Here is a 105,887-nt window from a genome sequence, read left to right on the forward strand (position 1 = left end):
CATATTGAAAAGACAAAAAAGAGTAGAAGATAACATAAATTGTTTTTAGACAACACCCTTTGTAAGTTACCAAACAGTAGATCAGTTACCAAGTGGATGGTTAACAAACACCTACAACATTGGAGAAATACTGAGGGGAATGTACAAGCAAAGCGGATGCTCAAGGGACCATCAAGGAACATTGCAGCAGATGCCCTTAGAATGAGTAGAATGAAGATCCGAAAGGTGACTGGTTTTATTACAGGTCATTGGATATTCCGAAGTTACCTGAACAGAATAGGTATTCCAGTTCAGGAAACACTGTGCAGGAAATGTGGCGAGGCTGATGAAACAGCCAAGCATGTCATATTTGAATGTCCGGCATTACAGAGCAAACGCTCAAGATCTTATGCATACGGAAGAGGGGTTGGAACAGGAAAGCATTGTTCAGAAGATCTCATGGTTTTGTAAAGGCCTGGGATTTTATACAGCTTAAACCTGGGAGAGGGTGCACAATAAGCCGGATGGCAAGTGTGGCAATTACTTGTATTACATTTGTAACTACAATTTGAAATGTGATGCAACTATGTAATGCTATTCAACTCAGACTAGCAAAGATTTATGATGCTGCAAGCAAGAAATATAGGTTGACAAATGTTTGTAATTTATAGGTAGTAAAGTTCAACTAATGCTAATAGCATAGCTAATAACAGTTTTTCTTTGGAGTAAGCAATCAGAGAGAAAGTTTATCCTGTTATGGTTGGACTATGTCATGTTTTTAAAGTAGTATTGATATGTTGCAAGCAAACAGTTTGAAAATGTTTATGTTGACATTTAAATATACTTAAAATTACAACACCATTAAAAATTCAATAATAACTGTAGTATTGTAAATTCTAGTTGCAAGACAATAATGTTTTTGATGGGCTGGAAGGATCACAAAAATAAGCTGCTTTGATATTATATTATATTAATCATACAAGGAGAAAATTGTCAGTTTTGACATTATTATTTGCTGCTAAGGTTTCAGGAGTAACCCAGCAGGGATCACTTCTGGCTGGTTTATACCTACCTACCAGTTGAACCCACCACTGGGCACAGCAAAAACCGATGTGCTACTTCAAACTGAGCAACCTTATGGATGTCCAGTAGCGGCTCATCACTAACCGCAAATGTTGAGATTCTGGGGTTCATGGGCAATTCGATAGGTCTAGTCTACTGTGGAAGATTACTATTGGAGTTGGTAGGGTTTGTTCCCTAACCTCAGAGGCTCTTGTTAACCTCAACAAGGGTGTGCCACCCCCTGCCTACTTTGACTGGAGAGGCTGGTTCAGAGCTGGCCTCCCCTTCTTCCGGGATGACTTTGAGATGTAGTGCCCTAATTCTTCCTCATGGATCTCGATAGGAGGTGGCCCCTACTCCCTAACCTTACCCATCCTGAATATCCTATCACTCCGGAAGCAGCGCAAAGGTCCTTCTTACAGGACTAGGTGCAATTTATAAGCTTCTTGTCCTAAGAGAACAAAAAAAAAAAGTTTCAGGAGCAAAATTGTTGCTTTTTTGTAATTGTACACCCTATTACTGGTATGGTCTCCTTTGAAATTTATCAACTCTGAAATAATGAAATCACAGGCTTTCTATTATTCTTTACATAACTAATGCAACATATTACTTGAAAGAGGCAAGCCTTTGATCATATATATTACTATGTATACAAATAATTAAACAGCATAGTCTTATAGTCTATCTAGCACAATAACTGGTTAACCCTTTACATGGCATGTGTCCATTTAAATAAACCATCCTGACTTTTGCCTAATCTCAGTTGAGTAATGCACATACTATACTAGTTGTACTGCCAAGTAAAGAGTTAAATCAGCAAGCAATAACTAGTTAACTCTTTATATAATAAGTATATTTTTAGATACATCATTCTGACTGTGTCTTCTCAGTTGTATGATTCGTTCATGATATACTGCCAAATAAAGAGTAGATGATAATTTTATAGTCACTTGATAATGAGAAATTCGATAATAGAATTCCAACACAAACTAATTGTTCATAAGATGCCTTCAGATAGAGTTATTTCAGTTACATTTAATACAAACAAAAACCAGTCTCGAAATTATATTTATATTATAAGATTATATATAGTAATTTGCTCAAATTGAATTTTGATTTAAAAATAGTTCTACTTTAATAAATAACTACGGTAATCGTGTTTTCGACCATGAAAAGAACATTTAAATCTAAAACGATACATTATTCAAACAGAATGGTTCAAATAATAGACATATATCTCATCTAGCAAATAATCTTCTGTGAGAATATAATTGTACAACCATATTCCAGTCTCGGTTTCTATAAATCAAAGAAATGTTGAATTAAATTACAAACAATTATCCATAAAAGAAACGAAAACAATGATTGCTGCAATGAGACTAATATCACAAACCGCCATCTGCGAGAAACGTTCGAAGTTCGTAACCATCCCTTCCGGATTGAGTTTGTTGAAGAACGGAACAATTACGTCATAGGTCTGGAGAGCTGCCTGTCACAACAGTTTGACGCTATTCACGATTCTTTATGAGGCATTTATTACAGCGATATCAAGTCTTCGATAACGACAAGCTGACGACTTCCTGAGACTCATGTGTCATATACAATGTGTCAGGTGACGATCAGTTGGCGACACAGCACTCAGCTGATGACCAGCTGAAGGCCTTCTGTGAGGCAAGGAGCATGGGAATCGTCTGCTTGCCGCCGGGGTGTTGGAACTGCGTCTTGAGAGGCGCGGGTGGCCTCAGGCACAATAACCACATTGACTACAAACCAACTCGTACACATTTATGTAAATACAGTCGACTTCGTATAATGTGTGGACAATGTTAATTTTATTTCCATTCAGATCCATTTTTAAAAAGCTAATCAAATAAGAAAGTTGGTTTTCTGTTGTACATTTATTAAAATAACAAACTAACAATTTTGATATCTTGAGAAAATAACGTTAGCAATAAAAGTTGCCATTAGTTACGTCGTTATTTATGTACTTGGTGGAAACAGTGACAGGACTAATCGCTCCATTAATAAAATATACAGATAAGAAATATGACAGAACATTTCCTTACAGATGAAGTCATCAGTGACATAGCACGTGTAATACATTTGCTATGTAAAATTGTTTCTTCAAGACAGAACACTATAAATCAAATTCGTTTGTGAAGTTCGTTCTCTAAAACATTTATAACAAAATACCTATTATATAAAGACAAAATAACAAGCAAAAATATTATTAAAGATTAGAGGTGAAAGCAAGTCTAAGATAGTGGACATATTTACATAGTTGCCGCATCTCGCTTGCTGTCAACTATTCAAATCGTTTCTGTTTCTTCTACCACGTATATTAAGCAAGTTTGGAAAATCGATTAAATTAAGTTTATAAAGGAGTTCTTTTCCTTTCTCGAAATAATATGAATATTGTTAAAAAATCATACCAAACATAGTACATGGTGTGATGTTTAAATGTTAAATCACCTTTTCTACTGTAGACTTCCAATGAATAACACTGCAAAAACGGCCTAAACAGATCGTTTACTATATTATCTTTTACACTGATATTTTATACAAATGTAATTAAGGCTTATCATAAAAGTATTATAATTTATATAAGTAAGGTCTGAGGAGACGTGTTTTGACGTGAGAGGTTCGAACACTCCTTGTATTTAATCGCACATAACTTTTTAACAAAAAATATAAAAAGTCATTAAACTTTTTGTAATATTTTCACAAGATGGTCCTGATATGCACAGTAATAGTAAAATAACTATAAGCATGACGTTTAAAAGACATTCTAAAACCGGTATGGCTAGCTTGACAATGTCAAGGCCAAGTATTATTTTCATAATACACGATGGCTTAGAGAATAACTAGGGACCCTTCTATTCTAAGAAATAAAATGCCTAAAAAGAGGAATAACAAACGGTGCTGGATTATTTTTGGTACCTGATCGATTTCCATACAGCGACCGCTAAAAACCTGTAGATTACGTTATAGCTTTATTTATTAAGTAGATGATTCAAATACTTTACATTTTACCATTAGACAGATAGTCCGATAGAGAGTATGTAGAAAATTTCCATAATTTAAAAATACACTCCTAATCTCAAAAGAAATCTATGTTAACATTACGGTACTGACAACCGTACAAGAATCTCGAAATAAAGATGAATCATTAGTGCATTGATAAGTAAGACCATTCATTGTGCAGTAAGACCTAGATATGAATGAAATAACAAAGTCAGATACTATGGAAGAAGAGTAAAGAGAAGTTACATAAGCCTAGGGTTTAGCCACTCGGCATGACTCTGCAACTGCTTTCTAGCGGCGGGCGCGGCGGCGTGGTATCCTCTCACAATAACTGATTCTACAATGTCGTAATCGCTGCTGCCGAATTTACATTTCCTTCTCTTTAAATTATTCTGTCTGCATTGGAAATATTTCAGAGAGTTGGCAATATTCAGTACCATAGTTATACCAATTCTACAGCAAATTAAATCGTGCCATCTATCGACAGTAATGACACTTAGACATTGTTATTGGGTAGTGCGAGCCAAACATTCAAACTCGTTTTAGTAAGAACATAAGTAAATAATATAATAACTATTAATTGATATAAAACTAACTATTCAACTAAATATTAGTCATATACTGTGTATTAAACTGTCTTGCTACAACACATGTAGTTAACACCTTCACTTAGGCTCAAAAATATAGGAAATATAAAATATAAATTATAGGAATCAATATCTGATGAAACTTATTTTCCACGCATCGAGTCTGTCACAGTCAATGTGTTTAAGTTGTGTAATGCAACTAAAATTTTAGTTTTTGCTCAGGTTTTTATTGTATAGTGAATTATCTATTAATGATTAAAAATCAATGAACGTGTATATTTTGGCATCCAAATAATAATAAACTTAAAAGAAATGTATTTCATCTATCTGTGCTTGTTTTTATGGTCTCTTTTACTATTTTTAATTGAATGTTTAGTTTTGTATATGTTATTTCAATAATTTCTTTCAGTCGTAAATGTTTATACACCACAAAAATATTTGTAAAAAAGGAAGTGTTACACATCCGGCCAATACAACCGAGTCCCAAGACAGTCCCATTTACCAAGTTTCAAGTCCCAAGGACCTTTCTATCAAGAGTTATCGAATACATAGACAGACATACGAACTGCTCTTTGAACCTTTAACCTTAAAGTCAATAGGGCTCTTCCTTGGACCAAGTTTCAAGTCTCTAGAATCTTTCTATCAAGAGTTACCGAATAGACAGACATGCGGACTGCTTTTTGAACCTTTAACCTTAAAGTCAATAGGGCTCTTCCTAGGACCAAGTTTCAAGTCTCAAAGACCTTTCTATCAAGAGTTAACCGAATAGACAGACCATGCGGACTGCTGCCCTTTGAACCTTTAACCTTAAAGTCAATAGGGCTCTTCCTTGGACCAAGTTTCAAGTCTCAAGGACCCTAGACCTTACGAGCTTAACAAGTTTTTTTGCAACTGTGGCTTGTGACCAAGGTCCTCGGGGCCATCGGCTCCTCTAGCAAACTCCACGAGAAGACAAATTCCATCAGCCTCTATGGGCTTGCACCGGTCGACGAGAAAGAGCTCGTCAGTATTATTCAGCAGCTCCCAGCCAAAAAATCGAATGATCTTAATTCAAACTCAATGTTGCTCATAAAAAAATGCTCGAAGCATATTGTGAGGCCTCTGACCGCCTTCAATAAATTCCTCATTTCAATTGGGGGTTTTTCTCTCACTCCTGAAGATGTCAAAAGTAACCCCTATCTTTAAAAAAAGACAATCCTACACTCATGAATAACTGTGTAGTGTGTGTTTCTCTTTAAGCACTTTTAAGTGTGTTTCTCGATTTATCTAAAGCTTTTCGATTGTGTTGACCATATTACACTGCTTGACAGACTGGAATCGCATGGCATTCGATGCGTGCCTCTCACATGGCTTAGTTCATTCCTAAGTCATAGAACTCAAGTTGTCCAAATTTCTAATCATATTTCAAATTCTGTGAATATGAGTTATGGAGTTCCTCAAGGATCCATTCTCAGTCCAATTATCTTCCTGCTTTATGTTAATGACATAAAATCATCACTGCCATACGGGAAAATCGTGCAGTATGCATTTGATACGACTCTTTGTTTTAACGAATCTTCAAATCAGATTTGGAACAAAACGCATTTGTTGGAATGAACAATTGTGTCCAACATTTTCATAGCCTCAATCTAAATACAAATTCATCTAAATCTAACGTTTAAATTTCACTTTTACACCCAGTAGACTTTGAGTATGGACCTAGCGTTATGTTAGCGATACAATAGTAGAAGAAGTCTATTCCTCAAAATTCCTTTGAATTTACCTTGATCAAGGTTTGACATGGAATGTTCACATCGATAACGTTTGCTCAAAATTAGCCTCAGGCATTTATGTTCTGAGGTCTCTAGCCAAATACTGCCCAAGTCAAGTTCTGATAACGGCGTATTATGCTTCATTTATCCACACCTCACTTACGGATTGGTACTGGTGGGGTGCCTGTGCCAAGTAACCAATTTTCAAAGAGTGTTTAAGTTACAGAAGCGAGCGATCCGGACCATTGCAAAAATTGAAGTTTAGAGAGTCGTGCAGGTCAACTTTTCAAAAGGTTGCAACTGTTAACTCTGCCTAGCCTCTACATTTTAGAAAACAAACGTTGTATTGTATGTCTAAATGTGCTTGATTGCGGGCCGAGACATTCATTTGTACGGGACTAGAGGCAGAGACAACTACCGAACTGGGAGACACAGGACGGTGGTTTATGAACGCTTGCCTTCACAGGCAGGGGTTCATTTTATTAACAGATTGCCTAATGAATTAAGAAAAGCCTCTACGCTCAAGGCGTTAAAAACTCGTTTATAACGCTGTTTAGCGTCAAATGCCTTTTACAATGTAAAAGAATTTCTGGAATATGACTGGGAGACCACACAATAACAAGACTGACTCCTCGAACGAAGTGGGAATTATTGGTGTGGATGAACGTGGAATGAGTGTTCAAATGTATGTCTGAATGAGAGCCCGATGTGGTGTGTATGTCCAAATTTTAACATATTTGACGTTTTGCCATACAAATGTATTTTGTCTCCGCAATAAAAAAATTGACTATTGAATATTGACCTTTCTATCAAGAGTTACCGAATAGACAGACATGCGGACTGCCCTTTGAACCTTTAACCTTAAAGACAATAGGGCTCTTCTTTGGACCAAGTTTTCATGTCTCTATAACCTTTCTATCTAAGGTTGTAGCACAGACGACGGACAACGACACTTTTTCAAGCCCTCTCGGTCCTTAATAATGTTCACCTCAGTTAGTTATTCATATTGATTGTTAATCGAATGTAACCTCGACATCTGCTGATTTGAGTTGTAGGATTACTGTTACAGGGAGTTACTGTTTTACTCCTCAGCTGTCTATATTCGACCTTTTTTTGTTACCGGGACTTTTAACAGGCTCTCAAACCGTGTACACTAATCGAGTTGTGAATGCAGTATAACTGTTGATTAATGATCTACTTATTGTTATAACTAAACAGCTGCATTTTACTGCTGTAAGTTTTGAACAATTTTTTGTTATCAGCTTAATCACCTAACATTTTTACACTTATAACAAAATTCGTGACACCCTCGACACTCAACAAAAAATAAAATGAGTAGTTAGTTATAATTTCCAGCTGGTTCACTCTAATGGATGGTAATCCATTATACATTCTGTATCATTTGTAAAACCTAGTTCAATCCACACAACTATATTGCAAACTGCAAATGAAAGTTTTTATGTTTTGTATATTTCAGAACAATAATTATGTGGAAGTCCGTACAATCGGACGCTGAATTGTTATGAAGATAGCCGGGAACTCCGCAGATATTTTTGACGTAAGTGTATACGGTCTTTGGGATTGAAAGGGTTAATAGGTTTACGTATTTGTTGGAAGATTCTGTATAGTAGGCCTATATTCGGGGGAAATAGATATGCAAATATGCTATACTCCTTATCCTATCCAAACCATATTTACTATATTTGTTAAGTGAGACTTGTGCCGTTATCAATTTTAACTCTGTGCTTATAACTTGAATTTTGCGTTAAATGTTATTAACAATCTATAAGAGATTATGTCATTACGAGATATCTCACTCCAAATCTCCCTGCCATAACTCTTTCAAACTGTTATGATAACCTTCCGAAAGTTTCTGTTTCCCATTGGATAATACATCAAAAAAGGTGTGTAATCTAACTATACTATGATAACATTGTATGGAACACGGATATTTATTTATTATTTTAAAACACCAGTCAGCTGTTACAGGGTGTCAAACGTAACCTACAAGCCTGCAGATATTTCCTCCCCCACGCCGCCTCTTAGTTTTATGAATCCTTTCTTTTTCGGTACAATCCGAGATGACCCACACGCGCCATCGTCACCATTGTCACCGAAGTGGACGACTACGTGCCAGATCCTTCGCTCGCCCGCTTGTATATTTCCTCCCCCACGCCGCCTCTTAGTTTTATGAATCCTTTCTCGGTACAATCCGAGATGACCCACACGCGCCATCGTCACCATTGTCACCGAAGTGGACGACTACGTGCCAGATCCTTCGCTCGCCTGCTTGTATATTTTAAAAAGATATATATTTTAAAATCTGTTTTGAAAGATTTTAGTTCGGTTTTAGATTTGGTTCTGAGTTTAAGTTCGTAGTGTTTTAGATAAATAGTAGTGATAAGACTTATGTGGACGCCACAGAGAGCAGCCCGGCTGATACAATTGAACTTTTATCTGGACGCAGATAAGATACTTGTAATTTAAGTACTCGCACTGGCCACACTACTTGTAAAAGTGGTCAGTCTTTCCAAAGATTGTATTTTGTTAATGACTGTACATATTTGCTGTTGGAAATAAATTCAATTCTTCAATTCTTCAATATTTCCATGGTTGACAAATCAATTTGTTATGTCAGCTAGATAGTTATTTCTGCAATAACATTTTAGAGGGGAAGGCATGACAGACTCAGCTCAGCGATTTTTCCTTATTGCTCTGACTGCGTCACCTGGCTCAAATGTTCGTTAATATCTTAACGAATCCAATAATTTGGATACGATTTTGAGACTAAGCCACAATATCCAATCGAGTATAAACAAGAAGGATTGAGCTGAACTGCTCGATGGCAACCAAAGATTGGAGAATTCCTTCAGTAATTATGGTTGTGGCATTGGAGTCAAATTTGTGGTGTTTGTTTTTCCTCTAGAATCGGGTGATCAGCGAGATTCTCACAGGTAGGTACAACGCCTCTCTTATCTGTACGTGGGCTTAGTGGCGATACCCCGAGACAGTTCTAGCATCTGTTATAATTCTTTCATTCAACCTCTTTCTTGGATCTGGTGACCTTATTGTCTGTTATGTGATTGTTAGGACCATTATGGTGAGACCGAGATTCACGCCCATTTCCCAAAGACTACATATTTTAAGAGGCAGTGTAATGTAGAGAGTCGGTACAGTGTAAGGTTTACGGATCTGAGAAATGAGTAAATATACATTGTAATAATAACACTGTAAAATGTTATAGTATTTCTGTCCACGACCTGTTTGTTTCTTATATTGTAACACAAACAAACAAAACAACAACATTCAACAACAACAAGAGAACATTTTCAAGTTGTGTTTGAAAATAACATTGTGTTATTGATTTATAACTTTTTTATGTTAAAACAACTTTTTGCCGTTGTGTACCCAAGCACATAAACTTTAGCTATTCTGTTAGTTGAAATGTTTATGGTACAGTATTACAATTGACATAAAAGTATTATGCATACACTTCGTTATTACTGCTATTAGATCGAACGTAATAATAAATTAAAATAAATACTTTATGGAACTAAAAAGAGATGTTTTGATTGAAACATAACTAGAGTTTTCCTTGAAGTCATGAGATAGTTTGGCTATCAAAAGTCTTTTTAAATGGTATACTATAATTCTATGATTAACACTAAGGTTGTAAATGTGCATGTTTAACTGACATGGAGCAACAATCCAGATGGTCCCTACTATAACCGGTTCTTAAAATGTACCAGTAGTTAGTTACTTTCCATAGTACAACCGATGTCAAACTCTAGTATAAAAGTCAAAAATTCTCTCAGGCAATGACACACTGCGAATCCCCAAAATGAAAAATGGTTTGATTTCGTCTCCCTCAGACTACGATCACGAAATACCAAATTGTTTAGAACGATAGTCAACTTTGTATTTTATGTAGGTCGAATTCGATTAAGTACTAATTTAGTTCTTACACAATTATTAAAATTTATCTTATTAATTTTAGGTAATTTTCTAATCTACCTATTGCAGCATGTAAATGTAAACATTCTAAATGTATGTTATCATCGCGATTGTAGCCGCAATTCTTAACATATCTTTACGAAACTTGGTACGAACATTCTACAAGTGAATGGCAAGGTAGGTTAGTTTTTGAGGCCAACGGGTTTGAGGGTGGAGCATCAGGACCTTTTTCTACAAAAATAGGTACTGTGATTGGGTTGATCTTATTCAAATGGACGTTCTACACGATAATTGTTTACCCTGGGTGCGCATTCAGTACGTTGTAGAGACAAGGGGCGAACACTTATAGTTACAACTATCTTATAAACAATTACGCTACACGCTTTGTAGTTGGATGGTTTTATAGACACCAAGGATAAAGAGTCCCCCGACGAAAACCGTTTTATGCACAACTACTACAGATGTCTTGCGGTTGGATATATTTTAACCATAATCGACATGGACTTTCTATACAATACATTTTAACAAACGTTGGTTGTTCACCGCTCTTTGAGAAGGGGATGGATACATAGGATCGTATCCATAAAATGTACAAATACTCTGAATACATTGTAGTTGGAGCGAATTTAACCAAAATTAGCATTTACATTTATAAACGTTAACCGAGCATGGATTTTAGTCATCCTTATCGACAATAAGAATGATCCTAGGATACAAACAATTATGTACATAGTTTTATTCTAAACGCTTTGTTATCGGGTGTATTTCAACGACAATGGTATGAACATTATATGGAAATAATCATAACACTGATATTTTTTAAGATACCAGAGCCTGAAAGGTCCGAAGCTGCAAAAGACTTATACCTGCCAGTGGCCGCTACCTGCTAAATTAACTTTTACAAGAGGCCACGGCCTGCTAAAGCCCAAGAGGTCATAGAGGCTATAAGCTCACTGTCCGGGAGCTACCAGTGGTCAATACCTGACAGAGGCCTGTAGATAGCGAAGCTATGCCTTGCAAGAGTCCGGGAAGTCCTAGAGATTGAGAGCTCTCAAACCCCAGGACTGACAGAGGTGGAGAGCATCCAGAGGCCGCGACATAGTAGAGACCAAAACCTGCAAGGGGTCGAGATTTGCTAGAGGATGGGAGCGGCTAGAGGCTGAGAGCTTCAGAGGTCGAGAGGTGCCAGACGCCGAGGCCTGCTAGAGCTCTCAAACATCACGAACTGCCAAATATGCCAGAGGCCGAAACATGCCGGAGGCCTGGGGGCTGCCGAAGGCCGTGAATAATGGGGCTGCCTCCGACCGGGCCTTGCCAAAGGTCAGAAAATTCTACAGATTCTAGATTCATATAATCGTCATGGATTTTAATTCAGATCTAATTGGATAGATTTCAACATATAGGAAAAGTTGTGTAGACAATAGTGCGTAGAGGTACTCAGGTTTTAGTAGCATCAAAATTAAACAAAAGTGGAACTTCTTTGCTTTAACTTTGAACAGATTAAGCAAGACCTATTGAATAGCAATTTAGAAAGGTCAGTAGATAATCTCTTACTCAATACTCTTCAAGTTTGGAGAGAAGAATTTGTTTTCGACTACATTCGAATATTGTGGCTGCCTAAATTTAAGAAAGAGAATATTGTTCTTACAGTGAATGATATTGTGTCAGTCAGTAAGCTAAATTAAGGTAAATTCTGCAACATAAATTAAAAAAAAACGAATTTTAGCAGATTTAGTGAAGAAAATAATAATATTTAAAATCACCCTCTTTTAGAATCTGAAAAAAAACAGGTAGTATAAATATGTGCTGAAAGAGTTAAGGTTAATTTGTTCACGTCAAATTCTGTTAATGTAAAAAATTACTCGTATTTTTCTTGATTTAAGAATTGAAAGACAACCATTACTTGTAGACGAGAAACAATTTTTTATTCAAACCAGAACAAGTTTGTTTATAAAAAATATTCTTAAAACTGTTCTTTAAAAAAGAGCTGCATTTGGGATCTCAGTGTTCCTGAAAAATGACAATGCATAACATATTTGAAGAAAAAGAAAGACAGACCTGATTCATGTTACAGCGACAAGAGACTTGCGGTTGTTTCTAAACAGTTTTTGAAAAAAATTTAAGATTTTGTTTCTTAATGAAGACAATCTTAGATGGATCATGAATAAATTGTTCTCAAAGTCAAGATTGCTTCCTCCACAACTAATAAGAATTTATATGATAGTTTAACCGGTTAGCGTCTACTTCATACCTGTCCATGGTACTTTATACCTGCGGGTCGTAATATTTAAACAGTGCTCTTTTTTAAGACTCATCAAGAAAGAGCTTTCTAAACTTTTCCTGGTTACTTATACAAATAATGAGTAAAATTCTCGACTGCACCTTGCAAAGATCTTTGATATTTAGAGGAGGTTTAAATTACAAATGTTTGCCACTATTATGGAACAAGCACCTAACAAAATAAATATTTTTGTTTAACAATTTTTTGAAAGTCAGGTAGTACGATCCGTCACGACGAGTCCCGTGTTGTGTAACAAACAAACCTGACAATTTGTTTGGAGTTATAAGACGAGGAGAGAAGATTTGTATTGAAGTCTCCTCCTAACAAGGGTTTCTCTATGAATAATGCCCACTTAATGCCAATTCCAAGAGAGTTAAGGAAGACCGCCCGGGAATAGTAAGTCGTTCGTAGAGTTTAGATAATTGCTAAATCGTGATTTTACAATATGTCAGTGAGATAATACTTTAAAATGCAAAGTCACATGTTTTAGATTGTTAAGTTTTCTCCATTGCAGGAAAAGTTGGGCTGAGACCAAATGTGATATGACAAGAGGAAGCGATTCGAGACATCGGCGACCCGAGGTGGCTATCCAGGATCACACTCGTCTCAGAGAGTTTATACCAATAATGCTTGTTTGGTCAGCGTCAGCAATAACATATAAACTATTTTGAAATGCATACCCAAGTCCCCATTGTCACGAGACCTACACAATGAATAACCTATTTACATATGTCAGTGACCATGCGGGCCTCCAGTGGGTATGGTTTTATTGCATAAAGATCTATTGGTTCCACGACATTGATGTCCTCGAGCGGATAGGAACTCTTGACGGCCAAGATAAAACGATGACTTTACAGAAATACATAGCCCTATCACCACCTGAGTTGACAAGAGCCATCAATGACGAGATACTGTGAGACAACTTCCCATACCTACCGCCGTGAGTTGACAAGAGCCATCAATGACGAGATACTGTGAGACAACTTCCCATACCTACCGCCGTGAGTTGACAAGAGCCATCAATGACGAGATACTGTGAGACAACTTCCCATACCTACCGCCGTGAGTTGACAAGAGCCATCAATGACGAGATACTGTGAGACAACTTCCCATACCTACCACCTGAGTTGACAAGAGCCATCAATGACGAGATACTGTGAGACAACTTCCCATACCTCAAAGTACCGCCGAAATCATGACACTGGTACCTTTTCACTCCAGAAACAATTACAAGTGGTAATTTAGAAAATTTTGTTAAAAAATAACCGAATTTGCTCAAAATTTGTAGATATCATAGATACAATCGAGATTGGACGCAACTCGTGGTAATGGTGATATAACTTGGAGATGAGTTTCAAAGCGACACAAACGTCTAATTGTTATTAATTACTAGCTCATTCAAATTTGCAACTGTTATGTAGTGACATTTAAATAAGGTTATTGATTTACTGTGAGACTGAGTTTGTGTATAGCTCCTACTCGTACATTTTAGGTGAACTCGCCACTTTGCGTACTTAAGTTAATATTTTCTGAAAATTTGACTTACGCAATTTACATTACCTTTGTTTTAACCAAACGTGATATGAAGTCTAGATATGTTAAAACTCTAAATACTGTTTACATGTTTAAGTCGATTGGAGATAAATACAGTTTTTAAAATAATTCTGTTTAGTGACTAAGTACCAATACATTATAAACAGTAGTACGTTTTTCTTTTTCGTATTTCGGACGGCTTCTTTAAGTTTGATGCGGACAGTTTTAACACTGAAGTTCCATAGCAATTCTTTTATATTTAATACCAGGAGGTATTTTTTCCGTGTAACGTTTGTTAATTACTACTTCCAGTAAATACTAGTACCAGAAAATAAAACATAATTTAACTGATAAGCATAAAGTAGGACATTTATGCAGTTTTCTATTTAGGCCTAAATAAAAACAGCTGAAAATAAAAAAGTTTAATATGTAGATATATTGGTTATAACTGCAGGGTATTTTATTCATTTAATACTTAAGGACAGTATATACTTTTTAATTAAATATAATTTAATAAAATAAAAATTAATACACACATAGTAAACACTTATAACCTACACTGAAATATCTTTTAAGTTTTGCGTTTAGATTTCTTTTTACCCATTAAGTGTTATGGCTCCCCCTAAATCAACTCAGTGATCTGTCGTTCTGAGAACCATGACCTTGCCCCTCATATACGGTGGAGATTTCGAAAAACTGTGATTTATCTTTGTACCGATTGTATTAAATAATAATTCTGGGGTAACTGGATTACCGGTGGAAGGAGCTATCGGCGAGGCGCGCATCGCAGCCTCTTTTGTACAGTCCAGTCCTTATCATTCTTCTGGGACTACTCCTTCCACCGGTAATCCAGTTACCCCAGAATTATTATTTAATACAATCGGTACAATCTTTATTTCCCATGCTTCTTGTTTAAGATGTGGAATCTTAAAAATCAATTGACAAGCGACTATTTTGTCTTTTTCTACTATGTACTTACTTGACTTTCTATAACATAAATTGGTCCATTGATTGAAAACCAACAATGTATTGGAAAAATTAACATACCTGTATGTTTAAGGTAATGCAATCGATTTTTGGTTGAGAAAATATATTTATTTAATTTTAAATTCATAGCCCTTCAAGTTAACTTTCCAACAGCTAGAAATATACACTAGAGTTTAATCTTTCCACAAGAAAAAAACAGCCATTTAAAGTAGGACATTTATGCAGTTTTCTATTTAGGCCTAAATAAAAACAGCTGAAAATAAAAAAGTTTAATATGTAGATATATTGGTTATAACTGCAGGGTATTTTATTCATTTAATACTTAAGGACAGTATATACTTTTTAATTAAATATAATTTAATAAAATAAAAATTAATTTTAATATGTGTCTTAAAGAAAGCAATTGCTTGTATACAGGGTGTGCAGTAAAATGTATTCCAATACTTTGGGATTTTGTTCTACACATAAACCGAATAAAAAAGTTCATGTGAAGGTATGCCCTAAAACCTTTAATTTTCCGTCTATCCGTCGGTATGTGTTTTTATTTAAAAAATTATATCTTTGATATAGTTAAGATAAAGTTATAAAACTTTAGAATTGTTATAACCTTTGGTAGACCTTTTTTAAAATAAAATATTAACAAAATCCTTTTGCCCGTTTCAAAATGGCGGACGTTAGTCGGTTTTGAGTTATTTTTATGAAATAATTTAAACGTCCATTATTTTAAAACGGATAAAAGGATTTGTTAATATTTTATTTTCAAAATGGTATACCAAAAGTTAATACAATTCTAAAGTTTCATAACTTTATCTACACTGGTTCAAAAGATATATTTTTTAAATAAAAAACGCATACAGACAGATAGACGGAAAACTAAAGGTTTTAGGACGTACGGTCATGTGAACTTTTTTGCTCATTTATACCACCTTAAGTTAAAACTGCTGTAATTTGGTTTTGTATATCTCCCAAAGGAAACGAGTGACACCACATCTGTTGAATTCGGTGTAGCCGTTAATACTATTTCTCTGTCTATAGTATCACCTGACAAGACACTGGATTTATATAGTAGATGTTTTTACGTGTACATACACTGCGCCAGGATAACCCAGTGACTCTACGGTTACCGCGCAGCCGGGAGCGAGAGGTGTACCGGAAGTAGTATCTCAGCTGTATGAGGTAACAGTCAGCTGTTAAGTGTACACCTGTAACGACGTTATCACTGGCCCAGTGACTCAACATATCTGTGCTACCAGAAGATCCAGGATATACAGCAGCGGTTGATGTTGTGCAAGTCAACATCAGTGGCAGCAGTCGTCGTCGGTCGTTCTTGAGGTCCTCCTGTGTCCATTATGACTTCCGCTTCAAAATACTAATATAATGAGCACAAAAATTCTATCGGTTTGCGATGGATAGAAATAAAAGATACAATGCTGCCTTCTTATCCTTTCGCCGAGGAAACATTTTGAAAATTAGTATAAGCTATGAATGAGATAACTCAGTCTTTTAGCATTTCAATACACAGCGTTTACTTCAATTCTTTTGGATTTTTACTCTACTTGGAGACAATGCGTGAATTTCATATCATAAATCATAAGATTCTTCTTTGGCTTTCTACAAGTAATTGAAATAAATTTTTCCCAATTTGTAAACGTTTTATTGCAACTGAAAGTGTTGCATACCATTTGATACGGTACTAATGAGAATATAAATAAATCGTCAACATAATAAATTTCTAGTAGTGATCTCAGAAGGTTTATTAAATGACCCAGTTATGGGGTTCCTTTGCTAGTAACATAAGTTACATAAAACTACAGTGATGTAGTTAAGTTAGCATGTAGTTCGTTATTATTGTAGAACCTGTACATGAGATTCAGTTATCCAGAATGTTAATTTAAATTTACATACATCCAAAACAATTTAATTTTACATGATCAAATAATACAACACTCCGTTACACTGTCTATTGACAGTACTATTTTGAATAACCACTGTACTAAAAAGATTCCGTGACAAATAGTTTATGTTTATTTTACTTGTAGTTTTCTGTCAGTTCCAGTATCATAGCCAGGTTTACAAAAAGTTAGGGTTAGTACTAGGTAGTTTATATACATACGCAATGAAAAGTCCATTTTGAGTAATGTAAAATATTTATTTTGTTAATTAATTTTCTCAAATCGTCTATCCTGTTTGATTACACCGGTATGATATGTCATGAGGACGAGGTTGTAACCCCCAAAATTCGCTCTTGGATACGCCAGTGGTCAGTTATATAGAGGTTATCACAGTCCATTTCGATTTCACTCCTTTGTTTAGAGGTTCGTACAGAGCATAAATAAGCATGCAAAATGTCATTATTTGACAGATTTCCTTTTCATACACTTGTTTTTGTGAAATAGTAAAGGCACTGGTAGACTCGTAGTCTTATGAACCGATAAACACCATCTTATGAAGTCGATTTGTAAATTCATTTGAGTGGAGACTTAAACGCTAGGAATAGCTGATAAATAGAATCAGGTCATTTGAAACACTGGAGCCTGGAAATGTGGAAGCCGTGATGTAGATCACGTTCAGGACCGTGAACCAACAGCTGTAAGTCATCCACTTTCTATTCTATCTGCTCGGTCCAGCATCGCCAACACGCGCGTGTCGTACTCGTCAGCCCGTCAGCCCGTCCGCCCGCCGTGGTCGTGGTCGTGGTCGTGGAACAGGTTAGTTTCGTGAGGTGACGCAACCTTCCTGCTCCAGCATCTTCCACTTTCTTCGTCCTTCGGCATCTTCTTCATCACTAGTGTGGTGTTAGACTGGGATCTTATTCAGTGGCATAGGTCATTGTCATATTAGCTTAGTCATATAAGCTAACAATTATTTTTAATTTTATTTAGTTCACGTTAGTGTGTCGGTGAATATATATATATTATAGATACGTCTCACAAATAGTAGTAAATATTCATTTACTCATATATATATATATATATATATATATATATATATATATATATACATAAACTCATATATATAATCATATATACTCATATATATGACTGTCGAAAATAAACTTATTCCCACTGTAGTGTCATACCTTTGTTTTAGCATTGGAGAATAATGCATATTATACAAATTGACTGTAGAAACAGAGTATTGTATATAAAAAAGGAAGACATAAGGTCTTCATCAACGAAAACATCACACCAACACTTTAAGCAAGTCCAAACATTACTTAAAACGGCCCTCTTCTGGTATGAAATCACCCAATAAATTTTGAAAGCGTTTCCTCAGCAAATAATGTCATAACTTAGAAGACGATACTGGTCAAGTATAGGTACAAAACAAAACCCTTTGATAGTCCGTGTATCGATTCTCTATATTCTATACCGATATTTCTTCAGTCCAAAATCTTGCCCTGCTCACACTTAATTCTCGTTCTTTAACATCAGGTAACACAGCAGAAGGTGCATTTTATTGCCGGTTTATATGTGGGTCAGCTGGTCGAAAGTAGAGCAAGATATGTAACGGATTAAGCAAGACTGTGTAGCAGGTCCTTTATGACGGCAGCTGCTATTGAATAACAAGACACACGCACGTTACCAGAGAGGGGAGAGAGTAGGAGAAAGGCCCGGTACACCCCCTCCCCATACCGTAGTCCCCTGCCGGTCGGGCCAGCACTGTACTTCGCTCAGTTGACAGTATTGTTCGCGCCAATCTTCTTATCTTCCGACTTTAGGTACACAAGCGGGACAGCGATCGGATCTTTATACATTTGCAACTAAAACTAAATTAAATATATATTTAGGAAAATTTACATTTTATAAGCCTATTAGTGAAAACAGCGTGAATCAAAAGTGATTTGGTAAGAACAATGAATATAAAGTGTACTTAATATTCTGATTCCACTAATTATCCGGACGTTATGGGGACTAGATTCAGTTGACACTGATTGCAAACCTATTTATTTATTTCGAGTATTAATCAACATATTTATTATTCATTATCCTTTAAATTCTTAAGATGGTTAATTTCCCTAAAGCACTGCTAGGGAAGGGGTGTGTCCTTGTGTATCTTGTGGTGGTGACAGCGTGGACCGTAACTTGTGAAGATATTGTGGTTGATCCGATAAATTCTACAAAAACCGAATTCATTAGCGATGAAAAATTGGAAACTACGGAGATTGTTCAGGATGGCTCTGCTCCGCATCTCGAGCTCTCGGAGTACTCGGTTCAGCAGAACCTCTCGGACCCTATCACGACTGTCAGGGTGAGTGCTTCCACTTCGACTGTTTCGACCAAGCGGGAACTCAGAAACTTCCGATTTCCCGATTCGACAAGTAAAAGCTCCTCTACGACGAATTCTGGCTCAGATGAAGCTGAAACAGAACCCAGCAAAAACGATTTATCCCCAAGTCGCCTCCCTGTCATACAAAAGGTGGTCGGAATGACGCGTGTCAAACCTTCGGTTAGAAATGAGTCATCGACGGAGATTCAGCCTTTGGAGGACTTATTGGACATTTATAGTGCTTCTCGGCTTGCCGTTGTGTGGAATCGGACCAGAGACATCCAGGTGACTCCTCAGTGTCACAGGGACATGACCGTCTTCCTTCAGGCGTTGAGGCGTGGCGACCTTTGGGCCCTTCAGAGTAAGTTCACAATTTCTTATCACCATATATAATGACTCAGTTGCCTATTAATTTATTTGGTAGTCTTAAACATATCACTGTATTTTAACATTATCTTGAAATCAACGTGAATTTTTGAATCAGATTTAATATTATGTATGTACTGTGTTTGATGTATACTTACTTCAGTAGGCATAGCTTGCCAAAACAAATCGTATACCTTAGTTCTTTCAATAACTATTTGGGTAGTTATTGAATTAAATTAAATAATCGTCAAATTAAATCTTAAGCCAATAAAAATGTGTTTTGGACTAAAGTAACTACTTTGATGTTATTTTTTATATTTCAAACCACCAAATTATCATGGTTGTTCATGCTAATAATTTATTTTAATTTAAAGTGCTATGAAGTGTTCCGTTTATTTAATATCGTAAAAATTTTATATGTGTAGAACTTTTATTTAAAATCCACCTTTTATTTCAGGAAAACCTTCTAATGATACACAACTTTATCATAAAACTACTCGCGCCTTCTTGAATTTAATAAAATCTTGAATTTAAGATCAATGTTTTTAAGCACATATGTAAAGTTTTAAGTGGTAACATACTTTTAGCAATAGCCATTAATGAATTTCTAATCAGGCCCTCTTCGAAGTTTCATTGTGTAGCACTATAATAATGGCAGAAAAGTACCCCGTCTGTTATTCCTTAGTATATAAATTATTTGTAACATTGAAATTGATAAAATACCTACTCTCTTTTGTCGCATAGTAAGCTAAAATTTTTGACAATTTTCTTTCTTCAAGTAATAATAAGTTAGGACAATCATTTTACCGTTAATGTTTTGTTAATGTTTAAAGTTTTTCGTATGTGATCTTTCTAATTTAAATTACTTAGAAATTATTTTGATTGAATAACTAATATTGATATACTGATTATTGCATATGGATAAAATGAAAAACATTCGGATATTTACAAATTATAAAATAACTATGTACGTGTAGTCAAAAGACGGCAAGCGTACTAGGGCACCTGACACATTGTGTGATGAACTTGTTGAACGAGACAACTTGTGTAACTTTATGTAGCGGATCGTACAGCTAAATCTTACTTTATAGAGGAGATAGGTCACCGATTGAAAGTTTGTATTTCATAGATACGATAATTTGGAGTATATTGAGTAAAGAAGAAAAACAAAATACATGTAAATCGAGATCCTAGTTATTGCTATCAGTTCTGTCGAATTCGAAAATTGAGTGATTAATATTACTGATAATATTTATTAGTACTTCTACTAGTTTCGACTTCTAACATCCTCTGACGTCGATATGACTGTTAGAGGTCGAGACTAGTAGTAGTATCAATTATCTCATAACTACTTTTGTGCTGTGTGACAAAGACACGTCTTACTATTCGTCTATATGCAGTTCAGGACTATTATAATAAGCAGTTATTTCAGAAGTATTAAGTGGAAAATCGTTTCAGCATAGTAGAGCATATTTGAAGACGTATAGAAATACATAACGGACGCACTAATGTAGGTGACTACAAGAGCTGTAACATGCTAAGTGTTTGTGGTGTGCAGCTATAGGGCCGCTTAGCACACTTAGCACCCAGACTCTAAGCATGCTTACTTTCCCACTTTCTTGACACTACAGGCGAGCTCGTTAGCTTTGTTAAACGTCTACATACAACTTACAGACATCATCGAAAGCGATGCGAGTTCACATGAATTGTTGTTATTTCTATTGGAACTTAGCGGTAGGTCTCAGGACGTTTAAACACTAGCAACAGGCTTCGAAAAAACGAAACTTTTTGGATATGACGTCATTGCGGTGACATGAATGTAATGAACTTATGTTACTTGATATTTCGCGATGTGTATAATATATTTTTAAGTTTAATCTGTATGGGTTATACTTTTACAAGTTTACTTTAAATTAAATTGCTACAATCAATTGTGAAAGTAATATTAACCTTTAGGAAGTTTATATGTTGCCATCACGAAGGAAAGGGCTGTCAAAATTTACCTTCTGTGTGTCTGTCTGTCTGTCTGTCTGCAGAGCATCTCAATAATAAAATGAGCTGTGTCCTTGACATTTTGTATGCAAATTTACGCGATATTTGATATACGTACTATTACCTTGTCTTTAAGTTAAACTGAATATTGACCTCGATTATTATTTGACTGAAAAAAATGTTTTTGTCACCTCATTATGTTTTTAATTCATTTTTGAGCCGTATGTATTTTTATTGTTTGTAGTTTTAATGTTAACCGACATTTGTAGTGTAATTATCTGTAGTTATGAAATTATCGAAATAATTGTATCTGAATTCTAGAGTAAAATTTAACAATACTCTATTAAATATTTTTTACAATAATTCGTTTCAGAATTCGTATGTGAGTTATTGTAAGTTGAGGTTCGGCGGCGAGGAATAACAAACATTGATGATGTCATTCTTGTCTCTCTTGCGCTTGTTTCCAACATTAATTTGTCAGTCAAATACCTAGGATCTCCAGAGTTAAGTGTAGCATATACCAATTTTAAGTAATTTTTATTATAACTAGATATAGAAGAGCATCCTTATAACTTAGGAAGTGGACAAAATAAGAAATGGCAAATGACTATATTTTTAACATATTGAACAAAGGGACGAAGTTATGACCTAGTCTTACAATTAATCCTAATATAATAATAATATTTCATAAGTCAAGTAAATCTACTACAACATTTGGAAAAAGCAATGATAAACAACAATAAATGTCTCTTAAAACATTCAATGTGAATAATGCATTCATACACAATACTACTCAAATAGTCTTACTCAGCCTACCCCAACTAAACCATCGCTGACATTTTTTCTAGCAATTGAGCTTTCAGTAAGGTTCCAAACCGGTTTCGACTCGCAACTGACTTAATATGGCTAGGAAGGGAATTCCATGCTCGGCAAGCAGTAACGACAAATGATTTATTGTAAGTTAAGGTTCGGCGGCGAGGAATAACAAACATTGATGATGTCATTCTTGTCTCTCTTTTGCGCTTGTTTCCAACATTAATTTGTCAGTCAAATACCTAGGATCTCCAGAGTTAAGTGTAGCATATACCAATTTTAAAATTGTTAATAGTTTAATATCGGATAATTTTATAATAGAAAAAATTCTAAAATTGGAGAAGAGGAGATCACCAGATAATTGGTGGAGGGAGGTATGATATAACCGTGTTCATAAATTACCATACATTTTTCAATGCGACCACATATAATGTTACATGATAATTTATTTCACCCGTACATACTATGTAGACTATACTCATGGCAGTTTATGTTATAATGACATTCATACACAATACTACTCAAATAGTCTTACTCAGCCTACCCCAACTAAACCATCGCTGACATTTTTTCTAGCAATTGAGCTTTCAGTAAGGTTCCAAACCGGTTTCGACTCGCAACTGACTTAATATGACTAGGAAGGGAATTCCATGCTCGGCAAGCAGTAACGACAAATGATTTATTGTAAGTTGAGGTTCGGCGGCGAGGAATAACAAACATTGATGATGTCATTCTTGTCTCTCTTGCGCTTGTTTCCAACATTAATTTGTCAGTCAAATACCTAGGATCTCCAGAGTTAAGTGTAGCATATACCAATTTTAAAATTGTTAATAGTTTTAATATCGGATAATTTTTATAATAGAAAAAATTCTAAAATTGGAGAAGAGGAGATCACCAGATAATTGGTGGAGGGAGGTATGATATAACCGTGTTCATAAATTACCATACATTTTTCAATGCGACCACATATAATGTTACGTGTTAATTTATTTCACTCGTACATACTATGTAGACTATACTCATGGCAGTTTATGTTATAAATGAGTGTTATATCTCACGTGGTGGTGTTGTTATAAAACACATCCGATGTTACGTGTTAATTTATTTCACTCGTACATACAGTTCACATCTAACATGGCGGTTTATGTTATAAATGAGTGTTATATCTCATGTGGTGGTGTTATAAAACACATCCGATGTTCGCGATGGATATGAACCACCGAAGCGAGGATTGAGCAACTCTAATGATGGTGTAGTTGATAACTTTCATCAACAGAGCGATTACATTGCAACAGCTGATCCGACTCCGGAGCTGTGTCACAATATCACAATGCGGCGATGGAGTTCGGTGACATCGTTTGTGTTGGCAAACCTGCAAGACAAAATATACATCACGAGGCTCTGCCTCCTACATTCAATCACAATTTAAGCAAAAATCTCAGATGTGGGAGCTTGCTTGTGCATGAATTATGTGGATAAGTGGACAAGAGGTTGTAAAACACAATATATATTAATACTGCCTACTAACTGAGAAACGATTATAGTTGCTTCATTAAAAGCAGGCCTATCATTTTGGATTTATGATGTAAATTATTAAAGATAAAAATGTTGCTAGGGAATAGCCGCCTTGAAACTGGCTAACTCATCCAAACTACTGCTTATACCAACTGTCATCATCCAAACTGTCTCTGTACCAATTTCACTCAATCTATTAAAATAACGGCAGTTGTATTCAAAAGCCCGCATTATTTTGTACAAGCCCATACATTATTGGCGTCAGCTACACATACAGCATGAATTTATGGTAACCACCAAGTACACCCAGTTTAGACTTTTGTCATTTAAACATTGATATAAAACCTAATTTGATGGACACAAAAGTTAATGTATCAAGTGGAAAGATATCTCGAGAAAGGTTTCATCTGGAGACTTCATTGGCTCATCAAACTTAGTGAATTCATTTTGGTCTATGGAAAAGTGTCTACATAGGCCAGAATGAATTTTTTAATAGTACATTGTCGAACCATGAAATGTGGCTGAGTGTCTTTGAATCTGTCACTCAGTTGACGCAATAAAGGGAACACGACTCGATTATCTGTGTATAATAATCGAGTTGTAATGAAAAAAATAGCTAAATCCCCTCTGCGACCTGAATGAGCTACATTTGACGATAATGGTTCTCTTTTGTTTTTTGGAGGATATAAACATTTATTTTCTGTATGATTGTCTGTCGTTCCATCTGTCAATAATGAAATGAATGAATGGGTAACGGTGCTCGTGGCGTGCTTGTGGTCAGGCTGTGTGTTTGAGAGAATGAATGTAGTAATAACAAGAAATTCTTTAAAAAGTATATTGTTAATTTAAGTTTTAATTTATCTTTGTTTGACATTTTTCTACATATTAAGCTGATAAATTTGATTTTTAATTATTATATAGTAGTATATATTTTGGTTAAATTTTAATTTTAATTTAAAATGTAATTTGTTATAGTTTTAAGGATATTTAATGTTAATATATATATATCTGTATATTATGTGAGGTTGAGTGGTAGAGAGGGCTAAATAGCCCTAACTCCGCCTCTTGAATAAAGGCATATTTCATTTCATTTAAATGAGCTATGACATTTTGTATACAACTTCGGTGGAGCCTGTTACGCGACACGTAGTGTAGCGTATTACGTTGTTCATAATACGTACCTACATGTAATACGCAGTAGCGTGACATATACAGTAGTTTACAGTTTTGTTGGAGTTTACCAGTGTATCTGGTAACCGGAAGATACACCAGGTCATCAGCGGATCTGTGATCTTTTAACAATTTTAAAATGTTGTGTATTTAAAAATAACACACAAAATAGGTAAAATCGGGCTAAATGTCGAAGGAATAGGTTAGCTATGAAGTTCATATAAGAGGTGTAGAATTTAGACGTAAACAGAACTCAGATTTTGCAGTAGATGTAACAGTCTGAAGGATTTACGAAAATTACGTAGGCATTAGAAGTCGTGCTCATTATGAAAGCATGACAGAAAAATGCTTACTTTCATACTTACAATAATTAGTTGAAATATTAAAACAGAGATAGAGAGAGATAAGCGTGTACGTTATAACTCATAATGTGTTACTACTTTGTTGAAAATATTAATGTAGACGAAAACCAGTACACACACCGCGTTTACGGGCTCTGACACAATAATTATACCACCACTCCCTCCGGAATCTAGACAGATGTAATTAGCAAAAAACCGGACAGTCAGATATCAACTTTCTCATATTAACTCGTTTAATGTATATTTGAACCACACATAAATTGTGTTGCCATCTGACGTATGACCAGACGTATAATTTCACGATGGTATGAAACAGCTTTCGATGTTTAAAGTAGACCTAAATACTTCTTTTCCTGCGTCATGACATCAGCTATGTCTTAAAACAGTAACACTCATCAATCATTTAGGTTTTCAGATTCTAAAACATAGATACAGAATGTTTTTTTATATTTTTTAATATTTCTGTTTTAGAAATTTTAATTTGATACCGTATTACTTTTATTAACTTTAACGTCACATCCACTAGTGAACACTGCATTTAGTGTTGATGTTAATTAGGTACGTCAGAACCCTAAGTTACTATCCATTTTATACGGGGTTTTTATCACCACAGGAACACAAGTTTTTTCATATGTTTATAAAAGCAGGATTATTCCTGTAAGTACTGTGTTAATACTTTGTTTAAAATTCGTTTTTCACAATGGCCTTACATGAGTGAAGGCTTCACTATGAAGTGAAGGTGGCTGGACTTTCTTCCGACGCTTGCCATCCTCCAATGATAAAATAAATCAGTCGTTTGTGTTACTGGTTTCTTGTGTCGTAAGAGCGTTGGAAAAGATCCGGAAATCCTGATATTTTGAAACACTGTGATAATTTTGAACATTGATATTGTTAGGAAGTGCACAGTTGGGTCTCATGATTCAAGGTCATTCCTATTTTAGTGTCGTGTGGAAATCACGGGAAACCCTTGAGAAACGTCAATGTTACCATGTAATTCAATCATTACAAGCGAAGTACTTCCAAATACTTACGTTTAAATAAGCATAAGACCTTGAGATGCGAAATTTGATACGGACAGGTTAACCCTAATCTCTTTAGGAGTGTTTTCAATGTTAACCACACAGGATATCAATACCTTGTTGTGACCAAGTAATCGTTATATACCCGTGTGTGTGTGTGTTTTACACGTGTATATAACGATTAATCTACTGCTAGGTCTACTTATGTCGTTGATACTGTGTTAATCGTAATACTCCTCATATAACGGTTAGGTCAGGGATGTTAACTTAACGTTTTTAAAGCAAATTTAAATTTAATGTGATAAACATAAATACAAAATTCTTTGTTTTAAGTTTGTTTTTGACGATTGAAAGATTGTGAACATTTAAAGACCCAGGAGTTTTTCCCCGGATATTTATCATAGTTAAGTTATACAAGAAATCAGTAACACTATGTTTTGAGATATGCAATCTGATATCTTACTTCGGTGGATAATAAACGTAAAGAATATCTACAATCTAGATAAGGTTGAATAATATCAAAATTATTGGAATGCGGTTCATGGTACTTAATAATTCTGATACTTCTTTATTTTTATTTACGTGAAATTATAAATTGACCAATATAAATTAGTTTTAAGGTATTTGCCTATGGTGACAGAACCTTTTTTAAATCCTGTTATCCACCAGACTTTCCGTTTTTTGCGATAATTCTTGATAACTTGTGAAAGGTACTGGAGACTTGAAGTTTGATATGGGTTCCACCTGATCAAAGGAACAGCTGCATTGGTTTTTGGGTTAAAAGGTCAAAGGGCAGTCCGTTTATATCTCTTGTCGCCTGTCAGTGCGATAATTCTTGATAACTTGTGAAAGGTACTGGAGACTTGAAGTTTGATATGGGTTCCACCTGATCTAAGGAAGAGCTGTATTGGTTTTCGGGTTAAAAGGTCAAAGGGCAGTCCGTTTATATCTCTTGTCGCCTGTCAGTGCGATAATTCTTGATAACTTGTGAAAGGTACTGGAGACTTGAAGTTTGATATGGATTCCACCTGATCTAAGGAAGAGCGTTATTAGTTTTCGGGTTAAAAGGTCAAAGGGCAGTCCTTTTATATCTCTTGTCGCCTGTCAGTACCATAAATCTTGATATGAAGGTCCTAGAGACTTGAAGCTTGGCACGTAAGTCCCTCCTGGCCCAAGAAAGAAACATTGATTTTTGGATCGAAAGATCGAAGGAATTCAGTCTATCTACCTATCTATGCGAAAACTGTTCATAGAAAAGTCCTAGAAACTTGGTTCATAACATTTCACTTAGTCCAAGAAACAATAAAGTGTATTGTTTTTGGGACCAACATTTCTAATAGAGGTATCTTCGTATTAATGGAGTAACTCTTTCATTAAGTTCTGTCGAGCCATTTGACACTCCGCTGCGTCGGTTTATTTAACCTATTTTTAACGTAGTAATTAAAGTAACGAAATGCATTTACGTATATTCACTTTGAACAACCCGTCTCTGTATCGTGATGTCAAGGCCGTACCGACTGTTGGCGATGATACGAGGGGGATATTGACTAACATCACTTTACCTAATCACTACCGTTACCTTGACATATGTTCCTTTCACAGGAACCTCTCTAAGTGCAGTAAAGTAATTGACGGAGCGTTACGAAGTCTGTCATTGCGGAGACCTGGCGAAATTTCATTTCTCTCTGCGCTCTGAGTTATTAAGATATAGACAACATTTTTCATGAAGCTTTACTTATATATTATTTCACTTATTTAAATGAAAAACAAATATATAAAGCTTCTATATATTTCGTGGGATGTGATACCCACATCTTCAGGAAGCATAATATAAATATCAAGAGAGCAAGAAACACAACATATAAAAAGAAAAAGTCAATACTATATATATACGCAACATGGAGTTCGATAATGGTGCATTTTTCCTCATGGTATTTGGCTGAGTGCTAGCGAAGCGAAGCCTATCTTTCGTGAGATATCTCAAGAACGGTCTCTCGGAACTTATATTTTATATGAAGCTTCGTTTTTATAGGATATCCATCCATAGGATTTGTTGGGCTATAATGAAACATGTCACTCAGGGTACTTCAAGATTTATTTGACCTATACACCTTAAATTTGAATGATTCTTCATCGCTATATAGGCAAATCGAGATCGATGATGGTGATAGTTCTTCATGGGATTTGGCTGAGTTTTAGTGAAGTGAGACGATACATCGAGAACGAAATAAGCAATGCTATTGCTTTATTTCTACATAGGCAAAATTGTTGTCCTTCAGTTTATGGTCCTCATTGGGCAGAATACCGTCAAGGACACGCGTGTTCCTTAAACAAAGGGTGATCCATGGGGACAGCAGTCCTTCTGGTTTGATAACATGTATCTTTAGTACCTTTGATGGTAGTTACGTTACGGCAGCTTTTTCAGTCGATGGGAAATACCATATCTCAACAGGGTGTGATTGATAAAACCCATGAACGTTGAAACTTGACGAAATCTGTTACTCTGGCCAGTTCTATACTTTATATTGATACTCTGATACATCAATCTAGCGTTATTACACGGATTCCTGCAAAGTAATAAACCTACCCACAACTAAATAAATATGTTTTTGTTTTTATTCATTATGCCGTATAATAGCCTGGTTTCTATTGACAGCCTAACCTGTCCTGTTGGCAGGCCTACCTAAATATTGAACTTGTGGAGTACTAGCTGCCGTGTAATGTTTACAGTTTGGTGAGCCAACGTCGATATTACACAAGACCAACACTAACATCTGTATCATACATAGTCAGCGTCACCTGCGCGACACAAGGCTGATACTCGAGGCCGAGGGCTTTGTAGTCTTGTCCTTGTCCAAAAGTGACAGAGAGTCAAGCATGTTTGGTTAAGCCGACTTTACTATTAGATACGAGTATTTTAGTAGAGCCCAGTCATTTTTAGCCTTGAAGAAGTTCGTTCCCACACGCCACTACACACGTGTATGACTATCAATAACAGAAGCAGTGTATTATTGTATAAGGTGGACGACCTTACTTATCTCTGATTTAAGCACCAAGACCAATTATTACACCAATACACCATATAGTCACCCCCTTATTCTTATTTAAGGTATAAATAAACATATGTACTAAAATATTTTACATCATTTTCACATAGCACCGAAATAATTTTTGGCGGTCAGTTTGTGGCAAACGGCAAATTTAGTTATTATCCTAAATACTAACTTTTCTTAAACTTCTTTTAACAAATACTATACTCGTATGTTGCCGCTCTAGCATTATATTTTATGTTAGCGTTATAATTACTTAAAATATGTATATGCGTCATTAAAGTATGTCACAAAATGCATTGTAATTAAATAATGAATAACATACCCTATTATTATTAAAATTATTAAAAATAATATGATTTAAAATGCATTTAATAAATTGCCTTAGAAATACAATACTTTCTGGCTTGGAGAAATTGAAAAAATGTGTTCACGAGTTCTTCTTGAATCAAAGCGAAAGCAGTATGGCGTGACACATGTTCCTTTCACAACAAATGGATGAACCCGACTGTTGACTCAAATAACTTACGATGAACACAGGTCTTAACAGGACTCTTTACTGCGCCTTTCAATGTATCAGAATAGGCATATTTTTTTAAAGAGTAGACCGATCACTTTAAGCCTTATTTTCCCTTCCTCATAGGTCACTGACAGGTCAGTCAGTGACCTATAAGATTCTCGCAGAGGGGCGAGAATCTTATTGAACAGAATAAAGGTGGATAGTGGCACTAATAAAAAGTGCTACAGACACAGATAGGATTGGAACGTGCACTATCTCTGAATCAGATCCAAAATGTGATGTTGAGTGTCCCACAAGCTTTAAAACGTCGTTCACAAATTTTATGTACCACTTTTTCTTATTTGTTGTATCGTGTGTTTCTAGGAGAACATAACTAAAATTAATAAGTTGGATAATGGTTATCAATGAGAATTTATGTAAACTCCCAAAACGAATCGTAACTACAATTACACCAAGAACAAATAAACAAAGACGGTGACGAAACAGGCGTTTATTTAATTAACAATTTTAATTGGCGTAGTCATATCGTTTGCGGAAACTAGCACCGGCACTTGTTGTCGGGAAAGTGTTAGCGCGGCGCGGCGGGGCACGACGAGTCACTTAGCAAAACAGCTGATCATTTAGTAGGAGACAAGCGGAACTAGTTACAGTTACGGTACAGGAGACAAGCTCAGCCGACTGACAGGAGACAAGTTCCAGGAGGTTGTGCAATTCTGGGCATTGCATGCATGGCCAAGCCTTCAAGAACCTAAACCCTTAACTACGGTATATTGGTAAAGTGGATCTATTTTAATTTATTGTCACAACCAGACATATGGTCTTCTCACTCAAACCTTGATCCATTCATAACAACAAGCCTCGTAAATTGCAATAAGTTTTCTTGATCTGGTTGTTGCTCGTGGTCGTAACCTTTTCCATAAATTAAACAAAGTATCTAAAGTATTCCGTTACAGAGAATTTTGAAATACATATTTCTACATAGTACAGTGGGAAAGTGGGAATTTCTACACGTACATTGTACAAGCCACTAAGCGTTAGTGCTCTAAATAGACTCAACTCTTGCGTAGCTTACTTTCCAACCACACACGTAGATATAAAAACATGTGGTGTCTAAATGTATCAGTGTGTGCAATAAAATACATGTATGTAATATAAGTTAAATGTTTAAATGATGGTTTATGACTAAACCATGAAACATGATAAATATTAATGACTGATATTATTCAAGTTATAATCATCACTAGGAAAATTCTATCTAGTTTATTGTATATTACAGTAAGCGTGCTGTGGTCTAAAAAAACATTTTCATATTGAGACGTCAGAACCAAAGGGCAAGTTTTTGCATTTTATGTTATGAATACGTACATTAAGCCTATTTGCATAAATGTATAAATTTTTAGAGAAATTTTAATAGTTTTACAAGCAGGGTAATATAATTCTGTCTGGACAAGTCTAATATCTTGAGAACCATAATGCTCTATCTGTAAACATCAGTTGAAAAAGCATTGTCACTGCTATTTTACACGTTCTTCTATTATGTTTTTGAAATTAATGATGTTATAAATGAATTAATTGACAAAAGTTATGGTGATTGTTTGTCATTAATAAACATGTAGGCCTAGTCGTTTCCTGAGTTACAAAAATTTATTTCACTTCCTGGCTAACGTGAGTTGCTTTTTTAAACACTCTCAAACTCTTTATAATTGGACACCGCACAGCTTATAAGACATAAAAGGATGATACGCAATTAGCCATGACGTAGTATGTGGCTGCTTCGGTACAGTTATACAAGTAACGATTGAAATAATTTAAATATGGCCTAATGCCAAGGAGTATATTTTTACAGAAAATGTCAAGGGAGGGCTTTACGAATCTTGTCTCGACTCAGAGTCATTCGCTCACTTGTGAATTATTCATTGTAAACGATTGCATCACCGCTAACGTGAAATTGTCCAGTAATTGTGCTGACTCGACTTGATCACCAAAGTTACAACGCAATCGCAATTTCGAGTACAGTAATGTGGGTGACGCGTTCACTTTCTACCGGTCGCATTCCTCGCTTTAAGCCTCGCCCGCTTATATGGATGTCTCGAGCACCGAGCAGCCCAGTCTCGGGGTGGGTTTCACAACAGTCACATAATCTTGTAAGCCTTTAGGCTCATATCGTAAGCCCATATATTCCTGTTACACCATCGTATTGTTTGTAACTGACAATCCGTAATCTCTATCTGTGCGGATGTAGAACAACATTTACTTTGCTATTGGAAAATGGCTTCTCTAAGTTGCAGGCTTCATTAATGAATCCATGATTATTCTGGGTGTTAACACCTTCACTGCGACACGAGTCGTGTACTGACCTTAGGACAGTCGGGTTAGTACTAAAGTACGTTCACCGATGTCAGTGCATGATATATCGCTAGCTAAACAATACATTGTTTACCTGTGTCTGTGTATATGTCTATCTTTGAAATTTTGAACGTAAGTGCCTCTTAATCCAAAGAATTATTTGATTTTGGGATCAAACGTAAAAACTAAACGTATTATAACATTTCTATATTGATTTTATGGGAAACCATGATGACATAGAGAAAATTTGCAGAATAGAGACAAAGTAGTAAACACAATACAAGTACAATAACATGACATTTTATCATTTGGAATTAGTAACACTCATGAGGTGAAATTACTTTGTTGTATTGATTGCTGGACTTTTGTTTCGGTTTTTGTTTAACAAATATCACCACAAGAAACAATCTCGACGTTTTCGTACTCATTTTATGTATGGCTTATTAAAACAATTTAGATTGATGAATGGAACTATAAACCATGTCATCCCGTCCACAGAATTATGAAGTGACAAGATTGGATGCAGGAGATTATGAGCTACGAGAGGCTGCAGTTTGTCTAGTATCACGTGAGTAAGAATTATTGTCGCCAGCGTCTATTCTAGCATAGGAACGAAAAATATTCCTCAATCTGCATATACATTTCCCAATGGTTCTTTACGGCATTTTAAGTTCGTACATTTAAAACAATCTCAGCTAGATTGAACGTGCGTTATCCAAAAGTTCATTATTTCTTATTATTATTATTATTTCATTTTTTTCATTATTTGGGTTTCATTACTTATATGAGTATGCATTTTTCTGTCTGTTAATTAAACCCACTCAGTAGTGAATAAATACGTATACCGTACCAGTGCACTTGTAAAGTATTTTTGTATTAATGTGTTTTTACTTCGACTTCGGTAAGAAAGGTTAGGTGAGCTCAGTAAACACGAATAGTTTAAAAGGTGCCTATAGTTACTTTAATACAAAACAATAATAAAAATTCGTTTTATATTTCTTTATGAATAAATTGAGGTCTCGATGGCCGGATGGCTGCGGCGACGCGCCCGAAGAGTTTATCTTATTGCAACATCACTGGCTACGCATAACCGGCGTGACGCAGTGCAGCGCGGTGCGGAACTGAAGGAAAGCAGTTGTATCATTTACATAACGTGCTGCTGGATGTTGTATAACCTGTGCCGCAGCTGAAGGTTGGCGGGAAGAAAGTGGTGCGGTAGCGGGTAGCGGCAGCGGCAAGCAAGGCAAGGCAAGGACGTCTGACCGGAAGGTCGAGAGCCGCAACCGTGCCGTCCTGCTGTTAGTTTCACTGTTGCGACATGTGTCACACTTGCCGCGATTACGATTGGCAAACCGAACTCGGAACAATGACCATCAAGGCTGTGTGCTAATCTTTAATAAAAACAGTCTACTCGTAAAATTTTCATAGACCTCGTAAAACGTGGAAGTGACTGACTGTCCGACTTGTCATGGAACATAGACCGGCTGTAGTTAATGAATTACAATGTATGACATGTAATAATACATGGCTTTCACAATTTGGGTTGTAATATGATTCTTGAATGTTGAAATACGTAAGGCAATATCTAATCTGAAAAATCTATCTTTACCCGATTTAGATGAAATTAGTCCAATTGTTGTAAATAATTGTTCTAAATGGATTTGCCTTGTTTTATTACATATTGTAAACCAAAGTTTCAATTTGGTGTTTGCCAGTAAAGAGGGATGATAGGGTACCTATCTATAATAAAGGCTCAAAATCTAACTGTACCAATTATAAGCCAATATCTGTCTTGTTTAAATAATGACTGAATGAAACAAAAACCATACGATTTGTAGATAGAACAAATTGTTTAATTAAAAAATCAATTTATAAACACTCTAAACACTAAATTTTTTTCTTATTTAGAGAGGGAAGTAGAACAGAGACAAACAGTGTTTAAGATTTATGAGCCAAATATCTGATGAAATAAATAATGGTAAAAAGTTAGTGTATTGCTCTTGGATGTAATAAAAGCATTCGACATGGTAAAGCACTTTGTATTGTTGGAAAAATTGTATAATACAGTCATAAGAGGAGTTGTTTTATAGCTGGTTTTAGAACTAGTTGACGGGAAGTAAGCAATGTGTAAAATTAAACGGTGTGGTGGGTGAGTTAGATGAAATTAAATATGGTGTGCCTCAGAGTTCAGTACTAGGAGCTATATTATTTATATTCTACATCGGTAATTTATGCAATACAAAATTTAACAGACACATTCATTGCTCACGACGATTGGCACCGGGGATACTTGGTAACACATTGAATAAAAAATACGAATGGAATCTGCATCACATTCAGTCGTAGATTTTATAAAAAGATATAGTATTAAGTACTGCAAAGACCAAATCTATATATTTTACATTGGGAATCAAGAAGGGTATTTCAAGTTTTAAAAAGAAAATGTAGATTTTAATTGTGAGGGTGGCAGGCAGATACAGTGGTGTGCAAAAGTTTCCGAAAAGATGTCCTTTGAATATTTGAGTGTAATATTAGATAAAACATTTATGTTGTCGGTCCTCCTTTTAAAACGTAACCAAAATCTATAATTTACTCAGTGTATAATACTCTATCTTTTAAGAAATCTGCGCAATAATGAGGTTTTGAGGAAAAGTTTTTATTGTTTAGGCTGTGGTTTCCTAGACGCGTAATAGATGCGCTGCGTATGCGTATCTAAGACGCAGCACACTTGTCTTATGGGGTTTCGTATAAGCGGTTTCTCAAGCAACGTATCAAGTGCGCGTGCATCAAATGCGTGCGCATCACTAGCTGCGTATTTGGCATACTGCTTTCAGAGCAGTCAACTCTGAGATACGCTGCGTAACAGACATGTCTTGTGCAATATAAAAATTAGAATTGGAGGGAAATATCGCCGAGACGGTAAAATTATCAAACAATGACGACGAAGAGTTGATTGAATTGGTCTCTTCTAACGAAATATTATGGAAGTTTAGTCGTCCTGACTATAAAAGTAATATAAAGAAGGACGTCATATGGTAGAAAATAGGAGTTTCGCTGAATAAATCAGGTAAGTTATTCATATAATTATATTTTTTACATTGTAAATTAACATGTTTGCTACTAAAACTAAAACATCCTTGAGGAGCACATAAGTTCGTCACTTCGTAGTTTTCTTGTGTTTTTGCCATTCTTGTACGTGTTTTTTTGTAATACATACTGCTGAAATACTCCATGAACATGATAACTCCTCACTTTAAAACCTTCAGATTTGGCAAAAAAAGGGTGAAAGGTTTCATCACATGTTTACCTAGTCTGAATGCTTCATCACCGACAATAACATAAGAAAGCTTGATATATGATGCTGGCAAATTTTTAGGTGGAGGGTAATATTCCCCGTTTGACACCTTAGTTCCCATTACTGACTTTTGGAAGACTCCTGCATCTCCTTCCTTTCCATAGGATCCAACACTAATGAGAAGAAATTTGCAGTTAGCATCAACCATAGGAAATAGAACGATTGAGAAAAATCCTTTAAAATTATGAAAAAGACTTCCAGACTTGTCAGGAGATGTTGCGCACAACCGTGTGTATTCTACGCAGTCTAGGAAACCACTGGACGGCGGCTGCGTTTCCGATCGAGGTACAAGACGCAGCGCATCTATATTACGCGTCTAGGAAACCACAGCCTTAGTTCACAGTAGGTTACTTTACCATTTGGTGTGTTGGTGGATACTTATGAAACAAACGTAAGGTTAATAATTACAATTTAAAAACAGTCCGTTTGGATAATCGAGACAAAAATAGAATGCAGTCATCGTTTCCAATATTATGTTTACTTACTTAAGGAGGCCAATATTGTTACTGGCAATCATTTTTCTGGCTAATACTTAAAACTTTTGTATTTATTATAAGTAATATATTACCCCGTAAATAAAAATATATCGTCGATATAAACTAAACTTGCCTAACTACCGGGTACGTTATTTATTGATGATACTACAAACCTTATCAATTGATACCTTCAATAAATTAACCCATATAATGGAGTATCGAGGACCCAACAGAACACAAGAAAGAGTCTATTACACAAACAGACTATCCTTCGACCTTTTGACCCTAAAATCATAGGTTACCTCTTGGATTAAGAGGAATCTGTTTACCAAGTTTCAATTCCGTAGGATCTTTCTATCAAGAGTTAGGGTGCAGACGGATGGAGAGGTGGATAGACAGAAGGACTGTCCTTGCTTTGACCTCTGACTTCAAAATCAAAAATTTCTTTTATAGACTAATAGAAGAGGAATGTCCAAGATTCAACTACTGAGGACTTTTCTATCAATGGTTACCGTATAGTCGAACAGGCGGGTGGATAACGACAAGATTTTAAGAAGGGCCTCTTTGTTTCTTAACAAATTATACACATTCTATCAAATACACATATGGGTAACGAATAATATTACAATACATTTTACTCACCTTAGCAATGGTTTTTAGTACGTAGGGGATATGTTGATAAGAACTTGTCTACCGGTAGCTTAATTTTACTCATACCTAAGACCAAAGGTAAAGGAAACAACGTCGGTTGACATAATAGGCTATAATACCATTAGGTATTTCTTCTCGTACATCACATAAGTTGTATTAAAACCGAGAAGTAATAACGGATGTCTAACTTCGTAATATATAAACTACGAGATGTTATCTGATAACAAGCTATGCTCAAGATGTCTGTTTGAACGTACCATATATTTCCAAAGTTTATTAAGACATACATGACTGAAGAGTCTTGGGAAAAACATGCTCAGTATGATCTTTAACAGAAAACTGGACCAGGAGCGGTGGGAGAGACACGAGTTGGTGGGTTACGCCAGAGCGTGTAATCTGTTATTGTGCGGTTGTCCAGACTAGCGAGAGGTGGGAGAGACACGAGTCGGTGGGTTACGCCAGAGCGTGTAATCTGTTATTGTGCGGTTGTCCAGACTAGCGAGAGGTGGGAGAGACACGAGTTGGTGGGTTACGCCAGAGCGTGTAATCTGTTATTGTGCGGTTGTCCAGACTAGCGAGAGGTGGGAGAGACACGAGTTGGTGGGTTACGCCAGAGCGTGTAATCTGTTATTGTGCGGTTGTCCAGACTAGCGAGAGGTGGGAGAGACACGAGTTGGTGGGTTACGCCAGAGCGTGTAATCTGTTATTGTGCGGTTGTCCAGACTAGCGAGAGGTGGGAGAGACACGAGTTGGTGGGTTACGCCAGAGCGTGTAATCTGTTATTGTGCGGTTGTCCAGACTAGCGAGAGGTGGGAGAGACACGAGTTGGTGGGTTACGCCAGAGCGTGTAATCTGTTATTGTGCGGTTGTCCAGACTAGCGAGAGGTGGGAGAGACACGAGTTGGTGGGTTACGCCAGAGCGTGTAATCTGTTATTGTGCGGTTGTCCAGACTAGCGAGAGGTGGGAGCCAGTAACATACTGACCGAGAGGCTGGACAGATTTAGCAAGCCCATTCACTTCTTGAAGGTTTGTAGACGATTGTAAATATTCATTTAGGAATCTGACACATCTAAAACCGTGGATACTGAAGGAATAGATATGCAGGCATATGTTATCCTTTAGCTGCTCACCGATGAGTAGTTTTACACGTCTGTTTCTTAAAGTGCCGTTAAGTTTAATTCTAAATATTTAACATACTGTTTAATGTTTACATACATACATGTGAAACTATTACATGATCAAACATGTAATAAAATGAACTCCAACAGATACAGTGTTACCCACGACATAAAACCTCATGCAATTAGTTCTATGGGTTCTAAAACTCAAAATCCTTCGGAAGTTATTTCAGAGATGAGATTACTAAAAACTCGACAGGTGCCTCTTAAGACGAAGTTAGTAGATAAGTCTGTTTCCTTGGTGCAAGGAAAATCCCCGTTGATGTTTGAGTCAAAATGATAAGTAGTAGCAAAGTTAGAGTACGGGAAAGCTTCCTATCCGGGAAGAAGATTATAGTTAGTTTGATGAAGGCTTCAGTTATGGCCCCTTCGATATCCGTTGTATCAATTTGTTTACAATGATTTACCCCAGGATTACTCGGGATACTATTCAAAAGGGATTTGCCATTGGGTACCTTGTTGTATTCTGGGGGAAAACTTGAAAGTGAAATTCATACATTTTTTTACATTACCAGTAACGTAAATGGAATGAAAGGCACATATAGAAGGGAACGTAGGTGAGATGATCCCGCTTAATGTACCCTGACTACCGTTGGAAAGAACGGATTATTTGGCCTCGCACAACCCTTTCGACTTGTTAATAACTTTATTCCATCTGTTGTAGTTCGTTGGCTACCTCGGAGAATCCCATTCATGAGAGGTTGTATATGAGAGATAATCCCCAATATAGTAGAGATATTAACCCAAACAACTCCACCAAATACTTCGTTCAGTTATCGCGCACGGCAATAATTAGACAAACAACGTTATTGGCCTCGATGTACTTCTAAGTCAGTAATTCTCAAAGACTTCCACAGCGTGCATATAACAAAACAGAAAATATATATGTAGAATATAAATATTAATAATACACCGTTCATCATTTCTATTACAGACTATTGTGTCATAATCCAACCAGGATAAGATACGTCGTCCACCGTACGAACGCACTTCAGGTGGCCATCCATCACAACGCTTGATCCACACTGAGTTCGGAGACACGCCAAAGTGTATATACATTAAGGGGTAAGACATGTACTTCGAACGTGAACTGAACATTAGCTCAACTCGGATATCAAAGGAAGCAGTGGTAGCAGTGACATGCAGACTCTCCCTGAATTCAAAGCAGTGCATCGAACTATGAAGTGTTATACTAGTAGTCTACCATTTCTCCTGTTGACGCTTTATAAATACGAGTAAGAAATACTTGGGTTTTGCTCCACAAGTAATTCGAAGTGAAACACAGCTGTATCGACTGGGGATTATTACAGAGTATGAGATTATGGGGACAGTGTATACAGTTGCAAAACGTTAAAGTAGGGAAAATGGAAGGCAGATATGGAACTCTAGTCAGTCCAGTGAGCGTGAAGAACATACAGTGACGCTTAAGCACATATTTTCTCAACTTTAACCACAGCCATCACAGACCCTCAGCATGCTGAATTATCAAGCTCTCTTAGCCCTCCCAACTTTATGTTACCAAATAAAACTGTGACAACGTCACGCTGCTGTTGTCTTAAAGAAGCTTTTGTAATCCGATCAAGACATTATGTAAATCTATTTCAATTTACGACTTTCGATCTGACTTAGTAGACTTATTAAAGTCTGCACCGAGTTGATGCAGTGAAGGAATATGGAGGACACTGGAAATCAACGCACATTCTTCTTGGATAAAAATAGGAACATTTCTTCTCAATCTTTCCGGCAGCGATAAGATGCATAGCATGCACTTGCCCGAAGTAAAGTTATGACTATGATGGTGTCACACTGCTTTCTGCATTCGATTAAGAATGTCTGAAGACTTTACCTCATTAATCAAACTCATTAGCTTGATCTAATAGGCTACATACATTCAAAGTGCAATGCATTATGTGGCATACTTAACTAGACCCTCCCTTATAAATGAGGTAATGTGACATTTCAATGTTGGAGATATTGCGTGCTTGCAGTTGCACAAGTAAGCGGTTAAGGATGCGCCGTTCTGGGCCTTGATTTTAGCACAGTATAAATTGGCAAGGCAGTCTCATAAATGTCAGTATTTGCAACACGTCTGAAGCAACAAGTAATAGGCTACCTAACTCCCTTTAAACCGCAAAGCTAACAGATACAGTATTCAGTGAACGGAACGGAACAATAACCCTTCTCGTGTTGCAAGAAACCTTGACCAGATGCTTTCCCCAATTCCGATTACATCAGCGTATCATTACGGATGTGTCTGGACGTGTATGAGGCCGACACGGTAGGGTTCCTTGCACTACAACAACTCTGTGTGTAAGGCCGACACAGTAGGGCTTCTTGCCCTACACAAACTCTGTGTGTAAGGCAGATACAGTAGGGCTCCACGTTCTACAACAACTCTGTGTGTAAGGCCGACACAGTAGGGCTTCTTGCCCTACACAAACTCTGTGTGTAAGGCAGATACAGTAGGGCTCCACGTTCTACACCAACTTTGTGTGTAAGGCCGACACAGTAGGGCTTCTTGCCCTACACAAACTCTGTGTGTAAGGCAGATACAGTAGGGCTCCACGTTCTACAACAACTCTGTGTGTAAGGCCGACACAGTAGGGCTTCTTGCCCTAAACAAACTCTGTGTGTAAGGCAGATACAGTAGGGCTCCACGTTCTACACCAACTTTGTGTGTAAGGCCGACACAGTAGGGCTTCTTGCCCTACACAAACTCTGTGTGTAAGGCAGATACAGTAGGGATCCACGTTCTACACCAACTTTGTGTGTAAGGCCGACACAGTAGGGCTTCTTGCCCTACACAAACTCTGTGTGTAAGGCAGATACAGTAGGGCTCCACGTTCTACACCAACTTTGTGTGTAAGGCCGACACAGTAGGGCTTCTTGCCCTACACAAACTCTGTGTGTAAGGCAGATACAGTAGGGCTCCACGTTCTACACCAACTTTGTGTGTAAGGCCGACACAGTAGGGCTTCTTGCCCTACACAAACTCTGTGTGTAAGGCAGATACAGTAGGGATCCACGTTCTACAACAACTCTGTGTGTAAGGCCGACACAGTAGGGCTTCTTGCCCTACACAAACTCTGTGTGTAAGGCAGATACAGTAGGGCTCCACGTTCTACACCAACTTTGTGTGTAAGGCCGACACAGTAGGGCTTCTTGCCCTACACAAACTCTGTGTGTAAGGCAGATACAGTAGGGCTCCACGTTCTACAACAACTCTGTGTGTAAGGCCGACACAGTAGGGCTTCTTGCCCTACACAAACTCTGTGTGTAAGGCAGATACAGTAGGGCTCCACGTTCTACACCAACTTTGTGTGTAAGGCCGACACAGTAGGGCTTCTTGCCCTACACAAACTCTGTGTGTAAGGCAGATACAGTAGGGATCCACGTTCTACACCAACTTTGTGTGTAAGGCCGACACAGTAGGGCTTCTTGCCCTACACAAACTCTGTGTGTAAGGCAGATACAGTAGGGCTCCACGTTCTACACCAACTTTGTGTGTAAGGCCGACACAGTACTACACAAACTCTGTGTGTAAGGCAGATACAGTAGGGCTCCACGTTCTCTTTGTGTGTAAGGCCGACACAGTAGGGCTTCTTGCCCTACACAAACTCTGTGTGTAAGGCAGATACAGTAGGGCTCCTCAGTACACGTTCTACACCAACTTTGTGTGTAAGGCCGACACAGTAGGGCTTCTTGCCCTACACAAACTCTGTGTGTAAGGCAGATACAGTAGGGCTCCACGTTCTACAACAACTCTGTGTGTAAGGCCGACACAGTAGGGCTTCTTGCCCTACACAAACTCTGTGTGTAAGGCAGATACAGTAGGGCTCCACGTTCTACAACAACTCTGTGTGTAAGGCCGACACAGTAGGGCTTCTTGCCCTACACAAACTCTGTGTGTAAGGCAGATACAGTAGGGCTCCACGTTCTACACCAACTTTGTGTGTAAGGCCGACACGGTAGGGCTCCTCGCACTACAGCAACTTTAGTACCGCCAATACTATACCAGTAGCGCTTCAGTGCCGCCGACAGATTTGGCCGACAGTTTGAGAGAAACAGAGTTAATATTTGATTCCTCTTTTAGAGTGTGTAAGTGCAATTTATAAAATTATATTTTGTTTCGATGGTTTAAGTTTAAATTAATGGGTTTTTAGGGAGAAGTACAGTGGTATCAGGTTGTAAAACAAGAGCATCCTGGTGGAGAACATCCTAAACTTAGATTGACAGCTGTCTCGCTCCCGGTTTACACAACACTTCCCACGGGCAACTCAAGGACTCAAGATCGACTCCCATCATCTCTCCTGAACTGAACTTTCTACCGATCGTATTGTTGCCAACACTGCGGGAGTTTGTCTCAATTACATAATATCAATTATACTTCGGCATTGTTTGACGGTAGCCATTCCCCGCTAGAAAGTATCAATTGAAATGTCTCTGTGAAGGGCCTGCCACATCCTAGCGCAGCGTCAAATGTCATCTGCTTCAGTCTGTTTAGAACTGCTTCCATTCTTTATTCTCATATTACAAGTTAAATGAGGTTCATTTAGCAAGTCCAATTTTGCACACATATATTAATTTTCAATATATATGCTATAATATAAGTATTAATTTAGGGTTTAACATTGTTTTTTATGCTATGAAGGCGCTTTTCATTTTCTCTGGGGATAGACCACAAAAAATTCAGTGACAAAATTAAGACATTGACCTTAAATAATACTAAAAACATGAGCACGTGGCATGAGCTGAGTTCTGCATTTCAATGAGCTCAATCTGAAGATAAATCCAACAAAATGATTTTTTATTAAATATTGTCTGCGACAAACGGAATTAGTTTGTCTTGTTCAGTCACTTTGAACAATACCAATATCGACGAAGTCATCTCGACAAAATTCCTTGGAATACACCTTGATCGAGAATTGACATAGAATAGTCACGCAGACAGCGTTTGTACAAAATTGTCTCGAGGTATTTATGTACTGAAACAATTATCCAAATACTGTCCAAATCATATGGTGATGATGGCGTATTTTACACCTGGTCTATCCATATCCTTCCTATGTATGCTTTGTAGGGATGTTGTCTAAAACTTACATTTTTATAGAATATTTATTCTGAAGTCAACAGAATAATTGCAAAATCACAACTTGAAAGTCGTGCAGATGCACATTCAGGAACATTACCCTGTCACTATTTTTGGAGGCGTCTTTTTTAGCAAAACGAAGTGCAATCCTACAATAGATAGTGACATACACTCTTATAGTGAAACTAGAGTGATAGTGATAGTGAAACTAGAGGCAGGAGGACTACCTAACTGAGAAACATGGAAGAGTAGCTTATGCACGTTTGTCTTCGTATGCAGTAGTTCAATTCCTCAACCAACTTCACAATTCGATTAAAAATGCTGCGATGCCAAAGGTATTTAAAACTCCTCTGAATACTGTATTATTGATTTCAGAAACATTCTACAGCATAGACGTGGGGGCAAGAGTTGGCAAAAATTCAGAATAAATGAGAATTGGAGTGAATGTAAAAATAGTATGTATGAATGATATTGAAATGTAGTAAATTAATTCAAAATCTTAACATTTCATTCATTTTGACGGTTGCGATGATATTTAAATATGGTCGTAAGAGAAAAAGTTAAATGAGTTGGATTTTCATAATAGTTATTTGCGATATAATCCACCCATTTTCTTAAAACGTAAACAATTCTTTTGTTTTAAATAATTCATTTTAGAATTACTAATCAGACGCATTTTTGGTTATGTCATCTTAAATTCAATTTTGTTATTTCTGTATTTTTAAAGATAAACATTATATAGGCCATCTAATACCAAGTGTTGGACAATGTTTGGTAGACTATTTAAGTTTAATTTTATCATAAAATCTTTTGAGGAATGTGTTTTAAAGCAATACGATTGTAAACCACCATAAATAAATAATAAGTTGATATTAATTTAGTTAGTGGATGTTACGACCACTCAGCTGATATTAATATTAATATCAGTTTTGGCTCGCTCTACATCATTACTTAGGAAGGAGATCCTAATGAAATGCATGCACACGTCCGAAAAGTAAAACGTCCTAAGTACAAGTTTCTTACTCAGTTTTGTTTTATTCCTTGACAAAGAATATACGTAGTGGAAACTATGATGGAATTTAACGTGGTTTGAAAAACTATCTGCTTTGCAGTGGGTCGGTATGGCGGCTTCCTCAGAGCCTCGACGGTGTTTCATTTGTGAACAGCGTTTGACAGATAAAAGTCAATTGTCTCTTGTTAAAACGGAGAGATTGCAACTCTCTTTGTGTCAGGTACCAAAAGCAATAAATCTCAACACTGCAGGTTATTTCAACTACTGGAAGAAATAACAGTGCACACAACTTGCAAAAACGTAGCTAGGAAAAACAATTTCGGAGCAGGTCCAAACAACTGATATTTTCCCAAAGTGGACAAAACGTATGGCCCCATTTTGTTCCATAAAAAAGTTCTTTTGGCCCGTATCTGTGTTTGAGAACGTTCTTTCAGCAGTAAATGTCAGTAATACTGAATTATTTTAAATAATAATAATCGGTTTACTAAAAAAAGTAATTGAATCAATTAAAAACTGCGGGGGTCCGGATCCCTTGGAACTCCTTCGCTGGCTACGTCCTTGACAGCTTGTCAAAAACTTTACAACAATTAAAAATGTATTTTGGCTTCTTTACGTCGTAATGAGACTTCGGTCATGTGAACCATCATTTGATTACAAAATGCCTGTTTCCTATGTGATGGACAAGTTACTGAAGATTACAAGCAAAAAAAGTTTAAGTTAAATTCTGAAAAAACGTAACTGTGGCACTACCAGTATTAGCAGATACGATTTTGACAAAAGCAAAGGAGCGAGGAGATGTTTGTGGACCGAAAATAAGAAAATTTAGTTGAAATAAACTCAAAATACCATGAAACATTTAATACAAATGTTTATAATATGCCTGCACGTGTGCAAAAGATGCCTCGACGCGTAAATACTCCCACTATGATCTAGCCATGGAGAACATTTTCAGATTCCTTGAAGAAAAACGTTACGTTTCAGGTTTCTAAAGGCAAATTCAGTCAGCTGGAAAAGTCATGTTGGAAGATATAGCCTATGCTCGAAGGTTTATGTTGCAACAGCATACCACTAACAATGTATTGCCGGTTCATATCAGCCTGCCACAGACGCTCCTCCTCCTTTGTTAATCATCTCCTCCGCATTCAATCATTTTCACCATAAACGTGGTTGGTCTCTGCATTCACAACAGAGTAAATGTCTACTAGCTCATGTTATTGTGCTTGATGTGCGTCCAAAATCATTCCTGTCGCTCATTACGGTTGGTTTTACCTACATTTCATACAGTTGTGAACGCAAGAAGTTTAGTTCCAAAGCTTTTCTTTGGACAAGTTGGAATTTTCAATATCTACACAACTTTACTAATACATAACAGACGATATTACACAACTATAGTGATTTTCTCAGTAGAACGTGCGTTTGCGCTGTGATTGGGGAAATGGAATCGTATATTAATACGATATATATATATATATATATATATATATATATATATATATATATATATATATATATATAATACCGAATGCAACCAAACAACACCCCACAATTTCATCAGCTTTGGAGATAAAAGTACCAACAGCTGGACTGTATAGCCTTTGGGAAATTAGCTACTAAATGTGGTCTCTATGTATATATAAATATTGCTTCACAAAGTTCCCCTCGCGTATGTGTGGATTACAGGGTGTTGGCTAACCCGCGGGTGCCGAGTGTCGTCCAGTACCTGGTGTGTCGCTTGTGTCGTCTCCCGCGCATATCAAACATCACGGCCTTTGACACGCATAGGAACTGCTACATCACGCCAAGTGACAGGCGCTCTCACTTGCCTGGACGAGTCTCACACTGTAGGACAACACACATAGCCGTATTTTAGTCAAACAAAAGTGGACATATCTCTCCACAGTTTATTACGTAATCTTCTGTTACTATTGGTTTAACAGCTTATACGCTGTTTATTGGTCTATCAAACTGTATAAAGGACCTATACGGTCAACGAGAGTATCAAACTGCCGACACCTTTGCTATTACAAGTGTATAAGCTTTGTATTGGTCTATCAAACAATGAAAGTAGCCTACCTATATATTGAATCAGCGAGATTAACACACTGACGACAGTTTTGATATTAGAGTGTAACAACGTATAAGCTTTGTATTGGTCTATCAAACAATGAAAAGTACCTATATATTGAATCAGCGAGATTAACACACTGACGACAGTTTTGATATTAGAGTGTAACAGCGTATAAGCTTTGTATTGGTCTATCAAACAATGAAAAGTACGTATCCATTAAGTCAAAGATAGTATCAAACTGCTGACACTTTTGATAGTACAAGTGTAAAAGCGTATAAGCTTTTTTGTGTATCAAATAATGGATACTAGCCATACCTAAGTAATAAAGTACATATCAATTGGCTTAGAGTGAGTATCAAACTGCCAACACTGCTGTTATTATCAATATAACAGTTTATGAACAGTTTATTGGACTATTAATCTATGGAAAGTTAGTGGGGAGATCAAACTAACGACACTTTAGTTATCACCAGTATAACAGCTTATAAACCGCTTATTGGTCTATTAAACGAAGGATAATATTGAGTCAACGAGAATATCAAATACCGACACACTCAGGTTATTACCATAACAAGCTACTGCCTTCCCCTTCTCTAGAAAAAGAGTTTGTTTATATTAAAAAAAAAAAAACAAGCAAATAGTGTGTTGATAACTAAGTTTAAATTGTTGCACTCCCGTTGGACGGGTCTTCGAAATCTCCATTGCTCTATTCTAGATAATTTTAGAGAGAAGTAGATTCATAGCAAATTGAATTATATGTCTAACATAATAACAGGAAGCGATCTGGATGCTCGTACTAAATAAATTCTCGGAAAAGATTAAAGTTGGACTTAAAGATACACAAAACAAGCGTAAATATAACAGCATACGTATACTTAACTTGTACAAGTTTTTAAAATATTTCATATTTTGGGTTTTTTTCAATATAGGCTACAACGCTATTACTGTACGGTATCTTCTCTGTCGTGTGTAAGTCAAGGTGACCAACGAGAGACGGATTATGGAAGAAAAGTATGGGTGCCGAACCCAGCGGTAACTGCACGCCAGTACTGTACGGTATCTTCTCTGTCCTCTGTATGTCAAGGTGATCAACGAAATGTATGGAATATGGAAGAAAAGTATGGGTGCCGAACCCAGCGGTAACCGCACGCCAGTACTGTACGGTATCTTCTCTGTCGTGTGTAAGTCAAGGTGACCAACGAGAGACGGAATATGGAAGAAAAGTATGGGTGCCGAACCCAGCGGTAACCGCACGCCAGTACTGTACGGTATCTTCTCTGTCACGTGTAAGTCAAGGTGACCAACGAGAGACGGAATATGGAAGAAAAGTATGGGTGCCGAACCCAGCGGTAACCGCACGCCAGTACTGTACGGTATCTTCTCTGTCACGTGTAAGTCAAGGTGACCAACGAGAGACGGAATATGGAAGAAAAGTATGGGTGCCGAACCCAGCGGTAACCGCACGCCAGTACTGTACGGTATCTTCTCTGTCACGTGTAAGTCAAGGTGACCAACGAGAGACGGAATATGGAAGAAAAGTATGGGTGCCGAACCCAGCGGTAACCGCACGCCAGTACTGTACGGTATCTTCTCTGTCGTGTGTAAGTCAAGGTGACCAACGAGAGACGGAATATGGAAGAAAAGTATGGGTGCCGAACCCAGCGGTAACCGCACGCCAGTACTGTACGGTATCTTCTCTGTCGTGTGTAAGTCAAGGTGACCAACGAGAGACGGAATATGGAAGAAAAGTATGGGTGCCGAACCCAGCGGTAACCGCACGCCAGTACTGTACGGTATCTTCTCTGTCACGTGTAAGTCAAGGTGACCAACGAGAGACGGAATATGGAAGAAAAGTGTGGGTGCCGAACCCAACGGTAACCGCACGCCAATACTGAAACTGAAACTGTTAGGAATTCCTCTTTGACTGTATCAAAGAGAAGTAGACTGCTGGAAGTTCAATATGTCAAACCAACCTGACTGGGATCCACTATTATTCAATTCGTGGAAGAAACCAACGTAAGACTCCTAATCATAGGAATCATATTGGGTTGGTACAATGAGTCTCAAGGCTGACGTGCCTCAGCCTGAGAGCTGCATATAGTTTCATTCATGCATAAATTCCTACGCCGATATTGTTCAGTACGGAATCGTCACCTCATTTGTCTGAGATGGTCTAGGTCGACGACAAGAGATATACTCGTAGACAAGAGAAGGAAGACGGGAGAGAAGTGTCGTTCCGAGCTGACCAGTAACCGCACGCCAGTATTGTGTGGTACCGAACCGTTACTTTATCTGTCCTGTGTAGGTCTAAGTCGACGACAAGAAATGTAGACTAGAGAAGAAAGACGGGAGAGAAGTGTGGTTCCGAGCTGACCAGTAACTACACGCAAGTATTGTGCGGTACCGAACAGTTACATTGTCTGTCGTGTGTAGGTCAAGGTCTACGACAAGAGACGGAAAACGGGAGAGAAGTGTGGTTCCGAGCTGACCAGTAACCGCACGCCAGTATTGTGCGGTACCGAACCGTTACTTTATCTGTCCTGTGTAGGTCTAAGTCGACGACAAGAAATGTAGACTAGAGAAGAAAGACGGGAGAGAAGTGTGGTTCCGAGCTGACCAGTAACTACACGCAAGTATTGTGCGGTACCGAACAGTTACATTATCTGTCTTGTGTAGGTCTAGGTCGCCGACAAGAGATGTAAATAAGAGAAGGAAGACAGGAGAGAAGTGTGGTTCCGAGCTGACCAGTAACCGCACGCCAGTATTGTGCGGTACCGAACAGTTACATTATCTGTCTTGTGTAGGTCTAGGTCAACGACAAGAGATATAGACAAGAGAAGGAAGACGGGAGAAAAGTGTGGTTCCGAGCTGACCAGTAACCGCACGCCAGTATTGTGCGGTACCGAACAGTTACATTGTCTGTCGTGTGTAGGTCAAGGTCTACGACAAGAGACGGAAAACGGGAGAGAAGTGTGGTTCCGAGCTGACCAGTAACCGCACGCCAGTATTGTGCGGTACCGAACCGTTACTTTATCTGTCCTGTGTAGGTCTAAGTCGACGACAAGAAATGTAGACTAGAGAAGAAAGACGGGAGAGAAGTGTGGTTCCGAGCTGACCAGTAACTACACGCAAGTATTGTGCGGTACCGAACAGTTACATTATCTGTCTTGTGTAGGTCTAGGTCGCCGACAAGAGATGTAAATAAGAGAAGGAAGACAGGAGAGAAGTGTGGTTCCGAGCTGACCAGTAACCGCACGCCAGTATTGTGCGGTACCGAACAGTTACATTATCTGTCTTGTGTAGGTCTAGGTCGACGACAAGAGATGTAAGTCAGAGAAGGAAGATATGAGAGAAGTGTGGTTCCGAGCTGACCAGTAACCACACACCAGTATTCAAGTGTGTCGCAACGCCAATACTAACACCAGTACAGCTGCCTCGACAATGGAAAGTGACTGGACCGTCCTCGTTTACCGTTACTGGTTGATAATTATAAAACCATCCATGACAGACTTTCATAAGCAAACGCTTCCCGGCGCTGCGCGGCGTCCTGTACTAGTTTCCCTTTCACAATAGTTTGTGTTGATGTGATACGCGTACATTGCACTCATTCTTTATACAAACTGGGTGTATTGATGTATTATTGTGGCTTTAGTTACGTTACATTACTGTTATCTTATCAAATAAATACTACAATGCAAATGTATGCTTAGTTTTTGCTTGGTAAATATTCATCTAACACACTTCGTCACTGTGCGTGCAGTACGCTCTGAATTAATTCCAGTAATCATAACACCTTTAATTTAATATCCTAGCTTGTTAAATTTATGCGGGGAGCCCATTACCAGTATTCCAATAAACTCGTAAAAACGCAGTTTAGTGTTATGTCGTGAACATGACGCTGGAATATTATTATATAAAATAGAATTTATGTGCCGCCCAATATGATTGATTGTAATAAAATGTATTTATTCGATTTAATGAATTATTAATTCAAATACATTGTTTAAAATATGGTCATATGCAAAATATTTAATATTTTACGTTTGTAGCTAAGAAGAAAGTAGGTAGAGAAAATGTGGACAGTTAGCATCGTAACTGTTTAACAATAACAATATAACAAGCCACTGACCGCTAACAAGGTCGTCAGCCTCGTTTATTGTTTGTTTCTCTTGTGCTGCTTTGCCTAAGGAATTTTAACTGAGCCACTCTAGTGTCTTGTGCTGTGGAGATCTCATAGGTTGACTGCTGTGATCATCTCCCATGAACACAGATTAAAAATAGAGGCGCCATAAAATAAGAAACACAATAAACCATAAATCTATAACTTATATAAAAACAAACAGACTTGTCATTTATACAGAGGAACATCACTAAAATGAAAGATTTTGATTATGATGACGGTACAAAAAGTTGATTTAGTGTTCATTTTGGCCAAAATGACGCGAACGATGTGACGCGACGTTTGAGATAATGCGATGCGACGCGACGCGGCCGAGTGATGCGTTGCCAGTGAAAGTGGACAGAGTAACTCGAGACCAAGCCCAGGCGAATGCCAAACACCTCACTGCTCCATTAACTTATTAGGTTCGGCCAGCCACGCCATGATAACATCGCCCACAACGTCATATCAGCTTCCTTTATGCCTCTCTAATAATTTGCCATAATGTTAACTTGCCAACTGAACAGTAAAGTGATAAAATTATATAACCACATATTCGGACAAAACAGATTAAGTGACATAAGTGATCTTAGTATGCAACAAGTATTTTATTTTATTTTTCACTCTGCACTGACCGCCTTGGAATGTTTCTAGCTTTTTGTAATCAAAAATAATAGAATAAAATAAAATAAATCTTTGTTTCTTGTTGATTAGTCTTAAAACCTTAGTCTTGTTCGTACTCTTACTAGTGTATTACTTGAAGGATTAAAAATGTAATGTAGTATTATTATAACTAGTAAAATTAACTGTGGTGGTCTTGTCAAGATCTCATACATAGGTGATAATTTTCACGCAATCTTAACTGTAAAAACCCCTCACTCTCCTGAGAACTAACAGCTAAAAGTGACTTCTGAACCACCAATGAAGCCGTGCAGGTCATGGATAGTAGACTACAAAGTCTAGTATCCATGGTGCAGGTGGACTGCTTGAAGGACCCAATCGCCCAGCAATCAGTAGCTAAATTACACTGCCCTAGATATGATTTGTTTATCTAATTTCAATATTAAAGAAATATTCATAAGCCTCTGTTTACAATTTTCTTCAAAAGATTGCTCATGCTACTGTTTTTGAAACTTAAAATTGTTAAACATTTTCGGGGTGTAACTTTTGGACCCATTATAGGCTGAGTGGATTCCATACCTCACCCCAGACTTCCTAGATGGGCCCTCTTTCCCCAATAACAAAACTTAATGTCCGCACTTTATAGAAACTCAGTACTGATCGGCAATCTCAAATCTAATATTCAATATTTCAACAAAGCTATGATAGTTTTTTTTAATATTTGTTTACGAAATCTCCTTGAAACCTGACTGTATAGTATGGAATATGACACTTTAAATCACAATTTTTATAAATGTTATGTAAATATTTTCGACAGGTTGTGGCAGTCGTTCACCTATATAGTGACAAGTTGACGTTCGAGCTGCACACGACAGGGCTAACTGGCTTGGAGAGCGAACGTAACAAAAACCGGCCCGAACCGAGAGAGCAGTCGGGCTACCAGGAAAGTGATCCTTATGTTTCAGGAACCATGATACAATATCGATGCCTCAAAACTTTTTGTTACATCCGCAATGAAAGTAACAAGAGTTTTCTCAAATACTAGTTTGTAAGTTGGTAATCCGAATATGCTCCCCATCCTGTTAAATATGTTGTAAGTCATCGAGATGTAATAGCTACAATCATTCGGTTCATCGGGTGTAATCTCTACACTAATTTGGTTTATTGAGATGTAATAGATACAATCATTCGGTTCATCGGGTGTAATCTCTACACTAATTTGGTTTATTGAGATGTAATAGCTACAATCATTCGGTTCATCGTGTGTAATATCTACACTAATTTGGTTTATTGAGATGTAATAGATACAATCATTCGGTTCATCGGGTGTAATATCTACACTAATTTGGTTTATTGAGATGTAATAGATACAATCATTCGGCTCATCGGATGTAATCACTACACTCACCCGGTTATTTGAGATATATAGCTACAATCATTCAGCTCATCTGATGTAATAGCTACAATCAATCGGTTTGTCAGGTGTAATAGCTACACTCATACGGCTCATTGAAAAGTAAAAGATACAATTATTATTCGGCTTCTGATACAGATTCCTCTATGATTTATAACAGAGCCGCCAAATTTGGAAAACCGAACCATTTCTAGAAACAATTGCGAAATAGCAGCAGGACACCGAGGATCTTCATGATTTATGTAGGGACGTTGTACTGGAGTCGTGACTTCCGCAAGCAGTTCCGCTCGTTAAACTCTCATGTGGTGCGGTTACATCATCGCCTCACTGATGACTTTAGGTTAATTATAATGTTCAGCACATACTGTATAATGATTGTTATTGCCTACAGACTAGATGAACTTGATAAGTTTTACCTTCAATCTTTATACATTGATGTTCAATAAATATAATTTTCTTCAATACATAATTTAATATGCGTTTTTTAATATTACAGCTACTTAATAAATAAAAATAAAAATGTCAAAAGTTTAATAATTTGGGGTTTAATTTAACATTTGAATCAAATATATAATAAACCTTATGTATTTGGACTAACAATATAAAATAATTTAATTTAAAATATAATAAAGCTAATAAGATAGTATTACATTCAAATATCATAACTTTCTATTTACTATTATTATTTGACGTGTTTTCCGACATCCAAAACACTGATATTTTATTGTATATGTAAAAAGCACTTCGGGCTGTTACTTCCACCAATCTAATTGATGTTTTGTTACTATAAATTGTCAACCAGAACCTAAGTCGTCTCCACTGACACTATTTTTCTGGTAACATTTTCGCAACAAAGCAAGTTGACTCTGCAATTTCCTTTTCGTTTCTGCATCCTTTTTTGATGGAACGAATGAAGACTCAAAAACTCTGTTGTCATTGCATAATAATTTAAAGTTAGAGTTTTAAAAGGAAAATAATATTTTTCTTACCGTAGTCGATAATAACAACAGCCGACCCATAAAGTCAGTTGCTCAACACTTGATTGCTGTTCACCCAACAGATTAGCTCTTCTCGTTGGCCTCTATAGTCTAGTTGCGTGTTAGCAAACAGCACAGCAGAGTTTACGATCTTCTTTTTTGTCTGTTCGCTAGTTGCCGCCATTTCCTCTCAGAAGGAACAATGTTTCCTAATTGTGTGAGGGTTTTTTGTATCCGGTATTTAATGTTTTAATTCTACTAAAATATAGTACTAATTTTATCTCAAAACTAGTACCAATTTGAAGTTGTAAAATACATATACAATAATTTATTAACTTAAAACCGAACGAAATCCTACGAGAATTGTGTGGCTGAATGAAGGCTAAGTTTAGATTCGGTTTCATTGGCACCATGAAAATTCATCGGTGCAGTGTTCAGAGCGATAATGAAATTGGGTTGGATGGACAGTTTGGGGAAATCGGTATATCCATAAATTGGAAGAAATTCTAAAACCGCTCTATTAGAACTATGCTTCTTGAGAGAAATTTAATTAGAAATAAACAAGATTGTCTTAGAATCGGAATGAGATCGAAATATTCTAAAGGAAAATTTCAAAATAGCTCACCGGCAAACAAGTTTAATCAATTTACAGATCTATTTCTAATCTAAGTACAAACTATCGATAAGCTAAGAGACCAAATGTTTGAAGACAAAAGAACAGGAAATTGGACGATCACGTTTAAACCCGAAATCGGAAGTGACAGTGAGAAGTTACAATCATTCGTGATTGTCTTTCACTTGCTCTGTGACTCTGACGCTACGCTGTCAACTTGTCTGTCAGTTTCTGCCGTTTGTTACGACGCGACGGCAGTAACAGTTTCCCCGGATTATTATTGGATAACAGTGAACGACACTCGTTACAATGTTCCACTACGTGCCATTTAAACTCTTCTGTTTGGCAGGAAATTGTGCTCCAATAAACAGCTGCTACGATAAGTTGTTAACATACAATGACATTTTATAAATGAATAATCTTATACAGGGGTGCCCAGCCCCCCCAAGGGCAATGCGCATGCCCCCCCCCCAATCAAGTGTAATGCCCCCCCCCAAAGTACCCCAATACCAACCCTTTAGTTTTTAACATTAGTCAGTGTATGACAATAAAATTCACAAATCTTACATTCTAATCTTCCAAAGGACATCATTTACCTTTGGTCTTGTGAGGAATTCTTTCTGTTTTCATTATTGTAAAAAATATATACCACTGTTTATTATCTTTTTTTAGAATAGAAATAAATATCTTTTGAATTTTGATATAATTTTTTGACACTAGCAGTGCACCCGTTCTTTGTACGGGAGGACTAAAAAGTAGTAAACAATTATTATAGTTTTTAATATTTATATGTTTATCAAAGTACTAGATTACATCAGGAATAGCTACATGACAAATATTTTAATAGGATATTTAAAAGGTCAGTAAGGGAGGCTTTGCCTTTTAAATGTTAAGGTTACTTATAAAAAGTTGAATAATAATATCATTGATAATCCTTTATTGCAAAAGAATATTGCATAGCAACTTTGGTAAACATTCATACAATTTTGGAACGTTTATAAAAAGTTAGATTCCAGCCAAAAAACCACAAAAGGATTGAAAAAGAATTGAAGAACTGAAGGTTAAGGGTTATCAAAGGTTAAGGCAATGAAATAATAGCACTTCAATCTTCAATGTATATGTCATTTTAAACACTTTTATTTATAAGTAATTATACTGTAGTTCCAATAGCAATTATAGTCACTAGTCTAGTATGTTGCTGTCATGAAAAACAATGAGATACAATTTACAGCTGATCATACAATACAATCCAAATAGTACAACATATTATAATCCAAATAGTGTTGTAAATTTTATTTCATAAAACGGCATGTATTAAAAAAGTTTAATAAATGTATTAATTTAATTTTGTTTCTATTATGGTGGAGGCATCCATGTTTTAACAATAACCAGAGTTTTCACAAGTGAATGGAATAAACATAGCTGTAAATTAATATATAATGTTGGCAAGTTTAGGTATTCTAAATTATTATAAATTGGAACAGGTTGTTACTGATGTTGTGTTGTAAGTTGTATTTACTTTTTTACATTACAAGAGTAAATAACAAAAATCTAACAAAATGTATCATTAAATGGTTTGATTTTTGGAAATAAAGATATCATCTGAACAAGTACATTTTTGTAAAATTCTATCTACTAATACCAATAACAATAACAACTTTTACAAAAAAGAAAAAAAAGTAATAAAACATTTCAATAGTTACTTGATTACTGTGTGGTAAATAGGGTGTAAATTTGAAAGGTTGAAATTGGCTTCATTTGATACTTTTCTTAAATTTTTGACAAAAGAAGTTTTTTTCTTTGCACACTTGAAAGTGCAAACCTGTTGATGATTTCTTCATTTGAGATCTGTTTTAGAGTTTCTTTCTCGCAAGAAAGAATGAGCAAGCTTGAAAGCCAACTATGTATGCCCCATGGTGCTTCTTAGACGATTCTTAACTATCTTCAACCGACTCATAGTTCTCTCAGCAGAACAACTTGTGACTGGCAGAGACAACAGTATCCTATAAAGTATACTGAGATGAGGGAATCCTGATAGATTCAATAGGCACCTGTATGGTCTAATAAATCCTCTTTTCACCCATGTCGTCAACATTTTTCTTTTTCTTGAACTTGTCAGTCACTGTAACGTCCTCCTGTTCTTTCATCTTCATCATGGTCAGAACTTAAACTATCCTCGGGGTTAGCCAGTACTGGTTCTCTCTGATTTCTTCTTCTCAGACATGATATCAGAAAATATCTATGTCCAAGTGAGTAGCTTTGTAAACATCAATGAAGATGTCTAGTTCATCTACAATTAATTCCTTGTCTAGATTGTAGTATTCACAAAGATTCTCAATTGAAGATGGATTACATTTTAGGCCTTTTTTCTTATCATCTACCATTTTCAAAATTCCATCATGAGAAAAATATCCCATCTGCGACACCATAGCCAGAGAACTTTCTGGAAATCTGTCATTTAGCTGGTTGTAGAGAGACGTCTAGAACGTTGAAATAAATATCAACCTTTACTTTCTTAATAGTGTCTTCTATGCATTCCTCAATTGCCAACTCGTCCATGAATCTTTTCCTTTTTCTGATTCGTTGTCTGGTGGGTAAAGAAATGTTGTGTTCTTCAGCAAAGGAAGTAATGCCACTTTCAATCTTTTCCCACGCCGAATCTTGGCGCATGAACGCCAGTTTTTCCTGTGTTTCTTTAATAACTTTTGGGGACTATACTGTAATCAATGGTAGGTGACTGAAAACAAATTGTTATGGGAGACAATATTTTGAACAAAGAAGATGCTATGTATATTGTGCTTATATTTTCAAAATCTGTCATTTGCTTTAGGAGGCCTATTGCTTTGGCTTTTGGTGTTGTTGTCAGAATTCTTGTCAGTCGACAAATCTTGCAATGTATCTCTTATTGTTTCAAAACAACTCACAATGGTTTGAAGGGCGTCAGTTTTACTCGACCAACGAGTAGTCTGTACTCTTTTTAAGCGTTCTCTTGCTTCTTTTTCCCCCTTTTCTAGATTTTCGAGCAAAAGGTGGTGTCTCCTGTGGCCTGACATGAAACATACAAATCTTCCAAGAATGAAAACAAATTCCTCATTTGACAGCATATATCAAGGGACTGCTCTACAACAAGGGCGAACCTGTGAGAGCAGCACCATACATAAAAAGCTTTAGGGTTTTCTTTTGTGACTAGTGATTTGAGACCTTTGAACTGCCCTCTCATGTTCCCTGCACCGTCCATACTCTGGCCCACTATACCTTTGGGATCAAGGTTTAGGGCTGTTAAGCATTTCTTTAGCTCTCTAAACAACATTTCCCTGGATGTATCTCCACTTGTAAAAAAACCTTGACCAGCGCTCTTTTGGTTTTACGTTTGATATTGTAGTTTGTTGTGTATCATCCATGTGCTCAATGTAGCGAACTATGATAGTGGTACATTCTTTTTTACTCACATCCTGGGTAGAGTCTAGTATAATCGAATAAATGTTGGTTAAATTCACACTTGTTACAATTTTATTAACTACCACGTCACTCATTGTATTGATAAGATCAAAAATATTCCTGTAACTCAAGAAATTAGATCCCAGTCTTACATTCTCAGCCCTTGCTCTATCAATTTTTTCAAGGTAAACTCTCGCTTCTGGGCTATATTTTCCTATAAGTCTAAATAACCCTAACAGCTTTCCTTCTAAAACATCGTTTTTGCGAAAGGCAATCATTTCCTCACTCAAGTAACTACAACAATCAATGACCAACTGACAGGACTTCTCGGTTTTGGTCAACTGCTCTGTTACATTGTTGAGCAAGGCTCGAATCTATTCTCTTTTGTGAGATCCATTGAATTCTGGCAACCTCTGCAGTTATATGATTTTTGGAAGTCTCGTGGAGTAAAAAATCTCTTTCTCCTCTATGCTCTGTCCACCCTCTGTAGCCGGTTGTTCCCCATACAGACCGTTCAGTTGGAAGTGCAAATAGTGTGCAAGGCAAACAAAATACAGCGTCCTTTTTTTTACTGTACACTAGCCACTTCCTAGGTTTCACACTGTTATTGGGCAATATACAATTTTTCCACAGAGGATTAAATTTTCTTCCACCCGTTGAAGGAAATTCTATTGATGATAAGTCTTGATTTTCCAAATTTTAGAGCCACATTTATGTCTTCAGGAGAGAGCTTGAGGTTAGCATATGAAGCTGGATCACTGTGATCTTCATTAGATGAAAATATCCGAGTCTGGTTTCATCTACATCACTTGTTCCCAAAATTTGTCAGGTTTCCTGTTCTTCAGTTCTTGGTTTGATCTACAAATATATACAAAACTTGTTTAGTCTGTGAGAAGTTATTAAGCCCTAAGCTAATAGGTTTTAAAATTCTCAAAAAATGGTAGGCCTATTGCCTATAACTTTCCAACATATGCCTGAAGAAAATTAACCCTTCTATGCACGCCAATTCTATGCTCTACCCGTCGATAGATAAACAACCAAGAAGCTTCTGAACTCTAACGGGACTTTGGCGAACTACAACAATATTCAGACAGTGAAGAACGTCAAGAATGTTGTACACGGTTATATTTGTATTCAGTATTTGGGTCAAACTATTTGGGTACATAACTATTAGGCCTATGTTATAACCTAACCTAACTCCACAGAGTGCTGAACAGTACCAAAATACCTATAACAGTGAATACGGCAGAACCAAATCAGGACTTTGGTTTGACTCCTCAGAATACAAGCTTGGGTAAGTTAGGCTATACCATACATTTTACAAGATATTATGTTTTTTTAGGTAGGTTGGATACATAAAGGCTTAGTATTCGTGTTAATCGTGTTTGCCTCTATAAAACAATATAACAGCCTGCGCCCTGCGCCTAGGCCTAGACATATTAAAATTTTGACTAAGTAAAAACCGTTTTTGCCCCTTAGGTTTACATTAGTTAGTTATTACAAAGTTAGGCCTACCTTTGTGTTTCTAGTTCTGGAGTCTGTGACTTCTAGTAGTGGTAGAGTAATTGCATCAGTCTCGATCTCGCTGGTAGATTTATCTTGGAAACTTTCTGATGTTGGCTCAAAAACATCTTCATCTTGGTCTTGGGTAGGCCTACTCGTCAAAGTATGAGGGATGTCATCCAGGGATGTAGATTGGCTTGGGCTTGGGTCTGGAACGTATTTTTGCCATGGGCCGTTGTCGACTTTTATTTCAAACCACTTTATAATTGATTTTTAAATTGTTCTTAAACTTGTAACTATGTTTCTTCTTACAGTGATCCAACCATTTGTCTTTGCGATGGATCGTGTTGCACATCACTTCTAGGCATTTAAATTTGTACAACGTTTTTGCTCTCTTAGGCATCTTTAGTTTTAGTTATGAACAAATCACAAATCTACAACATAACATAAGACATATCATACGCATAACAAATACACGCACATTCAACCTTCATTAACGTCCGTATCCGAGCTTCTTCAAACGAGACAGTTTTGTTCTGTTGCAATAGGTACTCAAACTCAAAACTCACGACTCACATTCACATCAGTACATCACTAACGACAGCAGACGGCAGACAAGACAGTGTTTGCCAGTTGAGCCACTGCCAACCTAATCGCCCTAAACAAATAAAATATTTCTCTTAGGGATTTACACGGAGATCCTGGAGTTAGTTTAGACGGCGGAATAATATTTTTAGCTATGGCAATTTCGATCTTGAATCTTGATGATATGGTTAAATGATTAATCAGTACTTTTAACTTAACTGTTGAGTATAATTCTCATTTCTCTGGTTATCGTCATGGTTTAAAATGTTAACATAAAAAAAAATCATGCCCCCCCAAAAAAATTTTGATGGCGCAAATTGCGCCATGCCCCCCCCTTCTGGGCACCCCTGATCTTATATCAAGGCATTACGACATGATAGTCTAAATAAAATCTTGAGAGGGTGAGATATGATGAAATGGACAGTTACCAAGAAGTTGGGTCGGGCTGGAGAAGGCTGCCACGTTCGAACCAAGCGAAAGAGTCTTTATTGTCCTGTAATTCAACATCGTGGTTTTCATTTTGGTATCACTTCCATCTTTTTTATGTGAACCAGGCGAATCTTCTTTTGTGCTGCCCTTTCTTCGGTTCGAGGCCACCAACTGTCATGATTTGGTATTTTGCATAATAAAAGTTGTAAATTGTTAAATGTTAAATTGTGATAGTTCATCATTCAATAGCATTATAGTTCGAATCATTGTCAGGTCCGACGCGTTCTACTGGAAATAACGAAATCCTGCATTTAACTGCATGAGTTATTATTTACTTCATTACTATAATATTCTTACTTTAAGAATATTATATTTTAACACCAAATGAAGTCTAATTAAAGAATACTACACCATAACATTGTATTATCTATGAAAAAGCATGTGTAGTTCAGCTTGAAAGGAAAAATTTGAATTACAACCATAATACGGAGGTTATCCCAAAAGAGTCTATGCAAGACTAAAACGTTATAGTCCTCCGACGCGATGCTCAGACATGTATACTAAACGAGAACGAGAAATTAATATTTTAAATTTCTTGGTCTTTAAAGTCACCACTAAAGATACCTAGTGATCCTTTATCCCGTGTAAATTTTAGTGATTAATAATAGTAAGTGTTTCCAAATGCTGGTTGTAATGAAGTCTCTCACTTTGGTACCTGAAACGCGACTATATTTTATAAACACAGAAGCCACACATTTACTTCAAATGATAGAATACTCGTTCCTTATTGACGTCATGGGTTACTTAGGATCACCATAATGTATATTATATAGTTTAATGATTAACTTTCTCAAGCAAAACTACTGTCTTATTACCTGTTTGCAAATACGACCAGGCTACAGTTATAAGTTATGAGCTATATAACAAAGGAGGGGGAGGGGTAAATGCTAAAATGTTACTATAAGCTTTATACGTCGAAGATTGGAATGTGTGTCGAGCCATAATATTTACGTAAGGTTGCAAATCCAAGAGATGCTCGCCTGACGTAACGTCGCAAAGGTCTCGGCCTGTAGCAGGAAGTGTACAGCTTTCCCTACACCTCGGACGGGGCGGAGTGGGCCATTCTCATGGGCAAGTGGGTCACACTGGCGAAATGCTCATATTCGGTTATTGGCTAATTCACTTCTCATTGTAACAAATATTCGCACTAACGTTCAATGCTTACGAAATCTCATACTCAATAAGTTTACACGCTTCGACATCAAGAAGTTTTGAATATTATCTACCAGTAATAGATTGTTTCTTGAGGTTTTAGAAAAAGTTTCTCTCAAAACAACCAGAGTTATGCAATTGGATTAGTTGTGATGGAATTTAAATTAGCCAAATAATAGTTCATTACCCGGAATCCTTTTTTTAAAACTGTTCAAAATACATTTTTAAATAATCCACATACAATGCACTATTTATATTATATTAAATTTGAAAAATCGCCATCTTACAATTCCATGTCTTTGTTATCGGGTAAGCGAGTATATAACTATTTTAGGACATGTAGACACTTAATAAACTTCCTGTAACACTGCAGTGCTTTAGGAATTTTTTATAACAATTTTTACGCTTTACTACTATTTTAAAATAAGATATAAATTATTAGGTGAATTGACAAAAAAAGAAACTAAATGACGGCGGTCAAAAAGGATTAAACACAAATAAATTATTATATTAACTTAACATAATATAATAATAATAACATAACATTTGGTTTAACCCTAGAACTGTTAATCGACATAATTATGTCGGTTAATGCCGCTTTTGTGGTGTTAACCGTCAAAATTTTGTTGATCAAACATTCCCTCCTATAATTACTTTTTATAATATACTCCGGTAACGTATCGATATAATTCATGCACCATTGGATTCGGGAAGAAAAATGCTAAGGAACAGATGAGTTTTATTCCTCTTTGTATTATGGTTATGACGTAGCAAGCTTGTTATTTTGAACGTAAAAGAAAAACGCGACTCCGTTTGTTGTGACCGCCATATTGCCGCTGCCGTTCTGTATCACTTTCGTGCCGAGCTGTGGATATTTGTAAGTTTTAATAGTTTTACGCGTGTTTTAGTGTCGTATTTAATGTGTAGTGTGTTGTTTGATGTCGTAGTAGTGTAAACATATATATTTTAGAATGAATCAATTTCTATTTACTGAAATATGTTTGAGAAATTACCGGCTTTGTGTAGGCTATGGCAAAATGACTTGGCTAAAATTCATTTCACATAGTTTGTTATTGTTTTCACTTACTAAACGTTATTTATAGAACTCTTTTAGCTCTGAAGTAACTATTTATTTTTGGTAAATAGATAGTTTTCACAATAAAATATATATTTCCTGTAATTTCTTTGGTTATATATAATAACTGTTTGGGTTATTCTCTATTTTTTTTTATATCTTTAGTTATATTTATAGTTTTCTAACTACATAATATTTCCTATTACTTATAAACCATAAATTTATAAATTTAGATATAGTACAAGCTTTAGAAACTATTTTATATTTTGCTGAATGAAAATTTTTCGCAAAATTTTTGAATAATGGCAAAATTTAACTTTTTTTACTTTTCAAAAAATAATTTATGGTAATTATTTCATTACTACTGTATATTCTATTTTATTCTAAGTAATAAAATATGCAAAATAACATGTATTCATAGATAAATGTATTTGAAAAACTTGTTTTACCAAAGTCTTACGTGTACACCCGATTTTCAGAATTTATACGCATCGCTGCTTTTTGTTCTATAGCTTTATGATGCTTTCATAAATGTGTATAATGTTTATGTTTTTCTGAAACTAGATAAAATTTGACACAGAATGGCTATCTCACTTATAAATATTTCTCACTATAACTTCATTTGCTAGGTATGGTCCCCCCCCAAATTTAAGAAATATTTTTCGTAAATTTTATATTTGATTAAAAAAAAGGGTTTATTAGAAAATTTTTGATGGTTAATTTTACAATATAGTGCAATTCTACGTTTCATTCTGAACACAAAAAATATATACTCTTATTTATATTGCTTTTATTTTATATTTTTAATAATTTTTTTAAAAAAACCTTGCGCGAAGCTCCAAAACAGCCCGACACTACAGGATGAAATGACCGCCAGTTCTAGGGTTAACAGATGACTTGCACAGTTAGTCAGAAGGTTTTGTTATGAAGCGTATTGTCTACAGTTTTACGAGGTTAATCTTATACCAACAAATGAATGGAGAGCTTTCTTCTGAAAAAAGTCGCAGAATGTGTAACGGTTGCTAGAGGCCAAAGTCAAGGTTTCACAAAAAGTGGAGACACCACATCGGGAGTTGTAAAAACTGTGGAACTGCGAACTTGTCTGTCTGGTGATTTGGCTAGCCTTGCCTGACATTCTACCTTGTCACTGAATATCTAGTCTGGTCACTGGGGTAAACATCTTAAACTACATCATGTGTAGTGTTTCCCAGAGGGTAGAGTAAAAATATACCACAAAAAGTGGAGATATCACATCAGCAATTGTAAAAAACTGTGGAACTGTGAACTTGTCTGGCTGGTGATCTGGGTAGCCTTGCCTGACATTCTACCTTGTCACTGAATATCTAGTCTGGTCACTGGGGTAAACATCTTAAACTACATCATGTGTAATGTTTTCCCAGAGGTTAGAGTAAAAATATACCACAAAAAGTGGAGATGTCACATCAGCAATTGTAAAAACTGTGGAACTTTGAACTTTCCTGGCTGGTGAACTGGCTAGCTTTATCTGGCACTCTGCCTTGTCACTGAATATCTAGTCTGGTCACTGGGGTAAACATCTTAAACTACATCATGTGTAATGTTTCCCAGAGGGTAGAGTAAAAATATACCACAAAAAGTGGAGATATAACATCAGCAATTGTAAAAAACTGTGGAACTGTGAACTTGTCTGGCTGGTGATCTGGGTAGCCTTGCCTGACATTCTACCTTGTCATTGAATATCTAGTCTGGTCACTGGGGTAAACATCTTAAACTACATCATGTGTAATGTTTCCCAGAGTGTAGAGTAAAAATATACCACAAAAAGTGGAGAGGTCACATCAGCAATTGTAAAAACTGTGGAACTGTGAACTTGTCTGGCTGGTGATCTGGGTAGCCTTGCCTGACATTCTACCTTGTCATTGAATATCTAGTCTGGTCACTGGGGTAAACATCTTAAACTACATCATGTGTAATGTTTCCCAGAGTGTAGAGTAAAAATATACCACAAAAGGTGGAGAGGTCACATCAGCAATTGTAAAAACTGTGGAACTGTGAACTTGTCTGGCTGGTGATCTGGGTAGCCTTGCCTGACATTCTACCTTGTCATTGAATATCTAGTCTGGTCACTGGGGTAAACATCTTAAACTACATCATGTGTAATGTTTCCCAGAGTGTAGAGTAAAAATATACCACAAAAGGTGGAGAGGTCACATCAGCAATTGTAAAAACTGTGGAACTGTGAACTTGTCTGGCTGGTGATCTGGGTAGCCTTGCCTGACATTCTACCTTGTCACTGAATATCTAGTCTGGTCACTGGGGTAAACATCTTAAACTACATCATGTGTAATGTTTCCCAGAGGTTAGAGTAAAAATATACCACAAAAAGTGGAGATGTCACATCAGCAATTGTAAAAACTGTGGAACTTTGAACTTGCCTGGCTGGTGAACTGGCTAGCTTTATCTGGCACTCTGCCTTGACACCTACTATTTTGTCTGGTCGCTGGGGTAAACATCTGTTGCCAAAGACCAAAGTCAAGGTTCTAAAAAGTTGTCTAGTATATAGTTTTCTTCTTCAACTTTCTGGATTGCTTGTGACTTCTTTGGTCACAGGGTTTTGCATGTTTTCCCGCTTTAATGACATGCAGTCGATCATTGTTGTGCTGGTAATTTTATGACTATAGGTTTTATATATATATATATATATATATATATATATATATATATATATATAGAGTATATAAAACATATAAGTTACAATCTACCAGGTAATATGCAAAAATTGAGAAACTTTGTTTTACTCTACGGTCACTGAATAACTACTTTACTTTACTGAGTCAACCGTAAGTGTCTTGTATTTAATTAAAACCCGTGGCACAATTCAATACTTGGGTGACACCAACTGTGAATGTGTGACAAGTAGGGGAAGGTGGAATATTATGTAATGCGGAGAGTCTAGATACGGGTTGACAACCAGTTTCACTACCACGGTCACTGTGCCGCGTAGTAGCTAGGCGCGATAAAGTCAACTGTTTCTTGTATAAATGTTTCTGTCTTGTATTTAGTTTAAACGTGTGTCTCACTATTTTTTTTAACAACTGTGAATGAGTAACAACTGGAAAAATGTATAATATTAGGTATTGTGGAGAGTCCATATATACTGTTTGACAATCAGTTTCACTACCACGTTCTCTATTCAGCATAGAACTAGGCGCTGCGCAATGACGTCACTACTCGTCATGTATTGTATTTTTTTATTACAGATCCTGACATTGCGATTCGAATGTACAGTATTCTCAAAATAAACTTTACGAATATTCAAACACATATTCGTGTTCATTGTTTACGAATGTTTAGACCCACATACATACTTTTTATTTTTATTATTTCCTGTTGACTTTTAATTGTGTTAAAAATAAGAAACCTTGTTAATACATAAAACCTCAAAACGGATGCAAATAGAAATTAAGTCCAAAACAAATGAGTTTATTACTAAGCGAAAGTATAACTATTTAAAGAGGTTTGTCTAGTTATCCTCAAAAGATTGACTAACAGATTTAAATAACATGTAAATCAATGTTGTTGACATGACAAAAAAGAATTATAAATGATAATTTATTATTTACCACTATGATTCAATCATACCATTATTTTTCCAGTCCTCTCTACATAGTTTGTAAATTTAGTTAAAGTTTATTTTTGCATTTAAATATAAAAAAATGCTGACTTAACAATGTTTATTAATGTTGATTGTTGCAATGAAGCTTTTGACATTTCACTATAACACACTGTAAGCATTCATCACCGCCGGTTAGCATGCGTCAATGGAGAGCTGTACAGTCTGTTCAACTGTGACCACTGTTGCTGAACGTCAAGCGTGGTTTGTTGTGTACAGTCAGTGCACCTTCTCGTCATCTAATCAATGTTCACAAGTCGAAGACAATTAAACAGTTGTTTGGACATCAAGTCCTTGTTTGTGGTGCCAGGGGTGCAGTAAGGGACATCTTTGAGGTGAATCTTATGCAAATGAGCATTTAAGTAATAATGCTCCGTTACTACCTAAACGCAGCTACCGATTCGTGGCGGGAAGGTCCTGCGGACACGGTTATCGGGTTTGAGGAGCGTAGCTCATTGTTTTCATTCTGCCGATTTTCTCTGATCTTTTTGCAGCTTTTCATCATGAGTTTTTTGTTAAGCTTTTTGTTACTTGAAAACTGATGACGCGTTGGCATGTCCGTCTGGCCATCTTTTGTCAGCTGTCTGCCCTCAGGCACGTCAGGGAATTTATCTGGCCGCTAGTGCACAGGAACCACACAAAAACTGTCGAACGCGTTATCTTCTGAAAGGCTTAAAATTGTATGTACAAATTCACCTCTACTGCCAATATATCAAAATTGTAAAAGGTAAACATAAGTTGTTTTGAAGTTACTCTCTTGGCCATGATTAGTCCACTGTAGGACGGACGCGAATTCTTTGGAGAAGCATGCTAAGAAAACAACAGAAAATGTCGTATAACCGAGAGTTAAGAGGGCAGAGCAATTGATCCTATGTGGTTTATTTAAATTAGTATGGTTCAGCTTAATGCTATTAGTAGCGATAATGGCCAGCATGGAACTGCAGGCCTAAATCTAAATTAAAAAACTGCGCATGAACATGACTTCGTGACCCGCGTGCAACCTTAAATGACCTAGATAAACCACTTAAATTTCACCTGAGTCATAATTGTACATGTAATATTCTCGGTGCATTTAACCTTTAATGGAGACAACAAATTTTGTATCATTATATAATTTTGCTATATGTGTGGAAACATTGCAGCCGCAGACAACTTTATCCTTGATTGTGGCGGAGTGCATGGGAAGTAAACTAAACCCGTGATAAACATTAGCCCTAAAGATTGCTAAAGAGAAGACGAAAGGCCTGTGTTTGTAATCTTAATCTTAATGTAAGGAACATTTTCTCAGAACTATTAAAGTCTATGGCTTGGAAATTTGTAACATTTGTATAATTATTTCTTAAGACACATGCTGAGCTTTTTACAAATCATTGCTGATTTAACATTTTTAATTTGGTGTTAAAATCCGATTTTTTATATAACTAAATTATTGTGTGAAGAGGTGAAAACAATCAGCATGTGTGTGTTTATTGTATAAAGGCTGTGTAAAACTTTTAATCCAATATCTTTAGTAGTTTCTAAAAAAAGTAGATTTCTGAAAACCTAAAAAAGAAAATAAACCCGTTACATTTATTCACTTATATCAATGCATTCCTGTTTTTATTCCTGTTCTAGCTTTTTTTTTCTTAAGCTTATTCTGTCGTCTTGCTGCTATATCATATTTTGAAATAGCGATTTAAGAGTACGTCCTTCATAAAAAAATCACATTTTCCACTGCCCTCTTCCTTGTAAAAGTTCAAAGAATTCTCAAGGTTGGCACTCGGTAATATTTCCATTATAAAAAAACCGCTTACTGCTTCGGGTATAGTTCTGACTGTCAAACAATTGTTCTCTGGAACCCTAGTCCATATAACATTATTCAAACTTTCGGTGAAATTGTGAGTATCGTCATGATGGTACTTACTTTCTCAATAAAATTGTTTCAGACAGGGTTTTGGATATTGGTTTAATGTCTTCTATAATAGCTTCAGGCAAACTATTCTTGTATTTAAATAGCCCTATTTTATTTTGATTTGTTTATTTATTGAATTTTAACAATAATTTTTAACCTTTGGGACAAAGCCCACATTAGGAAACACGATAAAAACCTTATAAGAGCAACTTTTAAAAATTAATATCACAAAATAATGATTAAACCTGAATGTATTAAGAATAGACATCTTCATAATTTAATGTAGTTTCAACAAACCAAATAAAAAAGTCATAACGATTTGTTTACTTTTAGACTCTCCTCGATGCCGATACACGTGTGTTTACATAGAATTAATTTTAAATAGCCTAAATAGTGTGATATCGACAGTCTGTTCAATCGAAAGTACAATTATTCACAAAACAATAAAAATAGTATTATTAAGTGTTTATTAAAAACTAGCGGGCCCGGCGCGCTTTGCTGCGCATTTCAATATTTTTTTTGCAAAAGTTGCCCGCGGCTTCGCACGCAATTTCCCGTTGAAAACAGTACACTATATTCACTTATTCTTTTTCTATCACATTCTAAACATTGCTGAGATAATTGATAGTCGTTCCATCGTGAGCCTCTTGGGCGTATTATGAAGGTATGTACCATATTCCTGCCTCTATCTAGCTGTTACCCACGGCTTCGCACGCAAATCTTAAGAACCGAAGTCCTTATATTACTTAGTAAATTTTTTTTTTTACTATAATAAATTTTAGATTAAATTAGTTATATCTCCGATGCCACGATTGAGCTTGCTTTGTTGTCTCGATCGAGAGAATATGTACACACGGAGTTTTGAGAACCATACTTCTGTCAAAAAAAACAACTAAGGTTGATTTTATAACATTCTTTATATTTGTAGCCAACGTAAGATAGTAATTATGATATCTGCATTACTCTTCTGATCAAGCATGAGCATGGTTTATATTAAATAAATATTGCAGTTAAAGGTGAATTTTTACGTCAAATTTGAATTGTATTATCTGGATAGTAAAGTCTATGTTTAACAGTGATTGCAAAAACAGTTTAAACAAAATTTGTCGTTTCTCTTAAGCTTACTCTATGCTTTAAAACTATAAGTGTAATATATGTTTACAAAGAACAGCTGATTAAAAATTTGAAAAGACGTTAACATATGTTTGCTGCAATGCATTTCTTATGGGTATTTCTGTAACCAGTGGGGCGGAATCCTGAATCGGGAAAGGGATGGGCATAGCTTATAAACCTTCTCCGTGGAAAAATACATATACGTACAAATTTTCATCATAATCGGTCCAATAGTTCACGATTCCATAAAGGACAAACATACAAACATTCATTTTTATATATATAGATAGATAGATTATCTATAATACTTAATAGCTATCATACCAATTCAGTCACTTGTTTTAGAAACGCGTGTGAAAAATTAATAATGGTTTTTGTTTTATCTGATTTGGGCATATGAAATAACGAACAGAAACTGTTTTAACGCAGTTTTTTATGTATTTGAGAATACGACGGTCACCGTCTATAAAACAATGAAGAATAAAGAGAATTACTCTGAAATACCTAGTTTTCATAATTTAGTGATATTTTCGTTTAAAAATTGTTATTTAAAACATATCTTTCCATTATTCAACTATGGGCAACAATATACACAGCTACAATTTTCCAAAGAAGCTCAATTAGATAAACACTGGTGTAAAACGTAACTCTCTATTTTGGTTGCAGAGTAATGTGAGATGTCTCAGATTAAAAATATAATGCAAGTCGAAATTATTCTAATTTTTTTCCTGAGATCCTATACATTTTGAACATCCAAACAAACAGCAAGATTTATTTTTTAAATAAGCAATAACATTATATAAAAAATCGCATGCGTATTAGTATTTGGAATGAGACATCTACCATAACTCTACGGCCCAAAATATGGGGATAAAAAGGTTTAAAATACCACCACTAAAATAGCTATAAGATTTTTGTATTAAAGAAAATATAAGTTACGGGGTATCTGGGGGAATATACATAAGTTATGTTTAATTTCAAAGTAAACCTTTTTAATGTAAAGTTTTACGTTGTTAAATGTACACGGATGTTAATGGATACGAACTGTTTCCAAACGTTAAACAACAAAACCAAACGGCTACTGTATTACAATACTGCATTATTCTCGTACCGTATCATAAGTTAACGGCGATTTAGTCAATCGACCTGTGCGAGCAGCAGGTCTGCGACCCCGATCTGGTGGGTCTTGTTCTATCAGATATGGCCCTCCCTTGCGTAACGCTCGTGTCCTAAAAATTACTTTCGATAAATTATGGTTACCAAACTTGCTACTAAAACTCGACCGAGCGACGCTATCAGCATTCAAATTATTCATTTAACTTTCCACGAACTGGTTCATAAAACGGGCATTGACAACAATTAGGGATGAGCGAATGTTTGTTGGTATTTTGCGCTACGAATAACGTCAGTAGCAAGGAGATGTTTACTTTGTTATTTTGTGACCATAAGATAATGAATGACACTACAGTATTATAGTATTATTTTATAAACAGTTGATTATAAATTCGGTATTATAAATATAAACTAAAAGACTTTCATCTGCAAATACGAGTAATAGTAACTTCCTATAAAGCGTTTATATTCGAAGTCAAAAGATCGTACGGGAAAAATTAGCGTATCTCATTTAAGCGGTATTGTGTATGCCGACTGAATTATTTAATAAACTAAAAATACGGTAAAAATGTAACCAAAGCTGCTAGAGCCTTTCAATTATTTTTACTTTTCAGACGAAGATGAAGACGTTATACATGTAGATAAATATCATACTATAATAACTTTTAAACAAACATCTTGATAATTACAAAATATATACAAATTGTTTATTCATACATTATAATTTCAATACATACCAAATTTGTGGAATAATTCATCTATCAAAATTAAAAATTAGTAAATTTTTTTAACTAGAATTTTTATTCAACCATCTCGAGAACAGTTTATATATATATATATAAAGTATCTAATGACCTAAGAATAATAAAATATGCAATCGTTGATTTTTAATACCTTTTTATTAAAAAAAAAAACAAGCTTAAATTAAAAATTGTTTTAATATTTGGTTATGCATGGATGTAACATGCCAACAATAATTTCAGTTGGTGAGAAAAAGTATAAAGGGGAAGCGAATATGTTTGTTAATAACAATGTGTTTTAACGAATCGTGCATGACATAATAAGCAGTTCCTATACAAACATTCATCCATATAGAACTGTACAGAACAATACAACAGGGAGTATTTAAATACTAGAAATGTAATGTTGGAAGATGGATGTATGTTTGTGTCAGTGTATCATAGCACCTGTGAGCCTGAATACTGGCAATATGGCTACACAATTGATGTTTATGGTGCTGCCTACAACTAAATGAAGGCTAATTATCTTTATAGAAAACGTATGAATGTTTTTGTAAATTTGTAAGATGGACTGGAACATTTATTCTTGTGAATACATAAAAAATCATATTAAATTTATTAAATTATATTAAATTGTATTAAATTATATTAAATTTTATTAAATTTTATTAAATTATATTATATTTATTAAACTATATTAAATGTATTAAATTATATTGAATTTATTACAACATTATTTTTCAACAACTATACTTTCATTCAAAATAAAAAGAGAGTGATACATAATTATTTATTTTACACCTGAATTGCTTATAAATTGTTAATTAAGCCAGTAGTAGGTAAGTTCTGATAATCTGATCAGAACTTTTGAAGAATATCTGTTTCATGGATAAAGTAATCAGAAGGTCTGCCCCCAATACTACAATAATAATATTTGAACAATTAAGGTTTTTGTATGAAAAGTAAGTATAAGAAATCTAAGTTTTTGCTTATAAAAAATGTTTAGAGTATAAGTCCCAATTTAAAATGGTTAATTATTAACTCCTCTTTTTATAATATGAGTAAATCATTGCAAGAAGAAAACTCAGCATTTTATAATTATTCTGAGGTCTTTATTTTGTTTGTTTCTAAAATGGTAAAGGTCAAAAATAAAATTGTACTTAACAGATTCACAAGTCTTAAAAACATTTCATGAAAGGTACACAGAGTATGAATGAGGCCCATCTTGCTAACACATTTTATATGAAAATACAAAACAAGATCGTATTGAAACTTTCAGGATCTAACAAAGGTTTAAAAACTTTATTTAAGTATCTTTGTTCACCCAGTAGGGATCAGTTCGGGCTGGTTTATACCTTCCAGTTGAACCTACCACTGGGCACAGCAAAAACCGATGTGTCACTTAAATCTGGGCAACCCTATGGATGTCCAGGAGCGGCACATCACTAACCGCAAATGTCGAGATTCTGGGGTGCAAGGGCAATTCGATAGGTCTAGTCTACTGCGGGAGATGACTTTTGGAGTTGGTGGGGTTCGTTCCCTAACTATCAGAGCTTCTTGCTAGCCTCAACAAGGGTATGCCCCACCTTACCTGCTTTGACTGGAGAGGCTGGTTCAGAGCTGGCTTCCCCTTCTTCCGGGAGGACATGACTTTGAGATTAGTGCCCTAATTCTTCTTCATGGATCTCGATAGGAGGCTGTCCCTACCCCGTAACCTTACCCATCCTGAATATCCTGTCACTCCGGAAGCAGGGCTAAGATTCATACAGGACTAAGTGCAATTTATAAGCTTCTTGATGTAAGAGAACAAAATAAAAGTATCTTTGTTATTTTTGACAATAAAAGTTGTATCTTTACTACTACAATAATACAATCTATAATATCCTCATATTAACATTTTCTTCAATGGATTAATATTGCCATGCCATTGTAGAATACTCGTATATACCCATACATATTTAAGGAAGTGTTTACATTCCAGCTCTCATAAAGACTTTGTCTTCAGGAAAAAGTTATTTAGAAAATACTAAATTCTGTTAAAAAATGTTTGCCTGGGTACTAAATTACCATTGAATAAGGCAACACAGATGTGGGATGGTGCCACTCAAAATGTTTTCATACCAAAACTCTCTTTCTAATGTAAACAGTAATGAAAGTCTTAGTCAGTTAAAAACTTGCAGAGGACAAGATTTGATTTTTAAGATTTTGATCACAGTGGAAAGATGTATTAATTATTTTAAAATGCAGTGTGAGTTCTTCTTCATGTGTAAGGTAAATAACAATAATAAATCAATGCTTTCTTTAAGACTTTTTACAGTGTATCGGTCCCATATAAGAAAATCTTTAGATTCACAAAGTTCACTAACTTCATATCTTATAAATAATTATTTATTGAAATGTGAGAAGAATTGTATTGATTTTAGGATAGTTGGTGTAGTTTTATCTCATTTAGGTTGTTTAGTTCAAAAATGTTTCAAAATAAACAAAACCTGTACAAATAATCATTTCCAATTTTTCAGAAAATAAACAGCCATTTTGACGTGATCTTATATTAGTAACAACTTTTTAATTGCTTCCCGCCCACAAACTCTTCTGTTTTTTAACAAAATAAAGTTATTTTGAAACCCTTAAAAAATTAAACTATTTGTGATGTCCATAAACAACCACTAGAATAAACTAGAAATTTTTCCAATCAAAGATTGGTCATGCTGGAGTCTTTTGGAATATGTGGAATAAATCAGTAAATTATCTATTTTACTGCAAGACACAATATAGGAAATAATACTTAGGCTTCAGAAATAATCCAAAAGACTTGTTTAGAATCATGTACAGCGACATTTATTTATTTATATATATATACTATTATTAAAAAATCTAATGGTGTCTGTATGTGGTGATGAGTGTTTGTGTGTGTTTTACTTAATCCCGTAAAAACTACTGGATATTTGTATTGACGTTTTACATGGAAATTCATTGTTAGAGTCACTGGTTAACATATACAACTATTTCTATTTCAAAAATCCCAGCGTACCATGCTCCACTGGTCTTGAAAACTTCCTTTTTGGGTTAATCAGAAGATAATAAATGTGTTTTTGTAATCAACTGTTCTTTGTGAACATTATAATGTGACAACACAATCATAAATTTGAGTAACATTTTAATTTTTTTACATTGATGATTTGAAAGCATAGAGTAAGCTTAAAAGTAATAATACTTATTATTTCAACCTTTTCTGTAATCACTGTTAACACAGAGGTTATTCAGAAAATAAAACTGGAAGTTTTAGTAAAAATACACCTTAATTAAAATTAAAATTTTAGCAAATTAATATTAAGTATACAGAGCTTGATCAGTAGCATAATGCAGATAGTAAAGAAAAAGTTACTTACTTACTCTACAAATTTAAAGGCTGATATAAAACCATCATAGTTGTTTTTATTTTACATAATCAGGGTTCTCGGAACTGCATACATTTCTATTTTCTTGATCAGGGTAACAAAACAAACTGAACCATAGTACCAGAAATAGGACATTAAACTGGAAGAAATTTACAATGGCTGAAAATAGATGCTTTATGGCCAAAGTGGGCTTCTCAGCCCTGTAGGTATGTATATGTATGAATATATATATTCGGTAAGAACCATACAGAATTTCAATAGTAACGCGCTAGTAAAAACCCCAGGCAACTGTTACTAGCTCAATATACCACAGTTTGGTAAAAACCACCAGCTTTGAATGACTTACCGACAATACAAATCAATAGAAACACCACATGTGAATATAAGACAAAATGAACTGTGAAATAATTAGAATTATAAAATAAGATATTTCCTTTGCTCTTTTCACAAGAAGTCTAACAATTGCAATACCACCAAAATTAAATAAAGTACAAAATATAAAAATATTCAGATTTGATAAATCTACTAGCCAATGAGACATGATTGGTTGATGTTGCAGTGAGTGATGCGAGCGGCAGATATGGCGGCAGTTTCTTGTGGGGAAACACTTACTGGGTGGGTTCGGCCACACTCTGCATGCAAACGTCCCATTCAGACAGCAGGCCACCCTTCTTACTGGGCTTCTACATACTGAGAACTCACATCATGCTGGACAAGCACATCACTCCACAGGCATGTTTAGTTATAGTTACAATATATTATACTATCTTAGTTAATTTACTAAGTCTTAAATATACAAAAATAATTTTTGTAGGGTGATAGGCTACTTTTTATGATTATAATGAAAATAGTACTGAAGCAGATAAACAAACCAAACTCAAACATCTTGAAACCATGGTGAGAAGTGTGTATTATGAAAACTTGATTGATATCTTACACATCAGGTTGAATAATATGACCGTATGATGTATAGAATTAGGGCATTGTGCCATACAACCCCACATGCAGCAGTCAGGTGAAAATCAAGTTGGTAAATAAACTTGAGTACAGAACTTGCGTACCTGTTCTCCTGATCTTATTTCATTACTTGTATCCAGTACTAATCACAGTATCTTGTATGCAGTGTACACAATAACAGAGACAGATTTTACTGCACAGTAGGCAGTAAGTGTTTATCTACAAAACTGATTTCTAGTGTCTGAAAGAAAACCCTGACAAGAAGTTACAGGGGTGGATAAAATCTATTGTGTCAAGTATGTGTGTTTATAGAACAATCTTGATTAGACCTGCTTGCAAGCACTCTCTTAAAGCTCTTATTGACACATAAGAATGTTTTAAACATTGTGTTTAATGTTTATTAAGCTGGAAAACATCAAACGTTATCTTACTGTGATTAAGTTGAATATGTAGTTCTACTGTTTTTCTTTTATTCGTTAAAGTATAATGGTATGTACAAAAGAGTAGATTTTATAAATTATTCAAAGAGCTGTTTTGGATATAGATATTGAAAAATGTAGCTCTAGCTATTTGGAATAGTAATTAAACATGTATGAATGCGTGTACAAGTGTGAGAATAGAATAAAATTATAAGTACAAGCTAGAGGAAAAGGCTTTTCTTCTATTTAAATATATATGGTATAATCTTTTTTACATCTTTAGCTAATGATATATATGTATATATATGAGAGATCCGGGTTCGACTCCTGGCTGAGCAAGTACTTTTTGTGATTCAATATTTATTGAAATTAAAATAAGGCTATTGCCATTTATACAATTTAATTTATGTATATATATATATATATATATATATACAGTGCTCGATTTCTAGAAATTGAGGTACCGGAACTACAACCTGCCGAGACTTATCCCCCACCCCCTTCTATTATATATAATTCCATTACCACAAAGCGGTGTTTGCCTGTGTAAAGAATTAGGTTCTTTAAAGGGAACAAGAAGATTTTATAGAACTCAAACTTCTTTTATTAACATAAATAGCAGTAGAGCGATACAGCGTTACTTTTTGTATTCGGATTCTTTTTAAAATATAGTCTACAACTTTAACTTGTTTTCATAGTATTTCTTTTCTCTTGATCTCTCCTTACTTTTGACAGCTAGCGCTGAGTGGTGTCCGGAAACAAGCCAAGTGTCAACGTACTTTTCTGGTTGAAACAGCCGGAGAGGAGGTTCATTTATTTTTACAAACAACAGGCCAGACACCGTTGTAATTTTGAGTGACGATCTCAGAGGTGTTATTATTAAATTCATTTGAGAAAACCCTCTTTCACATTCATTTGATGAAATGGCAACCGAGTTGATCGATTGCTCGAGCCGACAGAGGCTGTCTGGTAACGTTCTGGAGTAGATATTCTCTGAAACCCGTTATTAACTGCCTTTCATTAAGCTTAAACCTGGAAGCAAGTTCCCTCATTTAGTTTTCTCCGAACGTTATTGGGATGTCTTCAGGCCGTTTCCTAGTGCCCATAACTTTGAAAGTTTCTGCTAACTTAGTGTCTTTTTCATTTAACAGTCTCGCTTCAATAGACGTTTTCAGTACTCCGTAAAATATTTCCGGGTTCATCGGTTGGTCGTTTACTCGACCAGCTTTTGTTTGGAGAGGAACACTGAAAAAAGACAAGTTGTCAACTGCTTCTTGGGCCATTTTAGAGTATAGACCAGGAGTTGTTTTCCTTTCTTCGAATAAAGCAACTACGATTTGCAATTTTCTATTTGCATAGCTCAAATCTGCGTTGCAATGCTGTAAATCTTCACTTAGTTCTGAAAGCTCTTGTAAAGCGTCAGCCATCAAACCCAGGTCTAATATGAAATTTGTATCTGTGATTTTGTTGAGGAGGCCAGAAAAAGTACTTCTTTCTTTGTTGTCTCTAGTTGTATCATTTGAAGCTTCTTTGAAGTGTTGTACTAACGCCTCGTAAGACTCCCATACAGCTGAGACAGATCTGAAACTAGATGCGACCCAACGGGTGCTCAAAACTCTTCCAATTTTTAGAATTTCTGCCTCTAATAGATTCGCACAGTTCCGGAGTTCCCTACTGTTCTTTGGTGAGGCGTGATAGATAACATAGATTTTATCAATAAAGGATTTGAATCTGCTTACTCCTGAAACAGATTTAATAACGTCTAAAACTGATAGCTCAAATCTGTGGTTTGCACAGTGCCAGACAATAATAGAAGGGAATTCCTGACAAAATAATGCCCCAATTCCTTTGTGTTTTCCGAGCATGGTAGCAGCACCATCACAAGTTAAGCTTGTCAAGTTATCGCTTAAAAACTGCTCAGATAACCCATTTGAATGAAGGCAGTACATGTATTGAAGTAAAACTGTATTAGTAAAACTTTTATTAGCAAACTCTTACATATACACCCTATTTTCACATTTTATGCGCATCGCTGCTTTTTGTTATATAGTGTTATTATAGTTTCTTAAATTTGTATAATGCTTATGTGTTTCTGAAACTAGAATAAATTTGAACACAAAATGGCTATCTCACTTTTATAGTTTTCTTACTATAACTTGGTTTGCTAGGTATGGTCCCCCCAAATTAAAAAAAAATTTTAATTTTGAATTTCATGGAAAAAAATTGTTAGTAAAAATTTTTTTAAGGCCAAATTTAAATACTAATATTAATATATGTTTAATTCTGGACACAAAAATATATACTTCTATATAATTACTTTTAATTTATATTTTTTAATAAATTTTAAAAAAACCCTTGCACGAGGCTCGAAAACATGCCGCCACTACAGGAAAAAATGACCGCCAGTTGGAGGGTTAAAGGATTGATTTTCTTTAACAATCTTGTATGCCGTTCAAAATATTTTTTCAATCACTTCTTTTTCCTGGGAACGCTGTTTCAAGATATTTTTTCTCCAATGCTCTGTCTTTAGCTTCGGATAAAATTTCATCTGCTGCTTTATGGCCAGCACTCTCTTTGTGGTCATGAATTCTTTTCCTTCATAAGGTTTGTTTTTTTCTCTTTTGTGTCTCTATAACTGTCTATCTCACCATTTGCCCATTCTTTTGAAATTTTCATGCCTGTTTTTTTCTTTAAATATAAGATCCCAACTTCCTTACAAGTCCTACATCCTAACATTCCATTTTTAATAAACAACCAGTCATAACTTTTTGCAAAATTCTGTTTTTTTTTTGCGAGTTATTCCAACAATCTGGCAAGTCATTTGTTGCATTCAATCTGCTGTTCTTTTCCTTTAGGGGGTTTTTCACATTAATTTCTAAGATGGTTGTGACGTCGATGAAATCTGTTGTTCATGGTTGTCTGAACATGCAACAGTTCCTCTAAGTATTTTACTGTCTTTTGGCTCCATGTAAAATATGCATTGTTTTTATTTTCGTATAGTAGTTGTTTTTGTTATTACTATTAATTTATTATTATTATTTGTAGATCTCTTTATTGCTTGTTATCACTTTATTTAATGCTTCTTATTGTTTAATACTTATTTTATTTCTATCTTTTTTAATATATTAATTATTTTAATCCTTAATCGCTGGTTTATATTTATTGATTCATATCTATTTCTGCTTGCTTGCACTGTTCATCTAGTACCAAATTGTTCATTTGTTATCTATTTATATTTCATTGTTCATAAAATTATTTATCATTGTTTATCTATTATAATGGTTAAAAGTTGTTTTTTTTCTCTCTCTCTTTCGTTTGTTGATATTCTGGGTTTTGTTTCTTTCTTCATAGTTGATCATTGTTAGCTCTTTCATATTTTATTGCCTTGTTGTCTGTTAGTCATCATGTTATTTTTCATAGTTTATTATTGTTACCTCTTATTGTTTGCTAATTCATTTGGTCTTTTGCATTTTACATGTATTAATTCATCTTAGTCAGGTTGTTTTTGTATCTATTATCATATTACTCTGTTAATATTAATGTAATTGTGTTGCAGCTTATCTATATTAGCCTTTGTAACTTTTTACTATATTTTTCACTGAACGATGGCAAATGTCCGGAAAAATCCTGTTTCCTTCACAATCCTTCCATCGTCAAAAATAAACCTTCAAACAAAGAAAAGTAATCTGCTAATTTTTTGTTCATTTTACTTCACAATAAACACTTCACTAACAAATACAAAACACCAGAAAAATATGTAACCTCAATGAAGTAACATAATAAATGCAAGAAAACCACGTTTTCGATGGAGAGGCGCATACACATTTGAAAACCACTACTACTGACCAACTGAGCGAATGCGTAATACGACACGTCGACACAGCACAGCCAAACGTCGCTGATGGAGGAGAGGAACATGTGGGGGGGAAGTTAGTAATCAGGCGCGAGTCTATATGCCACTGACGAGGGGGAGGACGCATGTGAAGGAGGAAAGATTAAGAGGCTTCTGGCGCATTTTAAAACTGTAGCACTTCGAGATAGCTTCGTGATACATTTGAATGTTTTATTATTGATTGCGAGGTAAACTATAGTAAATCATATATTTTAAAAATTTGATGTTCATAATAAATTTGTAATTAACTCACCAATCAAAAATTTTGGCTTTTTGGTACAGATTATTATTATAATTTTTTGAAGGATAGAGGTCCCGGAACGCCGTTCCGCTGCGTTCCGTCTCAAGTCGAGCCCTGTATATATATATATATATACAGTGAGCTTGAAAATGCTCGGAACGGTTTAATAATTTTTTAACCATTTCTTGTAAAGCAATGAGACTTGGTATATCAATATTACCCATAAAAATAAAATTTTTTAAGTGATTGTCAGGTTTTATCTCATTAGGAGGACAGCCTGCAAGGAGTCAGCAGAAAATCTTAAATTATAGCATAGGTTGAGATGTACATAACATTAAAGGTCTTTTATAGTACAACACAATACCGCAAATGGACCTTAAAAGGTTTACCCCAGCCAAAATACCTAAACGTTGTGTTTATAATGAAGTGCTTGGACTAAGGAGTATAAGAAAGATCTCTCAAATGCAGAAAAAGTTACTCTGATAGATTTTATTTCAATTTATAGCTTATGATATTACCTAGTGTTCTCAATTTCTAGGTTATCAAACACAAAAACTGCCCATTGGACATTTTTTTAATTCATTGTGACCAAGAACTTTGAATGATTGTACCTCATAATGAACTCGTTACCAGTTTTGTACATGAACAAGTAAACTGTAACAGCTAAATCAGTTACGGATGGTAATAATCTAATTAGTTCACTTATTATTTATACAGTTTCAATTGCATTCAACCTAAAATCTTCAGAGAAGGATTTTAAATCAAAGACATTATATTTTGTAACTAGGGGCCTGGCTTTAAGTCTGAATCAGTGTCTTGTTCTAGATGAGGTCTCAGCTGATGGGGATCTGCCTTCCTCTCTCCTGCGACTCTCAAGATGTGAACCATGTAATAGAACTTTCTGCTCGAGAGGCCAAGCTTCACTCTCAGCGCTCCGTTGATGTTGTCACTGTCAAGTCCCCTCACAACAAATACGTTATGTCTGAAGATCCAATATTCGTCATTATTATGTAAGTAAAATACATAATGTTAGTTACTACCATTGCTTGGTTAACTCAGTTTGGCTGGTGGTTTGCCACAATTTGAAGAAGCAGTTTCAAGGTTGTTGTATACTTGTAGCATGTCATTCTCTGGTTGTGTAAATGATAATATAAATTATTTTTAATTATTGTATATAAAAAGAAGCACTTTAAAAAAAACTTTATTCTTCCCATTCCCATTTGCCACTGACATGTGCGAGGACCTTCTCAAACAGAATAAAAGGGACTAATAAAACAGTACAAGGTTAATGGTAGCTAAATAGTACTTCCTAATCACAGGCAGGATTTGAACCCACGCTATTTCTATTTCAGATCTAAAGTCCAACCTCTTGTTTGTGCCATTTTTTGTACTGTATTCATTCAGTATTTGAATTCTTACCAGAAACGTATTTGAAACTCAAGCCAGTTTTTACTTGTATTGACAGTACATTATATATCCTAATATTAAAAAGTAAATAGTTTTGTTTATTTACATAAGACCATTACTAGTTTATATAATAATTAATTTATATGGTCTATTGGTTTTATTCTGTGTATCAACAGAAAAGTATAAACATATTAAGAATTGGTTTAATTTTATCGTATTTTTCTGAATAATAAATATAACTATTTAAATAAAACATTATACATTTTTCAGAATCTTACTTCAGTTGCTAATTTAAGAAAATCAAGATTCTCTCTGTACAAGTGTATATAAAAAATTGTATGGTACATACAAAAACACTAAAACTTCTTGAGCCTCTGCTCTCGGGCTCATTTATAAGAGTCATTGTTTTTATCTTTAAAAGTACATACAACAAAAGTTATCATAATAATTGGTAATTCTTTTAATAATGAAAACAATGAGATATTAAATCCTATGTTACTGCACAACAATAAATGTTATAAATCTTGTAAATTAATATCCTAAGCACTAATATATATTGAAAACATTTACAAAAGTACTGGAAATAATTGAAAATTGGAAGATTTATGATGGAACTGTAAATGACAGTATTAATTCATACTTTTTCTCCTATCCAGGGTCTCAAGCTCAATCATAGCAGTATTCCTTATTGCTGGTACAGCTTTGGACATATACAGACAGAGAAAAATAGCAAAGAGAGCCAACTTCACCTACGACAACTACACATTTGTGTTCTCCAAGTCACCTCACCGCAGCATCAACACTGTAGCTGTCCCTGTCAAAATGTCTCGAGAAAATAACAATAGTAAGTTTGATGGTTTTGCTGCTTCATTCAGTATGCTTTCACAATATCTTATTCTCATAACTTCTATGATATTAAGGTAGGACATGATTTCAGGGTTTAAAAAAGTTATGTTTTTATAAGAAAAAATACAATATTGAATATTATGGCACATGCCTCCAGTATTCCTCGAGTGTTAAGGAGTTGACCCTGCATTTTTTATTTCTAATGGTTCCCTAATGTTTTGAATGTCTACAAAGATAGTATTTGTACACGCACAATAAACAGTATTGTTAAATTACACCTTTAAGTGAAAAAATAAAAAAAATATGAGAAGTAAGTGACTTACCTCATTTTGTATCTACACATAAAATGTTGATAGAACTCATTACAGATTAATGATTTAAACCAATAAACTTAAAGTCCAGTTGTTTAATACTGGATTGAGATATTGGAATATCTTCCAGTTACCATTACTTATCAGGAGTGTTCAGTTTGTCATTTAAAAAGGATATTGTCCCAGTTACATAACAGGAAATTGCATGTAAAGCTGCGAGTAACTGCTGGTATTAGTTAAATAAAAGAAGAACAAATTAACAAATCACATAATAGAATCACATACATACAAAACCATTGTTAGATGGAATATCCTACTATTGACTGGAATAAATCACTATAATCTGTTTTATAAACGCATTCAAAAAAATGTCAATTAGTTTAACAGTTTTTAATTATAATGAATTTATATTTTTGTATCTGTAAACTTAGTTTTAGTACACTAATATTTAAATAAATTTAATAATATTTACACTCAGCAGCAAGTTGTTTCAACCAAACCAAGCAATATAAAAGACATAAACACCTGTTTTTGTTTGAAGAAAACTCCAAATTGTTTTTAAAATATTACTTCAAGTCTTTATTGTTATTACCACTGAAAATTAACTTCCAGATGAACAAGTAAATATTAAACATAAAATATAAAACATTCCTTCTCACTCAGTCATAAGAAGAATGAAGATAAAAAATATTGTTTATTGCAAAATGCTTAGGAAGAGTTATAAGCTTTCCAAAACCCTATTAAATTTATGCTTTTTCATGGTCCATAAGTAACAAAGATGTGAATTTTAAATCAGTTTTAACAGCAACCATATTAGAATGAAATAGAATACCAAGGTGACCACATAACATGTCTAAGGAACTTGTAATATTAATTTTTATTCCAAGTTTGAACTTGTTTCAACATTTCTTTCACTATTTCTTGGTCATAAAATATTCGTGTGGGATATAGAAGGAATCAATATTTTGTAAATTGTTCGAGATACAAAACATTGTTATTACAAAAAGTATAGGACATGTTCAATTCAATTAAAATTCTCTTTATTCATGAATGTAGAGTTGATACAAATGAATAGTGTCATACTTAGCACTATACTATTTACATATCACTAAACTAAATTTTTACATTGGTCTAAAACTTTTTAGTAAACTATACAAAATACTATACATATTTAGCAAATCTAAAATATTTCTACTTTATAGTTAATTCTATGAGGAGTTGGGAAAACGTTCTTCTAAAGAGTATAAAGTTTTATCTATTAGAAATCATTTCAGTCTACTTTAAATATATTTAAATTTTGTTATCTCTGATGTTCTGTGATAACAGATTCAGAAATTTCATTCCCATAAGGCTTGGTTTCTTTCGTACATTTTCAAATTGTGATTATGTTTCTTTTATCTCTAGTATTGTAGGGGTGAGATTGTCAATTTGTATTTTGAGTAATTAGATTATTTTTGGCAAATAGGAATTGAGTCAAGAATATATTGTTCATGAACTGTTAAATTTTGTACAGTTTTAAAACGCTCTTTTGTTGTTTTATTATATTTCAATTTTGATACAATTATTATTGCTTTTTTTGTTGTTTTAGAACAAAATCCATATTTTTATTACAAAAATTATACCATATAAAAAGACATACACCAAAAGACACGTGAGACAATATTCACTGAATATGTATGCCTCTGTGTTTTCTGATTACAAAAAAGACATTCTACAAAGTAATTCCTGAGCTTGTCTCAATTTAAGTGTCGATCAATAAATATTAAGCCCAGAAATTTTGTACTAGTTTTACTTTCAATTTCCTGAGATTTATAAATAGTCAATGGTTCAACCAATTGTTTGTTGTGTGCATTTTAAATCTGCCACTGTAATTAGTTTTTTGTGCATTCAGTAATAAGTTGTGCTCTTTCAAGAAACTGTCAATATTATAAGCATTCCAGAACACCTTTATTTTTTCTGTAAATCCATAAATAATGGAGTTGTGAATTTTATTTATAGTTTAAACAGCCGCCAAATTGGAACAGAATGGCATAATGAGGTGGCCAAAGAACTTAGTTGAGATATTTATAAGATAAGTTATTGTACCAATTTTCTACTTGTTTGGAATAGTAATCGTTTCTATAAGCCAAATTCAGTTTCTGTTTTATATTATTTTATGAAAGAAATAAAAGCAATTGCTATTATTTTACACAAATATTATTTATTCTCGTTATTTCAATGAGAGTACCATATGGTATTTGTTGAACAGGTAGTCATCCTTCAAACGAATCTGCAGCTGATGGCAGTGACCCGACCACAGAGAGTAACTCCGTTACCAGTGATGAAACTGTTATAAAAACAGGTAAATATACAGCGAATAGTGAACTTTCAGAATGTATTAATATATGTTGGGGTGTACTACAGGGGTCTGTGATTGGCCCATTGCTATTCCTGATAATGATTAATGACATAGATTCATAAATTATAATGTTCCTTGTAATGTGATTTATTTTGCTGATGACACAACCTTGGTTAATTCTAGTGTGCATATAAATAATCTAAATAAGACTGTAAATATTCACTACAAGAAGCTGTTGGTTGGTTTAGAGCCAACGGGTTTTTATTAAATAGGGATAAGACTCTGTTTATTGTATTCAGCCAGAAAAATGTCTGTCAAATTTACCAATGTACAACAAAGGTCTTAGATGAAGCCAAACTGCTTAGTATTGTACTAGATAAGAAACTTACCTGGAACAGCCATACAAACTATATTTGTAATACATTGTAGAGGGTAGTCTACCTTACATGCAAATGTGCCAAAATTATAACTTAAAGTAGCCTATTTCAGCTTCTTTCAGAGCATACTGTTGTATGGCATTACTCTGTGGGGCAGGTCAAGTGGAGTCAATAACGTATTAGTCATTCAGAAGGAATTTGTCAGACTATTAGCTGGAACAGGGTTTAGGGACCATTGTACAACTTTGTTTGCACAGGAAAATATTTTAATTATATATATAGTCTGTATATTTTAAATGTCTTATTAGATATTAAGAAAAAAGCTAATTCTTTAACTTTAAGATCAGATGTACATATGGAAAATACAAGAAATTGTAACAGTCTTGACACATCGTACTGTAGACTAAGTAAGGTAGCCAGTAACTATAAAATTCAAGGCATCAAACTATTCAACAAGCTTCCTCTGGAGATAAAAACATTAAACCTATATCAAAGTTTAGAGACATTTTGATATGTAGCTTTGTTAAACATCCTTTTTATTCTGTTATATAATGCTTTGGTGCTGATTTTAATGCTACGTTTAAGAGGTCTTTATTAGAGAAGGGCATAAATACTATATAATAGGTCTATTTCTCCTAGATAGATAAGGAAGTAATAGATATACACTGTGTATATGTAAATTTCCATGAACATGTCTATTACACTTATATGTTTGGAATGATAATAAATAATTCTATTCTATTCCAGTGTTGTCAAACGAAAAAAATGCCTCACTTAATAAAAACAGTTTCTACAATGAATTGTTTCAATTCTAGGTCTTTTTAGTGAGATTCTTCTGTCGTTTTCAATAAGAAGAAATCTGAAGACTATATGTGACCAGTCAGTAGGAGCAGATACGATACCTACTGTACATGGTCTCCGTGCCATCTCCATGGCTTGGGTCATACTAGGACATACCTGCATCGTTGCATTCAAGTACTCTGGTTAGTGGTTAGCAATATAATATATTTTAATACTGATCAGTTACTCATAATTTTAAACCATTTTAAACTTACTTGTATCAAACAACTCAGTATTGATTTATAATTTAACACAGTAATCATAAAACAAAAGAGTAGTTATTTGTAGAGTATTATTGCTCATTTCTGCATATGAGATAAAAAGGACTCCACTCTCCATTACTGAAAGGTGAGAGAACTGGAAGCCTAAGCTCCTTTTGTACATATACTAATAGCTCTGAAAAATTCCTGATCATCCACTAAAGTAATTTGCTTTGTGCATTTAGCTTTGATTGCTACATCTCTGTAACTTTGGTTTCTATAATAGACAAACCACAGATTGAATATATAACTGTGAACAAATCTGTAAAGTACCAGTCAAAAATATTTATTCTTGAAAATCTACATAAAGACCTAAATTCTAACTTTCCAGCTCTATTTAAGAACAATAACTTGGAATGTATGAGATAACCTACATTTCGCATGACATGTATCCTCTCAATCCTCCTATTTTATGAGTGAAACTGCTGCAGAAGGGGAATGCGGATTATTACAGTCAATTATTTATCAAAATCAATAACTGATTGCAGAGCTCAATGATCTATCACTCAGGTATCTCGAGATGGGTAGAGAGATCTTAACATCACCAGAACAAAGTTGGACACTTATAATTAAAGATAGATTATGGCATTGATACACTAGAGAAACAGAGAACACAAATTGAGCACCAATCACATAATTAATTTCAGGAATTCACCGTGGGCTAGAACCAGGAATGAGTATTACTTCTCAGGTCTTTTAAATGTTTCACTCAACCAGGGGTTCAGGGATAACCAAGGGTTCACTCACAGTACTGTGTGTTCATACGACTTTAAACATAAACACAGTCATTGCCACATGGAGGTCTGGAGATCTACCTTGTCTTACTCTGAATAATCAGAACTCAAAATCCTGAACTGAAAATATCAGAAGAAAAACAATCAGGCAAAGGCCAAGAAGTGAAAGAGTATTTAATGAGCTTGTTTTATTCAAATATATTTGGTTGTGTAGTACAAATAGATAATATCAAAATTTCAACATTTTAACCATATAACAAGTTGTTTGTCAAGGTAATGTGGATATCAGCATTTTAATTTCTGGAATTAATATAATTATCTGAACTATTTTGTAGATAACATGTCTTATCGAGGAGTTGTTGAGCGAGAATTTCTGTTCCAAACTATCAACAATGGTGCCTTTTCTGTGGATACGTTCTTCTTTATAAGGTAATTGTACCCTAATAAAATATTGTCGAGTAATAAAACTGTCGTTTATAAATGAATGAACAAAACATATTTTATAAATTATCAAACTCAATAATAATGAACTAGGCTCTGACTGACTTATCAAGATGTTTAAAATCGTATTAAAATTAAACCAGAGAGTTTAAAATCTATTATTAATTGTCAAATTAATAATGATATCAATTTTTTTTTTAAATAGCAAACAATATTATCTGATTATATACACTGTTATGAATACACTATTCTGTAAATAATAATGTGACAAATATTTGATTGACTTATCATTAATAGTGGACTTACATCAGTGTAATTTTAACTGGAATAAAACTGACTGGTTTTTTTTCTTTTTTCCTTTGAATTGTGTTGTTCAAATATGATGTTAATTAATGTCAATGATTACACGTAGTTTAAATTATATGTATCATTCTTTATTTCTTATAAAGAAATCATTCTTTAAATAGATTTCTTACGATTATTTTTATATAGTTTAACTAATTTGCATCACCAGAAAATTATATTGTAGTTGCTTTATTGTTTTAGTGGACTTCTAGTCTCTTACTTGTACTTCCGTACAACAGCAAAACATGATGTGACTAAGATTACAAGGACAAAAGGGTTTCTTTCTTACGTGCTTCAGTTTATAGGCATGATTGCTTACAGATTTTGTAGGTAAGTATTTTATGTATAATTTTTACTTCAAGTCTGTCATAGTTATAAAGAATATATACACAAATATATTATGAAAAGTTTTTTTTAGTTTGATTTTTCAGTAGTGTGTCATCATTAACTAAACACATTGATTTACAAATAGATATTAAATTAAACAACTAAATTAACACAATGACAAAAAACATCCATTAGCATTATTCCTGCTCTGAAAATATTGGTGCCATTTAATTCAAGTGACAAAAATTAAAAAAAATTAAACAGTTCAGAAGTCATCTGTCTAGAGAAAACTACAGGCAATAAGGTGGAAGAGAATACATTCCTAAGCCCAGTAACTCTCATAATTAATGGCTACATGCCTGAAACACTAAAAGATTTAATTGAGTATTGTAAGTTTTATTGGTCCTTTAACTGTTCCATTACCTAACTTCTACTAATTTGCTATACCATTTTATAAAAAGCTAACAGGAATGTACTCAAAAAAAATATTGAGTGGGTAGTAAGTGACAGCACAAGATTTAAATTAATTACAAGATTCATATTAGTTAATTTACTATCTATCTACATATTATTATAAATCATATGGTTATTTCACCGTTAAACAACGTTATATTACTTAATGGACCATCCTGAATATAATTGTTACAATAAATTTATCCCTCATCCTAAGGAACTAACAACTTAAATAGTGGATTACAATGTATTCCTTAGCTCCTTTCTTGGAATGCATAAATGAGAAAATGAAAAAATGTACATAATAAAAATACTGGTTGGATCACTCAAGATATAATAAAGCACTTTCTGAAAGAAGAAGGAATTTACATAATAATACTGACGTCATTAATAATGTAATATTTTTTCAAAAAGACGACTGTAAACAAACTAAAACAAAGTACAAATAATGCTTGTGTTAAACATTCTAATATTAAGATGAGGGCAAGCTGGCCAGCTGTAAAAATGAACTAGGTCTCAATATTTCATACTAGAACTTCAAACTACTATGAATTTATAATCAATGGAAATGGAAAGGTGAATTAATAGTTTGAAAACTTTAATAACTACTTTTCAAGTATTATTCATAGTCTGAGCATTCCTAAAGTAAAGATGCATACTAATAACATTAATAATGATACAACTTCAAGTAATTTTAAGTAAATTCACTCCGGTGACTACAGCAGAGGTTAGAGAGATTAAGGTTCTACATAAAAAAAACTAAATATGTTGCATGGGATGAAATACCAGTCTTTTTTACTCATGTTAAATGTTAATGTGATATTGTACCTGTACTGTACAAATTGATTAGTGTGTCTTTTGCTGCTGGATTTTTTCCTGAAGAGATTAGACAGCTTTCTAAAAGGGATAAAAAATTAGTTCAATAGTTATCGTTCTATATCAGTTCTTAGAAATATGTCAAAAATCTTTGAAAAGGCACTTTATATAAGACTTTAGTAATACCTTGTGTTCCACTGTTTTACTGTGCTCTACTCAGTACGGCTTTAGAAAATCACTGTCCACAGGCACTGCTCTAGTGAACTTTGTTAATCTCAGATACCCTTGGATGGGTCACAGTTTACTTCCGGAGTATTCTGAGACTTATCTGCTACCTTACAAAACTAGATAGTCTGGGTATTAGGAATTATGCTATTGGCTTGCTCTGTTCATATTTGAACCTGTCGCAAACAGCGGTTCAAAAATAACTGTAGATAATGTTACCATATTACTCTGCCTGGAGTTGGGGTTGAGTTTGGGGTTCTATATTGGGATCTATCTTATTTCTTTCCTATAGCAATGATTTAAGCTATGGAATTCCTAGAAATATATTTATTATATGCAGATTAAACAACCTACTGGTAAAAGAAAAATCATTACATGACAGTTATAACAACTAAAACCATCACTCCGGACATTTATGATCATGGTTTAAAAACAATGTCAATCTTAAATACCTCAAAAACTAATTTTATTCAGTTTAAACCAAAACATCACAATAAAAAATTCATAAAATCACTCAAACACAACAGGGCTCAAACATTGTTGAATCCCACAATTTTCTTGGAGAGTCGATTTTGATCCAAACCTAAAATTAAATTACCATATAAACTTTAGTTAATAAACTAAGTAGTCTACGTTATACTCTCAGCATTCTGTCACAGTACATATATTTAGAAACATTCAAAGCAGTATATTATGCCTGTGTAGAAGCTTTTTTAAGATACGGAATAATTGTGGTCTGATGACACTGACACATAACCAGTTTGGAGATATAGCGTCATCTCACAAATCATGAAGCTCTGGTCTCCTGCATATGGACATGAACATCTAAACTGAACATGTGCTAAAACTAAAAAATCTTTTACTACCTTAAATGATAATGTTGCTGCACATTGCTTAATCACAATGCAGTTCTTAGTAGAACGGGCTTCCTCTCCGTACATTGTGACAGGCTCACATCCCCTTACCCGTTTGTGTAGTGGTGTAGGTGTCAATGCAATAGTACTGGTGGCGTAAATCTGCTCTACAATCAACACTTTCTTTACTGTCGTGATATTATAGCCTTATAATATACCGCTCACAAATAAATCTACGCAGAAGCATACATCTGAACAGACACACACAGGAGGAGCCCCACCTCCAGTGATAGGGAGTGGGACAAACATCTCCTCATCTGTTTTAATCAGCTGTGTGGATCGTGTTTCGCTTGTGTCATTTTGTTTACACTGCTACTTTCCTATTCTATGCCTATATTGCATTTATGTGTGGTAGGCCTATACAAGTGTCACAGTCCAAGCGTAAAATATTAATTGAACAGACTAATGCAGCCACAGATGTGTCCAGGGAGCTTGCGGTTTGGTTTGATGTTAGCTGCACAACAGCAATGGCCAGGTCCGGGGATAGAGCAAGCGGATGTGTACAGAGCAGTGGTGGGGATACTGGGAGAGGGTGGTATCACAGCGGTGGAGGGTTATTTACCTTACCCTGCGTGAACTAAAATCGCCCAGTGTTATTTTGTAAGAGTTTACATGTAGTAGACTAGGTTTTTCACACCCTTACTTGTTGTGACAGACTCACATCCCCGTACCTGTTTGTGTTGGGAGTGGTGCAGGTTTCAATGAAGTGGTTCCACTATAATTCAGTGTTTGAGCCCCCAGCAGCTGACCACATCAACTGTCCCAAGTACTGGTGGCGTAACCTGCTCTACATCAACACTCTCTTCCCTGTCAAGGATATGGTAAATATTACCTTAATACACTCATAGTGGATATCTGGAGTTGTTTGGTAGCTCTACTCTACCTAGTCTTATGTTGTAACTAATAATTGGTTAGGTAAGAACTCTAGTCAGATAATAGTGTTAAGTAATTGCAGATTTTAATATATACCATGGTTATTTATTATTCATAAAATTTCCTACAATTATTAACATTATTTGAAAATGATATTTTAGTTGTCCTATTTTAGTGGACTACCATACCCTTCTTTTTGTATTGGCCTTGTATCACGGAACGGTTCCGTGACGGCTAGTCTGGGCTCAAAATTTATATCACGGAACCGTTCCGTGACAAGTACAGCGCCATCTAAATATTTTTTTTTTAAACTCCTTTTTCAACCAAATATTAGTATAAATTAGACTAATATTGTTGTAACACATAAGAAAAACTGCAATACTACAATTAATTGAAATTGAAATGAATAATAAGTTACTATAAGAATATTTGTGCACTACAAGAGAAAAAAATCAATATTCTTGGAATTTTCAGTATTTAGAAAAAGCATTTATTCTGACAAACTATGCATATATTATATATGCATATTCTAGTATTGCTAGGTAGAGAAATACATTTCAAATAAAATAAAAGCAACAATGGGGTATTTTATTTTATATTATTTGAGTAAAAAACAATTCTTTTTTAATTTAAAAAATTCTAAACTTGTTTAGTTTGTATAGCATTATTATTTTTAAATTATGACCAAATATATCACTATCTATTTATTATTAAAGCCCATTTCATGTTAATCCAAAAAGATATAAAATATAACCAAATAACTTGAAAAATAAATTTTTTATAAACATATAACAAAACTCTTACGTTTTTAGCATTTTTAATAGGATAACTCCAGTTGAGCTGATAGTAAAAATATGTAAAAGCGGAGCCTCAGAAGCACAGCTAGCAGCTAACTAGCATTGCCTCTTTAACTAATCTCGCAAAAGTCAAAATTTGCATATACTAGAAATTATGGACTGTGAATTCAAACATTGACAGAACTCAGTACAGCCTGAGAGTGTATGGAATGCAAGCATATTCAGTCCTCACACGCAGGTCACTCTACTCCATCTTAATGGCCAGCAAATAGTAAAAGATTTTAGATTTGTTAACGATATATTTCTAAGGATAAGTTTAGACTTACTAGAGATCTTCAATATTTCTAAACTGTAAACTATGTTTCAGTGCATGCTCTGGAGCTGGTATCTCGCAGATGACACCCAATTTTTTGTTTTGGGCACCATACTTCTGATTATGGCAGTCAAGTATGTAAAAGTTCTCTTCCATTAGCATTGCAACAATCCTTTTCATATAAATAGTGGAAAGTGTGAATTTGTTGTTCAAGAGAATAAAACTGCTATAAAGTATTGCAGATGCTATGAAAATTTTCTACTATTTGAATTATAGATAAACTTCCATCTGTTAATAATAAAATTTAATTGGCATTTACTCCATTGACAAGTAAAGATATGTTTGAAATATTCTAATATGTCATTAAACACCTAAGTATTATATTCTACTACAGTATTTTTCTCCATTACGCCTTCACTGCAGCTCTATAGATTCAATGTAATTCTGTACCGTAAATCATCTACTGCAGTCGACGTGGAAGGAAACATACAATGTAGTTTTAGCATATAATTTCAAATTGTGTATAATGTTTTTAAATTATGATTTAATATTTTAAGAGGAATACCAACAGCAAAAACCCCACAACATGAAGGTTGATAGGTTCACTTATACATTTTTATTATGTTTAATGTTTATTTCATTACGTTGGCCACCACTTAAAAAACAACCTATAATATCTAGATAAAAATGTACAATTAGGGGTTATTTTTGAAGGCCTATTTGTAAATATTTGCTACTAATTAAATACTAGTTATTATTCTAGAGATTTGTGGCATCCAACCTTTAAATAATTTCATACATTGATGAAATCCTTCTTTGGAAAGTACATATAAAAACAATTAGAACATATTTACTTGTATTTCTTAGAAAATTTTATTTTATTAGACAACTTTGTCATGACAATGTATTAATAAAAATGTATTTTGCATTTGTTCATTCTAAATTAAACTGTGGTCTGTCATGCTGGGGCTGTACATTTAAAGAAAATTACAAGTATTCAAAAATCATTAATTAGAATTATTTTTCGGAAAAATAGACGTGAACGTGCTTTTCCATTGTTTTTTAGGCTAAGAATACTTCCACTGTGTGTGGTTAACAGGAGACAACAGTAAAATTCCAAATTGAAAATATAAAATACTGTTGACTCCCACGCAAAATCAGAAAAATTTATCTTCTCTTGCGTGTGTATTTATTCTCTCAGCAGTTCTGCATCAGCTTATATTTCTGTTTTGTTTAATAATTTCTATTATAACATTTGTTTTCAATAATAGAAAAACACGTCCTAATTAGTTAACACGTTATTTTATCAACCACTAGGTATAGAATTATAATATTGTTGTTGTTTTGTTACAATTAATTGATTGTGAAGAGAGAATAAACGTTTCATTTCATTTCACTGTAAATTTTATTCTGAAAAACTGCTGTTCTAGGAATTTTAGAGCAGCAGCCTCCTTAATGGTGATGTTCCTTGTAAGTTCTTGGATAACTACAATGTACATTGCTTATACAAACCAACACATGCCAAAGTAAGTATGCCTATATTGTAAATTTCCGTATCGTTCTTGTCTGACACAGTAACAAGCTTTTGTAATAACGCAAAACGTAAAGTGTTATGGCATTATTTTTATCAAAACTTTTATATATATCTGCTGAGTGTTACTGAAAGACAAAATTTCATTTCTGTCTATATGTCCTCAAATTACCTCAATACAAACTAAACTGTAGATTTGAGATTTTGCACAAACATTCATTTCAATATAAGCAACATCAGGTTTGATAATGGTGCCTGTCCCTCCATGGGATTTGGCTGAGCATCAGTTAACATTTTTACAATGGTCTTGGGTAACCATGATGATGGCAATGAGAAAATTACAGAATAAATCAATTTGTTAACAGAGTTAATGTAGTGAGACTTTAAGATGATAAGTAGCAACACATGTAGCCTAAGCATGTCAAAGGCATCTGTAGATTTTAAATTTTACATAAAACTTGATTTCTATATAAACGAGAATGAGTTTGATGATGATGAATATCTATGGGATTTGGCTGAGCACCATTGAAAGCTTTTGCATGCAATTTTAGCTAAGCCTGTTATGCAACATGTGATCTACTTTACTCATACTTAGTTTATTGATAGTGAAAAAAGTATGAATCTGCAATTTAATTCAGTACAGTGGTAGAATTGTAACAATTATGAGAATATTCCTGAAAAGAACATTATCCCTACTTAAAAAGTACATAATTTATTATTTACTATAGTTTTTTTAACGTAAATGAATATTTGGCATTTTAGCTTTTGGCATATTATTACCATTCCGAATAGCTTTTAAGTCTCATGGGTAAAGTAAATAAAATCTAGCCTCTATTGGTCATCATCTAGTTCTCATTTTTATAATTTTATTAAAACTGAGAGAATGTAAATGCATATAATTTCAAATTATTTTAGATCTAGGTAGAATCATCTGACTCATAAAAGTAAATTGAAGCAACTGATAGCACTTTGAAGAACTAGGGTCCTCTGTGTGACTTTTTCCCTTTCCTTCAACAGAAGTTGACCCCTACCCTCTACTTTATCCATCATGAATATTCTGTCACTCCAGAACAAATGCTAAGGTCCTGTTAAGACTAAGTGCAATGAGAGGTTTTCTCAACCTCTTATCCCAAGTGAAAAAAGTCTAATCCTAACACATTTTTCAATACTTATTTAATAACTGTTCATTAAATAATACAATATTATTTCATTTCAACATGGATGATAAAACGAGTCTCCTGAATAAAATTTTTAATAAATGCTCAATATGAGACCTCAATCAATTACAAAGACTGAAAATGTGTTAATGATGTTTTGTGTTGTAGTCTTGACGATCCTTTGGCTTTGTTTGACAAGATATATGACAAGCCATGGACAAGACTAGGCCCCTACCTAGTCGGAATGATTGTGGGATGGGTTCTCTTCAAGACAGATTGTAAAATAAAAATGCACAAGGTAAGCACTGCACTGCACCAGTACCAGCAGTAAGAACATGATTAGGTAACATTCTAATAATAAGTAACAATAGCTAAATGACAATGTCATTCACGAGAATGTATCAGTAGGATTGGCCTTACAACCATTAAATATTAATGAGACGTGATTCCTTCTTTAGTCATGTGTTTTACTTAGTTTAATGAGTAAAATGGTTTAAAAAGTGATTTTTTTTTTTTTTTGGACCTAGAGAAAACGTTACAAATGTATGTAAATAAAGAATAATTTGGAGAATAAGGGATGAAGTAACTCTCTGTCATGTGCTGAGCTCTAATACCAAAAAATCACTAATTCAAACACCTAAACTGTGAGAGGGCTATAATGGTTAAAACTGCCCTCCACCAAAAATACAATACAAAAAAACAATACAACAATTCATGGTAATAAACCCAAAGTACAGACTGTATCATTTCAGCAGTTTTATAAAGTAGAACAATTTTAAAAAGTTGCGAGATACTATGACTACTAAAAATATGACAGCCAAGTTCTCAGTTAACAACCTGAAATTTTTAGACAGTTGTGAGTTGTTACAAGTTTGTCATTCACTTATTAGTAAGATCAAACTTATGAATCACAACTTACCATTAACTACTGAGTCAAGTAAACTACTACACCACATTGAGAGTATACCTTTTTTATTCTTGTTGCAGACAGATGGAATAGACTATAACCATTGTTCTGCTACCGATTTGACACATCTGTATAATAAATTATTAAATGTACAAGTGTATAACATTGTCTAGAGTTTATTGTTACAAGTTTTGTTGTGGTATTGTGCTAATTAGATGTTTGGGTAAGGTTTATATTTAGTGAGAATTAAGGTGTTTCTGGTCTTAAGCCGAGGTTTTGACTTGATTTATAACCTAAAGTTAGCATTTATTAGAATATGTCAGTCAATGTTCTAGAAAATGAGATCAGAAGTCAACGAAGATAAGTTTCTTGTTAGAAAAGTGCTAAGAGAAAGCTACATAGATATTGTCAAAGAACTGTCAGAAAATGATCATAGTTAATATTCTGAGGAAATTAAACATAAAAACAAAGAATGTCCATTGGAAGACAAAGAAGATAACGAAAACAATGAACTTAACCATAAAAATTTCATATATTGCTGGGTGGATTAAAAAAATGAATGAAACTTACACACACCTGGCTGATTTCAATTATAAACAAGAACCAAAAACAACATGGATATGTCAACTGTAAAGTTCATGGCTAACATGGAATTAAAAAAGCTGATAGAATAAGAAAATCTCTAACTAAGAGATTTCAAAATACATTCAAACACTTTGCTCCTGAAAAAACCTGCAGACTATAACTTTAATTTGTAGCCGAAGCGCAAAAATCTACCAAATCCAACATTTTAAGGTATAGTTAAGGCATTCTTGTAAGGTTCTGTAAGAAAACCTCCTTTTGTGTTGAGAGAAAATGTGTAGCTGTGTGATAATATTAAAAAAAGTTAGTACAGTTTTCAGCTTTGGCATTTTAAATGTTTTCTATGTAAGAGAATCCCTTCATAGCAATCTACTGAAATTGAAACGAAAATTTTACTAATCATTTGTACTAAGTCTAGGAAATGTTATAAGAATTTCAAAACACCTTTTGTTTTTCGTCAAGGGTCATAAATGAGTTTCTGTAGGATCTCACATAACATGCAACCAACCAACCAGTTTTTTATATTTGATTACCTAAGGAGAAATTCTCAAAATATTTTTAATGGCTATCTCTTTAACCCTTTGATGTTAAATTCCATAAAAGCCAACTAAACAGCAAGTTTGAAGAAAAATTATGTCTACGAAAATCCAAAGATTAAGTATTTATTGCAATTTAATAAATAGTTATTGAGGAAATGTATTTTTGTTCTTTTAAATTAAATTTAGGAAATTTAAGTTATTATTAAGTTTAAAGGAAATTCATTTCATTGAATAATTTTTTATATTATGTAAAACAAAAAAACCATTTGTTTAGTACTTATTTGTATATATATTTGATATTTTTGAAAAAAAAAACATTTTCTATTCTATACATTGTTTAGCATTTTGGTATTACAAATAGTTAAAAATGCTAAAGAAAGCTAAATTTTTTCTTGTTCTTCTAAAAGTGAGGGTTTACAAGATAACAGCAATAAAATCATAATGCTGCAACTTTAAAAATGCTTGAGTAAAGATTTCTTCACATAAAACACAGGCATAAAGATAAAAAAACTAAATTTATGGGAATGTTGAGTTTAGCTCCAGATCACCTTCCTATTAGTACAGCATCTGAAATCTGATGCTGTTGTAGACTTAACCCATGAAATCTGGAGTCATGTTTGTCTAAAGATATATAAAAAGGTTGGCAAACAAAGAAGCTTAAAATGAACTCCTTACTTGTTTCGACATCAGACACACCCAGACTACAATATATAATGTAATCTAGGTGAAAAGATTCTTATTGTCTCATCAGGCTTCTTTGTCACCAACAGATTCCAGGACTCAAGTCCGTGATAGCATCAGATTTCAGACACTGCACTAAGAAGAAGGTGAACTGGATCTAAACTTAAATTTTACATAGCTTCCCACCTTAGCTACTTTATGTGTAAGCGTATGGGACATGTATTTACAGTAGGCTATTAATATTTGCTCCAAAGATATTTTGTATAGTAGTTAAGTTAAACTGAGGATGATTATAGGAAGCATCCTGTAATGTATTGTTATATTATTACTATTTTTCTTATTAACAATTATATTTCTGGTTCATCCATTATGTTGGTATTAGAAATCACAGTTATTTAATAAACGTTGCATTGGCGGAGCAAGTCACGCGATCCTACTAACCAATCACATAAAAGCATCATCCTTCTCCAACAAACTAGAGCTTTCTCTTCGACTCCATGCTCTTCCATGTAACACCATATCTTTTTGTGTCCGCTCCATTGGTGTAAATTATTTGCAAAGTCTGTTTGAGTTCTTATTTCATTCCTTTTAAGTTAATATCATTAATGGAACAGTGCATAGAAATATTACACATCCCATCATGCACAGATATGAAAACATTTGCTTATAACGCTGAAATTAGAGCAACTGCAATGGGCAGCATATAATGAAATCCAGCTAACAGTACGAAAACTAAACTCCAATATAAAAGAAAAGTATATATATTATTAGTATTATTTATAAGTAAAAGCATTAGAATGTGGTTTAGCACAATTGATATAAGTAACTTACATACAATCATCTTTTTGGATGAAAATGTATAGACACATATGTATAAACATAAGATCAAGTTATAATATTTGTATGAAGTGTTGTGTGTAATACAGGCTCTTGTCACCAGGTAACCGTGACGTTGGGATGGACCGCATCTGTCAGCCTGTTACTGTTCCTAGTGTATGGCTTATATGAACAAGAGTTGCACCCCATCACCGCAGCTGCCTACTCCTCGTTCAGTCATACCCTCTGGGCTCTAGGTCTTGCTTGGGTCGTCATTGCCTGCTCTACTGGCTATGGAGGTAACTTTACAATAGTTCATGTTCCGTTAGAGATACCAAAATAATTTTGGAATCACATTACACAAGCTTGTGTGCATGACAACAAATCAGTCACAAAAACTAATTAAAAAGTTACTGTCACTTTTATCAGTACATTAACTTATTGAGAGTATAATTTCTTGTTTATAACACTTACCAGAAACAGTTTTATTTTAGACTGAGGTAATTAATGAATAGGATATAGTGATAAAAGGGAAGCTCAATTAGTACAAACTATTCCTATAATAATCATTATTACATTAAAATCTGTATCTTGTCTGTACGTTATTTGGAAGATATTAGGATATGCACTTTGATGGATTGATACCTGTGAAAATATTAAGCTAGATATAACGGAGATTCAAATTTCAGCAAGTTATTTTTAACAAATAAAACCATTACCTGAATGTAAAATAATTATCTTATATATAAATTGCCATTTTTTAATATTTTACAATCCCAACAAAAACAGAACAAGGGAGAGGACACGAAACAAATGAATGACAGGTGACGATACCCGACTCCAACACTGGAACGGATAACCTGACCCACACCTGCCTTGGAGAACCTTACAAAAAAGCTGTCTTACTTTTACCACTATAAACTGAGAATTTAAGCTCAAATTCAACATTGACTTCTAATACAACCAAATCTCATGGAAAATAATATTGGCCTTGATACTGTAATTCTGAGACAGATCCAGCATTAACGATTGATTAAATTAAACACTTGACCATCTTTGTGGCATGCACAACATCTCATCTGACCACTTATGTTGGCCAGCGATATGTCAACATTACTATAGCTATAGTATACAAAGATTGAATAGCAAATAAATATGTCCTGATGTTGGGTAACACATCATACAGTATCATATGTGTTAATTATCTTAAAATTGGTTCTACAATTTTTTCACTCATTTATTAAATATATTCCAGAATTGAAAGGTTAATAGTATTTCGGACATTTGCCATTGTTATACATTTTTTTAACATAAAACGATGGCAACGTCTAAAATTCTATTGTCCTTTCAAACATTCCATTGTAAATAGGAAACCTAAAAAAAAATCCAGAATTGTTATTTTAACATATAAACAGTAATTATAGTTAGAGAGTAAGGTGTAATATAGTAAACTAAATATTAAAACAAAGATAACTTTATATAATTAAAAAAAAAACTGTTAGTTTTAGATTAAGGCTTAATTTATTTTAAATTTTAACTATTGAAATTTGACGATTTCACATTTATTTTTTCAAGAAAATTGTTCTTAAATCCAGTGTATTGTCTAAGGGCTTATCGCAATTCTCAACGAATTTGTAAATAAGGAATATTGTCTATGTTTTAGGTTTTGTAAACAATGTCTTGTCATCAACTATCCTATATCCATTCAGCAGGGTGACTTACTGCGCATATCTCGTCCACCCAATTCTCATTAGAATATTTGCTATGAAGATGGACAGTCCGATTCATCTTGGAAAAGATCTTGTGGTAAGCTCAAATTTATAATTCATATAAATATCTTTCAGGTATAGAAAACTGCAATATGAGCATAAAATGATAAATGTAAATTTTGGAATAAATGTATTTTCCTCATTTAGTTCATTCTGTAATTGTAATAGTGAAAACAGAGAATTATGAGGAGTAACAATAGAATAATGTGTAGTGTTTATAAATGTTTAGCCATATAATTTAATAAATTTTAATTTTTTTTTTAATGTCATAATTTATTTGTAATAATGAATTAAGTTAATTTCTCCCAACTTCCACTGTTACAAAGAATTAACATTCATTTTACTTTCTTTAATTAAGTAACACATTCGTTGTTACTACAGACAACATATTCAGAAACACAGAAGCTACACAGTGAAGTAAATGGATAGGATCCGTGACCTATATTGCATTGTTTTTACACACTTATAAATCTACTCAGTCCAATTTCCTACTCTTCCCATTTCCATCTCGAGAGTTTTCTTCACATTTGTTTCATTTCCTAGTTCAGCTTTCCTGCATCAAATGATCAAAATATCAGTTTCTTTTCTTTTAACAATTTCTATAATTATTAACACTGTAGAACTTTGTATATAGGTAGTATTTCACATTCAGTTTTGTCATTTTTCAGATAATAATGTTTCTCGGTGTGCTGGTTGTCTCCTACACTCTCTCTCTTGTGATATCGTTGGCATTTGAAGCTCCTGCAGTTACACTGCTGAAAATCGTTTCCTTCAAACAAAAAACTAAGTGATCTAATGGACGTTTTCTTAAATGTTTAGTTGCAACAATTTAAGAATTAATGAAAATTTTACATCATTGCAATAAAAATAATCTTTAATCATGTTTCAATGAATACATCATTGTGAATCTTTTTTATTTTATCATGATATAATCAAGTTGTCAACATAAAGCTGTACACATAGCAAATAGTAAAGAAACTACCTTACCAACAGTAAATTATACAAAAACTGGCTGCGTCCAGTTAGTCAGTCCAATTAGTCAAAATGTATTACAATACAAACATATGTCTTTAGTTATAGAGCAGTATGAACTCTACACTCAATGCAATACTCAATAAGAATAAATAAAAGTTACATCCAATCACAATGACCACATATTCAGTTGAAGTATTATTTTTAATGAACATATTCAATTGAAGTATTATTTTTAAACAACTTAAACTAGCCTGGTTTGTTGTTAGGCTTTGTACAAGCTTAAATTGTTAGATTTAATATTGATTGACAAATATTTTAAAACTAATGCTTTCGGTAAACCGCTGCATTTCAAGAGTTGTACATTTTATTTATAAGCAATTGCTGTTGTACAAAGTTGTTAGATTAGAATGTAAATATTACTGTTTAAGTTTTGTTTATACTGCTTGTGTATTATTATTAAGAAAATAAACATACTAAACTGATGAAATGTGTTCTTTTTAAATACCTTCCAGATCATATAATAATTATAGATATTCATTCTTCCAATCACATTTCATAAACCAATGTTTGTGATTTAATTTTGTGTATACCATTGCAGATTATTTTCAGATACTGGGTGGATATGCAGCTTTTCTGTTTAGAGTGCTAAAGGACATTAATAATAGGAATATATTTCAAAGTAATTACAAGAATGAGTTACATGAACAGATGTTAAATATATGTAGTGGAAGGCACATCCCTTCCAGTGGCATCCTGCAAGAAAACATCAAGCTTGAATGATGTTTCTTTCATTACACACACTTCACGATTAGTTTGTCACGATGCCACATTGACACCTGTGCAACCGCTTGAGGAACTATGTTGAGATGAACCAAATAAAACTGGGGTTGACAGACATTATAGCATAAGCCACATATGCACAGTACCTGTAACATTCTGCAAGAAAACATCAAGCTTGAATGATGTTTCTTTCATTACACACACTTCACGATTAGTTTATCATGATGCCACATTGACACCTGTACAACCACTTGAGGAACTATGTTGAGATGAACCAAATAAAACTGGGGTTGACAGACATTATAGCATAAACCACATATGCACAGTACCTGTAACATTCTGCAAGAAAACATCAAGCTTGAATGATGTTTCTTTCATTACACACACTTCACGATTAGTTTATCATGATGCCACATTGACACCTGTACAACCACTTGAGGAACTATGTTGAGATGAACCAAATAAAACTGGGGTTGACAGACATTATAGCATAAACCACATATGCACAGTACCTGTATCATTCCGCTTATCTGTCAGTTTCTTTATTCTACTCATCTGTAGGCTCATTATCAAAATATCTTTAAATATTATTGAAACAATTAGAATGTTGCAATGCAGTTTAATACCATTTATCTCTTTTACTCATAAGAGACTTTGGTTCATGTCAAAACATTCAGCAAGAACATGCTGTGTTAAATGTTAAATACTAATTTCTTGACTCTTTTTTTGCTTATTTTCATCTGGATAATGAAATCTCCAACTTCATAGACGACAAGTTGTTTTCAATGATCTTCAAGGATTGTTTGTATACTGTGGAAGAAACTTTGTTATCTTCTTACTGCAGGGATCATAAATAAAATTATCCTCTCTTGATGCAATATTCTTTATATTATCTGCTTATTTAGAAGTAAAAGATTTTTGGTTTCTGCAAAAGATTTTTTGAGCACTGTTTTTACACAAGCAAAGTTTGTGCTACTTTATGTTGTTAAGCAATTTTTCAAACTATCCACAGACAGATAGATCAATCCATCATATTTTCAGGTCTCTCTATTCTCTTTTGTAAAAGCAGTGTGTTAAAAAATAAAAAATTATTTAATTAAGACTTGTTTAATTAATCATTTAAAAACAAGTGTTTCCTAAGATCTATAAAATGTTTTAAGTATTTCATTTTGTTAATTTGTTTTTCTTCAAGATATTCTTGTTATTTCTAAGTATTGAAGTCCATTTTAATTCAAATAAAATTTATTACCTTCAAAATTTAATTAAATATAAGAATTTGTTATTTTAAAATTAAGTTTGAATTGAAATTGAACACATTGCTTTCCTTGGATTTGAAGTGCATTAATTGCCTCATCCTTGGACATTGATGACAAACTGAAGATTGTTCCAGTTTTGAATCGTGGATGATTTCATCTCAATTTGTAGTACCATATTGCTTAACCCATTAAAATTGTTAGACACTTGATTAACAATGAATGGACTTGTTTAATCATCAATCATCATTAGTAATAATAATTATTATAAATATTTCTTGGAACCAATAATATCTTAATAATGATTAATATCAAATATACAGACACAGCTATACTATACTTTTCCAAAATGCTTCATTTATAACTTTATTAAGTTCTAAATGTTTATCAAATTACTCCTCTTTACCAGATTTACTTTCTCCATTAGGTTTCTAATTATAAAATACTTAACAACATAAATGTAATTGCTGGACTTTAGAAGATTTAAATCAATCTTGGGACTTGATAGTAATAAGTTGTCCCTGTCTCCATACACAAGAACTAGAACACAGTTAGGGTAACAAGGATGCATTCTTTGTGATAATTCAAGAAAAATGGCAAGCAAAACTTTTGTAGAAACATGCTCAGTGAGTTTCCAACACATCTTCAACCCATCACAAAAAATTCACTTTTCCATTAGATATAAAATTTCTTCCCATAAATAATTTAAAGTTTAGGATAAGAAGTTGCATGTTACTAAATCCGGTGAATAGGTTGAGTAAGAAACTATATATTAAAAAACAAAACTGTGTGCTTTTGCCATTGACACTGTTGCTGTGTGAATTAAAGTATTGTCCTGGTAAAAAACCTTTCTTGAGTGCCAATCTTGGTTATTTTCAATCATCTTCCATTGAACAATCCAACAGATAATCATAACAGAGTCCACTTATGACTTTGTTTCCTTCAAGAAATGTATCAGAATATGTTCTGAGAATCCCAAAAGACAGCGGCAATATTTCCATCTGCTCTTTCCCTTTTTGGGGCACTTTCAGCCTTTGAAGTTGTTGATGGATCTAAGTTTCATCAAAGTTATGAATTTGTGCAAAAAGTTTTGTCTTATGCCTAAACATTGTTAGATTCTGGCTGAAATGCTTTTTCAATTCCTTTTTGTCAAATGTCAGTATAATTGCAGCAACTTTCTCACAGCCAGTTTTTTATGAAGAATAAAATCCATTCATTCAATTCAAGCATTTAATTCAACTTCAGATGGCTCACACGCTTTTATTCTACTATCTTTCATTACTATATCTATAACTTTTTAATGGTTTTCTAAGTGGTTGACAGCCTTAAGAAGTTCAATCTTCTGTAATCATGTTTAAACTCATTAATCCAGAAGCAAATGGTCTTCAATACTGGTGAAAAGTTGCAATGAACCTACACCCGATTCGGTTTTGACTTGAACAGGTTTCCAGTTCTTGTAATATAAATTTTAAATGAGAGCATGAAATTAACTTTTTCCCATGTTCACGGGTCTGATAAACATTTATCACTACAGACAGCAGCCAACAGTCAACTATGAGTGACATGTATTTATTTTCAGGATAATTTTACAAGGATTACTTTGACCAAGAATAATAAAAATGTAATAAGTGCTCGAAAAACTAGAAATGTTAAGCCAAGTCAACATACTTCGTTATTTTTATTCTGCTTCTTCCATATACTGTTTTTTCAATATAAGTGATGCTCATTTATTCTTGACGTAAGAGTCATAAGTTAATACCTGATATATAAATATATTTTGCCTTCAGTCCATCAACTATAATCATTCGTGGTTGTAAATAATTGGTCATCTCTTTGCCTATAAAAAGGCCTATTTTACTTTTATGTGAAGAATTTTCTCTGGTAAAAATTGCTTTTACGGATCATACTCAATTCTAAATTAAGTCTAAGCATTTTCTAAGCAATGCATTATTTGAGATTGTGTTGTTTGCTATTCGTTCTTCAATTAATAATAAGTTTCGTTGCTGGTTGCAGTTGCTCTCCTTGAGTTATGTATCTGACTTTTTTTTACTCTTCAGCATATAACATTATTGTTGCACAAGCACATGACAAACAGGTATTCTGAATTCTAATAGTTCTTCAAACTTTGTGAATATTTTAATTGTATGCATTGTGTATTCCATGAACAAACAAAACAGACAGCTTATTTCATAATCAAAGATATCATCTTCTAAAGTTTAATATCTCCAAAAATGTATTGGTGACTACAATAAAATAAGTTTGAATATTTAAAATCATATTTTCTTGATATATTTTTGCTTCTTCATCTTCTCTGTTTTGTTACATATCTTCAAGAGTCACAAATTTAAATGAATTAAACACAAATATTTATACTACTTTATTAATTTAAAATTCATTTAATGTCTTTTATAAACGTAATTTGAATCTT

The 105,887-nt window shown here is 34.6% G+C and overlaps 1 protein-coding gene across 1 annotated transcript; it reads left to right on the top strand.

Moving 5' to 3' along the window:
• The first annotated feature begins 18,812 nt into the window (after window positions 1–18,812).
• On the top strand, window positions 18,813–101,908 carry LOC124360521 (O-acyltransferase like protein-like). The gene is made up of 15 exons (XM_046814215.1): window positions 18,813–19,788; window positions 74,903–75,075; window positions 80,678–80,862; window positions 81,916–82,103; window positions 84,665–84,757; window positions 85,947–86,114; window positions 87,301–87,394; window positions 87,953–88,081; window positions 91,142–91,307; window positions 92,524–92,603; window positions 93,900–93,995; window positions 95,326–95,455; window positions 98,807–98,981; window positions 100,346–100,488; window positions 101,120–101,908. The coding sequence occupies exons 1-15, from the start codon at window positions 19,164–19,166 to the stop codon at window positions 101,240–101,242; spliced, it is 2,568 nt and encodes an 855-aa protein (XP_046670171.1). The 5' UTR covers window positions 18,813–19,163; the 3' UTR covers window positions 101,243–101,908.
• Window positions 101,909–105,887: the final 3,979 nt, after the last annotated feature.

This window comes from Homalodisca vitripennis, chromosome 4 (assembly GCF_021130785.1).
Source record: "Homalodisca vitripennis isolate AUS2020 chromosome 4, UT_GWSS_2.1, whole genome shotgun sequence".
NCBI classification, from domain to species: Eukaryota; Metazoa; Arthropoda; class Insecta; order Hemiptera; family Cicadellidae; genus Homalodisca; species Homalodisca vitripennis.

Coding starts and splice junctions, on each gene's coding strand:
- LOC124360521 (XM_046814215.1), top strand. CDS start 19,164: ATGGTTAATTTCCCTAAAGCACTGCTAGGGAAGGGGTGTGTCCTTGTG. Junction 92,604..93,899: donor CTTCTGATTATGGCAGTCAA/GTATGTAAAAGT, acceptor CTGCTGTTCTAG/GAATTTTAGAGCAGCAGCCT. Junction 98,982..100,345: donor CTGCTCTACTGGCTATGGAG/GTAACTTTACAA, acceptor TCTATGTTTTAG/GTTTTGTAAACAATGTCTTG.